Source organism: Dunckerocampus dactyliophorus, chromosome 3 (assembly GCF_027744805.1).
Source record: "Dunckerocampus dactyliophorus isolate RoL2022-P2 chromosome 3, RoL_Ddac_1.1, whole genome shotgun sequence".
Lineage (NCBI taxonomy): Eukaryota > Metazoa > Chordata > Actinopteri > Syngnathiformes > Syngnathidae > Dunckerocampus > Dunckerocampus dactyliophorus.
Window position 1 is genome coordinate 3365631 of NC_072821.1, and position 144179 is coordinate 3509809.

General features: G+C 40.3%; 1 protein-coding gene and 2 non-coding genes across 3 annotated transcripts; 2 read left to right on the plus strand and 1 right to left on the minus strand.

Moving 5' to 3' along the window:
• Positions 1-11961: 11961 nt before the first annotated feature.
• On the minus strand, positions 11962-83656 carry tox3 (TOX high mobility group box family member 3). Its single transcript, XM_054771191.1, has 7 exons — positions 83018-83656; positions 42837-42902; positions 32357-32608; positions 19879-20142; positions 19228-19458; positions 18279-18359; positions 11962-18195 (listed from the first exon to the last, which is right to left on the minus strand). Exons 1-7 carry the CDS (start codon positions 83117-83119, stop codon positions 17449-17451), a joined length of 1743 nt encoding a protein of 580 aa, XP_054627166.1. The 5' UTR covers positions 83120-83656; the 3' UTR covers positions 11962-17448.
• Positions 62299-62372, plus strand: trnat-agu (transfer RNA threonine (anticodon AGU)). The gene has a single exon. It is a non-coding gene; the product is annotated as a tRNA-Thr (tRNA).
• trnat-agu (transfer RNA threonine (anticodon AGU)) lies at positions 63618-63691 on the plus strand. The gene has a single exon. It is a non-coding gene; the product is annotated as a tRNA-Thr (tRNA).
• Positions 83657-144179: the final 60523 nt, after the last annotated feature.

The following is a 144179-nucleotide window of genomic DNA, read 5'->3' on the forward strand; positions in this document are numbered from 1 at the left end:
CATCTTGCTTTAAAATAGCCTTAAAGGCTCCTAACGAAAAACCTGGACTTAAAAAAAACCTCAGTTCATATAAAAACACACGTGAAAGCATCTACGGCAATCCCTCGCCACTTTGCGCTTCAAATTTCGCGGCTTCACTCTACCGCGGCTTTTCAAAAATATATTAATTAATAAATCACGCTGTTTCATGGTTGAATAAGACCTATTATTAGTCGAAAAATATGTATATTGAATTTTTTTTGCCCAAATTAACTCATTCAATACCAGCCATTTTTCAAAAGAAAACCCCTTCAGTACCGACCATTTTAGACGATTTTGAATGCTTTTTCAAGCATCACAGAATATTGTGTTCTCTGTCTATATAAACATGCAGCCTACCAAAAGAAAGATTAGGGTCCCGTCTTCCATTGGAAAAAAAAGTTTGTTTCTGCCTTTCTCCATTCTGTAGTAATCAGCAGTAGAACATAGGTAAGTTTCAGGAAAATATCAGTTCCTGACTAAAAAAAGGGAGAAAAGCAGCTTTTTTGTGAAAAGGTCCATTTCAAGCATAACTTTCACTTTGACACAAATATTTTTTGCTTTTGTGACAGCTCAAATATCTAAACAACTGTACCAACGTAAACAACACAAAAAAGAGTTTTTTTTAAACATCAAAATATCAATGTTTTTACAAATCTAAAACCATGAACTGTTTGCAATTTTCACATTTGGAACTGAACTATGTCTGTGCACATGCGTGCGTGTGTGTGCGTGCATTCGCATGTATTAAAATTTCCCTGCAATGCTTAATTTTTTTCCATGTGGTACGCAACAGTAACAGCTGCCTTCATGCAAGGGCTTCCTCTTCTTGTCGTGTGTGTTTCTCCTTCCTCTCAGGATGCACTTCTGCCACCTAGTGGCTGTTTTTATGGTGTTAAAATTGCTCTGAAGCCTAATTCATTGGTGAGGAGTTGCATCAGCACCTCCTTTAGCCTCCGCCGCAAAAAAAAAACAAACGTGAAAGACGTAAAAATACGTTGTTAGGATTGGGCTTTCGGGTTTCTAAAAATGTCTAACTGCGTCTTTGGTCTTGAATGAGTTAAAAGAGTGTAAAGATGTCTATAGGGGTGTTACTTCCTATTAGAGGGCTCTAATAATGTTAAAAACATATTTAGAAGGTCATAAACTGGTTTTCTATTGTCTAACTGCAAAAATATTGGATTTATAAATAAGGAATGCTACATGAACATTCACTCATCACGGTCGGGTCTGGGTCTGGTCTTAGGCACAAGCCCACCTCTACCTAGCGTGCTCGGGCCAGGGAAGTGTACTGCGCTACTCACGCTAGTCAAACAAAACCAACTTCTCCTCGAGTGCATCTTAATAATAATAAACATGTTGTGTGTTTTTGCAGGAGCTACTCCAGCCAGATGGCGAGATGTTTTCTCGTTTCTTATCTCATCAGCCTGCAAGATTAGGCAAACAAGCGCCGGTAAGCAAAACATAAGCTGCCAAGTCCCAAAGACGAGGACGCCGTGTTACAACTCTCCTGACAACTTTGATTGACAGAAATCCACTTAAGCTAATCACATTGGAAGTAATGTAAAACAACCATTGGAATATTTCACTTACGTCAGGTTTAACTTGTCAGATGTTACATTTTAAGGACTTTATCTCACCGTGAAGCTTAACATTTACTGTAGAGTAAAAAAAAAAAAAAAGCTTGGCTTAAAAACTGTACTTTTTATTCCACATCACACAAACATGTGTCCTGACCTTTTCTACGGAGACCTTTTCATTTATTTTCTAATACACTTTCCTTTGTGAGTGCTTCTGTTCTCATCGTCGTAAGAAAAGGTCAAAGCGAGCACTGGTTGTCTCACGTCTGCTCGCCAAATTAGCTGCGTCGCCTTTAATTTCGACACAGTTGCGTCCTGGCACTTCCACCAGGCTCATTTCACCTTTGTTGTACTCTCACCTTATGACACCTTTGTATTTAGCTCACTAATAATAGAAAAGTAGTTCAATTCTCCCAAAAGAAATAATGGAAATAGAAAATAACCTGTTCTTGTCATCATCATAAAACTAGGGCTGTCAATCAAACAGAATCTTTAATCGTGATTAATCACATTTTGCCCATAGTTAACTCGTAATTAATCACACTTAACTGCAGATAGACGTCAGTTTGTACCTATAATAAGTAGGGATGTAAATCTCTTTGTGGTAAACGATTTGATACGCGACTATAATAACCACATCAGATTTTATGTTACGGTATATCAATTTTGGAAATACGGGCCATGATTTTATTCCAAAAATAATACACATTTAGAAATCCCCCAGTTTTTGCAAGAGGCGCTTTCTCCCATTTGGTTTGACGGTCCTTGAACGTGCCATGTAACTTTGTCCAACGCTGTTCAGATAATACTCGATTATACTCGATATACTCGACTATACTCAATTTTTACTCTTTTTCTTTCACCTCATATTTGGTCCCGAATGCTGATACTATGTGGGAATACATAAAGGTAAGATTCGATGACCTTATTGAGTGCTAATGTGCATATTTGTTCGGTACACAACCTCCCTGAAAAACAATAACAATGAAAGTCCAGTCTCGTACTGGTGGATGGTGGGTCTGTATTCATTTAGTGCTTTTAATTTGATGTTGTTCCTGTTGTTCCAGTTTTACAACACACATAATAAATAATATCAATTAAATGGCTATAATGTACGTATGTTTTAGTGATGCTCTTTCCCTGCAACTAGCTAGTCAGCAGTGCTAATGCTAGCACTGCTCTTCAGCCATGGTGACATTGACATAAACCCCCAGATAGCTGTCCTCGGCTATGCCTGCCGTTAACTAGCTGGTACCCAAATTAGTTGGGACACTCAAATGCCAAGATACCGCTGTATAAATGACAATTAAAAATACCGTCAGTGCTTCAGTACCTTCTCGCAGCTCCATTCTCTCTGGCAGGTCAACGTAGTCCGTGACAATTCAAATCACAGAAACAGTAGTTACAAATACCTTCGGTGTTGTTGCGAGAGCCGTCTGCCAGGGCTTCGGAGCTAAATTTACACTCACGTTAATTGCGCGTAAAAAAAATGAAACTTCCATTAACGCGTTCTTAACACGTTAACTTTGACAGCCATAAATAAAACCTTCATTTAACTGCGCAGGCAATATTTTAAGTAGCATTTTAGCATTCCTAATTGTCATACAAGTGTAAAAAGAAGTTAAGAACTCTTACTATTAAGGCATAAAACCAACAAAACTGTACTGATGAGTGACAAAGACACTTTGCAAAGGTGAGTCTTTATTTTTTCATTCTAAAGTGTAAGAATAAATAAACACATTACAGCACTGGCATGGAAACAGGAGTTCAGAACATTCAGAGAGAGAATCTCCCATTCCATTTGTTTTCATAACTATTATTATTAGTTTTGCCATCATCAATATTAATTACACGATGACAATGAAGCAAATTAGCTACCGTAAATTGTTATTTCCGCATGACGTCATCCAATTGAATAACTAACTACATTTTTATTGACCATGGAATAATGAATGTGACCTTTATTGCAAGAGAACATGCTTGGAAAATGTAAGTTCCAAGTTTGACTGAATGCAGCACTCCAGCTAGTTTATGTATTTGTATTATTTCCATACATTCAAATGTTACGCCTTTGTTTGCATAAGCTACAGAACTCTTCTGCTCCTGAGCCACTGCACACAAAAATGTGTCAAAACATGCACCCCGACTTTGTTGCCTGTGCTATTATTTTTCTGACAAATACACCACATGGTGGTGCTGTCATTGACTTGAAATTTCTCACACAGCTCAATGTGCTCTGTAAAACAACCACCCGCTGTAACTTTAGGCTGCTTTGCCGAATCGCCACAAAAGACAAGCGCATGTGTGTAAAATTGGAGCAAGATTGGTTGCAAATCATGGCCGCCATCAAGCAGAACTTTAGTGCACCAGAGTAATAGATTTCAAAATGAAGTGCCCCCATTCCAACGCACATCTGTCCCATGAATAACCAAAGAAGAGAGAAGGATCGGATGTGATTTTCCATTAATCATCAATGGCAGTCAGCTCGTTTGCACAGTGGAATTTAGAGATTTAGGACATTGTGCAGAAGTGACCCCCTTATGCAAGTAAAGCAGGGGGGTGCAATGGGCTTGTCAAAAGCATGGTGATGGATGGTTCTGCCTGTGATTGGGAATGCAGAATTAGCACACGCATGATGAATAGATGCTCACCTCTGAAGAAAAGGCGGACGAATCAAACACAGCGACTTCAGGTATTCAGTAAAGGTAGCAGAGAGCTGCTGTCACATTGAGGATCTTTACCAGCGTTTTTGCAAAGGGTGCTTACCAACAGCACACCCTGCAATATAGAGGATCTTTGACCAGCACTTTTGCAGTAGGTCTCTAAAAACAGTAGCGCTCCCCTGCAATATAGAGGATCTTTGATTACAGCACTGCTTTTTTCATCAGCTAATCAGAAACGGCAGTGCACTCTTGTCACGTAGAGGATCTTTGACTAGCGTTTTTGTTGCTGTAAGTCCATAAAAAAGTAGCGCGTTACTGTCATATAGAGGATCTTTGACTACAGCACTACTTTTTTCATCAGCTAATCAGAAACACCAGAGCACTCCTGTCATATAGAGGATCTTTGACTAGCGTTTTTTTTTTTTTTTTTTTTTTGCTGTAAGTCCATAAAAAAGCAGCACTCTCCTGTTATATAGAGGATCTTTGACTACAGTACTACATTTTTCATCAACTAATTACAAAGAGCAGAGCACTCCTGTCATATAGAGGATCTTTGACTAGCGTTTTTTTTTTTTTTGCTGTAAGTCCATAAAAAAGCAGCACTCTCCTGTTATATAGAGGATCTTTGACTACAGTACTACATTTTTCATCAACTAATTAAAAAGAGCAGAGCACTCCTGTCATATAGAGGATCTTTGACTACAGCACTACATTTTTCATCAGCTAATTAAAAAGAGCAGATCACTCCTGTCATATAGAGGATCTTTGAGGAGTGTTTCTGCGGTAGGTCCTTAAAAACAGCAAATTCTGTCACATAGAGGATGTTTGACTACAGTACTGTTTTTTTTTATCAGGTCATCAAAAACAGCAGAGCACTCCTGTTGTATAGAAGTTTGACTAGTGTTTTTGCAGGAGGTCCAGCAGCACTCTCTTGTCACCGAGACTATCTTTGACGTTTTCATCAGATCCTTAAAAACAGCAGAGCGCCCAGTCATATGTTTAATTCCACGAGTTGGTCAGGACACTAAAGAATGGAGACAGTGGATGACTAATATTAACTTTGCCGTACTTTTCCATCTGTAAGACCACCAACGCCTGCTTGAGCGCTCAGAAAAAGCATCATAAATATTTCAGCCTGCATGGAGGAAAGTACAGGCAAACCCCCCCACATGATAATAATAAACATGAGGACATGTGGACGTTCAGGACGGGGAAGCCAGTCGGTGCAGGGACCCTGCTCCCCTGTCGCTGGCCCCCTCTCTCTGAACAAAGAAAGGACTCAAACAATGCATCACTCTAAGAGCTGAATGGGTCAAGGACTAGAACCCTCCAGCCCCCTCCATCATTGCGTTGGACAGAAACACACTTGTTCTGCTGAGGGGAAAGAACTAATAAAGGCGGACTGGGCATTAAACTGATAAACCCACCAGGACTGGACGTCGTTTGCCAGACAAATCGACTCTAGTACGGCGCAAGACGCGGCGTCTGTCTTCTCTCCGCGTCACGGCGTGTCCACTGTACACTGTCCAGGCCGAGGCCTCGCAGTGCAGCTGTCCGCTTTTACTAGAAACAAGTCAGCCTACTGGAACTTTGGCAGCTCGCTATTTGTTAGGCAAATTGACTCATCAACCGCCTCCGCTGCGTATTTGCATGTGTCTCACTCCAAAAAAAAAAACATGCCATTTCCCAGGAAATTACACTCAAATGCTGAAGCGTGCTGTTGCCGAGCCAAAGAAAGGAATTAATCGAGGACTTTGACGCGAGTTAATGCGTCAGTGCAATCCCCAGAGAGCATGGAGATGTGCCCTCTAGTGGTGGTGAGCAGCAGCGCGTCAACATCACAGTAACCTTTATTTTTAACCGTAAGTCATGTTATGGTGCAAATTGTATATATATACCAAAAAGTATGGAAATTACTGGAAAAATATGAAAATTCATGTGGCTGCAGTTTGCAGTATTACAACAAAATATTTCTGACAGCGCATGATATGCTGCTATGTCTCCAACACTACTACTACTACTACTACCTAGCAGGTAGTACACATAAGGTACGCCTTTTCACAAGTCTAGCATTTTGTTCACAAAACACAATAGTCCATGATTCCGGTTATTTTATTCATTTTGACAAAAAAACTAGTAAAAGAACTGAATGGAAAAACTTGTCCTTTGCAGTTGACAGCATTAGCGCTAAATATTCATGATAGTGCATGATATGCTGCTATGTCTCTACTACTAGTACCACGCCTTTTCTGAACACAGAACGTGAATATTTTCTAAATGTAGCTGTATTTGGTATACTGACACACCAGGGTTGGTTTTGTTCATGTTCATCCTTCCATCCTTCTATGCCGCTTATCCTCACGAGGGTCGCAGGGGTATGCTGGAGCCTATCCCAGCTGACTTTGTGCGAGAGGCGGGGTACACCCTGGACTGGTCGCCAGCCAATCGCAGGGCACATATAGACAAACAATCAATCACACTCACACTGGTTTTGCTCATGTAAAAATGATCATGTACATACAGTGGTGTGAAAAATGTTTGCCCCCTTCCTGATTTCTTGCTTTTTTTTGCATGTTTGTACTTAGCATTAGCACTGGAAACATACATTGCTGATTTCTTACTTTTATTTATTGCAGTAACTTGCCATGAATCTCTTGAGGAATTTTGCTCCACTCATCTTTGCAGAATTGTTGTAATTCAGACACATCGGAGGGTTTTCCAGCATGAACTCTTTGATGCCACAGCATCTCAGTAGGATTCAGGTCAGGTCTTTGACTAGCAAAGTTACGAATAAAGCAATGAATAACGTTGCGGAACGCAATGGGCGGGTTCTCTCTAAACAATAATAAGGACTGTTGTGTTCTATGTTTAGCCGGCTATTGTCAACTGTGGGTTCCTAATATGCTCTGACTGATGCTCTGACCTAATATACTGAGACGAGGTGAGGCTGCACATGTCTTCAACTCTCACATGAGTATACAACACCCTCTACTGGTAGCAGTAGTAAATACAATAACAGACACATAGAACAGAGCACCGATAGATCGCTCTAATACACCACAAGGACGCACAACACAATGCGCCTTCATAAGGTGTTAAAAAAAAAAAACATGCAAATTTGCACTTTAAAAAATCAGTGATACAGCGAATCCGCAAAAGGTGAACCGCGATGTCGCGAGGGAACACTGTAATACGCATTTTGGCCTGCATCACAAAGCTGAGATGCATTTTTTTCTTGAAGTATATATAACTTGTTAGCATATCGACATGTGTTTCTTTACAAAGTATCCAAGTGGCCCTTGCATCCTTTCATTTTTCACAATGTGGGCCTCGCTGGAAAAAGTTTGGACCTGACATGGTGCATGTATTGTGTGCCTGTTTTGCAAGACTTGCGTTTTTGTCCTTGTCCTGAACACAGGTCAAACATTGCATAAAAATGAACGATTTACTAGTTTTGTAGGTACTTGCGTTTCACGAGACAGCGCCAATGACCGTATCGTGTGTTTCGTATACAGACAACCACAGTGTAACAAACACTGTCAACCTTTTAATCATGGCTCCATGTTTGCTAAAGTAAATGTTTTCCTTCACCCTCTCCAATGAGTCATTATTGCTCATCTCTAACCTTTTCCTCCCCCCTCTTTTGTTTGGCAACAGCTGTTATCATGGATTTCTTTCTGTTTTTTTTTTTCTTTTTTTTTGTCTTGCTCTTTTTTTTCGGTCAGCTGTGATTGCTCGGGGCAAAACAGGAGCAGATGGTGTTTTGCTATGCATGAATGGAGCGTTGGAGGAGTTGCGTTGAATAGGCCTAACTTTTGAATGGTGTCTACGCAGCACCTGCCTCTTGTAGCGGCACTGTGGCATGATGATCCGTGTCACCCCGGCAGAGGCAGAAAAAAAACAAAAAAACAAACGCAGCCTGACTGGGCGCTGTCCATATTTATTGATTTTTTTTTTTCCTTTTGGTGGCGAAATGTGTAAGTGTACGTTGGCTTCTGACTTAATTGGATGTGACACAGCATGCTGGTGTAATCTATCACTGCTGCAGCCTCCTGGTACACTTAATCAGTTTTGTTGCCATGGAAACGTGTTGGCTGCGTAATAGCCTTTTATTAACAGTCCAAGTGAGCTGCATTAAAAGGTAATTTCGAAGCCGGGACCCTCTGGAGAACACAAAGCACATAAAATACTGATGGAATCAAATGGATTGTTGTTCTCTTAACCTGCAGTATGTTTGCTTGAAAGCGCTGAGACGAGAGGTACTGTTTTCATCACCTTTTGATAGTTACGGTAATGGTACACATCACGTGTTTACACTTGCATTAGTCCGTCACAAGTCATCCGAAAAGGAGTAGGAAGAAGCAGACCTTTTTTTTTTTTTTTTTTAATTTTGCCTCAGTTTCTGTACAACGTCTGGGTTATCGTACAGTATTGCACATAACAACTAGTTCCAAATCGAATGCCCATACTCACCGTCCGTGCATTTTTTTTATTGAGTGGGACTGCAAAATAATCCGCCACGGGGCCACAGAATGTTGCACGTGCCAGCAATTTAATAAAGACGGTGGAACCACTATTGGACTTAAGAAAGACGTCATCATAAAGTATAAAGATGGTGTCCCATTCACTGTTTGCCAACAGGAGTCTTCAGTAAAGGTAAAAATGTTGTTACATGTTGATTTATCCATTTCGTTTATCATTTCAACTGATTTTTCATTGTTTTCTGCATATAATATTCTCCATAAAATGTATTTTTGTTCATATATTTGGGTGTCTGGAAGAGATAAATTGGATTCACATTATTTACTACGGGAAAAATTGCCTCGGTTTTTGTCTGACCTGTTGGAACTGTAATGGTTTTTCTTGAGCCTTTCTTCCTGGACGGCGTTGCTATCGCAGAAGCAGTCCATGGTCGCACAATATCAAAGTTTTTCAAATTGTGTTAAAAAATAAGAGCAATACATTTGATTGCAGTGCTGGACTCCATCCTCAATGAGGAAGATGGAAGAAAGAGCCCAGAATGAAAGTAAACGGTCTTTTCCGTCAGTCATATGTACGTGTTGTGCGACTTTGATTGTGCTATGTGAGTGGAGGGTGGAGCCCGTCACCATTCAGGGCCGGTAGGTGGCAGTAGTGGACCACTACAAGTACTTGGGAGTCCACATGAATCGCAGACTGGACTGGAAGGACAACAGCAATGCTTCTACAAGAAGGGCATGAGCAGACTCTACTTCCTGAGGAAGCTGAGGTCCTTCGATGTGTGTACCAAGCTGCTGGCGATCTTCTCCCAGTCTGTGGTAGCCAGTGCCCTGTACTTTGCTGTGGTTTGTTGGGGGAGCAGCACCAGCAAAAAGGACGTAAACCGGATGGACAAACTCATCCGGAAAGCCGAAGAAGTTATCAGCACTCAGTTGGAGGCGTTTGTAAGAATGAGAGACAGGAGGACGCTGGACAAACTGCTCTCCATCATGGACAATCCCACCCACCCACTCCATCGGACAATAGAGAGGAAGCGGAGCTCATTCTCCAGCAGACTCCTCCAGTTTCGTTCCCACAGTAAACACTACAGGACTTCATTTATTCCACACGCCATCCAGCGCTGCAATACCTCACCTGTCTGTAGAAGATAATTCACAACATTATTGCGCTGTACTGTCTGCCCTCCTTGTATCAAGTGTAAATGTACTTGTACTTGTATCTGTAAATATGTCAATCTTGTCCATCAATTTTTTTCTCTTATTTATCTTAGATTTTTTTTTTAATTGATTCCATGTTAGTAATATTGCATTCAATTTTATTTAAGATTGTTTGCCTTTTTCTTCTGCAATTGAGCTCCTGTAACCAAGCAGACCATCACACTACCACCGCCATATTTTAGTGTACAGGCGTAATGGGACACACACCTTCCAAGTATTTTCCCAAAGGTCTTGGGGTTCATCAAGATGTTTCTGGAAAAATTGAGATGAACCTTAATCTTCTTTTTGTTCAGCAGTGGTTTTCGTCTTGCTTATAACCTTTTGCACACTGATAGATCTCAATATTGAAGTTACGTTTTAATGGGGGGGCATGACTTTTTCACACAGGGCCACGTAGTTTTGGATTTTTTTTCTCCCTTAATAATACAAGTTTCACATAGAAACTGCATTTTGTGTTCAGTTGTGTTGCCATTGACTAATATTTACATTTGTTGGATGATCTGAAACAAACGTGACAAACATGCAAAAAAAGAACAAATCCGGAAGGGGGCAAACACTTTTTCACACCCCTGTGTACTCCGCAGCGGCTTGTAGTCCACCAAATACGGTGTATTTCCCGGATACACAGCCAGAAATGCTAACACGAGCTTACCTGTTGCTTCAGGAGGAAACTCCACAACAGGCTCCTGTTGAACAAAAGGCGTCTCCTTGCTTGGGCCGACGTGCCGTTCGACTTCCAGGTTTAGTGAGGGTCCTGGCAGAGAACCTGAGCAGTATTTAATGCCTTTATTGACTGTGTTAATCATGGAGTACTCGGAGAAAAGAGAGAGAGGCCCATTTGCACTCATTAACAGCAGGGACACTTCCTCCAGCAAGATGAAGCATATTAGAGCGCTATCAATCAGCACAGCGTACGTTCCCACGTGGCAGCTTCACTCTGCATTATTAGCCAGCCTGGCTAATAAGAGTGTCAGTGGAGGTCATGTTATGTGGGTATTGTTTCGTCTACTTAATGGTCAAATAGTGGTCTCTGCTCTCATAGACACCGTGTCTCAATGAAATAAATGAAATGAACCTCCAGGGTTGTGTGCCTTGATTTTTTCCCGCGTTTTCTTGATGTATTTTTTCTATCATAGTCCTTTTGCTGTGTTGTTTTGTTTTAAACTCCATGGTTTATTCCTTCTTCGGGACATTCCAAATGGTTGTCATATGCGCAATGTTTGCACTCTGGCTTGGTTGATTTTCCATCAGTTTTTCACCCATAGACAATGCTCTGGTTTTCATGTTGCTTTCACCTCTAAATGCAATCTACACAGGCAAAGCCTGTCCTACTCAATCTGAAACTGAGCATAGACATTCAGTGCTATTGATTGATTGAATAAGCAATATAATAGGACAACACACCTGTCAGTCACGTGTTGAAATACACCTAATAGATGCCTGATGCTGGCGGGACAGCCTGGTTCAGCGTTTTGCACCGCTTCCCTCCCGCGCCCCCAGCCCCTAAAAGAGCTGAGTTTGCAATGTAGAGGAGTTCCGTGAGAGGGCATAGCGGCAGGTCGGCGTGGGCCTCGTGGTCAGATGGTCAGTGTCAGCAGGGCCTTTGTGGCGCCCGCATTGTGCATGTGCGATGGACGGGAAAAGGACAAAAGAGGCAAATAAATCATTAAAATGGACAATCCCCTTTTGCCTGCACGTCTGACTCTGCAGTCACTCTCTTGCACGGGGAAGCACCTCAGTGTAGGAGGGGGAGGGGGGCTCAATTAGGTCACCCTGTGATTACATTAGTGAAACATGACATGCTGTATGTCATCACATGGTGACTGGGGGCCAATAGTTACTCAAGTGGAGAGAGAAAACGAGGCTTTTATTCAAGATAAGGAGTTTACTCATAAAGTAATACATTACAGTATGACACCAACAATACTCTGATATTTTATGATATATGTGTTGTTTTATAAATATTTCTTAGACAAATGAATGTTGTAATATGCATTTATAAAGTATATATTTTTTATCTTTATAATCTTTATATTATACACGGGCATGTTAGAATGATATCTTGAAAATTAATTCATTCTAATTGGTATATTCTACTATTTACCAATACCATGAAATAAATTGCATTTTCACAAAATGAATTTATCAAGATTTAAATGAGTTGCTTAGAAGCAAGATGATCTTTTTTGTACAAATGCATTTGAATAATAATAATAATAATAATAATAATATATTTACATATTATCCTGTATTAATACAGAATATACGAATGCATTTTTAATATATTATATAGAAATATGTGGCTATATATGGAATTATAAGTACAGTATACGAGCTTGCGTGAGAAACACTATTTGTGGGAATAAAAAATAAAATACATGAACAATAAAGATACACATCCAAATTTTTGCCCCCAAAAAAATGATACTTCATGGCAATAATAATTTTAAAAATGCCACAATGTATATGATAAAATATTGTATATTTATGTAATATCTGTTCTAAATTGTGTTATGTTAATAAGCCAATATATTGTGATCATTTACCAATATAATCATGAGAAAAATGGGCCGATCGAATACGTCACAATTTAGTTTTTACGGCCAGTGCACATAAAAATAAACTAATACAAATCATCATCATTATTTTTTATGAATATTATACTTTTTTTTAGCAGCACTGTTAAATTAGGTAAAAGTGTCTCCCACATGGTGGCATCAGGCGTCACAGGAGGCATTTATTTGAGGTCAGGTGTTTATTTCCAGATAGAAGATGGCCACCGGCTTGGCGGGTGTTTGCATCACAACGAACAAATACGAATCAAGCGGGAGAAATCCAAGTCCTGTAAATTTATCGTGCAACCAAATGACGTGTGTCACGTTTTGAAAATAGCGTTAACCTTTTTTTTTTTTTTTTTTTTTGGTATCACGGCTCGCTGTGAGATATTTGTCCAAGCGGTGACCACAGCACGATGAGGGCTTATGGAATAACAAGGAGCTCCATGCATTATTAATGCGCTGGGCTGCGAAGCTGTTCAGAATAATAACAGCCATTTCCCCGAGGCTCATTATGGGGTGTTTTTAAAGCGTGTGTTTGGTTGTCATGGACACCGAAGCCTCTTATACTCTCTCTCTCTCTGCCTTGCATTGACATTCAACTCATGGATGCCAATCGCCGCTTTTAATTTTCACCTCATCATAAGGACTTTAAAGAGTGCTGCTGCTGACGCTTATTTGCTTGTTTGCTTATTTGCTTGTTTGCTTGCTGCCAAGCGAGGACGCGTCTTGCAATTATTCACACATTCTTTCATGAATAATATGACTTGTACATCATATTCTCTTCTATTATACAGTATATGTGCTTACTTGCATATTTAAATGCATTCACTTACATTTTACAATCATATGAAGTATATTCCATGGGTATTTTGTGATATTTATAAGCTGTATTTATAACTATTATTTACAGTTATATATATTACATTATATGCTATATTTTGTATTCATTCTTTTCATGGACACGTTTCCTTATTTGAATTATTTTTATAATATGCAATTATATTATGATGATTTACTCTTCATATTATAATTTTTTGCAATAAACAATTTGATTTACACAAAGGTATTTTATAATAATGCCGTCACAATAAATCACATATTTTTTCCATACCTGCAAATTCATTTTATAATAACAAGCAATGATATTACATAATTATTGATTTAGTCTTTTTATTGTGATATATTTTTAAATGTATTTTTTAAAACTAAATTGTAAGTTTCATTATAATGTGCATTTATATTATATAATTACCTCCTTTATGACCTTTGCATTCTACAAAGGCATTTTCAAACAATATCCTCACAATTAATCAAATATTTTTCATAAATTATGTTACATATGCAAATGAATTTTAGAATAATACTCATCATATATAATTATTTGTCTTGCCGTATATTTCTCAATGTATTTTTCATGAATAATACAAATGACTTTTATAATTGTATGTATATGATTATTTAATATTTGCATTATATATTTTTTTGGACCAGTCCAGGGTGTACCCCGCCTGTCGCCCAAAGTCAGCTGGGATAGGCTCCAGCATGCCCCCGTCGCACAAGCGGTATAGAAAATGGATGGATGGATGGATGGATATTTTTTGTGTTTATTTTGTTCAGTAAACAATTTGAATGAAACACAAGCCTTTTCGAGTAATATATCCACTGGTGGGACGGATGTTGCAAAATAAATCAATCAATCAATCACTGCGAAAGAATTGAATTGCATTCCCAATGCAAACGCACTGAAAACAAACGGAACCAATTCGTCCAACAGTAGTCGCTGTTTAAATAGTCTCAGCTGCATTGAAAGAAGTAAAAAAACACCAAAAAACAGGCCCTTTCTGGGCAGCCTATTGTGAAGATATGATAATTATTGTTTGCCTGCCTTCCCACCCCCATTCGCTGCATTATCCAAGCGAGCCCCCTCCTCCAAGCCTTGGGGACATCTTGGAAATGAAGCTATTTTGAAGGCAGTAAGAAGAGGGCTGATGCATTTCTAGGGAAGAAGAGGAGGATGAGTGTTTTATTATGATTAAGACAAGTAGCGTTAACATGCTGACCATGTGACTGATTTGCTGTTGTGTGATCACAGTGTTTGGTTGTGTGTTCTGTCTAAATGCATGTTAGCATCACGACTACAAGAAGAACAGAGGACCACAGTGCTGTTGTAGCATTTGCGCTAATATGCTGTAGCCTTATCCAGCAAAAACGCAATAAACACTCACCTGTTTACTGATGAAGACACTCATGGATGAGACCCGGAAGGATAAGCGGGTGCTAAGCATGCAGGGAGTGTTTCTGGATAGAACCTCGTCGCCAACTAGTGGCTTGGCATGCGTAACACCGCGTTTTCAGTCATCAAGCATAGCTAACTTGAAACATACCTCAAGAGAAAAGCTGTAAGTATGCATCAAGGAGCATCTTCAGCATTGCATGGCACTCACACTCACTAATGCCCAACAGCTAGTCGGAGCAAGGACTCAAACCAGGACACTACGGTTACTGCCTTACAAGATGCACGTCAGCGCCGTTTGCACGTGGGATGTCCCCATCCACATTCGTGCCTTTTGTTACAAACATGAATTAGAATGAATTAACATGAATTAAAAAGAATGCAACCAAAGCGTTGCTGAATTACTTTTTTTGTTCCACAGCATGACCAACAATATCGTTCAGCTTTGTGACAAACCTCTGTGAGTCAGCTCCCTCATCCAATAAAAGTCCATCCAATAAAAGATGAAGTTGGAAAAAATGGGCGTGCAAAATACTTTTCGGCTAGGACTAATCATTTGACATGGTTATAGATCCATTTGGGGTGCGATTTAGAATATATGACTTTTCTTTTTCAACAAACTCTCTTCAACGAAATAGTAATGTATTCACGAGAATACAAGACGTAAATTCACGAGTTTTTCTCATAAATTTCCAACTTTATTCTCGTGAATTTACAACTTGTATTCTCGTAAATTTATGTTATTCTCCTAATATTCCGGCTTTTTTTATCGCAAATTTACGAGTTTATCCTCATGAATGTACGAATTTATATAATATTACGACTTTTTCCTCTTAAATGTACAACATTTTTTTGAGAATAAAGTCGTAAATTTATGAGAAAAAAAGTCGTTTACGACCTAGAATTTGTAAATTTTGAGAAAAAAGTCCTAAATTTACGATTTTTGTCTTTTTTTTCTCATAAATGTACGACTTTTTTCTCGTGAATTTACTACTTTTTTCTTGGAAATTTACTTTATTCTATGAAATTTACGACTCTACTCTCGTAATTTTATGACTTTTTTTCTCGTAAATTTACAACTTTTTTCTCAGAATTTTCTGGTAATAAAGTCGTAAATTCACGAGAATAAAGTCGTAATATTATCTGCCATCGCGGAAATGAGAAGCGCTAGACGTGCTAACTTTATTCTCAAAATCTCAGATTATTATGTGCTTCAATGTGGCCCTGATACTCGCTCATACGATGATATTAAACATTTTCAAGTAAAAAGCATCAGTATCAGCAATACAGCGGTGTTACTCGGTATCGGATCGACACCAACATTTACAGTATCGCCCACCCCCCGGTGAACGCTGTTGTTTGGACAACGTTCTTGCTTGCTGCTTCTTCACACGTTTTGTAAAAGCTGACATTTTTCCCGCTTGTCTTTTCTTGCCGTTCAGTGTAAACAACATCGAAACTGAACCCAATTTCTCGGCATCCATGTTAGCTTTGCGTTGTAGATGACAGCAAAGGTCTCCGTAGGAAACGCATGAATGAATGAAGAACTTGGCTGCGTTCACGTTCATCAGTGTGTTTATTTTCAGTAGCTAACAATAAGATAAAAGGCGGAATAACTTCCGAAACCAACAAAAAAAAAAGTCTCCCTTGAAATAATAAATATTTTGCCATTGATAGTTTAATAATTCTGAACACACAGAAATATATAATACTTCATACAAAATTATGGCTACCGTCATATTAGTGATGTGGAATGTCGCTGCTGACTCTACTCCCGTATGGCGACTTGGATACAAAGAAAAGCGTGATTGTTGCTATTGGAACTCATAAAAAAAGTAGAAAAAGAGCAGGAAAATGCACTATGTGATATATATAGCAATCCACAGGTCATGTTTTTAACTATGTTTTCATTAAAGCCTCACATATTAAAACTTTACAACAAGTGATATGAAAAATGTACAACATTTCTTTTTTTTTACCCTCCTTTCTTTTGGGTTACTTCTGTACAGCTGGCAAAAAATACCTCCAATGCCTCTTTTTTTCTTTTTTCTTTGTTTTAGTTGGCTTTGGCAGTGCAGCAGACTTGGCTCTGCTTTATTATTATTATTATTATTATTATTTGAATTTTTATTTTTTTTTGCGCTAAAAATACACGACTTTCCAAAGCGTTTGTCTTGAGAAATGAACCATAAAATATTCCCCCCCGCCCCAGCTTTGTTAGACAAAAAACATAATTGAATGGTTGAAAGAGGACATGTGCGGTCGGCGCAGCGAGCCCCGCCTCTACAAAACAGGTACAGCAGATTACAGCTACACTTGTGACGACGTGGTGACGTAAATGATTCACAATGATTCGTCTTCGTCTTTGAACGTCACTCGATGACTCGTCCATCCGTCCAGTTAAAGTCCGTGCTTTTTTTGTTTCTTTTTTAAATAAAGCTTTATCGTTAAATAAAACATCGACAGATACGTGGCGATCAGCTTCCGTTGACAACTGAAAGACGTCACAATTACGTAAGTAAACAGCGTCCTCGCTCGGACGAACCCCCACCCCTCTGTACATATCCGTCTAGAACAATGGACACTCGGAGTTCTTTGTATAACATTCTGACACACTTCTTAAGTGCAACGTTGGAAAAAGCAACCTGGAAATGCTGCTTTTTAAAAAAATGTTACTGTTCTTTGACGAAGGATTTTGGCTCAGAAAATGCTGACTTGCGAGAGGACCTGGGCGTGGGCCTGGATCTGGGAGGGGTGCTGCTGCTGCTGATGCTGCTGCTGCTGCTGCTGGGGGGCCGGCTGGGGGCTTCCGAGCGACGCGGCGGAATGGGGCGTACCGGGGGAGTGCTGCGGTGGGGAACACTGGGATTGCTGGAGATGTTGGATTTGCTGCTGATGCATGTGATGCTGCATCTGCATGTGCTGCATTTGCATCTGCTGCTGCTGCTGCTGCTGCTGCATGTGGTGCTGCTGCAGCTGCTGCTGGAGGTGATGCTGGAAGTGCTGATGCTGCATCTGCTGCTGGATCTGCTGGTGATGCATCTGCTGCTGCTGCATCTGATGGTGCTGGAGGTGCATCTGATGCTGCATGGCATGCTGCTGCTGCTGCTGCTGCATGGGCGGGCTCATCTGCGACACTGCCGTCGACTGAGCCCCCGCCACCATGGACCCGCCCATCTGGCCGAGCATCTGCGGCGGCATCCCGGTGGGCATGTTCTGGTGGGAAACGGTGACCGAGGTGACTATCTGGCTGCCCCCTAGTCTCATCTGTAAGGGTTTGGGGGCGATGGCCCTGGGGAGAGCTTGTTGGAGAGCCTGGGAAGCTGAGGGCATGGAGGGGTGCTGGTTGAGGGGCGAGGGCAGCACCAGGCCTGGGGAGAGGCTGGTGGAGGCCAGGGTCTGCTGCACGGATCGAATCGTCTGCGCCTCTGCTGATTCCGCCGCCGCCTAAATCAAAGCACGAACATTTAGAAACTCATTTTCACTCTGCGAATAAATATTTTCGGATGATAAACGGGGAGGTGTCTCACCTTGGAAACCAGGCTAGCACGATACGCTGCCAGGGCCTTCAAATATTCTTTCTTGGCTGCTTCCGTTTTGCTTTTATACACCTGCAACGTGTTAAAAAGAGTGTGAAAGTTTTTAATGATGTTCTGACACTAGTATGAGTCCCGAGAGCGTGTTTATAAGCACAAAACGTGACTGAAATCTCCCTTTCACTTGTTTGCTCGCTTTTGAAGCCGTGTCTTTTCCTGATATCGTGAAGGAACATCCTGATACATGACACTGCCTCTGATCCGCCCCTAGCTAGATGTGCCCGTCCTGTATGGGACCACCATTTCACAAAGAACAGCTAAGTAGAAAAATAAATAAATAAGCAGGCTTCACTACAAATCATAAAATAAAGCTTTGAGCTCCGCCAGCTGACCGTCAGTCAGAATAAAGAGGAGGAAATTAAAAATGTGGGTTATGTTTAATCTGATTAATCGATTAACTGAAAAAAATAATTGACTGATTAATCGGTGATTAAAATCATCTTTAGTTGGAAAACAGTGGTTGACATGTTTGCCTCTTTTCTGGTATGTTGCAGACTGTTTGTGTTTGGTTCATATTGGTTTGTCCATCGGGGGCACAACCGATTATTCCATTAATCAAAACAACAAGCTTCAGTTTAACCGACGAAGAAAATAACTGTTAGCTGCAGCCCTAATTGTCATGATCATAATGTTACGATTACAACAGTACCGTGGACTGTTCCGTTCGGTCTTCCGTCTATTAGCAAGTAAGAGACGCTAGTATGGGATAACTACCACTCTTGCTCCATGTTATTCACGTAAATCATTCTCAAACTGTGAAACGTGCACCACTGGTGGTCCGCAGGCTCTAGCTCATCAAGTTACGCAGCTCGAAAATCAACGATACTCTATTCAACTCAAGATCTTCACTTTCTACATCCTGGTCACAATGTACGCCACGTACCTGCTTCTGCTCCTCCCCGAGACCATCCCACATGGACGCCACGATCTTGGACACTTCCCCAAAGGTGGCGTTGGGGTTCTGGCCCTTGATGGCGGCCTGCGTGTCTCGGAAGAACAGCGCGTAAGCCGACACCGGCTTCTGGGGCTCGTTTGGATCTTTCTTCTTCTTCTTTTTGGGAGTCTTGGGCTTTTTCGTGGGATCTACGGGCGCTGGTCGCTTTTCACCGACCACCTGAAAGGATGGACGATGGACATATTTGTAGAAATGCCGCAAAATTGATGCTACTGACGCAAGTATTTGATACCCTGCTGACTTTGTAAGCTTACCCCCAAAGATAAACAGTCCAGCATTTATATGGTAGGTTTATTGTAACTGAGAGAGACTGGAATGGAAAATCCAGAAAAATAAATAATGCATAGGAACACAGAAACTCTCTTAGCCATTTAAACTCTCCACCACTATGGGCAAGACCAAAGAGTTGTCAAAAGGACCTCAGGGACAAGATTGTGGACTTACACACGACTGGAATTGGCTACAAAGCCATCAGCAGGAAGTTTGGTGAGAAAGGTACACTTACAGTACTTGTACAAAATCAGCAGGGGATCAAATTTTATTTTCCCTCGTGTGCACAACACTGGACTATTTCCTCACCCTGTGGCTGTCCTCCTGGTCGTCTTCGTTGATGGAGCTGGAGGGAGAAGGTGTGGCCGACTTGCTGGCCGGTGGCGACGGCGAAGTGTGGGCGATGTTGTGTCCGCCCATGCTCAGGTTGAGCTGCGCGTTGAGATGCGACTGATTGATGGTGGTCAGCTGACTCCGAGAGATCATCCCGTTGGGGCTGCTCATGTTGGCAATGGACTTCATCAGCATGGCCGGGTTTGCTGTGTACTGGCGAAGATGGCCCGGTCCGACGTTCTGTCAGAATGACACCAAAGTGTGAGACAATGTTAATATGCTAATGTCCTACTGATCCAACGCTTTCATGCCAACTTGGGTGTTGCACTGGTATGAAGGCTGCGTGTCTTTTTAAGAGGAAATGGCTCATGTTGATTGTTGGGTGGCAGATCAAGCGTCACGATGGCCGGCTTATAAATGTCTTGATTGCAAGCCATGGTGAATTATAGTGACTCAAGCCACTGAGACATCACGCACACACATGCAATCGCTCACTTGACCCATTTGCAATCTGCTTTTGTATAAACATTTGTAACATTCAGGAAAAGACTGCGACTACCTTGACTACAGTTTATATGAATCCACCTCCACCATCCACCAATGCTGACTGCACGATGCAAACACACAGACTTAAAGTCCTGGAGTTTTTACGTAGCATGGCTGCCTTTGGGGCTAATATCATCTACTGCAACACAGTGAAAAGTCTCTCTCTATGATAACGCATCAATTTCCAAAAGGTTTATTTAGGCACAAGGACTTTGGCTGTCACCCCTTTATAATTATTATCCCTTTATGGACCAATGGCGCATTGGAGCCATCCAGACGGCTGCTGTTGAAATGCATGTACTGTATATGTTGTGTCGCTGATAAAAGATACCAGACAATACATCAGACATTTTAGCAATGTCAAATCAGCCAGCTGAATGAAAACCTGTGTAAAGCCCATTAAGTGTTGCATTGTGTCTGGCTGTGGACGAGGTGCTCTAACAAATTTACTCAAATCACATGAAGTCCTTCCTCTACGCTACAATTACACAAATATTAGCAAAAATAAATGCATTATCACACCAGTGCCCTCCCCTTCCGCAGGGTGACCATCAGACATGCATTTTGACCACTGAACCCACCCATAGACCTCGCCGCACTCCAAGCACGTACCAAGCCCTGAGCTCGGCCCCCAAAGCCCGGCCGGAGGTGCCAGCACCCGCCAATAGAGCACAATTTTGACACCAACAACCATTTATTACACAAACCTTTATCTTTAAATAGTATGTATCACATTTAAAACACCTTTCTACAAAATTTCATACACGGGGCGGTAGATCTCGTCTAGGTTCACAGTCGAGAACAGGCACCTTGGGTTTAGAAAGCTTCCTCACCACTGTTCTCGCAAGTATAACACTTGCATCTTGCAAAAGTCAACCTGAAGTACCTTTCGATTTTGTGAAAGAGTCTTCTAAAGGCAATATTTGGTTCTTAAGAAGAGGTAGAGTGGTCGTCTCCCAACCTGAAGGTTGCTGGTTCGATCCACAGTCCTGCCATGACCATGTCAAAGTATCCTTGGGCAAAATACTGAACCCCCAGTTGCTCCTGATGCTGCGTCACCAGTACGTAAATGTAGTAACAGTGTCAAAGCGCCCTGAATACCTTGACGGTAGAAAAGCGCAATACAAGTGAAAGTCAATTTCCCAAAAAAGTATCTTCAAGTGGGATTCACACTGAATGTTTTTGAAAGGTGGTTTATTGGCAGCACAAAATGGTTCTTTAAAGAGTCTTTGCGAAGGGGCATTTGGCTCCTCAAAAGAGTCTTATGGAGTGAAGAATAGGTTAAAAAAAAGACATCTTATAAAAAGAAAATGTGGTTCTTTATTGAGTCCCCTAGTGGGGACATGCAGGTCCTTTACCAGTCCTCAAAAAGCAACATTTGGTCCTTGAAAGAACTTTCAAAAGGAACCTCTGAATGTCTTTGAAAATGACAACTCAGAGTTAACAAAGATTTGGTTTCAAAAGAAAGAAACGGCTCCAGAAGGAAAATGTGGTTGATTTCTAATGGAATGCAACTACATGCAAAATGTGATTCCTAAAAGAGTCGTCTATCTGAAGCAACATGTGTCTTCTTGAAAGTTAAGTCTTGTGGAAAGTACATGTGGTTGTTCAAAAGGAACAAAAGGGTTCTGCAATGTAAATGTGCTTCCTGAAAGTCTTGGAAACACATTTTTGCAGGAAATAAAAGTATTGTCGAATTAAAATGCAATTCCTGAAGAGTTGTCTTAGGGAACTTCTTGAAGGAGATTTCAAAAGAAACATCACTGTCTTCGGGAAGGACCAACTTGTTCTTGAACGACTCTTCTTGAAGGAACTTTCAGTTCTGGAAAAAACCTTCATAGGAGCTTCTAACAGTCTTGAAGAAAGAATTCGCTCCTTGAAAGAGTCTTCAAAGACAGCTCAAAGTCTTTCACAAGGTACAGCTTGCTCTTGAACAACTTCTGGAAGGAACAACTGGTTGTTGAAGGAGTGTTCGGGAAGGTGCATGTGTACATTGATTTGCACTGATTGCATCTGGGATGAAATTGTAGGGCTCCCGAGAGATCCAACTGATCAGAGAGCAAACATGGAACGGAGGAGGAGATGTGAACGCACACTGTGTGTGAATCCATCTGCTATTCTGAGGCACAAACTCAATCTTCCCCTAAATCAACACATCATAAACCAACGCATGAGGCTTTATTGAACGCGCCTTGGAAGAATATTGTAACACCCTTTAAAGGTGGAGACATATTGGATGTGCTGTCCACTTGTCTCTTGTATCATGAATACAATCTGTGGAGTGACAGAGTCAAGGTGGATGGAAAAAAATGGTTTGCTTTCTGCCCAATGACAATTTACATATCCGTCTGGCTTCCATGCTTTTGTCGTTACTGAAAACATGATTGCTTGCAGTAAAAAAAAAAACAAAAAGATGCACGCTGAGCTCATTAGTCTAGGCCATCTGTACGGCACATTTTGCCATTTGTTTGGTATATGCTGATTTGCTCATAATGCTCCTTGAGCATGATGTTGTTTTTGTTGTTTTTTTAGTATGCATTGCTGATAATTGGCAATTTTGGCGCAGGTTTTTGAAAAATATACTGTAGCTCTTTAGTAGAGCAACTCTCTTAGGTCACTGCATGTTGTTACTTAACTCATTCAATACCAGAGGCGTATTCCTAAAGACATATTTGTACGTCGTTTTTTTGTGCGAGAGGCGAAAAGAGGTGATGATGCAACTGCACACTCACGGACGCCACTTTCAGAGCAGTTTTAAGCCATAAAAACGGCCACAAGGCGGCAGAGGTGCATTTGATAAGAGCTCGGCATAGATCTTTTGCATGTATAAACACACTCGACAGCAAGAAGGAAGTGGAAGAGCATGGAGTGTAGCGTGCAGAAAGTTACGCATCGTACGGAAATTTTAATGCATGCACACACACACACACATACAGTTTAGTTCCAAATGTTGAAATTGTAAACTGTCCATGGTGTTATATTTGCACATAAATTTTTATTTTGATGTAAAACAACCCTTTTATATGTTGTTTATGTTGTGGTATAGTTGTTTAGATATTTGAGCTGTCACAAAAGCAAAAAAAAAAAAGTGTCAAAGTGAAAGTTATCTTTTCACAAAAAGCTGGTTTTCTCCCTATTTTAGTTGGGAACTGAGATTTTCCTGAATCTTAGCTATGTTCTACTGCTGATTACTAAAGAACGGAAAGGGGTACAACATTTTTTTTTTCTGATGATTTCTTTCGGTAGGTTTCATGTTTTTATAGCCATAGAAGTAATAGAAAAACAATATCGTGTTTCTTGAAAAATCTGTCAAAATCGTCTAAAATGGCCGGTACAGAAGGAGTTGTCTTTTGAGAAATGGCTGGGATTGAATGTGTTAATTAATGGTGTCATTTCCAGCCATTAGTGTTTCAGTGTTGCTCCACAATGTTCAGCTAAGCTAATTATTACTTCCACATAGTCTTCATCAATTTAATATTGTTAAAAAATGGGCAAATAAAAGCTTCCTGATTTTAAAAAAAAACACTCCACAATGTTGTGTAGTCAAATTTTTAGCTCCGCCTAGTGTGCCTGTTGTTTAATTTATTTTTAGCAAGTAGTGGTTGTCCACCGAAAAAGACAAAAATGCCACTTACTCCAAAGTGACTGCCAGATTACTGCATGTTAGAAACAAATTCAGGTGTACAGAGTATTAAAGATGATATTGTGTCGTTTCCGGTCCTTTGCATTGCAGTGTCCGCTCCACCATGTTGTGTGGCCAGTGTTTATGTTCTGAGAAGCTCTGCAACTTATTAAGTCCCACCGTTTGTCTGCATTAATGTTATTTAACACTACTGTAACAATGTACAAATAAATGCTACACATTTATGTTATGTTCTGTAGAAACTGCATCATTTTTTAGCCAATAGCGTTTTCCAGTGTGCGCTCCACAATGTTGTGTTTCTGTTCTGGAAGCTATGCAACTTAAGATGTTTTTTTGCATTACTATTGTTCATTATTATTCTAAAAATGTATCACTAAAAGCTTTCCAGCTAAAAGAAAAAGTTAAATTATACAGAGATTTCATCATTTTCGGCCATTAGCGTTCCAGTGTGCACTCCTCAATGTCATGTGTTTCTGTTCTGGGAAGCTATGAAACTTTTTGCATTATTATGGTTTAACATTATTATAAAAACCTACAAATGAAGGTTTCCTAGCTAAAATATGCTATTACATTATGTACACCACTGCGTCATTTCTGGACATTAGTGTTCCAGTGCCGCTCCACAACGGTGAGTGGACAGTTTCTCTGCATTAATATAGTTCTAACATTAATAATAATTGATTTTGGATGTTCCACTGTGTTTCCGCCTGTTGTATTTGTCCACACTGATCGTAGCAACAACAAAAAGGTGCCTCAGCCATTTTGCAGGAGGGTGTTTGATTGGAATCAATGCGTAAAGATAACAGCCAATAATGACTCACTTGTCAAAGAATCATCTTGTTGCCTTGAGTGAGAGTGAATGCTAAGCTGTTACTCTCGCTACCACCTCATTTACATTTTGATTGTGGTATTGTCGGCAGTCGCCCGAGATATTTTGATAGTCATCGTAAATCTGCAAATAAGTCCTTATCTGGAGCTCGCAGCCGCCCAGATGTGCTCTCCTGTGTGTGTGTGAGCTGGAATCTATCTAATCAATAGATGCTCATTCACTTTGTATTATTTCCTTCAGCATTGTTCAGCGTCAACATTGTTGTAGTCACAGTTTATTTCTAGCGTGCTTAGCAAAATTTACAATTAGTCACTTGAAATGGTTTCACTTGTGCAATGGCGCACACATAATATTACAATATAATAATATGAATACATCTTTTTAGACTGGCTGACATTAGTATAGTGCAGGGGTGGGCAAACCGTGGCCCGCGGGCCACATCAGGCCCACGGGACATTTACAAATTCCTTTTTGTAAACCTTTAACATGGAAAGCGTATGACTTGCAGTGCTATTGTGGCCCACTTGAGTTGCCAAAATAGTGAAACGCAATTTGTAGCTTGTACAAAATAGCCATCCAAACAACACAACACGTCAACACACACAACCTACCTACTGCACCATGTGGGCATACAAACAAATATCTACACGCAACACCCCTACCAGAAAAACACCCGTATATTCCCGCCGCAAGGCATGCTGGGTAGGTTGTGGTACTCCTTCTCCCAATATTTTGCCGTTTTTGTCGCATTTTTGCTAGATTGCAAGATATGTTGAGGGGGTCGTCAGAGAAGTAAACAAGGAGGATTTAACATACTCCTGATAACCAATGTTTTATTGTTCATAGTTGATATTCTTGTTTCAGCCGGACTACCCAGCATGTCTTGCGGGCATTTGGAAATAACAGTTTTAAATTGTGTTACGTTTAGATCTTAGTTGTTGATTTACAGTATGTGATGCGTTAACTTGCTATGGATGTGTTGTTTTCGTTTCGTTGCACCGTGAGCACGTGTGTCGTTCTGCTTGATGCCACCTATACATAGACGGGCCCACCGTCATATTTTTTAACCCAATGTGGCCCGCAAGTCAGAAAGTTTGGTACTTGAGCTCTCTTGGCAATTGGATGTCTAATTTGACTCCACATACTGTATTTACATACTAAAAGTACTGAATCTTGTGTTAGCAACACAGATGCATTACTAGCTTTATTTCGTGCGTTACTGGTGCAGTATTAGCAAATAAAGCAGCTGGATGACACTTGCCGGGTGATACCAATCCAATCGGCGATGACAGCGAAAGCACGGCCGGCCGTCAAATATATTGAAAAATCAGAATTTTGGCAGCGCGAGAGAGAGGCGAGAGAATTTATGAACAGTGGCGTGGCGCACTAAGCTGTAAGAGCACTGAAAAGAATGTTAACAAGTTCAATTTCCATTCAATCAATGGCAGAGCTCTTGGAAATGTTCCATGGCAGGAGAGGGCTAAAAATCATCTATATGGTAATTATGAGCATGAATCCCCACAGTAACTTTCGCCAGCATGAAAGGTCAGTCCTATTAAAGATAGTTTATCAGCGCTCTGCACATATTCCTTTACTCGGCTTCTAAACGGCTACATCATTTTTATTTTTTTCACACACACACACACACACACACACACACACACACACACACACACACACACACACACACACACACACACCTCCCACATCCCTTTTTTCATTTTCAGCTTAAGCCAAATGAGAAAATATGGAATTGTGAATGTTGTTAAAGGATATAATAGCATGAAGTGTTTTGCAAACACTGGCTTCTCTCTCCATCCACCGTGTCCACCTTTAACCTCTGAACTCAAAAACAAATCTCTCATTCTCTCGTCCCCCTGATGCGTGATGGGTATTTAAAAACACTCATTGTATTTTGAGGGCATGCCAGCGAAAGGTAAATTACGGAATCAATCACACAAGAAGGTCAGGCTGCATGAGTCTTCATTACAAGTATTGCGCGGCCACATGAATATCTTTCATTTCTGACCGAGCCGATGTGTCACTCAAGCTCTTCGTCAAGGGAGGAGAAAAAAAAAAAAATCCACTCTGTTAAATTGATGTACAGCTCATGTCAGTGCTTCACGGCTTGGAAGGTTTGATGTGATGCTTTCTGCAATGTGCGGTGAAGAGTGACTCTACTACACTGACAATATAATATAAATATATGAAATATATATAAAATAATAATAAAACTCCAAATCACAACTGAAAAAGCAAAGTTTCATTTGAAACATTTAAAGGACAAGGAACAATACTGGTGTATAAATAGTAAATAATTTCATTTAAAGTGCTGTTTGGGGGAAATTTTTTAAGTGCGATTTTGCATGTTTTTTAAAACTGCACATTAACTCGAATTGCGTTGTGCGTCCTTGTGGTGTATTAGAGCAATCTATCGGTGCTCTGTTGTATGTGTCTGTTATTGTATTTACTACTGCTACCAGTAGAGGGTGTTGTATACTCATGTGACGGTTGAAGACGTGTGCAGCTGGAGTAAAGATGTCGTCCCTCCACCTCTCTCAGTATGTGTTTATGTGCCTGCACGAGCATATTAGGGACCCACAGTAGCCGGCTAAATATAGAGTCCTGACTGGCTAAGGGAGAACCCGCCTGTTGTGTTCTACGTTCTGATTGGATGCAGATCATTGTCAATCGCAGTGACTCCGAACTGTATGTTTGCACGTTTTCTCGCCAACAAATGTCGACAAAACATTCTGCACCCAAAAGGCAGAGGAATCCAACGATCGCACAACAAGTGCTGAAGGAAGGTAGAATTACGGAATACTGTAAATGAATCATTCAAATTTGAACATTCATGGAGGACGACGAGGAGGAGGATACAATGCGACGACAGCAGCAATATGTTTTAACAAGGATACACAAATGCTTCAGCTGAGCGGCGCCAGGATGAAGAGGCACGGAGTGAAATACGTGTGAGTCACTCCCAAACTGGGAGGTTGAGCATTAAAATTCGAACGGAATTTGAACTTTGAGAGTGTTTAAACAAGAAAGAAATGTGAGAAAATGCTAATGCCTGAGAAAAGTGTATAAATTGTATGGTGAGGGGCTTTACAGCCTTAAAACATATGCAATCATTGTAAACAAATAAAGTTGGCTACTTTGTGGATTTCACTTATCGGGGGCTATTTTGGAAACCTATCCCCCACAATAAACGAGGGAACACTGTGTATTGTAATTATAAAGTAAACATAGTTGTTACAAAAATTGGGGAAATAAAATAAAATAATGATTTAAGCCTTGGATGAATACATGCTTGGTGATATCAACCGGCACTAACTCTGACGATAGTTACAATAAAAAATGCTTCAACGCTCATTATGATTTTTTTTTTCTGAATTTATTGGAAGTTTGTACACTTTGAAAATACAATTTACAATGGGATAACTGTATCTGGCTTAATCTGCACATGAAATACCACAGTATGCTTGTCACCCATGCACAGTGAACTACACTAAGACTACAGTCCTTCTAAAAAAAAGGCCTCTGATTACATTAGTGTTCATTTTTGAGTGTTTCATACATTGTTTTTGGATGAAACGTGTTTTATTTGGCTTTAGATGTATAGTATTTACAAGGATGGTGTTATTGGGTTTCTAAGACGTGTGCTTTGGAACCCCTGCTTTAAAATACATAAGATGATGCTACTGCCAGCGATGACAGCCTTCAGCGTCCTTTTGACCCTGAACGGGATAAGCGGCGTGGGACACGGTCAAATGGATGGACATGATATTAAATGGAGTAAGGCGGTATATCTCCTGTGTTACAAGACAACTACTGTATGTTTGACATCCAATAATAAAAACAACAGACAGACAGAGCCAATTTATCTGCGTCCTTGCACATGTCAAGACACACCCAGAATGCAGCAAAGGCACCAGGTGTTTTTGGAAATAAGATGAGACCCTCGCTGTGTGGTGGAGGGAAGGTGGGGGAAGAGGGAAGAGGCTATTTTGCTTTTGAGGCAGCATCACAAACCAGGGAGAGGGAACATGCTGGGAGACAAAAATGAAGAGTCAGAAGCTTGTTAGGGGAGCAGATGAAATAAATAATGAGAAATTTGCCCTGCATCTGTGGACAATTTGCAAGGCGTACGCCGCCCCATTACGGCACAGGAATTAGCGCAGCAGCTTGTGCAAATGAGCCTAGCCACTCTTCACTGGTTCTCATGAGGTCGTGATGAAGGCAGCACTCGCACTTGTCGTGTTTGTTTCAGTTAAAATGACCTCTGATATGTTTACTCTGCTAGTATGCTTCATTTGGTCAAGTGTGAACACGATCATCCCAAGTCTGGTGTGCACCACTGCGTTCACACATGTAGTTCGGAGCTAGGAGCTAGCTTCGGTGGTAGGTGGTTGGCTTAAGCCTAGGTCACAACGGGACATGTGATTTTTTTGCCCGTGCAATTTTTGGCGTTCTTCAAATCGCTGCATTATTTTTGTGTTAAACTGATGTACTCCAAATATTATGCAGCTATATTATATATTATACAAATTTTATACAGCTTTTTTCTCGTAATAATAGGACTTTATCCTCCTGATATCATAACATTTTTCTCAACCTAATTTCCCAAAAGTTGCAACTCAATTTTTTGTTTTGTTTTGTCTCTCATAATATTACCACTTTAGAAACTTTTTTCTTTATTATTTCACCTTTATGTTTCTTTGTTTTACTCAAAATATTATGACTTAATTCTTGCAAAATGGCAACTTTTTCCTCTTCATATCATGACTTTATTCTCCTAATATCATAACTTTTTGCCAACCTAATTTCCAAAATGTTGAACTTCATTCTTTGTTTTGTTTCTCATAATATTACAACTTCAGAAAATAACATATTTTTTCTTTACTATTTCAACTGTATGCTCCTAAAAATGACATGTTTGTCCTAAATAGTCTTACGATTTTTTCCCCCATAAGATTACAATTTTTTTCTCGTAATATTATGACTTTATTGTCCTAATATTTCAACTTTATTCTGATAAAATTACTGATGTTTTTTTTTTTTTTTTCCATTTTTGCTGTTGTTTAACTGTATTTTTAGAATGTGCCACGGGCCAACAAAATAACAGCCCACAAAGCCAAACACACCAAGAATCCTTTTTCATACGGAACCACAAGTGTGAGCACAGCCAAAGAGTGCAGGAAGGAAAGTTGATGAAAAATGTAATTGCCATATTGTGGCGCTCATTTGTTTTCCCCTGCAGCCACAACAAACAGCAGAGAATGTAATCATGTATATAAGGTTGTCATTGCTTTATCAGCGCAGGCAACAATGACAAAACACCTCTCTCACTGCCTCGTAAATCACTGAGAACAGCTCTTATCTCCTTTCAAAGTTACCTCTCGGAGATAAAAACACAGGTGAAAGGAATGACGACACCATTGTCGCAAGACTTTTGGGGAAATCAATCCCATTTGGAAGACGAGGGGGAATGAAGGAGCACAATGTGCGCCGGCCGATAACAACCCGCTTTCTCAAGCGCACTCCAATCAAGACACATGAGCCATGCAAATGGTCTTAAAAGAGGAATAATGTCGGGGAATCAAATCTAATCCTCCAGCAAGTCGTGAGAACGGTCCGGAATGTAATTGTGTCAAGGTTCCTCCAGATGTAGGAGGCTTAACTGACCGTGAAATGAAAATTCTTTAGGCAGGAGCCTTGTGGGGGCTCGCTTACTGTACGCAACGTGGATGTTTTAAAAGCTGCAATTATCCCGCCAGGCCACGCAGCACGGAGGCAGTTAAAGTTGATAGTCCTTTGCCCCTCCGTATGGAATGTAAATAAATACAGTGGAACATGGGAAAAATATGACTCAAAAGTCAAACTAAACTTGGAGTTCAAACCATCACCAAGCCAGACTTCAGGAACTCTTGCTAAACATCTAAAGGATAACACCTCACATGTGTGTGTGTTTTTTTTTTTTTTTTTTGCTTAATAGCAGCAGTGATGGAAAAGTGTGATGATAACCATAGAGAAGAGAATGGTCTTTACGGTGCCATACAATATGAGCACGTTACATACACAAATTTTTCAAAGCAAATGATAACATGGGCAGCATGCAGTCCAAAGCATAATGGGATGTAAATATATACAGTGGAACATGGGAAAATATTACTCAAAAGTCCAACAAACTTAGAGTTCAAACAGCCTTCAAGTACAGGCAAATCTCACTAAGTATCTAAAGGATTACTTCCACAAATGTGCTATTATTTTGGCTATTTTGAGGGCGTACTTTTAGAAGTGATGTCAAATTGTGACGATAACCATAGAAGCGAAATGAAACTTATGGTAACAGATGAAAGCATCTGGCTGCCTAGTACAATAAGAGCACATTATATAGACAAATAACCATTACCGAAGGAGATTGATTGACAATGGTCTACAGCCAATCACTATACAGAACACAGCGGGCAGGTTCTCCCTGAGCCAATAAGGACCCTTGTGTTCTATGTTTAGCTGGCTACTGTCTACCGTGGGTTCCTAATATGCTCGTACAAGCACGTAAGCACATACTGAGACGAGGTGAGGCTGCACACGTCTTCAACTCTCACATGAGTATACAACACCCTCTACTGGTAGCAGTAGTAAATACAATAACAGACACATACAACAGAGCACCGATAGATCGCTCTAATGCACCACGAGGACACAGAACACATAAGGTGTTAAAAACAAATGCAAAATGGCACCTTAAACAAATCTGGGAAACAGCGAATCCGCAAAAGGTGTCGTGAGGGAACACTGCATTACTTCATTTAGTTTTATTGTACAGTTCTTAACTTAGTTTTACACTTGTATGATGGTTGGGAATGTTAAAATGTTACTTTAAGCAGTGGGTGGACATTTTAAGGAAGGTTTTCCATTTACATGATTTCCTATGGGGAAATTGTTGAAATTAGAAGCATTTGAATCAGCAAATACGTTAAAGAGAAAAAAAAACATTTCTGATATTTACTCATATGAAAACCTCTCTACACGGTACCTCAATATCATCATCAGGCCAATCATACTTTTGTCCTTTCCGTTCCACTCTGTCCAAAGTGAATGTGCCATTTGTATCTAATAGGTCTGAAAGACAAGCAAGTCAGTCAGCCGGATGACATTTCCATTTTTCCTCCTCGCTGCTTCGATACCGCTGTGGCATTTAAGAACACCTTTTCCAACCCGAGACAACAATCTCACACCAATCGCTTGCTGCTACGTGTTTCACCATCTCTGGCGGGGAAAATAAGCTAAAAATGTACATTAAAAAAAACAAGCTTTGGCACACAAATGGCCTCCGGGCTGCGCTTTGGACACCCTTGCTATCAATTCCATTATTATTATTCATGCTCATTTAAGAGCTTCATGCAAACCACATACATAGCCGCACTCACCAGCGGTTGTCCATTGCTGAGAGTCATCCCTTCCTGGTCCATCATGTTGCGTGAGATGGTGATGGAGGGCAGATCCAGGCTCTGAGGAGGGAACTGAGGGATGAAAGAACCCCTGTGCTGGGCAGGAGGCTCTGGCATTGTCGGGAAAGGTGAGTCTCCATCCGATAGACCAAGACCTGACTCCATTTCAGGTGGAGGTGTGATCGGAGGGATCTCAAACTCCTCGTCGCCTAGACTTGGGGTGTGAAATGTCTAAAAGAAACACAGGAAATGGGGAAATATAGAGACGTATTCAAAAAGAGGAATTTTGTTTAAAAGGTCCTCTATAATGTAAAATTGACCTCTCACTCAAATCTCATTCGATACCAAAGACGCAGTTATACGTTTTTATAAACCCGAACGCCCGCTCGCAAAAACATATTTACATGTCTTTTACGTTTTATTATGTGAGAGGTGAAAAGACGTGATGACGCAACTCTCCACTAATGCATTTCACTTTAGAGCAATTTTAAGCCATAAAAACGGCCACAAGGTGGCAGAAGCGCATTTGGTAAGAGCTCAGCAGGGATCATGTTAACGGACAAATCGCATATGACAGGAAGGAAGAAGTGAGAGAGCATGGAGGAGTTTAGCGTGCAGAAGGATAGGCATTGTCGGGAAATTTCAATGCATGCATGCGTTCACACACATGCACACGCATTAGGGGTGCTCCGATCGATCGTGCCAACAATCAGTATGAAAAAGCATGGTTATCCACATATACTTGCTTTTAAACGCCAATCCCCTTCACCGATCAGCTCCGCCCGCATTGCAGCAGCCAGCCTATAGCGACCGTCTCCCGCCCACTTTCCCTTCACCAAGCCAAAACATGCATGTCTGCGTGTTGGACTTCCTGTCATTGTGATGGTGAGTAAGTTTTGCACCCACGTGCCCAAAAGGAGTAGGAAGAAGCAAGTCTTATTTAATCCTACACCCATCCGTTTCAAATCTTTTGCAGTACATTTATTCACTTCCTGTATTTCATATGTGATTTTTTAATACATAGAAGAATGATAAAGTAATGAAACAATGTGATGATCTAATTTTTAAGATTTTTCACAATAAATAGAAATAATATATAATAATCTGTGTAATAATAGATAATATATTATTGTATGTGATATGTATAGTCATCCTTTGCCACTTTGTGGTTCCAATTTCACGGCTTCATGCATATTGAAGCACATTTTATGTATTTTTTTTTAATTTCATTTTTAATAATAATGGGAAAATGAACTAAAATCCAAATATAAGGGATTCAGAAGATGCATTCAAAGACGCTGTGTATGATAGGTAGTATTCTGCGCTGGCCGCTAGTCAGTAATGTTATTAACACGCAAATACCAGACTTGATCGCCAGAACAACATGCTTTTGTTGCAGGTTTGCATTATCTCACAGGCACAACAATCCCCAATAAAAACACGGACTACTCTTGTGGCTGTAACCCAAGCCAAGCTCAAACTCAACTCTGAACCACCAGCGTCACTTCCTGTTTGCGGCCACTCAGCTCGCATAGGAAACACATTTATAGCAACACATGAACATGAGTCTTATTTATGTCATAAATGCCTTATTTACTCTTATTATGTCTACTATATTGGGTAATACAAACGTAAAGCTGACTATAGGGATGTTACTACATGTCTAGAGGTCTCTAATAATGCTACAAATGTAAAATGTGAATAAAGAGCACAATAGCGTTTCTTGGAGCCAGAGACAGGTTTGGACAAACACAGCACATTAGAATTAAAGCTACATACACACAAAACAGCATATTCCTGCAGGGCTTACTACAAGCGCTTTTAAATTGACTGAATTCCAACATCAAGGCTAGATTTTGGCCAGCACACTTCCACTACACTATTGTGGCACCTCTGAGACTGGATGAAAACTAGTATAATATGGGACCTTTAAAGAGAGACCATACGCTTGTAAAATGTAACATTTCCTAAAAGCTAATAGCGTCCACTTTGAGGACCAGAAGAAAAAAAAATCAAGCGGCAATCACGAGAGAGTGAGAGGATGCGTGATAAAGCCACTTAATCTCTGGGATGCAAGATGGTTGGCTTGAAGTGCGCTGAGAATACACGTCGCAGAGCTTTAAAGAACATTTTTACTGATGAATACGCCCGGCCAGGAGTGTTTCTTTTTGTTCCCCCCCTCGCTTGCACCCTTAAATCTGCTCATCAAACAGCCTAATCCTTCTTGCCGTTCGAATTAAAGCTTTCGGACACGCTTAATTTGCTTACGCGCCTTCTCGGAGATGGGAATGTTCGCACACTTAGGTCTTGTTTTGCCTTAAGCCACACTGTGCAGAGCCTGTATATTCATATGCTCACAATGACCGCATGGCAGGTCCACATGAATGCAGCACGGGGGCCAAGGAGCCTGGTGTCAAAGGTGCTGGTGAGTTCTTCAAAAGCTTTGAGAAAGGAAAGCAGCACGAAATGATCCGTCGACATGTATAAGCCAAGTAGTTATTTGGGAACTGATGGAAGGCAGAATCACTGCAACTCAAGACTGTTCTGTTCAAGGACATTCTTGACATGGACAAAATTGGCTTGAAAGCCCAAAAATGAAACAATCATAATAATCACGAAGGCGCACTTGAGCGTCTTTTCAAATCTTTCCAAAACACCTACATTTGCTTTTTAAGAACCGAGAATCCATGACATGCTCACCACCTCTTTTCTAACTCTCACACGGCGACAACCTTGAATTACAGTGTCAGTTGTAAAACCTCATCATGTCCTTAAAAACATTCGCATGAATGCATTTATTTGTTCGTGTAGCTCTTCTACTGCTGAACTGCTGCACATAAAATGGTGAAAATTTGACAAAACATGCACCCGCTGTGTCTACATTGAAATTTCTTACACAGGTCAATGTGCTTGACAAAACACCCATTGTAACTTTAGAGTGTGTAGCTAAATCACCACGGAATTTGGTACACACATTTAGGGGACTGACATGCGCGTGAGTATAAATTTGAGCAAAATTGGTTGACAAACATGGCTGGCATTAAGCAAAACCGCTTTCCAGGGGCACAGGCGGGACTTTGCATTTAAAAAGCCATTGACCAATGGCTTAACAATTATAAAACACAAATGTTTTATGAAAACAATGTGTGAGCGATGGGAAGAAAATTGCACAAAAGTAATTTGGTGCCACCTGTTGGTTTGCATGATTAAATCTGTAGGGTCGACAATCGAAGACAGTGGTCACCAACCTTTTTGAGCCGAAGATCCCTGTTCTTGGCCATGACCTAGTTGGCATATCTGTTAGTCATTCTCCGGGTGGCAAGGGCACTGACGTGATAATACATTTATTTTGCGTAATATTTTGGAATGAACTGGCAAAGTCCCAAAGATCGACTGGTCGATCGTGATCGACTGGTTGGCTACCCCTGGTCTCGGGTCTTATATTGGGGTCAATACAATAGTTATGTCACTTAAACATCTCAGAAAAGATGCTGGTCATATTATTATGATGATTATTATTATTCAACTGTGGTATTTTGTATATATATCGCATTGCCAACTACTGGCTTGGCTTGTACATGCATAGTTTTCAGTAGTTTTATTAGGTTGTCATCCCAATATCCAGGTTCTTGTCATGTAAATATACCTTGAAGAATCAGTACCATGATATAACTAATTTAACCAAATAAGATTAATTGCCCAACTACCAGATTTGGGTGCTGAAGACCAGCTCGCCCAGGCGCCCGCCCAGAGCTGCTGCTCCTTCACATCGCGACCATTTTTCAACAGCTATATAGTATGGTGTGTATTTTTTACTCCTTCACATCGAGAGGAGTCAGTTGAGGTGGCTCGGGCATCTAGTCCGGATGCCTCTCGGACACCTCCCGGTGTTTTGAGCATGCCCACCCGGGAGAAGGCCCGGGGGCAGACCTAGGACACGCTGAAGGGACTATATCTCACAGCTGTCCTTGGAACGCCTTGGTGTCCTCCCGGTGGAACTGGAAGATATGGCTGGAGGCAGGGAAGTCTGGACTTCCCTACTGAGACTGCTGTCCACGCAACCCGGATAAGCGGAAGAAAATGGATGGATAGATGGAGGTTCATTGCCCAGTAAAGTGTTATTGAACAACAAGGAATTTGATTATGTAAACATGACCAGTATCACCGATGTGCATGTTAATGATGATACAAATCAACATCTGCACCAGAGGCCTTTAGACATTCAGATCACATTTGCAACAAGGAGGATGAAAGATGTCTTCTGTCCATGAGGAAGGACACAATCCTTGGGGGAATGAGGTGTCAGATCCTGCTGAGTGTCACAGTGTTGCTGCGAGTCATTTCAAACACAGCCAAGCTAATCCTGCTTAGAGAAAAGGCTGTGATCGCAGATGAAGAAATGCAATGTCCATTCTTCTTCTCATCATCATGGCCTGGTTATCCATTCAAAGGGTTGTGGAAAAGCTCATGAGTGCCAAGTGCTCAGACAGACGCTGGCATGGGAGCAATGACAGTCACCAGAGTCCAAGGTATGAGATGCTTGAGTTTGTGGTCGGAAAAGACCAGTTTGGAACAGAATTCAGGTAGTTAAGCTTTCTGTGGCGTAGACAACCCATACTGACCTGAATATAAGACTGTAGTAGTATTTTTTTTTAGAAAAAATACCCTTAGAAAAAAACAAGTCATCTTATACTCGGTGATTATAGATTTATACATGCAAACCAACAGTTGGCACCAAACGGCTCCTGCCCAAAGTGAGTCACAGCTTCTCTCCCTGTTACATAGACACACCAGTGACCGAGAGGCAGTTACCCACTGGAAAAGCCTGTCTCAAAGGATGTTAGCTAGTAAGAAAACACCAAAGTAGAAATTATAATTTGAATTTTATTTGTTATGGTGATCAATGACAATGTCAACCTTCCAGCAACTAAGAAATATTATATAATTTTGTCTTTGGTTTTATCTTAAAATAGCTTGAAAAAGACAAGTGGTCTTCCATTCAGGGTTGTCTTACATTCGGGTCCATGCGGTATATGTATTTCCATCAAGGTAATGATCCATTCAAGGTATATTTACATGACAAGAACCGAGAAAAATTGGGATGACAACCTAGTAAAACTACAGAAAACGACATAATATGCATACTAGGCCTACATGTCACAACGCTACAACACCGCTGTGTTCCGCCATTGTTGTTTTGACTGTGAGGTACTAACGCTTGCACAAACGGAACACTAAACATGTCCTCCATGTTTAGAAAATTAGGTTTTAAGCAGAAATGGTTAGATTTGGTATACATATTGTATTGACCCAAATACAGTCAAACTTTGTTTTTAGTACGCCCAGGTTTTCATATGATCTGACCATCGTAGAAAATTTTCGCCCAAATTTTGCCTTTGTTTTCGTACAGTATTGGACTTAAAAAATACGTGTTTGCCTTGTACTGCATCGTTCAGTGAAATCAATTGCCCAAACAAAGCACCCTACATGTTGCGGGCTCACTATCTGTGTATGTTTTATTCAGTTAAATAACCCGACATGGGGCCAACATAAGTTGTGAATGCCAGCACTTTCATAAAGAAGGTGAGAAACAGTATTGAATTCGATCTCTCCAGGACGTTCTGTATAAAATGTATCATTGTTAATAATTTTGGGTGTTCGGAACAGATTGATTGGATTTATTTCCTTTGGGAAAATTTCCATTGCTTTTTGTATGTTTTGGTTTTCGTCAAAACTTTTGCAACACATAATATAGTAGTAAATAGTAACAAAAACCAAGGTACCGTTGTATGAGACAATATTTTCACTTGGGGTCTAGAAATGTATACATGCAAACCATTTAGACTGTGATGAACTAGCGCTTGCAAAGACTCAACACTTGGCATGTCCTCGTTTTTCGGGAAAATATTTAACTGGACAGAAAAAAAGTGTGAAAATTCCATGTTTGTATTTTTAGGCTACAAAAATGTTGTTAGCTTTAAATAAATGAAAAAAAAAAATGTTGTTGGTTCAAAAGGTTGCGTGTAAACAGTCTTCTTAACTCTTTCCATTAATGCTTATCTTGTTTTGTGGTGAAGAACAAATGGGAAGAGACTAGAAGTGCTATTAAAGTGATGGCAGACAATGTACATTACATAAAGTCAATACAGGCTAAAGGGATGCCAGGTGAAATATCCCCCACCTCTATTTGGAGAGGGCGCAATTAAAGATCCTGGCCAATGGTATTAATGGACAGATGGGTAACTTGTAGCCTATCAGCTTTGGGATTTTTTTTTTTTTTTTTTTTTTACCATTTTCTGTAGCCACACTCTGAACAGTACTGTAGAGATATAGAAACTGGCATTTGGCTGATGTCGTGTGCACATTGCACAAGAGCAATAAGAAGCTTACAGAAACAAACCAAAAACAGGAAGGTGAATGTTTATCTGTGGATTTTCTCCCTGCAGGCACCTCTTTCAGGGAAAGCAACAAAAAGCTTTTTCAGGCAATAGCAGCCAGGCCTTACAATAAATGTAGTAATGCAATTCACAGATGCAATAAGCAGGACATGTTGAAGGCAGCAGCATGTAATTACTGCCAGAGAATCAATGGAGCCAGGATTAAGGATCCAGTTTCAAATCAGCAAGGCAAGACAGCCTACCCGAACCCCCCTCATCAACATCATTTCACATTTGTAGTCCATTTCTACATATTTATAGTTCATTAGCTGTCTCTAATGTGATTGGCTGAGTAAAGTGATACATGTTAGTGGAAGACAATCTTTAGTGGACTGTATCCTTTACTTCTATCAAAGCTTTTCCCTGCAAGGATGTCTGCTTTAGCAGGCATGGCCAGGTCATCTTATCTCATCGTCTAAGTGCTTCAGGTAAATGATACAGCAGCCATCAAAACAGCAGAGTGGATGCAAAAGCACTCTCCTCTCGCACAAAAGATATGTAGTACATTAGGAGTGTGTAACAATTGTAGTGAGATGGAAAGCTTTATATCCGTGTTCAGGACACAGAATATCTCTGTATACTAAATGAAAGATATCATCATAAAAAACATATCCCATTGCAGCTTACCTCCTAGGTTAATATAGCATTTTTTTCAGGGATGGCTGAAAGGGAGACTACACATTTGACAAGTCATAACATATTTCACTCAATACAATTTGATAACATTTATTATTTAGGTTATTGCATTTATTGTGAATGGTGCTTTCACTTGCTTCAAATATAAGTATTTTTAGGTCAAAAACTGTCATTGTATTATAACATTTTAAGGGTAAATACCTACAATAAGAAATAAATTTCCCAAAATAAATATACTAATGTATATGTGTGCATACTAAATATTTGTATTTAATATTATCCATCCTTCCAACCATTTTCTATACCGCTTGTTCTTACAAGGGTCGCGGGGAATGCTGGAGCTTATCCCAGCTGACTTCGAGCAAGAGGCAGGGTACGCCCACGACTGGTCGCCTAACATTTTTATGCGGTATTTATTTTAGGGTAACACAAATATCCTCATATAATATATTATATATATATTATATATATTATATATATTATAATACAGTATAATATTATACAGTATATGTTTATACATATTTTCTTTGGGGTAACAAGAGGTTAAGTTCTTCGATATATTTTTCGTTTTCTTTTATTTACCAGTATTATAGTGTCATTGTCATTGACTAACACAGACTATTATCTAGCCGTCCATTTTCTGTACCGCTTGTCCTACAAACTATTTTACTAGTGCATTTTTATGAAATAGTTTAGTGTAACTATTAGCCTAATATAATTCATATAACATTTTATTAATTATGAGTAAGAAATATAGTATAATTCATTTAATTATTTGTAATAAATATTTTATTTTGGGTAACAAAAAGAATGGGTAAATAAAGAATAATTGAAGATTATATATTGTTATGAAATAGTTTTAGCGAACCACGACATGATAAATTTATATATAAATATTATATTTATGTTTTTATGTCAACAGAACCATAATATATTACAGGGGGTGATAGGCGAGTATATTGTGAAGGTATAGCGTGGGTCAATCGCATGGCATTAAGAAAATATACATCAGCCTATCATCCATCCATGTGTCACTTGATTGACATATAGGACAGCCAGTCTGACATCTTATCTTTTCTGACACATGGGTCACCATGCGTGTGCGTACAACCTCACCAAGTGCTGCAAAGCTCTAGCAAGCTACTGAGCTGCCGAGTTAGCCTCTAATTTACTTTTTCTAAACTTAAGAAAGAGAGTGGATGAGCTGAACATAGTAAAAAGCCACTTTCATGCGGAATGGGAGGAGTACTTTTTATCACAATGTCTTATTTGAAGTTCAAAGTTCTGGAAGTAATCACTGAAGAAGTTTTCTGAGTACCGTAAATGAAATTGAACGCACATTGGTACATGTTTGTATATTTGTCAGGTACACTTTTTGAGTGTTATATTGCTGTGTGATGGAGTTAGTGTTGTTAGTAAAGTCTTCTTAAAAGATTACACCGTGTGTATATATAATGACCTCCTGGGATCTGGGTTCGAATCTCCGTTGGACATCTCCGTGTGGAGTTTGCATGTTCATGTTTTCTCCGGGTACTCCGGTTTCCTCCCACATTAAAAAAGCATGCATGCTACATTAAAGTGCGTGTGAATGGTTGTTTGTATATATGTGAACTGCGATTGGCTGGCGACCAGTCCTGGGCGTACCCTGCCTCTCGCCCAAAGTCAGCTGGGATAGACTCCATCCGACAAGCAGCATAGAAAATGGATGGATAGATGGATGGATGGATGGATGGATGAATGGATGGACCTCCTGGGAGTCCCAATGCGCCGACAAGCTCGTTGTGAGTGCACTGATAGCGCGTGATTTCCTCACTGACTCACGAGCGGCACAGTAGATTATTTAAAACATTTGTAGTAGTTCTGAAGTAAAGGAGATGTCGCAAGATTAGAATTTAGCCATGAATTAGCTGCAGGGTCCACAGTTTAGGAAAAAAGTAGCGGCTTATACACTGGAACTGGAAAGATAGTTTTGTTAAAACACACCTATTTGTTGTATATATTTCCACCCAATGTGGATTTGCCACATAAACAAGCTTCTTCTAGAATGTTCTATCACTGTTTAAATAGGTAGGTAAGTAGGTTTCTCCAGTGCTTCTTGTCCTTCCTCTGCCTTTTCATCTCTCCCTCTCTCCTCCAGATCGAGGAGCAGAACCATCTGTGCCCAAACACTGGAAACAGTTGTTCCTTTTGATAAAGTGCAAATGAGCTTGCCTGGTTTTTTTTTTCCTTTTCTTTATTAAACTCAAGGAGCATCCCCCCCATCTTACCAACCTCCCCCCCTTTCCCCCAATCCCTTCTTCCTGAACTGTGGGCGCTCACATCTAGGAGGTCACCGTGCTTCATTATGACCTGTGGATATGGAGGATGTATCACATTACAGTGTTTTAACCTCCAAAACCTGAATCCTATGGCTGTCATTCTAGCAATGTTGGCTTTTGGTGATATAAATAGAGGAACTCTTTTTTTTTGTAGCAAACCAGGCATTCATTCTCCTCGTATTTCTAAAACGTCAAAGTGCAGTCAGATCGCATCAACGGCAGCTCTTTAGAAGTTAGTCCTACACAATAGAGGACGGTCTGCGGTGTTGTGTCTGGGTCAGAGGACGAGGAAGATGAGGAAGGACTGTTTCAGGCAATAAAAAATAACCGAGAGAGACGGACTAACTGGGATTGATCACGGTGAAAAGTATAGAGACTATATGACTTATTATATTGGCCCACGTCCTTGGAATAGTGAATTACGAGACACAAAGAAATGAAAAGAGAGATCTATTATTCATAGAATGGGGCCCAATGAAAAGGCTCAGTTGAATGAAAATGATACTGAACCATCGCCAGCAAAAGGGAGCCTCTGTTTAAATCACACTGTTTTTTTGTTTGTTTTGTTTTACAATTATTTGCATAGCCTCTAGCTCTAGCCTGACGACCAGGCAAATTCCATCTGTTCATCCATCATCTTGCATTATCATATCATCCAATTTAACTTTTAAATGTGTTGCGTAAGCGTGTGACGCATATTTGGGGCTGAAAACTGGACGGAGCCGCAAGTGAACATTGGTAATTGAAGAGAGAAAGGTAGGGTTCTTTAATTACAACTTTTCTTGTAAATGTTGATTTATAATTGGAGGAGAACATGAAAGTCAAGCTAGCAGGACATTATGGGGGGAGGATCAAACAAAGATATTTTTTTCCCCCATTTGTTGGTGGTCCAGGAGGGTAACCCCTGCAAAAAGCAGTGCTCTACTCTAATGCATTTTCATTTTTCGGAAATAACTGGCTCTTTCCATTTTGCAAACAACGCCTCCCCCCCCACTATAAAGAGTGCATTTCCAGTTAACAGGAACTTTTGAAAGTTGAAATAGGGGTCAATAGAGACAGGATACTCACGTCGCCAGCAGTCAGCAGGGCGCCGCTAGCTTCAGACATGTTCATGTAGTTGTTGTTGTTTTGGAACTGAAAAAAGAAGAGACAAAACACCATCACCACGCTGCTCTTGAGATTCCATCGAGTTGCCACCTTCACAGTAGACACCTGTCACTCAAAAACACTTGCCGCTGCATGTTTACACACTGGCTTGACCCGCCTTTAGTGCTCACACGCTGCCACTTTGACTGATTACGGAGAGAGCCCGGCTGATTCAAACAAGGTCAGGTGATGACAATCTGCTCTTTTGGGCGTGACAGTTAATGGATGTTTGCATCACAAAGGTAAAGTATCAAGATGGGGTAGCAGCTTATTAAATTCACATAACCTGGGAGTCGTGGTACCAGAGGTGGTTGGGTGGAATACTGGATCATCAAAATTCAAATTTAAAGAAAACACAAGCTGTACATCCACAAAACCGGAAGAACGTCAGCCTACAGCTAAGAACACCAAAGGCCATTCAAACCACAACCACTTAAATGGCAAATGTGGGAAACAAAGCGAACAGTGGACACCAGCATATGCCTTAAGTAATTTCATAAAACATAAAGACCAACACAACAAACTTGGCACCGTTTCAAATATTGCTCCTCTACCGTGAAAACTTAATGAACTAACAACTTTATTTACATTTACTAAGTGGCATAAATAAGTCCAGCCTTTCCTATTTCCTACAGTATACAGTGAAACCTCGATTTTCATATGCCCTGGTTTTTGTAGGATTTAGTTTTTTCAGACACACTGAAAAACACTATTGAATTCAAGAAAGAACTCATAGCAAAGTACCAAAGTAGCATCTGTTAGACTAGGATTGTAATGTAAAGGTTCCTTACTGAACACAGGTTGCTGGGGGCATGGTTTAACGGAGACACATAACAGATAGTGAGCCAAGCCAGTGTATATAACGGTGATTGTGCCTGCTGCTGAAGTTTACAATGATGTTCACGTAAGCAAGTGTACAGCTCTTACCGTTTACTCTTTGAAGTTAAGTCTGTAACGAGCTGGAATGAAACAGTCCACTCATCTATGCGTTTGCTCATCTTCAATAAAGCTAAAAGTCATGTTAAATGTTCATTTATCCATTAATTCGTCGTTTATATGTATTTCACATTGTTTTCTGCATGTAAAACTGTAATGATTCTCTAGAAAATGTGTTTTGTGTTTATATTTGTGGGTGCCTGAACGGAGTAACTGGATTTACATTATTTGTTATGGCAAACATTGATTCGGTTGTCTTACGCTTCAATTGGACCTTTTGGAAGTGATTAACGACAAAAAGCGAAGTTCCGCTCCACTTCCTCAAGGGACAATACCATAAAAAATGTTACTCAGATACAATTTAGAGTAATCAGTCATAATACATGTTGGATTTCATGTTTTATCCTTAATGTACTGCAGCTCTCCACAGGGCCGGAAGCACTCATGCAGCCCCAGGTCATGACGCTACCACCACCATGTAAAAGATTATCTTGGCAGCTTTTTAGACAATAATGTCTGTGTTGTGAGTCATTTTCAGTGGATAGTACATATATACTGCCACACAACCTGTACACTGACGACTGTAAGTTTACTTCCGATAGTATTGTCCCTTGAAAAAAAAAAAAGACACCCTTGTATTAGAGTAATGGTCGGCGGTGAGTGCCACACTGTGAAGACACAAAAGTGTTTAAGACAGTCGATAAGCTATTAAAAACCAAGCACTTTGCAAAGAAATAACATGTTTTCACAACCTCCAACACCCCCCACCTCCCCTACGCCCTATCCCGCCCCTGCGTATAGCCTGCTGCAAAAGTGGCAGCCACTTCCTTTCTTTGGGGACAGAAGCGTGGTGAAAGGTCGGAACAATAGGACATAGAATGAAGAATTATGGGCCAGCAGCTGCAGCACAATGCACCTCTGTGTGGAGCGAGGGGAGCCAGGCAGGCCCGACCCACGCACGACCCAATTGTGACGGGGGAAGGGGGGGTTGGTAGAAGAATCATGACATGTTTCTTCTGTGGAAAAAGTTTTCCCATTTCCAGGCATGTCTATTGTGTGTTTAGACGTCTCTTCAAACATCACCAGGAATTAATGAAGAGGGGGGAAAAATAAAATGACCTCTTATCTATTGCAGCGGGGCTAAACAATAGCGGAAACAAATTAAGATCAGAGCCGACGGAGAAGTGCATTAATATATTTCCCTAGCCTTTTGTTACCTTTTTTTTCTTGTCCTCCTTTTATTCCGAGCGGTTAGTATGTGAATGTAATTACCGAAAGGACTTGGGCTAATCAAGTAGGAATGGTATCCATTAATTAGTCTGTGCCCTGGAGAGAGAAAGAGAGGGAGGGGAGGCTGGAGAAGCCGTGTTAACAGCGTTCCGCATCAACGGGTAGCAGTGCCAAAGAAGCAGTTGTCAAGAGCAGGTGGTTTCGCGTGCTCTGGTGTCATCATACCTGACGATGCCCTACTGAACCCTCGGTCGACGGGAATTTAGGAATTTGTACGACACCGACTCGAAACCCGGAGACCTGGCACTCATCTGGTAATTAACCCAGAGCTGAACTTATCTCGGAAGTGTGCTACTCCTTCCCTGAGATAGCAAATTGGGGTCTGAGAGATATCCGAGCAGGAGGAACATTGGCTTAGATGATGGCGCAAGACTGTCTATACATTTTTAAGACAGGGCCCACAACCAAGGTTCACTGACAAAGGAAATCTTTTTTTTTTTTTTTTTGCTAAACATAACTTCTTAATTGACTGTTAAGTTAAAGTCTGTTGATTTTGCAGAAATGCCTTATATAAGATGACCCCAAATATAAGACAACCTCTAATTTTTAAGACCGTTTTTTGGAAAAACTGTTTTTAAAAAGAAAAAAAAATCAAATGAATACTTATATATACTAATATATACTTTTTATTAGGGGTGCACGATAAATATCGGGACGATATAAAGAATTATGACGTCATACCGATAAAGCCGATAACCAATAATTTAAAAAAAAACGCTCCAATGAGGTCCAATGAGATCATCCAGACTGTGCTGTAAGCCGGTGATGAGGAAATCAAGCGCTCCTTTTCTCCTGCCTGTGATGTGTGCAAACTCACTTGTAAACGAACATGGTGTCGATTGAGTGGGATTTCTTCACCATTTCAGAGGAAAATATTTCACATGCTTGTGGCACCAAATGTTCTGCAAACAATCCATGATGAAAACATAAAAATATTTTGTTTCAACACATGAAACCTCATCAGCCACCTGAAACACCAGCATTGCGATGACACCCGGAGGCCGGGGCTTGTTCCTATCACCGCGGCGTCGGATAGGTGCAAACAGTTTGCCAGGAGCGACCGGAGGCCTAGAAGAATCTATGATTTGGACCGACGACAGACAACTGGACAACCAGCACTTTACCATTTTTCAACAACTATATTGTATGGTGTGTATTTTTTACTGCAGCTGCTCAATAATTGTTTCATGACTCTGCTTCATTAAGCACCATTATCTTAAAATTTGCATCATTACTCAGCCTCTGCTGTTGGATAACAGTCAATCGCAGGGCACATGTAGATACAACAACCTTTAACACACCTCTCTATGTCACTGTGTATGGAAGTGACAGGAAGAAAAGCTCTGACTTGCTTTATGGTGAAACCATTTGGTGCCACCTGTTAGTTTGCATGTACAGTATGAGTGACTAGACCCCGAATATAGGATAACCTGTCTTTTCCAAGAGGATTTAAAATATATATACTGTATATATATATATATATATATATATATATATATATATATATATGAATATATATATATATATTCTGGTCTTGCAGTATTTCTATCACTTTAACGCCTCTGAAAACACCACAGGCTCAGGATGCTCACGCCGGACACATCAAGCTTGAGGAGAACCCGCTGATTTTTAAGTATCTGTATCTCTAGACCCCATTTATACTGATGATGACCTGTTTTTTCAATACGATCTCATATTTGGTTCAATACGGTAACTGTTGATTAATAATAATAATAATGGATTCAATTTTATATGGCGCTTTTCAAGGCACCCAAAGCACTTCGCAATGAAGTGAACCCATTAGTCATTCACTCCTCAGTCACACACTGGTGGTGGTAATCTACATCTGTAACCACAACTACCCTTGGGCAATCTGACGGAAACATGGCTGCCAATTCGCGCATACGGCCCCTCCAAACACCACTAAACATTCATTCACATTCATGCACCAGTGTGGGCAGTACTGGGGCCAGGTGGGTGAAGTGTCTTGCACAGGGACACAACAACAGTGACTGCTCAACCCCCTGAGCCACTGCCACCATTAACTGTGTCTTTCAGCAACTGATACACAATTGGATAGCAGTACTTAGCTGAAACCAGCGGAGGCGTTGTGGCTTTGGGCCACAATTTTGTTGTCTAAAAAAAAAAAGAGGAACACAACAACAGCTACAGTCCGTGACAACGAACTACATCCATGCAGATATTAGCTATGCTCAATACCACACTGGCATGGAAACAGGAGTTCAGATCATTCTTTAAACAAATACGGTTTTCCAATGCCCCAAGAATCTTCACTAAATGTTAAAGTGATGTTAAATGTTCATTTATCCATTTCATTCATCAATTGACGAATTGTTTTCTGCAGTGGCCGCACGGTGGTCTAGTGGTTAGCATGTTGGCCACATGGTCAGGAGATCGGGAAGATCTGGGTTCCAATCTCCGTTGGGCATCTCTGTGTGGAGTTTGCATGTTCTCCCCGTGCGTGTGCGTGCATGGGTTTTCTCCGAGTACTCCCAGTTTCCTCCCACATTCCAAAAACATGCATGTTCGGTTAATTGGCGACTTTAAATTATTCATAGGTATGAATGTGAGAGTGAACGGTTGTTTATCTATATGTGCCCTGCGATTGACTGGCGACTGGTGTACCCCGCCTCTCGCCCAAAGTCAGCTGGGCTCCAGCATACCCGCCACCCTAGTCAGGATAAGTGGCATAGAAGCTGGATGGATGTTTTCTGCAGGTAAAACTCTAGTTATTCTCTATAATATAATTTTGTTAATATTTTTGGATGTCTGGGACCAATTAATTGGATTTAAGTTATTTCCTATGTATTTGTATTTGTATTTGTACTTTATTTATCCCACAGCGGGGAAATTCACTTGTTACAGCAGCAAGCAAGATACGCAAGTAAAGAATACAGTGTAAAGAATACATATTGACTACAACATGGTTCAGGTGGTACAGGTGTTGTAGAGCCTGACAGCGGTCAGTATGAAGGACCTGCGGAACCGCTCCTTCTTACACCTTACACCTATGGGAAGAATTGTTACAATTTTAGTATGTTTCGGTTTGCTTCGGACGAATTGATAACAGAAACAGAGGTACCACTGTTGTAAATAACTGTTAAAGAATATTTATTCAAATGCCTCTCCCTCCTTGACGGTTCCATACGCATCTCTAAATGACATGAATAGTCAACACAATTACTTATACATGACGTTTTCCATATGACTTTAGCTACATCCATGTGGGCGTCAGCTATGCTCAATACAACGCTGGCAGGGAAACAGGAGTTCAGAACATTCTGGAAAATAGTTCCTTAAAAAATGTGACTCATTTTCTCACAGTCGATGAAGGATATTCAGTCAAATGCCCATTCTGTGCACATTTCTAGTCAACCCAATTACGCCAACATGACGCACATGACTGGTTCATGAAGATGACAACTTCATGAGCATGCAAGTGTTTATAAATCAGTAAGCCACGCGTCATAAAAAACAAACCTCAGAGACCAGTACAGAAAAGCTCAGACATCGATTGGGATCTTCATTAGGGAAAACTCAATCGAGTTAAGTCAGAGTGATAATTAGTGTTGTGACAGTGCCCCCCCCCCGTGGCGTTTTTATTGGGTTATTTCAAGGGGGCCCCTTTAAGAGCGGTGGTGGCTAATCTCCACGGAGAACCGCGAGAGGACTACCACATCGAGAAACATCCCCCATCACCTGTATCAATCTTCACCATTAAAAGCTGTTTCGTGTCGCCGAGCAGCCGGGGCCAAAGTCCTGAGTGGAGATTAAGATTTTTACTTTTGTTTTTTTTTTTCTGGAATAGGAGTTTGGTGTTCATGTCCACGGTGATGAAGTCCAATGCCAGATGAAATTAAGTATGATTGGGCGGGCCGTGCAGCTGATGGTAAAATGGGTCAGCGCAAACAATGAAGGCTCTGTAATTAAAAATGACGTGACCAGCTACACCAAGACCGTTATATTTTTTTAATTATGTAGAAATTCTAAGAAAAAAAAATGTAGAAAAATATAACAGTGGTGTGAAAAAAAAGTGTGAAAAAGTATGTGTTGGCTTCCTTCGTGATTTCTTATTTTTTTTGCATCTTTGTCACACTTAAATGTTTCAGATCATCAAACAAATATAAGTATTAGTCAATGACAACACAACTGAACACCAAATGCAGTTTTTAAATGAAACTTTTTATTATTAAGGGAGAAAAAAAATCCAAACGCACATGGCCCTGTGTGAAAAGGTGATTGCCCCCTAAACCTAATAACTGGCTGGGCCACCCTTAGCAGCAACAACTGAAGTCAAGCGTTTAACTTGTAATGAGTCTCTTACACGCTGTGGAGACATTTTGGCCCACTCATATTTGCAGAATTGTTGTCATTCAGGCACATTGGAGAGTTTTCCAGCATGAAGCACCTTTTTAAGATCATGCCAAAGCCTCTCAATAGGATTCAGGTCAGGACTTTGACAAGGGCACTCCAAAGTCTTCTTTTTCAGAGGTGGACTTGCTGGTGTGTTTTGGATCATTGTCCTGCTGCAGAACCCAGGTTGGTTTCAGCTTGAGGTCACCAAAAGATGGCCGGACATTCTCCTTCAGGATATTTTGGTTTTTTTGGAATTCATGGTTCCATTTATCACAGCAAATCTTCCAGGTCCTGAAGCAGTACAACAATCGCAGACCATCACACTACCACCACCATATTTTACTGTTGGCATGATGTTCTTTTTTGAAATTAGTGTTTTCCCAAAAGTCTTGGTGATCATCAAGGTGTTTTCTGGCAAAATTGAGATGAGCCTTAATGTTCTTTTTGTTCAGCAGTGGTTTTTGTCTTGAAACGCTGCCATGCAGGCCATTTTTGCCCAGTGTCTTTCTTATGGTGGAGTCATGACCACTGACCTTAACTGAGGCAAGTGAGGCCTGCAGTTCTTTGGATGTTTTTGTGGGGTCTTTTGTGACCTCTTGGATGTGTGGTTGCTGCGCTCTTGGGGTCCTTTTGGTTGGCCGGCCACTCCTGGGAAGGTTCACCACTGTTCCATTTGCGGATAATGGCTCTCACTGTGGTAATCACTTTTTCACACAGAGCCATGTAGGTTTGGATTTTTTTCCTGCCTTAATAATAAAAAGTTTCATGTAAAACTGGATTTTGTGTTCAGCTGTGTTGTCATTGACCCATAGTTAAATCTGTTTGATGATCTGAAACGTGTAAGTGTAACAAACATGCAAAAAAATAAGTTTGTCTTCACATTCTGCCGCAACTGCTATATTTTACTTCTACACTGTGTCTGGGGCCAATTAAAAAAATTTGGACACCCCTGTACTATACCATACTAGTACAATGCTTATGGTAAGTTGAAAACTTGCTGCAACTGAGATATATATATATATATACATTGAATTTAAATATTAAGATGTTGCATGCATTGAAGAAAAATGCATTACAAGATTTAATCGAAAAAAAGCAGCCTCTAGCAGCTGTGGTTGATAGCTCTTAGTAGTGTATTTATGTCCCATCCAGAAGAAACACCACATTTCTTCAATAAGAGAGTACTACAAGCTTACATGACTGCTCAGCCTGATGTGAAAAGACAACCAGTGTCTATTTAAACACAAACAGGCTCCTATAGCTAATCTGATATACCCTTTTTTTCATTTTGCTGTGTCAATTTTGATTTGTTTCCTCCCCCACTCTGCTTTCTCGGCTCTTCTTTGAAATCCCAACGTTGGAATACGAGCATGAAAACTAACTCCGCTGGGAAATAAGGTGTTTTGCAGCTATTATCCCAAACAAAATTATTTCAACCTCAAGGTGAACACAATATTGCACCAATATGACCCTGCATCACCTACAAATATAATGGAGTAACCACACAGATCTGATGGGCAAACATGAGCGGTAAGAGTGCACAGAATGTCGGAATGTGTTCAAATGGAATAAAAATCATCAGCAGAATAGCAAATTACAGAAAAAAAAAAAACACTTGGCCGGACAGCAACAAAAAGTTAGCTCTTCTTCCAGATTAGCTTTAACCGTTTTAAAAAAAGCTACAAAGTCATAACAACTTAGCTAATTGAACATTCTTGCTCCCTGACTGAAAACCACAAAACTAATTCAATCACAGACCCTCTTAGTTCCAAAATCCCAAACTGCTGACATGAGATTTTGCAGTTGAGCTTGAGCGCAATAACCGCAGCCTTTTGCCTAAGGTTGTCTGGAAACGTGACATTTATGCTAATATGTTCCGCGGTTTTCACCATAAAAAAGTACAGAAAAAGCAGTGCGGTTTAAAACACGCAGTCATTCACTTTGCGTTATTTTATTTCACTTCCTATCAAGCTCTGGCCAGGATTGACGGCAGAGTTGCATAACTGTTATATATCATTATACCATCCTATATCATTATACCATCTGCATTTTTCCCCAAAATAACTCCATTTCCCTATTGCCTCAAATCACTCAAGGCAGATGTCCGCCCACAGCTGAGTCTTGGTTCTGATAAAGTGTGTCAAAGTGTTTTTTTAGCATCTAAAATCTAAAGGTGTTCGTCCTAAGCTGACAAAATGTAATTGTTGCGATTTGTTCGCTATAAATGCATAACTGTAGATGACCCCATGAATCCCACAGGCCATCCTCTAATTGCTTATGATACATGAATCCCTCGCCACTTTGTGCTTGGAATTTTGCAGCCTCAGTCTATCACGGTGTTTCAAAATATATTAATTAATAAATAATCGCTATTTCGTGGTTGACTGTGGCCTAATATTGATCAAAAACATATGCATATGTATGCAAATTTTATTTAAAATTAAAATTAAGCATTTTTCAAGATGAATGGCTAAATGAACTAAAATACCATCATTTCCAGTCATTTTTTCTGAAACTTTGAACCCTGCGGCTTATACACCAGTGCGGCTAATTTGTGACTATGGTCTAATCTCTTGATATGTCCTGTTTCAGAAATACTACTAATTATTTAAACACTGTGCCGCTCGCAAGTCAGTGATTGGCAGGAGCCAATCACAATTGTGAGCTCTTAGGGAACTCACGACAATCTTGTCAACCCATCGGAAATCGCCGGGAAATGTGACTCACAGTGTCATCCCTGATATAAGGTTGAAATCATCACACAGCAGCTTAACACTCAAAACGCTAAGAAAAACACAAGACGAGTTTAAAATAAAAAAAAATAGCAACTATTTTAACTTCTTCCCATATTGCATTATTCCCAGGAGAGCAGTTCATTGAATATACATTGAATATGGTTATGAAAAATAGCTCTTCAAAGCATTAAAAATAATGCAACCAAAGTATTGCTGAATTATTATTTTTTATTACACAGCATGACCAACAATATTGTTTCCGCGACCCCTGTATCAAACAATACGCAGTTTTTATTTTATCAATTTCTGACACCGCTCTATGCTGAAAGATCAGTGTATCTGCGATCAACTACTAAGGCTTAGGTTGCATTGGCCTTGGAGTTTGTAAACGTTAATGCTCGTTTATAAATTATGCTTTGTATGTGTACAGTCGAAGGTTGTTGGTCAACTTTGAGATTCCACACTTTACCAACTAAACATCCGGACTAACTGAAGCAGTGGATACTGGCTCCAAACTTAAAACCGACGACCAGGAAGTCTCAGCAAGATGCGCGTTTGCACAAGTATAGTGTATCTGTGTGAGCCACATTGGCTGGACACAGACGTTGCTTGCCATGTAACCGTATTGAATGGTTGCATTTCTTTTGCAATGTAGAGCGCGACACTGTCTGTGAGCGTGCACTATTTTGTACTGTTTTGTTTATATTTGCCGACCGATCACCTCAGTAAGCGTTGACTGTCGGGACGAAGGCTCCGCTGCCCGGGGCACCTCCATCAGTAGTTTTTTGTCGGTTGAGAAAACTGTTGGTTGTCGGTGTCCATGCGCTCAACTTGTTCATTCTGTTTAAAACCGAAATATTCCCACATTGGGGTGTGGCATTTGCCTTAGAAACCATCGCTTCTGTGCTTTCATTCATGTTAGCGTATGCTGCCTCACAAAGCTAAATGCTAACCCTCTGTAGCCACTCACTAGTAGGCCCGCCTCCACAAAGAGGCACATAAATTGGAAAGACGTGTACTCATGTCTCACATAAGGATTGTGGATGATGGGCAGGATTCATAAAAAAAAAGTGCAGTACACCCAACACTCACTTCTCTCATCTGTTGTGTTGAAAGCAATTGCCGCAGTCAGCCCGGCAAGAATTGTACACGTTGGCACTGTTGTCATGCATCAAATTATCTGACTGAGGCATACACACTGTTTGCTGGGTTGTGTTTGAAAGGCAAAAGATGGTAAAATGATCTTCAGTTTCGACTCTGATGCTGCTACTTTGCGGGATCTCTGTAAAAGAGGCAAAAACTCTGTGGTGGAAACGGAAGCCTGATGAGGGTTTATGCGAATCAAACTGTCGGTTTGGTGGAAAACATACAAACATATGTAACGGCTAAAAATCCAATGTATCCTGATGGGACACAATAGCAGATTTCCCCTGGTCATACAAGCTCATTCAGCAGAAACATTCTACAGCTGCCTCCTCGGCCCTCGCAGGGCCCATTCACGCCCAGCAGGGCTACCGCGGATGCAGTGCTGAGCTGACATATACGACCGCATTTCCTTCTATGTGTGCCGCGCTCCATTTGTAAAGTAACTCCACAAAAACCAGCACGTCCACGCAGCGGGCTCTGCAAGCTGCGCTCTGATGTGCCGCTGCGGAATCAATAGTTAATTCAGTTTAAAGCTAAAATCATTACTCCGACGGCCCAGCACTGTCTTCCACTATTACGAGTGCTGGTCTTCAAGTAAGCTGGCGCCGAGGGGAAGTGTGAATGTTATAGAGCAAAAAAACAGTAGGTCTCAGTTTAGTTCAGCGTGCGTGTTGATTATCTCAGCTGTAGCAACTGACTAGACAGTGTCACTGCAGCAAGACCTGCCTTTGTGCAACACGGGAGCGCACTTTAAACTCACGTTGCTATTGTTTGAGTTCCTTTTACGCCACATATTGACATGTTAATGCAAGACACAAGACAAACCAAGCAGTTAGGGTTCATTCGGTCATAAATGACAAGATTCACTAACAAAACAAGCAAATGAATTTATAGGCGTCTTTATGGCGTTGTTAAAAGATGCTGTTGTTGCTATGCTGTAATTCCTCTGGGCTGACGTTATATTCGGTAGATGCGGCGTACAAGACGAGATTGATGAGACAAACCGGCCAGGGGGTGCGCGTATTTGTAGGATTTCATTTAATGCATCATAGAATGAGATTTGACAAACTGCTGCTTGTCTTTAGTGCTTGCAGATGTAACCATGACAACTGTGAGGGTCTTACGGGGGCCTCCATCACCAATATTTTGAATGATCACAGAGTAGACTGTCATGTTTGATTGATTTATACTGAAAATGCAATGTTTTTCCCGTTAACAATCCGGGATCCGCTTAGGCAGAGGTGTCCAAAGTGCAGCTCAGGGGCCATTTGTGGGACACAGCTCATTTCTTATTGCCCCATGGCATATTCAAATTTGTGTGAAAGAAAATACTTATGACCATTTGAAACGTCAAATGCAGTAGTCCCTCGCCACTTTGCGGTTTGAATTTCTCAGCTTCACTCTATAACAGGTTTTCAAAATGAATTAATTGAAAAATGATCACTGTTTGGTGGTTTACTACGGCCTATTATTTGCTTAAAAAATATGCATATTTAATCAAACGTTTCCTACTCTTGGCCTAAAGCATTTACAAGCATAAAAATGGCTAAATGATTGAAAATACATAAATAAGGCATTCAGAAGACGCATTCAAAGACGTGATATGTAGTATTCCACACTGGTCTGGTAGGTGTCAGTAATGTTACATCGATGAGACAATAGCCACAGCAGGAAGTACACTGTCCAGAAAAAACAACTCTCCCGGTGCTAACTTGTAAATAAGTCTATGATATGTCTTATTTATATCTCATATGTCTTATGTTCTGTTATTATGTCTACTATTTTGGGTAACATTACGGTTGTCCCGATCGGCTGCCGATTGGCTACATTTTGAAAATCGGGTCAAATTGGATAAAATCGGCTTCCGCCACGAGATCAGGCCGATCCGGTTGCCTCATAATGTTCGTAACTCTGGGCCACACTCCAACATGGTAGGTGCGGTGCCTCAAAGCTGGTTGCCATTCGCCTCCTGCCACCCGCACGAAGAAGGAAACGCAACACCACCATGCAGGCATGTCCGTGGTGTACAGTGGTTAGTTAGTTTCACGTTGGATGTTGGATATTTGGCTCCGTAGCCACAGCGGTAGTTCCCCCTCACTGTGCCAGACTGCTGTGTCATGGTGCGGGGAGCTCGAACGGGAAGTACCGCTGTAACCGCTGGTTGTTTATACGGGGGACCGTCAATAAATTCTTATTGCACAGTAGAGAGTTTGTTAAAAAAAATGTGTCATATTCTAAATCACACCACAAATTGATCTATAACCATTTCAAATGGTTAGTCCTACTCTAAAAGTATCCTGCATGCCCTTTTTTCCAATTTTATCTTTAATTGGATGGACTTTTATTGGATTAGGGACCTTACTCACAGAGTTTGGTAAAGAGCCAAACAAAATTGTTGGCCATGCTTTGTAACAAAAAAGTAAATTCAGCAAAACTTTGGTGGCATTATTTTTCATGTTTTGAAGAGCTATTTTCACAACCATATTCAATTCCACAAATTAATGCCCCCGCAACCCTAATGAGGAAGAAGTGGTATAGAAAATGGATGGATAGTATTTGTAAAAAAAAAGCTTATTATTTTTATAAAAAAAGGATCGGTACCAGATCAAATCGGATCAGCTTGGCAAGACAATTAAAAAAATCAGATCGGAAGCCAAAAAATGTGGATCGGGACATCCCCAGGTAATATAAGTGTAAAGGTGACTATAGGGGTGTTATTTTATGTCTAGAGGGCTCTAAGAATGTTAAAAAAACGTATTTAGAAGATCATAAACAGTTTTTTTTATGATCGATGAAAATATTCCAGTTACAAATTGGGAACCCTATTTTACGGAAATTGACTTACCAGTGCCAATTACCTGGTAACCGCGATAAACAAGAGACTACTGTACAGTCAAAGCTCGGTTTTCGAACACACCTGTTTTTGTATGAGTCGGTTTTCAACACAAATTTTCACAAAATTTTTGCCTCGGCTCTCATACGCTGTCTCGGTTATCACACAATATTACGCCTAACAAACTGTTGCATTTTACCCTTTGGAAAATGTAAACTTGTGGTATTAATAAGGATGTGGACGGACTACTCCCAGCATTGCTTGTTTATTTGGTCATCTTGGATCAGACACACTCTACACCAACTCATGTGATGTTTAGTTTACACAATACGACGCTATCCTGTAACACAAACTCAAATGAGAGTGTTACACAAAATAAGTTCCATCCTAGCCAAGAAAGAAGAAATTAAGGAAGCTAATGTTGTGAAAAGGGTAAAGGTGTTAACAAAATAAAGATCACAAACGATCGAAAACGTTAAGAGGTTGTTATTGGTGTGGATCCCCCCACCTCCCCTCCTCTCCGCCCAGTCCGTTCATCACCATCTTGCCAACATGGGTCTTCAATAAAGGTGAAAGTGCTGTAAAATGTTCATGTATGCATTTCATTCGTCATTCATAATCATTTTGCATTGTTTTCTTCACGTAAAAGTAGCAGTGTTCTCTATAAAATGTGTTGTTAATATTTTTGGCCGTCGGTAACAAATTAATTGGCTTTACATTATTTCCTACTAGAAAAATGGCTTCGGTTTCTGTACCTTTCTGTTTTCGTCTTGGAAGGAATTAATATATTATTACAAGATACCACAACTACTTGCGTTGTCACCTATAACACGAAGCTGAGATGCAGGATGTGTTTGCATTAGACTGGTTTTAGCGTGTTTACTCAGTAAGAGGTCAAACACATTGGGAAGAATTTTACCCGTAAAATAATGGGGGGGAAAAAGCAGAGGGTTTTAAGCAACATTTTACCATCCATAAGCATCAACTTGCATGCTTAACTTTAATGTCAGAGGCCTAATATGAAGGTGTGTTCAGTCATAATTTTCAACATTTTCATTTGTCATGCAAGTGTGGAAAGAACGTTAAAACAATAAAACAGCCTATGTAGTTTTGGCAATTTTTTTCAAAAGATTATAGTCAAATTCTGATTTCAACTTTACTGTTTGTACTGGTTGTTACTGGCATGGCTGACATCTGTGGTCGATCGGTGCTCTGATCTCTTAACTAGAGCAGTATAGTGTTAAAACAAGCACACTAAAATTTGCCATATATGCTGCTTATCTAGTCTTGGCTTGGAAAACAGCCACAATAACAAGCACAGTCTTGTTTGCATTGTTTACAATGTCTGTGTAGCCTGAGCTCAGTATGTGTAGGTCAACATCCAACACCCCCTTTTTTTTTGTTCCAAGCTGCCTCATGTCCTTGCTACACTTGAGAGACAATCCTGCAAGAAAGCATGAGCTAAATGGGGCACCATCTTTGATCTGATGGGGTGCACAGCCATTGGCCGGCAGCCACCAAAGGAGCTTAGGAGATGAAGAAGGCCCCGAGAAACATGGTGTAGCTTTCTCACAATGGCTGCCGCTGCTGCTGCTGCTGCATGGACACTGCAGGGCTCAAAAGGCAATGACATGAGAGGCCTGATGGTGGGCTCTTGTTGTCGCAGCTTGAGCGCCCCCCTCCTTCCCACCCGGTCTTCAGATTCTGTTTGTTCCTTGAAGCTTTGAAGGCAATCCAAGATGCAATCTGAAGCAACGTTTTTTGCAATGTTTACCAGGCTAACCATCAAGTCCAACAATTAATTAGTGGACGACCCGGCAATTTTCTACCTTCCATGGGAACCTTAACAAGTGAAGATTGTCTTTTGACCAATCAGGGGGCCACTCTTACGGTACCGCATCAGTTCAATTTAGGGGTACCAAAAAGTTTGGTTTGGTTTAGTTTATTTGAACATGAAGGTTACAATGGAATACATCTCATGAATCATTCTTTGACAGTTCCACATGTCCAAAAGGAGTAGGAAGAAGCAAAGCTTATTTAATCCTACCCCCCATCCATTCTACATCTAGTACAGTACATGTAGTTCACTTCCTGCATTCCATGTCGTGTTTTCTGTGATAGTCAGGATAATACATAATAGATAACGGTAAGACAGCCCTCCCAGAAAAAAAAAAACAAAAACATTAAATATATATATATACATATACATTAATAATAATAATAATAATAATAATAATAATAATAATAATAATAATAACAACAATAACAATAATTAATAAATAAATAACATTTTTTTATAAACAAAAAAAACAAAAACATAACAAACCTGACAGAACAATCAAGACTCTTCTGCCTTGTATTTAGCAAACATCAACTGCTTGTATTGTTTTTTGAATTTGCTCATCTCTGTACATTGTTTTAGTTCCTTACTCAATCCGTTCCATAATTTAATTCCACACACGGAAATGCTGTGGGTTTTCAGCGTAGTTCTCGCGTATAAATGTTTTAAGTTTAATTTTCCTCTAAGATTATATTTCTCCTCTCTGATTGAGAAATACTGTATGAGGTTTTTGGGTAACGAGTTGTTATTAACTTTAAACATTATTCTAGCGATTTGAAAGTGTACTAAATCTGCAAATTTTAATATCTGCGATTTTAAAAATAGAGGGTTTGTATGTTCTCTATACTTGGCATTGTGAATGATCCTTACAGATCTTTTTTGCAGTACAGTGAGTGAGTGAAGATTGCTTTTGTAATTATTTCCCCATATCTCCACACAATACGTTAGATATGGTAATACTAAGGAACAGTACAGAGTGTGGAGTGATTTTTGGTCAAGAACATATTTTGCTTTATTCAATATAGAGATATTTCTCGCCACCTTTTGTTGTATATATTTAATATGAGATTTCCAACTCATTTTTTCATCTATTACAACCCCAAGGAATTTATATTCTTCCACTTTTTCAATATCCTCTCCATTAATTTGTATTTGATCGTACGTATCCTTTCTGCTATTACCGAATAGCATTATTTTAGTTTTACTTAAATTAAAAGTGGTATGATACAGATCAATTATTTTGGTACCCTCCATTACATTTGACAATGGATAGCCGGGACTTGACAAACTGCATATTTTTTCCAACTTAATTAATGTTTGGAGTGCATGAGAAATTGGAAAGGACTACATGGTAATTTACTGAAAGCAGCAACACAACCAATTTTGTAATAGTATGGCAGCTGTATCTCACCGACAGCTGAGTAGCTCTGATACTGACATCTTGTAGATTTGATACAAAAAATTATATCAAGAGGTTGCCTCCAGCCACAGGTGTTAATGGCAATGTTTTTTTGACTCGGCACTATTGACATACCAGCGGTTATTTGCTTTTGCACACCAAGCATCTGGAGACTATAGTAGAATCGTCAGTTAGAGGGACTGTTTGCAACCGTTAGGCAGCTGCCCCCGGGCGCTAACTCGATACTTTTCGAAACGTGCTGCAAGCATTACAGCCCGCCCTCTTCCTGCTCCAAGCACATAAGCCACTCCCGGTGTAAAACACACGCAGGCGCATTAGTTTGTTGTCAGCTAATGATAGCAATTTGGTTACTAATGTGAGTTATCGTTGGATGTATATTTTTTGTTGAAAAAATGCACTCTTGAGCCAGTTGCAAACAATCCCGTTTAACTGAATAGAGGCACTGATTAAAGCATTTACAGTAATAATATATAATAATGTGCTGTCATGGAAACTAGCAAATTGTTGCTTTATCATGTCGTAAACCGCCGGAGGCGAAATAGTGTGGACTACTTGGCTGCAACCACCTGAGGCGCTGTTGATTCGCAACGAACTTGCAGTCTAAAGAAAAACAACAACAACAACGTCATTAGCTAAGACAAGCAGATTGTCCCATCACATGATTTTGGAAAAAAAAATCAATTATCAATTCATTGCTTTCTAAGTTTCTCTGTACTCGCTCAAGGAACTGTCCTCAAATGCATGCCGAGTGCAAACGGACTATTCTGTTTGTTTTAGGGGGGCACTAATGGTGATGGTGGTTGTACTTGTGCTGGTTCATTGGGCAGCAATGAGTTGTGGGACTTGGACTCAAGATAAAGCTCTAACAACACACACACACAAACATATTTCTGGCTTCCCACTGTGCTGTTACTGGCTGATACACTTTTTAGAACAGGCTTTTGGATGGTAGAATCAACACAATCCACTATTTCCTGGCCAGAAAACCAGAAAGCTGGTTTTGTGAACATGTGTGCAGATCTTTAGTACATGCTCATTTAGGATGCAATCCATTTAAACGAGTTACAGCATTCTGCTGTGTTGGTTCTGTGTACTTCTTACTCTACACTGAATCATTAAGTGGAGTTGTTTCTCTTTCCTTTAGTGTGACAAAACACCAGTGCCACCTCTGTCCCCTCTGGTATTCACAGTATAAACCTGCAGTGGGCAAAAAAATTGAAAAGACCAGTTGTTCAATCTCTATAAATCTGAAAAACACAAACTGCTGAGCGGTGACTCATATATCAGTCTATTATATACTGCGGGCCTGACTGTATTAAACAAATGGCCAGGCCTGCAGCTGGAAAAGAGAGGCAATATGGAGAGAGCAAGAGGTTATTGTCTAATTTAAATCCTGGCAGCTTTCCCAGAGCTGCACCACATTCCAATTTGTGGCTGTGTTGCTTGGCACTCCCCGACAGAGGTCCGGCTGCAAATACTCTTGGGCTGCTCTCCAGAAATGTGTCTCCAAACTGACAATCAACAAGTTGGCGGGGATTAAACGCCAACAGCCGGGCCAAATTAAGTGAACTAAGGAAAATGTACAGCTATGGATTGTGTGCTTTGTGTCACTACTGTCACTATTGGAATACCATAACCTTGCATCAATTTGACTTTGCTCTCTTCCATGTTGCATAAAGAAACAGCAGCTGGAAAAGACATCTGCGAACATGTAGCAGCCGCAGAACGGCTGAGTGGGCTTTTAGAGGCAATTAGCTTTTTCAAGCATTTTCTCCTCAGCGTACTATTGTGCCTTCATCTGCCAGACTGACAGCACATCAGGACATTATTAGCAAACCTGACGCACTAAGTTGCAGATATTGTTTTCCTCCTGACAGCCGCCATTAGGCTAAGTGTCTAGCTCTGTTATTTAAACTCCCTAAATGTCACATGAAGGTCTCCAGCTCATAAGCGACAGCTTTGAGGAATTACAAACAAATCAGAGTAGTGGTGTTTTAAAAGGGGATTCATCGTGAAGTGACATTTTTGTCAAAATATTTCTTCTTCAGTGTGTGCGATTGCCTTCGAGGATATATGCATGGTGCCGCGGTCATAATGTGCAGGGATTTGGTACTAGCGTTCCCCAGTGGGAGCTATACTCTCACATTATTGCACACAATCTCAGGTTTCTCACATGTCCGTGAGATCTTGCAAATGGAGCTTGCGAGGTAATGTGATTTGGGAGGAGACAGAGCTGGAGAATGAGTCCTGACCCACTCTGGATGATGGGAGAACAAAGTGTCTTTATTTGAATGGAAGATTCAAATAAACTAATGTAATGACATGTTATATGATACAGAACTGTCATTTGAGACAGTGACTCTCTCGCGATAGGATTCCAGGATTATATAAACAGAAATTGTACATGTTGTTACCCATTTAGCATGTGAAATGTCCCCTATTTGTTTGCTTCAATCGGTATTGTGAGGTCTGGGGCTCAACATGGTGCTGTGGCTTAGTTAAAGTGTCTGCCTAGTAAACAGCAGATCCTGTTAGAATCCCATCAGTGCCTTTTAAGGTAGCAGTACTGAAGGACTAATCTCACTTTCGACCGATCCAACTACCTAGATTTTATCGAGACGCTGCATACTGTAAGTATCTGGACATAAATTGGCTTTCCATGTTGTTTTCAAATAGCTGCCAATCTAGGGTCACATTCAATTTCTCTTGGTGTTACAATGCAAACTTCCCACAGATTTCATGACACCTAGCTACTGGCTCATACCGCCTACTGTACATTGACCCAGGAGTTGTACCCATAAGTGTGTGGTGCTGTGGCTTAGTTGGTTAAAGCGCCTGTCTAGTAAACAGGAGATCCTGGGTTCAAATCCCAGCAGTGCCTTTTAAGATGTCAGGAGCTCAGTTTATACGGATCTAGTTGTGAAAGCTATCTCTGAAACATTCACAATTTGTTGTGTGTGGTCTGTATCAAACATGGATTAGGTTTCATTGAAGCATACACTTCTTAACATGTCATATTTGGTGTGCTTGTTGTGTTCACATTGCTATCAAAAGTAAAATCTGGATCTGAATCTTGGATTAAACCCCCATGGTATTGCTGTATTGCCAGTGCTAAATAAACCTGGCAGTTTAGGATCTTTCATCCATGCCTGTGAGTATTCTCATTCATCCAGGTCATTATTATTCTCAGGGCATTCAATCGATCGCAACTGGACCGTTCAGGTTGTCTTAGAAGACGTTTCGCCTCTCATCCAACGAGACAACTAGAGCTGTCCTATCTAGTCTGACTGGTGTGTGTTCCACCGAGTCTTTGAGCATGAACTGATGACGCCTGCTCAGATGAGAGGCGGAACATCTAATAGGACAACCTCAACAGTCCAGCTGCGATTGACTGAATGCCCTGAGAATCTTTCATCCAGTTAACTACCTTGATCTGATTAGATTTGCCGGAGACATAAGCATTGGAAATGTTTTGCGTTTGAAACACTGTCAATATGAATCATATCGACATTCAACTTTCTTCTGGTGTTACATTGCAAATTTCCTTCGCAGACTTGGTTATCTCTGTATTGACTCGGTAGTAGAGTTTTAAAAGGCTAGGACGTTGTGCTGTGGTTTAGTTGGTTGAAGTACCTGTCTAGTAAACAGGCGAATGTGGGTTTGAATCCAAGCAGTACTTTTTGAGGGGGTAGCTTAGCCCAAACAACACGGCTTTTAGTGGGTTAAGGGATTCAATCCACTCTGCATAATACGATTCTTGATCATTGTTAACTTTGAGGCAGTGGAACTTCAAAAAAATGTATGCATTTGGTATTGTTTTATGCATGTAAACCTATAATTGTAACACTATAGAAACATGGTTTGTGTTAACATTTTTGGCTTTCTGGAACTGATTAATTAAATGTACATTATTTCTTATGGGAAAAATTGATTGGGTTAGCGTCAGTTTCAGTAAGTCAGCCCTTCTGGATCGGATTAATGATGCTAACCTTGGTTCCACTGTATTTAATCTAGGTTCAAGTTGAAGTTCTTCTCTTACCTAACTACCCTAATGACTAATCGTTTCCCCAAGCGCCGGAAGTATGAGTTACACTGCAGGCATTATGGTATCTCACACTCAAAGTAGGGTGCTGTGGCTTAGTTGGTTAAAGCGCCTGTCTAGTAAACAGGAGATCCTGGGTTCAAATCCCAGCAGTGCCTTTTGAGGTTGCAGTAACTCACACTGTAGTGAACCAGAGGGCACAAGAGACAATGTAGGAAAAAACAATTCAAACTCAAGGCCAAATTACACAAAGTGTAATCAATGGGGTAGGAAAATAAAAGGTTCTTTACAATTTGGGAACACACACTGTACCTTTTTAGGTCTGGAAAAGATAGTAATGGTTAATGTTGAATGCAATCACTACACCTACAAGGTATCGCCATAAAAGACTGACACATAATGATATATTCAGCTACTGTAACAGAATACTAAACTACTCTAGAAGACTAACAAGCTTTTTCCTCAGTGAGTATTCTTCCATTGATTCCTCCATTGATTGGCTCAACCATACAATTCATCCCAGCTTGTCGCACATAACTGACACAATGAGCACAATTAAATTAATGATTATGAATGAAGACCATTTGCTGCACACGCTCACACTGGAGCATCTTTATAAATCGCTGCGCTATTACGCACATTGAAACAATCTTGTATGTTAACGTTGTCCAACCCCCTCTTTCCTGCAGTATTGATTTCCAGCTCTCACTCGAGTCCCTGTTAAGAGTAGAACCCCCCACCCCTCTGCCCATCCTCCCTTGTTTCAACAGTGCAAGTAGCTTTAAAAAAAAAAGGGAGGACGAGTGTGTGTGTGTGTGTGTGTGTGTGTGTGTGTGTGTGTGTGTGTGTGTGTGTGTGTGTGTGGGGGGGGGGGGGGGGGGGGGGTCATTGACATTTTCTGTACTTGAGCCTTGACCTGCATTTTCAGACCATGCGGCCAGTTTCTCCACTCCAACAAATGAGGTCAGGCCATGGTCAGACCATGTTTTATGGACTTCACTTTTTATTTACACCTATCAGAGTAATATATCAAGCCTTAACACTTAGAACAAAGAAAGATGCTAAAGCTTTTTGAGCCCGGCGCATCACGTCAATAAAGCCTGGAAGCCAAATGGCACTAAGCCAATTAATCAATGTAAAAACAATGGGAAAATCTGTTAATTCAACATGGGGCGGGAGGGGGGGGCACCTTACTGGCAGGAGTCAGCTTGTCATCCTTGTCTCTGCTATTGACCTACCTAGCGCTTGCAACATTTATGCCTTAAAACCGTTTGGTACATCATGTCGTGTTAAGAAACAGCAAAATGTAGGCCAGTACATGATTCCACATTGCTTATTTTTTATCTATGGCCCCCCTGCCCCCACCGGAGACCAGTCAGTGCTGTTTAGCCAGCTTTCTTTAGAAATGTCATATCTACAAACTGAAAGATCAGGGGCGCGAATAGCCGAGAGAAACTACCAGCTGTGTTTAATCATGAAAACTAACAAGACATTAATAGGGCTCGGCCTTGCCAAGTTAAAAGACATTCTGGAACCTTCAGCATCACTTTGAGGTTGCTGGTCGACTTCCAGTTTGTTTGGATTTAGACGGAATTTCCTCCATAAGAAATAATGGAAATAAAAACAACCATCATTAAAACATAGTTTATCAACTGTACACGGAGTGTATTTTAGCATTCTTTGGAATTTGAGTGTAAAAATAAGTTACCACTGCTATTCGCAAATCGTAAAAACAATGGAATTATTACGACGAAGGTGTCAAGCACGGTGCAGGGAGCTCAGCATGTGCATTTCATTCTATGATTGTCTTGCAACGCATATAATAATGATATGGAGCAATATGGAGTGAGCCATGGGTGCAAAGCCCGACATGACATAGTGGGAAAAAAAGTTATCTTCCCATTCCGTGTGGAAGTGGTACGTTTTTGGCTTCTTACTTAGTCCTTCTTCCCCACTCCGTTTCAAACCCTTTCTTAAGTTTAGAATAAGTAAACTGAAGGCTAACTAGTTAGCTTGGATGCTGCTATGACTAAAGAGGACGCCATCTCTTATGTCCATTCAGAGATCCCCTAGCCTGCGCATAAGAGTTGAATAATAAAGAATAATTACAGTGTAAAGATGACTTTAGGGGTGTTATGTCATGTCTGCAGGTCTCTAATAGTGGTAAAACCCATATATAGACGATCATAAACAGGTTTTATATGCTCTAGTTACAGAAACATTCAATTTATTAATACTGGATCCTAAATTCACTTTATAATTAACCGCGATAAATGAGGGGCAACTGTAATAGCAATAATAATAATTAAAAATAATAAATAAAAAAACGATATTTTGAACTGACCGTATGTCATGTTTTTCAAGATAAAAAGATCTAAAATATTGTAAATCTGGAGTATTACGCATTTAAATCAAATGTTTAGCCTTCTTGCTGGGTACTTCTTTTGGAAGTGTCGCAAAAAAAGCCAAAGAAGAAGCTAAACATCCGAGTCAGTCCTTTGATGTTTACTAAAGTTGTAGAATAAGCAAGGAAGGAAGTCTTCTCCAGTGACGACGGTTTGAATTCAACTTTTGAGGCATATTTTTCCCCCAAATTGAGGTCAAATTCTGAATTGCACAACCCCTCAGGGAAGGTACCATTGTCATTTGATAACATAGGTCTGTTTCCACAGCCGTTTCCTGTTTTCACGACACTTTGTCACCTATCTACAAGATTCAGTGTGGACTTTTGATCGAAATGTTTTCTTTTGTCTGCCACATGCACGATATATATTGATACGTGTTAATTACACAGTAGCGGCTGGTGTGTGCATTTGTGCATTTGAGGCTAAGAAGGGCTGATGAACAGTAAGCCATTAAATAATGTCGAATAATGAGCTGTTTCATTTTAATCCTGTTTGGGCAATGAAGAGATTAATATGTCAATCCTGGTTTTTGGCAGGTTGCAGCAGACAGCTACGGCAACACAATACTGTGAAAACAGCTTCCTGTCATATCAAATCTCATTTATGCAACACACACACACACACACAAAATAATCCAGTCTATTATTGGGAAAATAATATATCTAAGTAAAATAAAGCACTTATGCTCCAGGGTGTAATTTGTCATTGTTATTCCGTGTTAGCTCACCTCCACTTAAAACATGATCCTTCTGGATTTTAATTAAGCACCAAGGTAGCTTCCCAAAGGGGGATCGTGCTTGGCAAAGGAAACCACTTTGATTTACTACTTTGTTGTTTCTGCTTGAAGCTGGCTTATTATGAGAGGTTGCGCTGATGAATGAAAGAACCCGGGCAATTTTTTTCTTATTTGTTAATTAGTTCCCGTCAGTTCGTTTGAATAGCAACAGCACATAGAAGTGTTGAATTACAACTCTGAGGCTCAATATAACCAGTTACATTTTAACACTAAAATAGACTATTTTTGTGATAAGAGTTCTGTTAAGATAGATTGATAAGAGAGTTTTGTTCAATAGCAATTTGTGCAAATTAATAGATACCAATTATTCATGCAACTTTAGGCTACATACAGTAGAATACATAAATAAGTACAGCATGTTCAGAACAATAAACAAATAAGGATGGCATGGGAATCCTGGAGTCATTTAAAAAACAATATAATTGCAATATTTTGCTGATAATACAATGATACAGCCATATACAGTAATCCCTTGTTCATCGCGGTTAATTGGTTCCAGACAGTGATAAGTGAATTTCCACAAAGTAGGGTTCCTTATTTAGAAATGGAATATTTTCAAAGTTGGAGCATAGAAAATCTGTTCAAGACCTTCTAAAAACGTTTTTTTGACATTATTAAAGCCCTCTAGACATCAACAAACACCCCTATATTCATTTACACTCGTATTATCCAATATGGTATACATAATAACAGAAAATAAGCCAATGTGTGCTGTAAATGTGTCCCGGTGCTTGCTAGATAGATAAATAGATATAGATAGATAGATAGATAGATAGATAGATAGATAGATAGATAGATAGATAGATAGATAGATAGATAGATAGATAGATAGATAGATAGATAGATCAAGTGCTTGTGTGTCACACCGAGCATTATAGTAACATTACTACATACTACAATACAGCGGCTTTGAATGTGTCTTATGAAGGCCTTATATTTTTAATTTACTTCATTTATCCATTTTCTGCTTGAAAATGCTTAATTTAGGCAAACAAATATGTAAACTGTGCTTAAATATTCATATTTTCCACTAATTATAGGCCATAATGAACCAAAAAATAGCACGATTTATTAATATATTTTTGAAAAACCATAGCAGATTCAAAATTCAAAGCGCCTCTTCTCTTCCTTTGCCTTTTACCCAGAACCAACATCCTATAATGAGATAATGACTTTGAACACGACAGGGCGGTTCAAGTGCCACACCCCAGCCCTGGCGTTCCAGGGTTCCTTTTCACACAGAATCTATCCCATGTCTGTTAGACCTAATCTCCCTATTGCATACCAGCAAGAAGGAAGAAAGGCAGAATATAGCCTGGAAGACTTTGTCCAGCCATTGTGTGCCATTTGTTCAAAACAACAAGCAGCGTGTTTGTCTAGTAATGAAACATGGACATAGGTCAGTTGACAATATGAACCATATTTAATATAACCCTGATGTTCAATATGTAGATATTTTAACAGACTACATTCCTTGGAATAACTCAAGAAACACAATGTGGCTCTGATTATTGCTGTCCAATTTGGTTCTGCCGTTTCCCCTGAACAGATGTGCCTTGTGGTTTTAACTCATTTCTCAGGACAACTGAGGCTTAATTTAACCTTTTTGTTCAGACTACTTCCTGTTGGCTGAATGTGAGGCGGAATACTCAAGCCTCAAGGTGAAGCAGAAGCTGGTCAACCCAACAACAGAATTCGTCCGAGGTTGTGTTGGGGAACGTAAAGGAGTCTCCAAGCTATGGGGCGTTTTAGCTTGCTGAAGGTCACCATTGTGGAGCTGATCAGCCAGCAGCGGGCCTTCATAAAACCATGCAGCGTATCATTATTTTCAAAGTGTTTCATTATGGACGGTTAACCTTGGCTAACACCGACCTAACGCTGTAATCAGCCGCCAGTAATGCCTTTCAAATAGCGTAATCGTGCCGCCTCTCTTCTTGTTTATCAGCCAGGAAAGACATACATGTACAAAATTGTCAGCTGGGCAGGTCCTCGGAAAGTTAGCTTGAATAAATTTGAAAAAGTAAACCCCTTTGCAGAGGCCTTCGTCTGCCATCCTACATCATGAACCACACGGAAGAGTTCAACTGCCAAAAGAAACAAGGACATGCTGCAAATGAGGCGCAACTTCAACTCTCCAAATATCAGAGCATCTCATGGAACATTTGCAGAATAATGTCAGCTGATGTTTCAGGGACTGGACCTTCATTTGAGCTGCTCCTTTGGCAAGAAACCTCAATGTCTATCCAAGATGTAATCGGATAAGAGGTATTAGTTACATAAAATCTACTAAACCAATTCCCACAAAACTTTGTAGAGGGGTGGCGCATATACCAAGCTAGAACCAACTCAATTTTGGTGATGATCCGAATACAAGGTATCTTCCGTTACAGTCCCCTTGCATTGAGGCAGAGGCCAAACTAGATCCAGCAGATGGTTCCGGACTGTAACGGAACAGTATAGCCATCATTTTTACCCAATCTTAGATAGCTAACAAATAACAGATAACAAATTTCCAATGCAAATGTGTTGTTCCAAGACTCGACTAAGAGACTACAAGCTTTCAAAGGAAACTTGTCTCTCATGTTTTAGCTACGGCTAATTCATTTAATTAATTACGTGACAAGTTTTAGCAAAACTAACGCATGCACATCATGGCAAGCCACACCCTTTTGTTAGTCTGACACTCTGTTATAACTTTAATCTGACTTGGACACATCAACAGCAGTGTAATTCCAACACCATATATTTATCACCAACTCACAAACACACCTATCCGTTCGTCCTGGGAACAACACTTCCTCATTCTCGAGGTCATTCACGAAAACTCAATCTTTTAGCTTGATTTTAATTGTCAGTTCATTTGGTGCTGCTGATACATACAAATGGATGAAGTCATGGAAAAACCCATTAGGCCACCGTGTTTCTTCAGTTCCTTGTTCATTTCAGCACCTGGTACAACTATGGGTAGATTTGTTTGGGCAAAAATAATGACGACAACAAAAATAACTCATGACAGTTGAATTTAAGAGCTGATATCTAGCCATTTCCATGAGTTTCTTGATAACGAGGGTTGGGCATCAATGGAAACCGGGACTAACATTCCGATTCTCCCAGGATCGTTCAAATGATTTTATTTTGATTCCTATATTCAGTGCCCACTTCGCCGACCAAACAGTCGTGAACACCAACAAAGGAGAAGCTGGTGAGCACCGGCGAAGAAAAAGCAGCTAAAAAGTTTGCAGTGCAATATCACGCAAAGGAGGGTGCACGAAATAGGAATAGCAGAGTACCTCATCTTTGATGCGCTATGTCGGACTTCCTCTGGGAAGTCAAGCAATGAATGATGTCTGTCTCATGCCAATGTAAGCCAGGGTTTCAGGATGCTAGCTGATGTGGAAGTTCGATGTAAATAAAGGACGGGAGCTACGGCTACGGCTAGGCAAGTTTATTTATGTGCACAATACATCTCTTGTTAGCAAAAGTCAAGAGACCTTCTCAACCCACACAACACACTTCCGGTCTTCAAAATAAAAGCAGTTTGGGCTAAATCCTGTTTACCCGTGTTTCATAAAAATAGCTAACACCAACATTGAGGCAACAAACAAAGTATACTACTTTTCAAAAGTAAACAACTTTTGTGAAAGTGAACTCCTGTAAAAAGAAACTTATAACATTTAAATTCAAGTTGAATGTTTCATATTTATATGCTGGTTGAACATAGCAATTATACAAATAGAACAGATAGAAATTCATAGTAAAGTTGATTAAAAAAAGTTAATTTAATTCAACAATTTATGTTGAAGTTCAGACATTCCACCCAAAAAGAAGTCTGGTTAGAGTTGGAATCAGAAATGGAATCGTCAAATTCAAACAATGCCCGACCCTATTGATAACCAAAATCACTTAAGTTCTTACATCAATAGCTCTGGCATTGTACTGCCAAACAAATCCATTCAACTCTTACAAGCTATTTTTGTTGCCATCATTATATTTGTCTAAACATACAGTATATACTTTTAGTTGTACCAGGCATTAAAATGAACAAGAAACTGAAGAAACACGGGTGCTCTAATCATTTTTTCTTCTTTTTTCTACTTCTGTAAACGCACCGCAATGCGTGTGAAGTCATGTTTTGCGCATGCGCATCACTTCCCGGATGCATCGCGTTCACATTCACAAGTTCATTTTTTTTGGCAATGTGGACGACTGGATTTTAACAAAAAAAAATCTGAATGGGGCATCATACCCTACACTGTGAACGTAGCCATAGTTGCAATTGCTGGTTAATTATGATTAATTAATTAATCATAAAAAACAGACAACATTGCAATCATTTCACAGCCCTAGTTTTAGCTTCTCTCTACTTTATTTTCATTTGAATCATTTATTCTCAATTGAGCTGTGCTGTTAGGAAAACGGTAAAATGACTTTCAAACTGAACGGGTTACAGAACAGAAAATGTTGTCCAGTCCAATACTGTCACGAGTAATGCTCGTAAATAAAATGACACGGTCAAATAAAGGTCATCCAGCGGCTGAAAAGGCTGTTGCAGTGTTTGTGTTGTGGCATGAAATTTGTTATACGTACACTGATCCTTCAATCATGTCACATCCTGACCAGCAATTGGTCGTCTCAAGCAGTGTGGACAGAACCCTTCACAAACGAACCAAAAGAGCCATTTATCCAACCCAAACTACATACAAACCATCACCAAACCGGACTGAAAGGTAGAACTCATCACATTCTGATATGGATAAAGGTGTTGAAGTTGCAATAATTGATGCCCTCCTAGTCCAAGTCTCATTGTACTTGGTTAGACTTTCCACAGCTTACTACTTTAACGCATCTGTGTGGCAAACAAGCGCCACTAGTGTGTTCCAATATGAATCCATCTGCCCATAAAAATGAGTGATTTTTTTTTATTCAAAGCTAATATTGAAGCTCTTTGTCCGATGCGTCTGAGGGATATTTGCACACCTGCTACTATTGTCAGTCCTTTTGAGTGCAGCCTGGTAACACATTGCATTATGGGAATGTGTTATGTGAGGGGAGGGGAGGGAAGGGGCGGGAGGGAAAGGGAGGTAGGTGATAAATCATACAGCACACACCTGCAGCACAGGAGGAAGAAATTGTAGCTTCATTTTGCAAAAGACGCTAATATGTTGATGTGAGTTGACAGGGAACACACATAAGCTGCAGTAACTACATTTTCATTTTGAAAATGTGATATCAGGCATTCAACTTGATTGGAAAGCTGACTTGAGGATAACGAGAGGAATTGGTTTCAAGTACTAGAAATAGAACCAATCAAACGAGAGGGCATTTATCAGAGACGAGGGCTTAAATCAAGCATGTCAAGTTAAAAGAAAACTGTTTTAATACAGCCTATGTGCCCATTAGGAGAATTGAACATTAGAGCTATGAAACATGGGAGGGCTGGGCCCCTCTGGAAGGCTTTAAAAAATGGATGCGTCCTAACAGGGCAGCTAACCACTGCAGGGACACAACACTTATTGAATCAGCCAACTAGAAGTGATTGACTGGTGCTTCTTCATTCAGGGTAAAAGGGGCATAATTTTTCCCCCTTCCCTTTAATATACTGGTGCAATCAAGCCTGTCAAAGATGTGCTAAGCCCAAATAAATCAATGGATAAGTGGGTTATCACATCAGTGCTTTGACAGGAAGGTTGATTTCCACTTAAAACTACAAGCTAAAACCCACTCCAATCAGTGAGCTATCATGTTACTACGATGCAGCATTGAGTCTTATCTAAAGAATCTGAAAAGTCGTGCCCCCTTCTCCCTCCTGCTGAGTCTGACTTCCTGTCTCTTCGGGGGACATGCAGGTAACGTTAACATCTTTACCAAGGATGACTTCAGTGGATCTCCCACAATCCATTTGGAATACTGAACTGCAAGTTGGGTATGGAAGAAGGCTTTAGGAATAAACCAGCTGATCTTAATGTTGTAGTCTATAAACAGAGACCAAGTCAGAGACATTGCAAGAAAACCGAGATCAGGTTAAGGCTTGAAAGAACTCTATATAAATGAAAATTATATAATTGAATAAATAAGGTATTCTTGGGTATTTTCACTTTCGCTTTGGCTAAAACATTTGGTCTCCAAACACCAATGGGCGATCATTTCAATGTAGTATTTCGTGCATTTGATAAATATGAGAGACAACAACCACAATCAGGGTTTATGACCCTAGAAGAAAATTGATGGAAGGCATCAAGGTACGGTATTTGCTGCATTTACAGTGAAAATATTTGCATCCTGGTCTTGACTCGTATTGAAAATACATCCTGAGTCCCCAATGTCCGAGTCCAAGGCAAGGGAGCGCTAAAATGTCTATGTAGACGAGGGATCACCAGGTAGCCCCCCACGACCACATGAGGCGCCCGCGAGCCTGGTTTTCATTCAGGCTTTCAGTTGTTAACGTGAGATACACTAGAAAGATTCTTGTATTCTGAAATACAAAATGTAGAGGGACAGAAAAATGTGTTTATGTTTGAATACAAAATGTGAGTTGTGGATAACAACACGTTGTTAATGTTCTGGCAAAACAAGCATATTCTGTTTGTTCGGGTTGAAATAAGCTATGAAAAAATGTGCAGCTGTCTGCCATTTTCATTTTGTAAAAGTAGCTCAGGTTGGAGAACCTGATTTAGCCAGAGTAAAGTTGCCTCAAGACTGAGACTGATAGAGGGTAATAGGCGTCTGTTTGCTCAGCCATATGAAGCAACTTAACTGTACATTTGAACTCTCCATCTGATGAGTAAATCTGGCCACTACAGTATATTATACCAGCTTCCAAAGCAATATGAACATGTGTTTTTTAAGACCAGTTAACCATTGACAGAAGGGACGAATAAAACTCTTCTTTTACGACTCTCTGCTTTTGACTAATCCAGACAGAGCCGGCTGTCCTGTGTCTAAAGTTGTGAAACTCCGCAGGGACGAGGCAAAGTTGTATCAAATACCGTTCCGTTCCTACGGCTCTGATGTAAATTTAGTTTTAGTGTAAGTCGGAACTTATACCGATGTTATGTTAACCCCTAAGTCTGTACATAGAACACATGAAGGACAAATACTGTACAATGCAGTGATAAAAAGATTAACTCCAATAATTAAACGAAACAGTAAATAAAAAAGACTAAACGACTTACTTTCATCCCTGTGGTTGTCTGGCACATTAGAGGGGGTGTTGCAAGGAGGGAGAGACAGGCTCATTGAGGAGCGTAAGTATCAATAATGAGACCAGTACTCTGCTTAGTTATCACTGTCTATTTCATAGTAGAAGATCCTTTCACATAGTTAAGAACACCATCTTTATCCTTGATGATGGTCCGGGGTTTGAGATGCTTGGACCGGGCATGCAGCCAATGTTGCTTTCTCCACCTCTCCACTGAGTTTTACCATGTCTAAAGTCACTTCACTTTTTATTTTCCTTTTCTTTCAGCAGCTACTACCAGCAGAGAAGAGGTTCAATTAAAAGGTTAACTACAAAAAACAAAAGTGATGTTGTCCTTCGACAGTGTATTGATGCACAATTATGTATTAGGAACACCGTGAAACGAGGACCGCCTGTGGTCCTAAATCTGGTCTGGAATCAGTGGATTACTCATGAATCCTGTGTTTTTCCTATGACACACTGATTATGTTATAATACATTTGGAAGAGCACACATTAATGCCACTGATGAGTACATTGTAAAATAGTATGGCGAGTGCAACACGCGTGAATTTCATACCAACGACTGAATAGCACAATTTAAAGCACATGAAGAGGTAGATAAAGCTGCTCGCTGCTGACCACTCATGATACTTCAAATACAGCCACAGCCATCTTGAAGAGCTGTTAATGCCACTGTGTTTTTACGCTAATCAGCGACCTGGGCATCAATTGAAACATTTAGGTAGGGCTGCAATTAATGATTATTTTCTTAGTCGATTAATGCAAAGCTTGTTGTTTCCATTAATCGAGTAATTAGTTGGGCCCTCGACGGACCAAATCAATATAAACCAAACACAAACAGTTAGTGGTTTGACCCGGAGCATATCAGAAAAGACGCAAAAACGTTGATCACTGTTTTCCAAAGTCAAAGCTGATGCGTGTGAATATCTTGTTTTGCCTAAAACATAAAAAAGATAGAATAGGTCCGCTTTCAAGGAAGACTGAGGAAATTAAAAAATATTCACATTTGAGAGGCTGAAATCGTAGGATATTTACGTTTTTTAATCAAAAAACAATTAATCGAATACCAAAATCGTTGTCGATTAATCGGATAATCGATTAGTCATCGATTCATTGTTGTAGCTCTACACTTATGGTAAATGGGAATGTGTGCATGTAACACATCACTAAATCAATACTTCCCAGAAGTTGTGCTGAGAAACACAACAGTGTCCATGGCAGCAAACTTAACAACCGCATATCTACAACCACAAAAAGAGATAAGCAGCATTATGTGAGTTGTTAGACTGAATGCACAGCTGCAGGTTCACATGGACACTCGCACGCTAATCGGACTGAGCAAACATCATTTAGGTGCTTTAAAAAAATCTGATTTAAGGAAGTCATGCATGAAGACGAGCACACGTACAATCATTCTCGGATGCGGGAGCTGCAAAGTACAGTACAGTACTGTGGCGCTGACAAACTAAAAATAACCCTCTGTAATCTCAGTGGGAAAATTGGGCGTTTAATAAATCTGGCAAACTACATTTCCTCCTGACAGGCTACAATTAAAAGACTCTGCATAAAAAAACAAAAAAAACTGTCAGCTATTCACATCTTGTACATTTACACATTTTACACGCACCCTGGAGTCCTATCTGTCAAGTGTGGGGCTTGAAAAAACAGCTCGCGAGGTCACACACACACACACACACACACACCGACATGCACACACACTTCCCGGGCACACAGTTTAAGTTGTGTTTGGATATGTTTAGAATGTGTGTGATGAAATGGCACCAGCTGTGTACACTGTAGGGATGCACAAGGCCCAGTACTAGAGCTAGAGCTTGAGCTTTAACCCCTTCCCTGCTGACCGTGCAGAATGGGGGGTGGTGGTGGACAAAGGACGCCTGACCCCGCTACGGTTAGAACACAAAGGCTTTTTGCCTCTGGGAAGACAGAGCAACTATTCAAAGTGTCAGGATCAGTTTCTTTTTACAGACTCAGTAAATGCCTCAGGTAATTACAGCTGTCGGCCATCAACAGCTTTTTTTTTTTATAGTGCAGCACTTAGGTAATACAAGAGGATCATCACAAAAAATTGATTTGGTTACAGTTTAGTTTCTTTCAAACATTCATTAAAGTACAAGTTTGCACTTGCACTCCTGAAAAGCAATAGGAAGAAGCAGAGTTGATTTAATCCTATCCATTGAAATGCACATAAAAATACATTGGCGCAAAAGTATTTTATGCACAGGAAGATTCCCATGTATAAATTGGATGCTTAACTGTCTTGCCGGACGACGCAGAGACAACTTCACAATCAATTTAAAAACCTACCGGAAAACTGCAAAAAACACTCCGCATTGAGCGCAGCATTCAAGACGAGACACACGAACAAACAAAAACAATGGCGGAAACTCTCCGCAAGGAGACCAATTGTATCCAAGAGGAGACTGAGTGCAGCAACATGGAGGATGTCCATCCATCCATGCATTTTCTATGCCGCTTGTCTTCACTAGGGTCGTGCTGGAGCCTATCCCAGCTGACTGGACTGGTCGCCAGCCAGTCACAGGGCACATATACACAAACAATCATTCACACTCACATTCATACATATTTGACAATTTAGAGTCTCCAATTAACCTCACGTGCATGTTTCTGGAATGTGGGAGGAAACCGAAGAATGAGGAGAATGCACAATATACAAATGACTGTATACTCAAATGTTATAACGGACAACAAAACTGTTCAACCAGTAAGGGGCTCACGGCGGTTTACGTCAGCCATATGCAGCTCCCGTCATTGCAGAATCCGAGAACGCCCCTCTTCATGTGGTTGTCATCTCTCACCACATACAGAAATGGCCGGAACATAGGTAGGGTTAGCAACTGCTTTAAAGTGGTGCTTTTAGCATCCTAATATTTCGGCTTTTCTGGTTAACTTATTACTTCACAAAATAAGTACAACAAGTTAGCTGGTGGCAAACTGACACCGTGGGAGCCGTTACAGCTAATACTCATCTACTGTACGACACTGGGAGTGTTAGCATCTCTGCAAGTGGTGCTATGGCCCCTTATTAGCAACCCAGTATTAGACTTTTTCAAGTTACCCTTTTATCTCTTGAAATAAGAACAAGCCAACAAGCCAGATGATAGCAAACATATACCTTTGATTCGGACAGCATTACAGCTAACATAGCATCTCTGTAACTGTCCCCTTGGCTTTTTCTGTATTCTGCCAAGAAATGGTGATTTGGACATTGTTACGGCTACCGTTTTGCATCTACAGGAATCTTTCACAAACTGCCTACTATATATGCGAACCGTTTTGTGCAAAAAGGCAGATGGTGCAGCTGTATGCTACATTGGCTTTGATCTGTCCTGGCCTCTACCATTTTTGTATGTCCTTGTACTGGTAAGGTAGTGGTTCAAGCTGTTGACTTTTGTGCAGTCAATGCGGATTTGATTCCCAGCCAGTGCTCAAAGACCCTGGCATCGGAGCTCTCCAGTGCCGATCCCAAGCGTGAATAAATGAGAGGGTTCTGTCAGGGAGGCTATCTGGCGTAAAAACTCATCCAAACAAATCCGGCGACTGACTCGCTGTGGAGAAACCAAAAGACAATTACTAGCATTTTTGTTGCCCTTGTATTATTTCAGATTTCTGACATACTGTAGGTATTAACATGTATCTTAGATGCCGACTTGGACCACCCACTATGTTTCTGTCCTCACCATGTGAATGATTGATTCTCTTACCAATCAATCGGGAAGCTCTTGTTCCACAACTTTTTAACAATGGCAACATGAAAAAAAAACTTGGATCCTACTGAACGTAACCACAGTATACCTCTTATTGCTTCAAAATAACTACTGTATTCATTCAGTTATTAGAGTGTTTCCTACTATCGGTCCACCCCCCTGCACAAAACAGTCGCACCATGTTGGTACATGTGTTTCAGCACTGCTGGAATTCCTGTTCACTCGAGCATTAGCGCCAGAGCAGGTGAAGAGTTTGCAAGAACATCTGTTGGTAATTTCAATCTCTCTGCGCCTGGAGGCAATGAAATCCCACACTAAATGGATACTGTATCTGAAACATTATTAAACCTTAAGAAAAAAAAAGAGGGGGTACCATATGGTCATAAAAGGGTGGGTGGGTAGATGGGGAGTAACACTGGGTCTCTTTCACGAAACCATTTAAGTTGATCACATTCTGGCTTTGCAAAAAAAAAAAAAAAAAAAATATATATATATATATATATATATATATATATATATATATATATATATATATATATATCAAAAAGCCACACAAACCCAAACAGTTCCTTGTCTTCACCCGAGTGCTAGGACATCTAAGTGTTAGTGCCCAGAGAAACCGCATAACCTTCGCTGTCTCGCATAGTGCGCATTATGGATTCAGACAAATGAAAGCTGGATGCATGAAAATAAACTCCAGAGTGCTCATTTATTTAAGGTTTTTCCAAAAACGACCCAGGGCAGCTCTTTTACACGTTGCACTGACTGCAACCAGGTGTTGCTCCACATGATCCAGAGAGGCAATAAAAGTGTGAGTCACAATGCTCAGCTGCCAAATCAACCATCATTCATTAAAGAGCAATCGTGTCAACGTGGACATCATCGCTCTAAATTAAATGTATAATAAGCGTATGTGTACAGTGGAACCGCTACATCACTTTCCCTCAGAAAAAAATGGGAATTAGAAATGGGCGTTTGACTAAATTTCTTTGACTGACATGACAATTAGCCATATTTGTAACAGAATGGGAGAATCTCTTACTGGATGTTAGGTATGAATGTATGAGTTGAATATTTTTACAAATTAATGTTGCTGAAAAGTTGCTATATAGTTCAAACTGACTCAGTAGCACCCCTGCTGGTTACAGGTAGTACTCTAGATTCAAGCCTCGACAGATTTCACACAACGGTCAGCATTTCTGGCGTTTAGTTAATCAATTGAACGATTCATTTATGGAGGTCAAAAAATTCCTTCTCTGGTGAACTCACCATCATAAAAGCTTAACTGTAGTTTAACTTTCTTAATTATCATAAGAGTTTAGTTTCCGCATTTTTAGACATAGGGTCATAACAAAGGCGGGACGCCAAGTGTGTAAGGGTATTCTGCTATGCCAGGTACACCCAAGACTCACTTCTCCCGGCCTGTTGTGTTGAAAGTAATTGTTGCAGTGTGACAAGTATCTTACGTGCAACTCTTGATTATTTTCTTTGTCGATTAATCTGAAGCATGATGTTTCTATTAATCGGTTAATCGGTTATGGCCTATACGGACAGAATCAACAAGAAGCAAACACAAACAGTTAGTGGTTTGGTCCGCAACATATCAGAAAAGAGTCAACAATGTAAAAACTGATGTGTGTGAATATCGTGGCTTGCATGCAAACCTGACGATAACAGGTCTGCTTTCATGGATGACTAAGGAAATTAAAAAATATTTACATTTTAGAGGGTGAAATCAGAGGATATTTACAGTTTTAAATAAAAAAAAAAAACAATGTAAGACCAACATAGTTGTTGATTAATTGAATATCAATTAATAATCTATTCACAATCAATTGTTGCAATTCTAAACGCCAGGAGCCGGCACTGATGTTGATGTATCTAATGGTCTGAACGTGAGGTGCCGTGGTGCTGTGTGAAAGTGCACAGTTTTGGCAATATCCCACTTTATTGGGTTTTGTATGAAAGGTAGCTAGGATGGGGTACGTAGTGGAATTCGGTAACATAACGGCTACTTAGACCAAATAACTAAGTAGATACCGGTGCCTCGTTTTGGTGCTACTATTAATTTAGCGGGACTGAAATTGGGCAAAAATGAGGTATAGTTACTGCCGAGTCAACTGTTGTGACGCTTGATGCTAGTTTTTCACCTGACATGCTCGAAAGTTTGGTTGTTCTTCGCAGACTCAACCACCTGCAACAAGTGCCTGAAGGTGATATTGTTATTATTGTGTAAGTAACGTCTTGTAAGTAACTTCATTTTGCTGAATTAATACACAACTCTTGCATGTAGGATTCACTGGCAAACACCGTTGTAACGGTAGTCTAACATGGCCAGAATCGTGTATCAATGATCAATTTCAGCTTGAATTGTGCGGAATGGAAAGTACTCCAAAATCTTGTGATTTGTTTTGTACGCATTCCCTGTGTTCTGTGTTGCTGCTGCCTTTACCGTGATAATGAAGAACATTTGTTGTGAATTTTATTTCATATTGGTGAATTTGTTACTTATAATTGTATTTATTTAACACGCATGTTACAAAGTTCCATAAAAATAAAAACCCCTTGTTTTTGGACAAAATTTGTATGTGCTGGTTCAGGCGCCATTTAAGCATCGGCACCGTTTCAAAAGTACTGATTTGGCACTCTCTGTGGATAATGAGAACAATTCCTAACCCTAGGTTGGATAAACTGCTTACGGTTCTGATGAACGCGGCTACGTTTTACCCCCAAATTACACTCAAATTTCAAAATGTAAGACTTCAGGGGCATTCGACAAGACAGTTTTGATAAAAGAGCAAGAAAATGAAAGCTGAACACGTGTCTTGTTTAATCCAAAAATATTTCATGAAGCATTTTTCTTTTGTGTGAATTGTGACATATTCTTCCTTCATCTCATCTCCATTAGTCAAGACTAGAGTGCCTAATTAACTGTGTGTCACTCTTTGGATTTTTCTGAACCTCTGATGTCTCCAAAAGCGCCTGTGGGTCCTTCCATCTCTGTCGTCGTTAAAGTTGAATAGTCTCTGTGCTGCAGCTTTGAAAACATTTTGCCAGTTCAGGGATCCGAAAATCAAATGTGAGTAGTTACTAAAGAGCCTGCCACTGTGTATAAATAGATTTAAAAGAGCGATGCTTAACGCCACACGAGTGCAAACTCTCATTGAGGTGTGTGTGATGATTTGAATGATACATGCAAAGGAGAGCATTTGTTCACCATGCAAACGCTGTTGCAATTAGCGCGAAACGCTACAAACTTCTTTTTCAACTGGTGAAGATATAGGATAAGCCTCCCCCCTCTCCATGGCTCCTTTTGCACTGTAGCCAATTAACCGTTCCATATGATTACACTTGACCTGGGGAATTTATGGGAAAAAAAAGCCTTACAATGAATCAAAGGGGCTGATGAAGACATGATGAAATTGTGCACATATGACAACTTGGACCAAGAATGAAGCTGATGAAACAGTACGACAAATCCGGCAACTGTATGGAGCGACATCAGATAGACCCCAATAACCTAGAGGGTGTTACAGGGGCCATTGTTTAGGTGGGTTGGGGGAAACAGCAGTTGTGAGATTGTTTTTATGTCAGGGTGATGGATGGCGACTGGGTCCAACGGTTCAAATGTTATACCGCCGACATCATATCACAAAAGAAGTGGCTTACGTAACAATTCGACGCTAATAAACATACCGCAACTCCCCGCTCACGCTTAACAAGCATGCCTCTGTGTGAAAATAAAGTTAATGGAGAGCATCACCTGGTCCCTTAATTACAGTTTACTCCAGGGTTCCCCAAACTTAGGTTGGGTACAAACACTGCTAAGACCCTTCATTGTCAATCACTGATATAGCGGCAATACTCTTTGTGCTTTGAACTTGGGATGCGCATAATAATCTGTTGGTTGATCACATAGAAGTGAGACTTAGTTAATCATATTGTGAAGCACTTGAGGCACAATGGAGTGCACTACTTGTCTGCAACCAGCAGGGGTGCTGTTGAGTCCAACTTAAATCAGTTTGCTGTTAAAGGAAAAACAACATGGAGGTCGGCTGAGGCCTACATCCATCCAAGAAAACACTGGCATGGAAACAGAAGTTCAAAACATTCACAACGAGACTTTCCCGTAATATTCAAAAACTAACAACCATGGTTGTGAAGGATAGTCAGTCAAATGCTCATCACTGCGTTTGACCTTAGGATAACTACAACGGGGTTCGGCAGAACGGTACTGCAAATAACTGTTGACCAGATTTTTTTTAATGGCGTGTATATGAGTTTCTGCATATCCTTCCTTTAAAACACAAAAGTAAGTACAAGAAGTAAGTTTTGACATAAAAATGTAAAAACAATCCAAAATCACGCTGAGCTGCAAAAACGACTTTTCCTAGCAGTCTAAACCTGATCATATTTTTTAAACGCTACTCTGCAGTTGGGAGTTATGGGGGTAATTTGTTTCTACTGTACAGAACAATCTGCGTTCCGCCATTGTTGTTTTGAACGTGACGTAGCTACTCACGCGTGTCTTCCGGTTTCTGCGTTTTTGTTTGAACATTTTCCAAAACTACACGGTTGTAGTATAAAAGAGGAACCAAAACGGAAGTACTGAAGTTACTTTCAGTTTTTCCAGGTAAAAATGGCCCCACAAGCTTAAAAAAATATTCGCCAAAAGCATCACGTCAAGGCAGCGAAGTCAATCAGCGTGGAAAGCTAATGCTAAATGAAAGTTGCCTTCTACTGCTTTGTCATTATGATAAACACATACAATTAAAAAAAAACATATATATACAGTATATATAATCAATATTGAAGAGTTTCAAAAATGACTCAAATAAAAAAATATTTTGATGTCTGACAAATATTTTCTCATTATTTTCATAAAACTGTCCAGTTATTGTATCTTATAAGGTAACTACCTTATAATTACTTAGTAGCTTGACCACAACTACTACTACTAAATGGTGCTAAGATACTAATACTACAATGAATACTACACTAACTATTTCTACTGTGCAGTAGTAGTAGTCGTCTTGTTTCTGCATCACTTCTGCAGCGATGCAGTTGTCTCTCGCAATCATATCTAACACGCTACTCACATTTGAATATGCAGGCAGGTTTTTGTTAAGGCACTGTGCAAAGAAAGAAAGAAAGAAACTTGCGTTCTCATTCTCAAAAGTTTGCAAAATCAATCAGAAAACCTCAATGAAGTGTTAGGGATTAAAGGCACATAACAAAAGCTCAATGTTATGGTTTAAAGTGAATCCGAAAGGTGTACATCGGTGATGTTAATTGCACCAACGTGGAGTCCGAATCAAACCAAGTAGCCAAACTCACCTTGTTGAAGTTGTAGTAGCCCAAACAGTGGGCGAAATCCAGGTTGGGTGGCTCTCCTGGAATAGAATTTCCACCGGCATTGGGATAAAAACGTACATCCATGATGTGCGAGGGAAGAGGGGGGTCCGCGCGGCTGTAGCGCACCGAGCAATGGGGGTGCTTTTTCGGCTTACAATCCAAGCGCACCCTCGGAGAAACAAACAACAGAGCTTGGTAGTAGTTTAGATAATGTGGACGTTTGGTTTATTCCTCTTCTACGCCCGCTTCATCCCCGTGGAAGTCCAGAAAGGTGTCCGTCATGGAGCGGCGGTGGTCGAGCATGTACACGCAGCTGCTGTATACAAAAGACCGGCAGTCAGCGAGTAAGTGAGTGACTGAGTGGTTAAGTGAGTATGCGGGGGTCCGCCTCCTTCTCGTTGAAACCCCCCCACTCAGATGTTGCAAAGACAGCGATAAAAGTCACCATAAAAGTTAAAACTCCTCCATTGCCAAGCGCTCCCGTACAAGTTGATGGGCATGCAAGAAGTAGCCAGCCCTGGCGAAGTAGATCCCGAAACAAGTGAAAGGACGCTCCGCAAGTGTTGGGTTGGTGCATGGATGTGATGTTTCCAAAGCAGTCCAACCTTCTTCAGCTTCACCGGAGAAGAGAACAAGGTAGAAGTGTGCAGAGTAGAGAAGTCACTCCCATAAACACAACAAGCCACTCCCAGGCTTCCTAGATGCTAACCCAATTTAGCTGAAAAGCTAAGACTTTAAATGAGGTTGGAGAACCTGTGTTAGCAAATGATGCTAGCAGCTACAAGTACACATAAACTTAATTTTTGTTGATTTGGAAATGAATTCACATGGTATTTCTCTTTGTTGTGTCATTTTGTTACGATCAAGGCGTCTTCAGTGACGGGATAACACAAGAATTGAGTTTGACTTGAGCTACTATGTAGACTAGCATAATGCAGGGGTCCCCAACCACAGGGTCGTGGCCCGGTACCGGTCCATGGGCACGGCCAAACAGGCCGCACAAAATATTCAGATGCAGTAGGAAAAGCAACTGTATTATTTGTTTTCCATTTGGAAATAACATATACTTAAATGTAAATGTACAGACATCCCTTGTTACATTGCTACGTTGCTGTCGCGATTTTTCACAGTAATTAATTCATTAATGATTGCTCTTTGTGATTGAATAGGTCTATTATATGTTTTAAAAAAATGCATATTTAAGGAAATTGTACATATTCTTGGCCTAAATGAAGCATTTTAAACATAAAAATTGCTACATGAATGAACTAAATTAACTAAAATACAAATACAAGGCAGAAGAAGCATTGTAATTGTGAATGTAGTACTCTATTCTACATTGGCCACTAGGTGTCGGTTTTTGGTGAGACAAAGGCCAGAGATGATCGCCAGAAAAGGCAATTATTGCAAGCTTAAATGATCTCACAACAGGCACAATAACAATAACACAATAATGATAATAACACGGGCTACTGTTGGGGCCATAAGCCACGACAAGCTAAAACTCAACTCTGAGCCTCCGACGTCACTCAGACTGTCCTTTGCACATCTGTCTGCCCGCCACTAAGGTCCCGTACGGAACACGTACTGTGATACACAAACAGAAGTTTTATTTACATCTAAAATGGTTTATTTACGCTTATTGTGTCTACTATATTGGGTAATACTACTGTAAAGCCATTGCAATATGTTGATGAGATGTCTTATTTTCTATACTGACTATATTGGGTAATACAAATGTAAAGGTGACTGTGGGGTGTTATGTCATGTCTAAAGGGCTCTAATAAGGTTAAAAACAGTATTTAGAAGATCATAAACAGGTTTTCTATGGCATAACTACAAAAATATTCAATTTATTAATACTGAATCCTACTTCCTAGAAATTCACTTATTGCGAACCAATTAACCGCGTTGAACGAGGGACGACTGTATACCCATAGTGAAAATATGGTGGACTCTGCATTTGTGACCCCACAAATCTGCAGATTTGTGCTTTTTCTTTCCAAAAATAGGCAGATTTTTCCAGTCATTAATAATTTAACACATTTATATATGTGATAATAAAGCATACAATGTCAGTATAATAATGAAATGTTATGTATGTAATGTATAATACATTAACAAACCTTCTCGTTAGGGCTGCTGGAAAAAGCTTTGCAAGCCAATGAGGGTAATTGGGAGACAAGAAAGCAAAATGCAAACACAATTATGACAGCACTACTTGAAATATGTTTTAGTGCTTCCAGGCATGCTAATGCAAATCCCTTATGTGTTGTACGCGAGGAGAAGTTCATTGTTCTGCAATTTTGTATTAAAATGAAAATGGAACTTCCCAGAACTTTTTTAGAACTGGATTGAAGACATGTTTGCCATTCATTCCCATCAAATTATTTGTGAAAGACTGGATTTTCAGCGTTGACTTCAAGGCGTCTTCAGTGACAGACTTTCAGCTAACGTACTAATGAGCTAGCTAATGCTACAGTAGTAGTAGTCACTTGGTACCAAAATTTCAAGTCAAGAAAACATCATTTTATATTTAAACTTTACAACAGCAACATTTGTTTAGGATATCATGCTTAGTCTATGCAAATTTGAACATTTCCTGCCATTTTATCTTGTGTTGTCAAATTGTACAACCAGTTATATGTAGAAGCTCTTAACATGAACTTAGGTGTACCGTGTTCCCTCTTATCGTGGGGAATGGGTTCCCAAAATAGTCCGTAATAAGTGAAATCCGCAAAGTAGTCAACTTAATTTTTTTACAATAATTACAGTATATATCTTTTAAGGCTGTAAAACCCCTCACCATACACTTTATACACCTTTCTCAGACAGGGATTAACATTTTATCACATTTTTCTCTTCTTTAAACATTCTCAAAGTTAGAAATTCTGTTTGAACTTTTATTATTATTATTATTTATTATCATTATTTTAAATTATTTAGCGACTCACGCTTATTTCACTTCTGTGACGCCGTTCGGCTGTAGCGTTTATTTTAAAACATATTGCTCCTGTCGTTGTATTTTACTCCTCCTCGTCCCCCATGAACCGAAGATTCATTTACAGTATTCCGCAATGGCGCCCTACAGCCATGTAACTTCTGTCCGACTTTTTGTGTGATGGCTGGCTCCCTCCTCTGTCTTTAGGGTGCGACCGCAGGTGCCTTTGGCGGTGCCGAACGATTTGTCGACATTGTGGGTGCTCTCGGGGACAAAACTTGCAAACATACAGCACTTCAGAGTCACACTTGTAGCGATCGAACATTTATGTAAGTTTGGCAAGCCGGATCGGGTGCCTTCTGTACTGCACGGGAAGGCACGGAGGAGACTGATTGACGATGGTCTGCAGTCCCGTAGGCAGTCAGGACGCAGAACACAAAGCGTGGGTTCTCCTTGAGCCAATCAGGACGCGGAACACAATACACGTTCATACGCTGTAAAAAAAAAAAAAAAAAACACACACAAAAAAAATACTCACACTGGGCAAATCGCGCTGTGCTTGAGCCCAATTTGCACGTCTGGCTGTTGTGAGTGTTCCCGTCCTTTAGCATGGTTGGAAAAGCCGGGCCAGGGCACGGTACACATGCAACATAGCCAATGTGATCGCTCCTCGCAAATCCTTAATAATAACGGACACATTTCATGATAGACGTACTGGGGGCAGGTGGTAGACTGGTCGTCTCCCAACCTGAAGGTTGTTTGTTCGATCCTCCATCCTCCATGACCATGTCGAAGTGTCCTTGGGCAAGATACCCAATCCAGTTGTTGTTGACATGGCAACAATGTCAAAGGGCTGAGTACCTTGAAGGTAGAAACTATCCAAGTGAAAGTACATGTACCAAATAAATAGGAAATACTAAAAATAATCCAAACGGCAAAACCCATGGCACGCTCGCTCACCCATGAATACATTTGAGTGCGTAATATGGACGATATTTAATTAATGTAGCAGTCCTCTCACGAGTAACTAGTGACTTCCACCTTCCACAGAGAAAATATTCAGAATGATTCTAAATAAAACTGTAAACAATCGATAAGGTCAGGAAAATCAATTCTTTACAAGCTACATTGTGCTTATATTTCATTTTAGCTCGCATGCCCGCTACCAATGCTAACAACACACTTAATAAGTGCCTAGAATAAAATTTTAAGTCCTTGACGTTAAACAACAAAGTTCTGCAAACATTAATAATACATTTTGTTAAGAAATGGGTTAGCCCTCTGAGGGCTTTTTTCAAGAAACTGATTGTTCCCCTTCCAGTGTGTTTTATTAAATAGGTCACCAGTTCTCAACCACAGCGGTCTCAACATTTGATATACGCAATGTTGGCATGTGAGATGACTTTGATAACACACACGTACAGTTGTTTTTAATAGGATTTTAATTCATTCTAATTAGTGTACATTTCCATTTAAGTCCCCTTCTCCGAAAAACACATTCTTTGTTTTTTTTTTGTGACTGTCACAGATGAAGATGTTAATAAACACAGAGGAGGATTTATTTCCTGCTACTTACTGGTTTTTGCAGTAAGTAGTCAAACAGGAGTCTTTTCATTCAGCTGTCACATTTGGCTCTCCAGAGGCGAAGAAGAGGTAAGAATAAACACGGGGAATCAATGCAGTCGGCCTTGAGAATACACCAGCAAAGCTTTCTGTTTGTATCCCGTCTGTCTGCAAATGTCACATCAACTAAATCTCTACTCTCAAATATATTTTCATTATAAATCCATTCGTACCTTTTATGGAAGACCTGTGAACCTGCATTGCTCCGTAGGTCGTTATTATTTGAAATTCACGGATTTTAAATGAAGTGAAAACCCAAAGTGGTAATGCCATAAAATCAACTCCAAGTCTGCTATATTTTCATAAACCAAGACGTATGCCACGGGGGTACATTTGCTTGATATTGACCCGTATATAAGACGACCCTGAATATAAGATGACTCCTCTTTTTCCAGACCATTTTTAAGACAAAAAAGATCAAATTGACCTCAATGTCATCAATATTGAGGAAATAATAACTGCTACATCGACTTTGAAAAGGCTATCATATTCATATCATTTCCTATGCAATTAAAAAAGGAATAATTTTGTTAAAGTTTTGCGTTACAACTCGGGCTGCCAGAAATAATTTGTTAATGGCAGTAACTAATTTATCACACAGAGTCTGACGCTCTTTTATAACTTTGTTCTGACCTGAACACATCAAGAGCAGTGCAATTCCCACACAACATACTGTATGTATCTCCAACTCACACACGTCTCTCGTCCGTTCATCCTAGGAGCGACACTTCCTCATTCCCATTACAAGAGCATAAGATGCATTCAGGGACACTCTGAACATCACACAAACGGCTTTATAATGCATGTGTGTGTGTGTAAGTAAATAGGAAGATTGAGAAAAACATGAAGTGGATATTCTTAACACTCACTTTATAGCTCTTAATTCGGATGTACAGTTTGCTACATTTAAGTATGCTGGAAAATACACTGAAAGCAAGTAAATTTACCTTAAATTACATTATGTCTTTGAACGCAAACCCTCATTGCTCATGATAAAACACGTTTAAAGTGTGATTCAAATGTTCTGCTACTATTAGGGAGACTAGTGATAGACATACATATATTTTTAGACTTGTGCGGTATCTTTTAGCTTGACTGACATATTCAGTTCATTTGGAGCTGTTAATACATACTGTACAAATACATATAATCCTGTCCTGTCATTTATCTTTCTGTTCATTAAATATGGTAAAAATTGGCATATTTCAGACATAGGGAATAGTGGTTAATCATGATTAATTAATTTAAACAATGTGATTAATCCAACTACTTTTTTTCATTATTTGACAGCCCTAGTTACAACGCTTCAACCTGCAAAGTTAATGTGCGGCGTTAGTGCCGTATTTTTCATAAAAATTTCAATTTCATTCTAAATTGTACAACATTTTGCATTCCCTCAATTTATGATTTCATAATTGATAGAAGTAACAGCTGGCTAGCCAGCATGTAGGCTAGCATAATCAAAGCCAATGCTAAGGCTAAGGTTCTTGTACCAATTTCTGACAACATGCTAACATTGCATTAAACCAGGGGTGTCCAAACTTTGAACATCGTGTCCTCACTCTGTCACGGTTTTCCAAAAATGTATTAATTAATAAATGGTTGCTGTTTTGTGGTTGAATATGATCTACAAGTATTATTAGAAACAAAAATGCATATTTTAGCTAATATATGACATTCATGCCCTAAATTAAGAATTTACAAGCATAAAAACGGCTAAATGAAGAAAAATATAAATATAACGCATCCAAAAGACATGATATGAAGTGTAATACAGAATCTGTGACTTGTGTGCTCCTTTAAAAAGCGGGCCTGGGAAGTGGTGTGACGTCAGCTAGCTAGAGTTGCCTGTTAGCTGAGTGCTAGCAGCAGGTTAGTAGTGTAGAGGGTGGCCGACAGCAGCTCCTGTGTGAATGTTCAGTAACGTTACATTGATGAGACAATGGCCACCAGGAAGTGCGCTGTCAATGCTAATGCTGTGTGAGTCAATCTGATGTTATGTTTACTATGCTCTATCTCAAGAAATTAACTTATCCCGGTCAGGTCTGGAACCATTTAAAAATTACTAAATGAGGGATGATTGCAGTCTTGTAAAATTACTTCAGATTTGTTTTTAGTTTTCTGGTTAAATTATATTGTTAAAAGGTGCCGCGGGCCAATAAAAAAACAGCTGTGGGCCGCAAATGGCCCTCAGCATTAAATCATTGTGTCAAGTTGGGTAAGATTACTGGTCCCAGGTACTTGCTTTAAGATTTTTTATGTCTCTACGTAGTTTAACTGTCCATGTTGCCCTCTTTAATACAAGCAAATGCTAGCAACCTGCGATATGAAAGCATTATTTAAAGTGTTTGTGCTTATGTTTGTCTTTGGCGACAAGCTTAAGCCAGAATTTGGTCAGTAATAATAAAGGCTAACACTGAGTAGCACCTAAAGAATGCAAATAGTTTCCTATGGGGAAATTGTTTCTAAGTCAATATAAGTGCGGAATGTATTTGTCAAAGTTTGGAATGACTCACATAAAGCAAGCGCATGCATTTCTGCGATTGCACATTGAGTTTCCACGGCGCCTGATTGAAGGTGCGGTGCGCTGGCATGTTATGTGCGAGTGTAATCAATGTCATACAGTGTGCTGCTGCTGTGCTCCAGGCAGATAATCCTCATTTGAATGCTCTCCAGCCTTGCTTGCTTGCCCCAAGATGGTCGACAATCCGTAAAACCAAGGCAAGAAATCTGCTTTGTAATTACGGACACATTGACCTACTAACGTTTTCCTGTTTGATAGCTGCCTATGCACAAAACCGAGCAGTACTACCCTCACCGCTACGCCCACCCAGTCAAATCCCATTCACTGCTGCCTATAGTGACATATAAAACAAACCATACGGTCGCCCACACAGCACACATCAGATAAAAGCGAGCTCCGCTACATTCCCAATTCAGCCTGGTTATTGGATGTTTGCTTTTGCCACATGACACAATCATAGTGTGTCTTTCTGGTCGCGGTTATTACTTATTCCTGTTTTTTTATTGTTGTTTAGCTGTGCAGCCAGCCAGCGGAATTCATTTCCTTTTCTACCTCTGTTTGTGTGTGTCTCTCTCTCAGCCAAGATGAATTATGCTTCTCCACCATGTGTCATTTCCTTCCAGCTTGGCAACACTGGAAGCATTTATTTATTTATTTTTTGGTAACATGAAAACAAATTATCATCTGCTGGCTCCTGCTTACATTCAATTAAAGCAGAGCAGAGCGATTATACGCCCTTACAAAAGAGTAATAAATGCCAAATAATTCATTAGCCTAATAATCTTTTATTTACACATGCATCCATGGCGTGTTGAGGCTTGTGATTGTGTCAACGTGTGACACTTCACAAATTGCTCTCCAGCAAAGACAATTTGATGCGGGTTTTAATTACGACCCACACCTTAATTGCTATTATTCCGCATTATTAAGAGGGTGAAAGCTAAAACAATACAAGAACATAGAACAATATGTTTTGCATGTCACAACTGCAGTAGAACCTCCAAAGTACAATCTGTTATAATTAAAAAATGTTGTTCCCCATAGAAAGCAGTTACAGTGGAACCTTGGTTAGCGTTAATGCGTTCCAGAAGAGCCGACTCTATCCAAAACGAACACTAACTAATTAATTTTACCGACAAGAAATAATGTAAATCCAATCAATCTCTTCCAGAAAGCCAAAAATGTTGATAAAAGTGGTAAAATAAAAATGAAATGATCTTTATGGGCTTCATAGACATTTGCTGATATAGATGTTTCTGTTGTTGTATTATTGTCATTGCAATTGTTGTTGTTGCTGTTGTTCTTGTCTCGCTCTGTATTTGTATTTGTAATGTATTTGTACTGTTTCCTTTTCTCTTCTTTTCAATCCCCTCCTGCTCCGGTCCGGCCGCTCCCAATTTGCATAACCATAAAACATCAAATAAAGTCAAATAAAATCTAGGAGAAGAGTATCTTACACTTGTCCCCGGCAGAAATCTGTTTAGCATGTAAGGGCATTTACATCGACAATAGTATCTGTCCTAATGGCTGGACAGAAATGATGAATGAAAGAGATAAATAAACATTTAAGGTTGTTTTTACCTTCTTTGAAAACGTGATTCTTGACATTACGGTTCCCAAAGACAGTATGAGGCAGCGGGACACCACCTGTTTTGCCACGATTTATTTCTTGAATTAAATTGTGTTTCTCACCTCAGTGACCCAAAATGGAGCCAAAGAAAGTTTCAAGTGCCAGTATTTTTGACAAAGCAGGTGAGAAACACCATTTAATTCAAGGAATAGCTCACGACAATACAGCAAAATGGTGTCCGTGGGTGTCTCGCTGCCACATTGTGTCTTTGGGACAAGTAATGTCTTCAATGAAGGTAAAAGAAACCTTAAATGTCCATTTATCCCTTTCGTTCATCATTTATATGCATGTAGAATTGTATGTATGTAAACTCTGATTGTAAAACTATCAAAACGTGTTTTGTGTTAACATTTCTGACAGTCAACTCCTGATGACATCACAGACGGGCTACGTAGCTGACTTCTGGTCCCGGTTGCCATTTTGTTAGCAAGCTATTCTAACAATGACGTTTGTGGGAGGAAAAGCCAGTGCCAGCGATTTTTAAAAATTTTTACTTTATTGAAATACGCAAACAGTAGCACCACTTGGAGCTGCAGTCAGCAACAAGTCAAATGCAATGAAAATTCAAGATTCAAGAGTTTTTTTGTCATATGCATAGTAAAACAGGTAGTAATACTACGCAATGAAATTCTTATTCTGTTCATTCTCCCTAAAAAAAGAAAGAAAACACAAGAAAATGAATAAGAACAGAAGAAACATCAATACCAATAAATTAATAGCAACAGGAACAGAAGAAATAGTTGTATGCTCTCCTGAAAGAATGACTTCATTTACGTAAATGCCAAGATGGAGGATTATACAGACCTGATCTTAAGACCAGTTAAAAAATTGCTAGAATTTGCATTTTGCAAATTTGGATGTGAATGAGGTTTTAAGTCGAGCTACAATATGCAAAAGCAAGAAGGGGAGTGAGACAAAAAACATTTGGAACTTAAAACTTAACGGAATTTAAACAAACAAACAAAAAAAGAAATAGGTTGTTTATCACCTGATCAAAAGTGTAAGACCACAGGCTATAAAAGCCAAAATCTGCTCAAAATGATCATTTTCTGTCAGGCATTCACACTGTCATGGCCTCCTGATGGCTAAAGCTAAGAAGCAATCTCTTTTTGAACGTGGTGGGATTGTGGAGCTGCATAAGCAAGGCCTCTCGTAGCGTGCCATTGCTGCTGAGGTTTGCCGCAGTAAGAAAGTCATTCTACATTTTTTGAAAGATCCTGAGCATTATGGAACAAAAAAGTCACGTGGTAGACCCCCCCCCCTCCTCCCAAAAAAAAATCACACCTGCGCTGAGCCGGAGGATCCGATTGGCTGTCCATAAAGACACAGGGCGGTCTTGGAGCTCAGCAGCCTTGAAAGAGATGAAGGAATGACTGACCACATGGCTAATTTGCATGGACAATGCACACTTTGACTTTTATTTGTTAGTTAAAGGGGTTTTGTTCTTCCATATTTTTATAACAACATAATCATATTTTATTGCTCATCAGTGGCAATCGCTCACCAATCAGGGGCAAGGACTGCACAATGACAAATCTGCAGGACATTTCATTACATTACTCCCAATTATAAATATGTCCTCAGCAGCATTCAGTCATTCACAGTGCTCGTCATTCATACTAATTAGCGCTCATCCTGCGTGAGCCACGTGCTGCAAGAGGATATTTCAATATCCCATTAAGCGATTCTGAGATAGGGGCTGTGATTGACGTTCCCGTAAACGCGGGAGAGGACTGAATTATGTTCTGGGCTCCACTTTTCTTTTAATGATGTCAGATTTGCTTGAAGAGCTGTGTAAAGTGTAACCACAATGGGGAAAACAGAGCACAACCTGCCATTTACTTTTTTAATGAGTAAATCATTGTGTTCTGATCAATACATCTAGAGCGCCATGATCCTCCAATCTTCTGGAAAACAATCAATTACTTATGCGTGTATTTCATGTAGACTGGCTTGTTCATCGTAAAAAAAAAAAAAAAAAGAAAGAAAGAAAAAGCAGATTTTGAGTCATTAATCTACATAAAACACCCCGAAAAATGAAAGTGTCCCAACTGAAAACAGACACTTCTACAGTTACTCGGGTGCACGTCTTAATTTTGTGTGGCACTTTTCACGTTTGAAGAGGATTGTGTGAAATTTTAATGATTTGCTGATTTAAAGCGGTGTAAAGTGGGTCCTTGGAGCCGCTCGCAGCCTCCATGAGCCTCCCGGCTTAAATTAAAAGCACACACAGAGGCTCAGAATGTGTGAAATATTTATTTCCTTGCCACCAAATATTAATTACTGTAGATTTTGACAGGACATCTGTTATTCCAGAAATGTTGGCTCGCGAGGAAATATTATACGCGTCTCCTGTGGTACTGCACGTTCTCTAAATGGTCCTGTGTAATGAGTTTTTAGTAATGAAATTTCAATGCAGGATGATTAATAGCTCTCAGCTAGAATGCAGTCAATTATTCTGCCACACATTTTTTTGTATACTTAATAGGAAAGAAACAGTAATTTGTTTTTTTTTGTCCCCATATGTCCAGTGAACATCAAAGGAGATGCAAATGTTTTACTCAGCTGAGCAATAGAAACTGTATCTGATCTGAGAGAAGCGTTTGCATGACAGCAACGTCGCAAAAACAGAGACAACATTGTCAAAACAGTCCCTATTCACAGGAACCTACAGAAATGACACTGTAATATACAGTACATGCCAGGCCAGTAGTTGTAAACGAAATACAGTATTGAACCAAATATGAGAAGAAAGTATGATATCGCCTGGTCACTTGTTTGTGTGTGCGGCAGGAAGAAAAACTCCGACTCGCTTGGGTAGAAGTCATTTGGTGCCTGTCGATTTGCATTTACAAATCTCTAGTCTAGCTAGCTAGTTTATCGCGGTTAATTGGTTCCAGACCCGACCGTGATAATTCAATTTCAGGGACGTAGGATTCCTTATTTGTAAATGGAATATTTTCGTAGTTAGAGCATAGAAAACCTGTTTAGGACCTTCTAAATACTTTTATTTAACATTATTAGAGCCCTCTAGGCATGAAATAACACCCCTATAGTCACCTTTACACTCCTATTACCCAATATCGCAGACATAATAAGAGAAAATTAGCCATTTAAGACATAAATAAGACTTGTGCTCGTGTGTTGCTGTAAATGTGTTTCGGTGCTAGGGGGCTCAGAGTTGAGTTTTAGCTTGTAGTGGGTTACGGCCACAACAGTAGCCCGTGTTAGGGATTACTGTGATAATTCAAACGTGCAATAATAACCTGCTGCTCCAGCGGTCAAGTGTGGTGCTTGTTTGTCTCACCGAACATTACAGTAATATTACTGACACCTAGTGACGAGTGCAGAATACCGGTACTACATATCATCACAACGTTATTGAATGCATCTTCTGAATTCCTTATATTTGTAATTTACTTCATTTGCCCATTTCTATGCTTGAAAATGCTTACTGTAGGCAAAAATACATAAATGTGATGAAATATGCATTTTTTGTTTTACTAACAATAAGCCATATTCAACCACACAACAGCATGATTTATTAATGAATATATTTTTGAAAAAACGTGATAGAGTGAGTTTGCATGTTCTCCCCGTGCGTGCATGGGTTTTCTCTAGGTACTCCGGTTTCTTCCCACATTCCAAAATTAGGTTAATTGTCCATAAGTATGAATGTGTGAATGGTTGTTTGTCTATATGTCCAGGGCCCCCGCCTCTCTGTTGGTTTTCCATTCACAAATCTCTAGTCCTTGGATATAAGTCGTCTTTTTTGGACAGAAAATTGTGCGGAATGACATTTGGATCTCACACACAATTCCATGTGATACATTTGAATCAAGAAGTTCATTGATTTTGGGAAAGTGAAGTTGGTATCATTAACAGGATAGTATCAGGGTTTGTCTAAAAATGGAACATATAAGCTGGTTGAATGTTTGTATGTAATTTATTGCTTTTGGAGCAAAATGTACTGTTATATATAAGGCTGCATCAGGATCTTGTTGGGTTACGTTAATAGGCAACCTGTCAAACGGTGATCTTAGCTTTAGTTTAACATCACGGACCAAAATGTTTTATGGAATGTTTGCTTATGTCAGGTGAGCATTGTGAACTGCAACGTTGCCCCGTTGAAAAACCCAGCCGTTACCACACAGACAAGGGCCTTCAGTCATGAAGGATTCTCCCTGCAACATCTACACATAGGCAGCGGCAGTTTGACACCCCTGCACAACTTGAAGCTCCATTGTTCCATTGAAGGAGAAAGCACTCCAGATCATTTTAGTGCCACTGTGAATCACAGTGGAACCACAGTGAAGCAAACCCAACATGCCAAGTGCAGTCATTTACGGCGCATGACCAATATGGTTGAATTAGAAGACATACTTTACATATAATCATTGCAGTACATTACAGCATAAGATAGGGCATTGAAAAGCAAGCACCATAAAGGGAAAGATGCTCCAACAAGTCAGATTATGTCTGATATGTGTTCTATAATCACGGTAATGATGCAGATGCCTCTGTAGTATCAAAGACAGGTTATTCTATTTGATCTGACGTGGCCGTGCGCAAATGCCTGTCACTGGCCATACTCCTGTGTTTATATCATGGGGAGGAAATCCTCATGAATATTTATGCACTGCTGCAACTGAATGCTCAGCATGAAATGAAATAGTGCACTGCTTGTTGGCCTTGTGACTCAAATCTAAATGTGCATGTTTTCCTTTGCATACAAGTTCATGTGCTAGCGGCATGAACCTGCAGGCTACTTTAAGCAGTCTGGCCGCTTAAGAGTCTTGATCCTCTTGCAAGTGAACTCTGGTGCGGTTCTGTTCCGTTGAGCGCAAATGTGAATGCTATAGGGACCAGAGACACGATCCAGTGTTGAAATGATCACAAAAAGCATACAGAAATGACAGCTATGCCATAAATAAGCCCCTAAAACTTTAAAAGAACGTCAGACTATGACTCTACAAGAACGCTACATTACATTACCGATCCATGAGGTCCCGGAAGTAAAAGAAGAAATAACAACAAGGAACTCTCCAAATGTTAAAGTGTGTGAGTCTATTTTGTGTCTTATTTTGTAGTATATGTCTACTATATTTGGTAAAAGGAGTATAAAGGTGACTATAGGGGTATTATTTCCTGTCTAGACGGCTCTAATAGTGTTTAAAAATGTACTTAGAAGGTTGGAAATATGTTTTCTGTGCTCGAACTAGGAAAATATTCAATGTATAAAAAAAGAAATCCTACTTTGCTTAAATTCACTTATCACGGTCGAGTCTGGAACGAGTTAATTGTGATAAACAAGGGATTATTGTATTTGTATGTTAGTTCATTTATCCATTTTTATGCTTGAGAAAATATGTACAATTTGCTGAAATATGCAGAGAACTGACTCTCTGTTTGAGAGTGTTTGAGTCAGACCTTCAGGAACAAATAAACTCATTCAATACCAAAGACTTAGTCACCGTATACGTTTTTAGAAACCCGAACGCCCGATCCCAACAATGTATTTATACGTCTTTGATGGGTTCTTTTTGCGCGAGAGACAAAAAGAAATGATGACGCAACTCTACACTAATGGATGTCATTTCAGAGCAATTTTAAGCCATAAAAACGGCCACAAGGTGGCAGAAGTGCATTTGATAAGAGCTTGGCAGAGATCATGTTGATAAACCACACATGGCAGGAAGGAGGAAGTGAACGAGTGTGGAGGAGTGTAGCATGCAGAAGGTTACGCATTGTAGGGACATTTTAACCACACACATGCACACATGCGTGCACACACATAGTTCAGTTCAAAATGTGAACATTGTCAACAGTTCATGGTGTGATATTTGTAAATAAATTGTTATTTTGATGTAAAACAACCCCTTTTTGTGCTGTTTATGTTGGTATGGTTGTTTAGATATTTGAGTTGTCACAAAAGCAAAAGATATTTGTGAAAGTGAAAGTTATGCTTGAATTGTTTCTTTTCACAAAAAGCTGGTTTTCGCCCTTTTCTAGTCGGGAACTGATATTTTCCTGAAAATGACCTATGTTCTACTGCTGATTACTAAAGAACGGAAAAAGAAATGACGGGAGTCTCATCTTTCTTTTGGTAGGTTCCATGTTTATATAGCCATAGAACACCTTGAAAGATCAGTCAAAATCCTCTAAAATGGACGGTACTAAAGGGGTTGTCTTTTGAAAAATGGCTGTGATTGAATGAGTTAACGACGCTAACCAAGATTTGACTGTAACGCTAAGCCAACCTCAGTATCTTTTTTTTTTTTAATTATTATTTTTAGGCCAGACCAGCGTACCGAAAGTGTAAACGCAGCTGAAAAGACAGGTTGTGGTGCGCACACATTTTTGCATTCAAGCCATGTTTTTGTGTTTGGTTCTGTGTGGTATTAAAAGACATATTTCAGATGGGCAGTCAGCGAAAAACCTCCAACGCAGACGAAACTATTGTCTGCAAAAAAACCCCCTACATTTTGCCAATGCACATTTTCAGACAGCAATCGTGTTTCTTGGCTGGCAATCACATCATGCTCTGAGCATGGAGACAGACAGTATGAACACAGTGCACTTTTGCAGATACATTTAAAATAACTGCATTTTCTCTTCCATGGTCCAATAACTGAAGAAAGGAGCTTGATTTGTTTTCCCCCATGGCTGCAAATCTCATTTTTATAGCACCAGATATTATGTGCAAACCAATTCCAAATCCACTTTTCCACAGTCTACTTTTCCATTATCACAATAAAATTGAGGCTCATTTTTTACGACGGCTGAATGTTGAAATACATTAAAATGGCTCGGAGAATAGCCTTGCCCTCTTGAACGTTGTCTTTTGAATTAAATGTCAACAAAAGGTGTAAAACAAAATGTAACCTCATCTTGGGCTGAATATAAATGTGCCATTTACTGATATAGATGAGGCCGCGCTAGAAAAAGAGACTCATCTTTCTGCTCATAAATTAATAAGAGGGTGTCTTCACTTGAGTGACACATCTTTGATTTGCAGCAAATAGTTCATTTGAATCCAAATCTGCCATGCTGTAATTCCTCACGGTGTCTTGCCTCCCCTCACGGTCAATTCCGGGAGAATACGCCGACATCTAATAAATGAAGGTATCTGCTAATGTAAGCTAAAGTAAAATCAATATGACAGAACACAATTTAAATAAACTTCATTTAAACCGGTCAAAACAAATTGCTGATGGGGCCTGGTGGATTTAATGATTTACAGCGCTAATAGTTTTCCGCTGTAATTGATTTCTGCATCTTGATTACGCCGGGATTAATGCCGTCTTTTCAGGGGACTTGCACTAAAGCTAAAAAGTGCACTAGTGTTGTTTTGAAAATGCCAACTCACGCTCTACAACCGCATTGCCCGCGACAGACAGTCAAGGCTAATGACTGAAGTGCTCGCACTGTACGTTTCGTCCTGCAGGTGTCGGTTGCTTGCCTCACTCTGCACTTTCCGCAGTTGTGTCTTCATCTGTGCCAGAAACTTTTTGGTTTGATAAGACACAATCACGGTCCGGTATGTACAGTCGTCCATCGTTTATCACAATTAACTGGTTCCAGACTCGACCGTGATATAGTGATATGTAAGACAGTGAGACTTAGATAAAGGTACTCACCGATGAAGGCAAAAGTTCTTCTTGTCATTCAAAAACGATTTCAAAAAAGTGTCAGTGAAGCAGCTCACATCAATGTCCCACCATTCCTGGCTCTGACATCCGCCCACACACTCCTTGGAACAGACGTCACAGCAACTTCTCCATGAACTGGCATAAGCAAAAGTCTTGCCCTCTTTATTCTGCACAAAATCATTTGGTTAAGAAAATGTTGACTGCCGTTGCACATAATCCTTGAAATTGCCACAAACGCGGCAAAGAGAGCACAAACTGAGGCAATGTTTACTTCCATAAACACACGGCAATGCGTGCGACATCATGCTTTTGTGCATGCACGTCACTTCCCGGACGCTTTGCGTTCACATTGACAAGTCGCATTTCTTCGAAAGATGAGACTTTTTGTTCAAATCCGATCATATCCTGCAGTGTGAACGCAGCCCTAGTGAACAATGGTGATTGAAGTGATTTGGAGCTGAAACAAAACCATGCGGAAAATCAGTCACTTTTACTATACTTACACACTTACACAAATGCACCAAATGTACTTCTATTGTCCTCTTGTTCTTGATCCATGGTAGCGATCCCAGTGAAAAGGATGCAAATGCCGGGTGACTAGATAGCGTGACATTAACAACAATTTTAAATCTAATTTTGAAGTTATTTTAAAGTCCAATTGCTACTCGGAATTGGCTCATCATACTCTGGAGGGGAGCTGTAGCTGGATCCTACAGTCTCTCTCCAAAAACTGTCACATCCATTAGTGTAGACCTGCCAGTACCCTGACAAACTCCCTCAACTCAATTCAATTGGACATGCATTGAACTGTGTCCTCATAAATGGCAGTGCTTTCTGAAGCAGGAATGACTTCATTTTGCCAATAAAAGTAATCAGTACATAGTATTAAAGTAGCAGTCGCAATATATACAGTATTTTATTGGTATTAGGGGTGGGGTAAATTCTTAGATGCATCTCGATGCGGACAATGACCAATTATTAATCAATAATCGATGCTGACGGGGAAAAAATCATAACAAAAACATAGAAAGCGGAAGTGCAGCCCGGACAGTTTATGGTGGTTGGCCTACAGTAAGTGTGAGACGCTACCAGAATGGCTGAGCGTAAACTCCGACCCACACCCGCTGGATTTAAAGCGAGCGTCTGGAAGCACTTTGGCTTTCACGTAGTTGAAGGTAAAAATGAGCCGGGCATGATCCAGACAATATGCAAGCTTTGTCATACAAGCTTAAAATATTTTGGCAACACGACAAATATGAGAAACCACATAGCACGTTTCCACCCGAACAAGGAAGAAAAACAGCCAGTTGAAGTTGCTGCCAACCAGAGAACCATTGAGCAGGTGATAACTAATTTTCCATCCAACTCGGAAAAGACAAAGCGAATCACAAAGTCAATCGCAACTTTTTTTGCGAAGGATTTGTGGCCGTATTCGATTGTTGAGAAGCAGGCCTTTCGTTCTTTGTTGCGCACTTTGGAACCCAGATGCAGCGTCCCTTCGCAACCCAATTTCACTGACACTGCAATTGTGAATACGGGGAGCCTAGTTTTTTTGGTTATTCATAATATACTGACGTCTGCAAGCATTGTTCTTGTATAAGAGCCACTGTTCACCACTTAATCTTGCCGCGGAGGACCAACAGCGAATCAGGAGGGGAGCTTACTGATGATATGACACCTGCAAAATGATGTTTATGACGTGGGTAACACATGTGATCGACCCACACTACCTTCAAACTGCCTAATGGCCACCCCTGACCTTCCGCAATAAAGGAGGAGGGCCAACTGCAAAAAGACTATTCCTAGCATGTTTTGCCTTTTCTGATGTAACCATCACAGCAGGGTATCAGTGATTCCAAAGAAGAGAAAGGCAGTGAAGACCATAAAACAAGGAGTGGGACTTATTTTCACACGAGCACGCTAAATTTGAACAAAAATTAGCCGCTGTCTTGGAACAAATTGTGTTAGAGCGTTGAGGTTCCTCTGTAATTAAAATTTCACTATAATATGAATGGAATGTGGGTAACTTTCCTTCAAATAACAAGGGAATTCTGCATCTTTATGTAAGGTATTATGTATTCATAATAGGTCTTATGTAACCTCGGTTATAATAGCCTTTTTGTGTGCAGAGCACTGAACCGACGACACTCTTTTCCAGGTCTAAACTAACAGGCAAGATGCAGTTGTATGAAGAGAGAAAGAAAGAAATGGAGTAAGATTGAACAGAGCTGAAGAGCAAGAGGGATGAAATGTGCGCTACAGACAATCCATTTACTCCCCAACACACCTTGGGATATTGAGAACGATAACAATGCAGCCAGAGCCGTTTGTGCCCCGAGACCGACATATAATTGCCTGCTCTTCCTATATTTTCTATCCGGGCAACATCAATCTCTGTTGCCGCTCTGTCAGAGCTGTCGGAGGCTCACCGAGTAAAGTCAGATCTCCTGTATTGGGCTTTACGAAGTGCTGGAGTTAAGAGTGAGGATGAGGCATGATACAAGTGGCTCTGCTTTAAGCTTCGGATGTCCTTTTTATATCTCATGTCACTGCTTTGATTTGCTATGCAACTCTACAGCCGGCAATAACAAAGTGGATCTTGGTGTCTAGATCATAGACCCAGTGTGAAATATGCATTGCTCATTAGAGATCGGGAGCGGTGCGACAAGCTGGAACTATTAATGCTTCATTTCAGGGAATACGAATTTTTATATTCTAAAAATATAATACTAATTTAGACTGTTGAACCTGTGTTCGCAAACAGTACAACGTCTAAATGAGTTGTATACATTACAGGTACATATATCAGAAATTATGTACGAAAACTGAACAATCACAGCCTTTACAGTTCGCCTGGTCATCAAGGTTCAATTTTTTTTGGGATTGTGCACATGTCACATGTCATGTCACATGTTGAAGTCCGGTACACTTCTTGGTCCTGGCATGCTTGGAAGAGGCGGGCTTGGGACCAGCAAGTTGTTCAAACACGAGCGCGTGTGAGCATCGTACAGTAAAAGTGAGAATGCCTCCTGCCACCACATTCCATAACAGGAAAAAAGAAGTACCATAGTTTCCACACTATGTGTCGCTCCGCAGCACAGTCGTCCCTCGCAATATCGCTGTTTGGCGGCAGTAATGACACAAAACATTGATGAGACATTACCTTACATTACATTGCCTTAACACTGCCTGAAGTCATGAAGTCAGACACGGCATGTCCAACATGATCCAGTGAAAAAAACATTATCCTCCCATCCTGTGTGGAAGGGATAACTTTTTGGCTTCTTAAGTTTAGAAGAAACACATTTGTGGCTAACTTAGCTTGCTAGCTTGCTAGCTAGCAGCCGTCTCGAGTCCCTGCAGCATAAGAGTTGCAATGTGGTGTAAACAGTGAATAATAGGAGTGTAAAGGTGACTACAGGAGTGTTATTTTGTCTCTACAGGTCTATAATAATGTTAGAAACCATATTTACAAAGTCACAAACAGCTTTTCTATGCTTTAAGTACAAAAATATTCCATTTATTAAAATTGAATCCTAGATGGCAGAAATTCATTTAACGCGGTCAGGTCTGGAACCAATTATACGTCAACCAATTATATTATGTCCCCGCCCCCTTTCCACCATAAAACTGCGAGGTGTTCCACCTGGAAGAATGTCCACCGATGCTCCATGGTGCTACCTTCTAGCAGCCCATAAATAGTGTGGAAAATTTGACTGAAACTTCACCACTGAGCTCACACTTTGCCAAACAGTGCAGGACACATACAAGAATGTAGTCCTGCAGACTGATTTGATGCGAGAACGTATATAGACATGTTTGAAGGATTATTTTCATCATGCTGATGCTGAAGATATGCTAACACTGCTTTTTGATCGTCTTGTTTTCAACTATTTTATGTCTTCATGCATCACACCATGTACACACACAAAATTCGAGCAAATTATTTCGACATACACCGTTATTTGCTTACATCTCCCAAATATTGTACAAACAAACTGAGTGTGTATGTAACAGTAGCTTATGCTTGCCTCCCATCTGCTCACCGGAACGGCCTTTCGGTCATGTGGTTGAAAACCCAGCAATAAGTGGCTTCAGGCAAAAAATGTGTCACAAAGAGGGAAAAAAAAGTCCCATTTATTTAAAAAAACAAATGACCAAGAATAGACATTTCATCTGGAAAGGAAAGTTATTCGCACAAGAGCATAAAGAACATACCTGGGAGTCTGAATAGGTTAAATTAACATAAGCCAGTGAGTCCCACTAGCAAGTTAGCAGTAAGCAAGTTCACCAAGCTCCCGATCTCACAGCCTAGAGTGCCGTCTTGTGGCTTTCAACGGTAATGTTCACTTCTTGGTTCATGTCAGTCATTATGAATTATCACTTAAAAACATGTTAAATTTTATATATAATTTAATATATAAATCACAGGACAAGCCAAACTATAAATAGAAGCGCTAACTACTCAAAATAAGCCACAAAGTCAGGACAACTGGAGTCATAAAATGTTTTATTGTGAAGTGATGGCACTCATAAACCAGCCAAATGCTGTATAATTCTCCATTACTCAGGAAGTAACGTGCTAACTCACAATCTGACACATCTGTATTTTTTTTTCTCACGTTTGTTAGCGGGTCAGTGTTGGCAGTGTGGTCTCTGTTAACACTGGATTATAATATTATTTCTGCAGTCAAGCTAAGTTCATTTTTTCAATGAAGGATGATTAATATACACAACTAAAGCTGACTTGATTTGATACAAATGAGTATCGTTCTAAAAGTAAATGTACTGTGCTGTAGCCGGGTCTTGTGAAAGTGTAGTATTACCATTTTACTTTTTTTATCCTTTGCTGTTGCCTCATTTACATAAGCAAACACACATCTGCCATCCGTGCACATTTGCATGTGGAACCTGCCTCATAAAGGGTACCAGTCCCAGAGCCGTAAACCATCTTGAGATTGTGAGCTGCACTATCGACTAATCACTGTTTGCAAACATTTCTCCCAACTTTGCGAGGGGAAAAAAAAAGATTGTTTGAGGGGGTGAAGAGAGGCAATATTTCACCGGGCCAAAGAGGTGCAGGCAATCTGCCTTTGGAGTGGAAAAGGCAGCAGTGTTTTATAATGGAAGAAATTCAATGTGACATGTAGAGAATGAATTGCTCAGTCAAGCAGAAATATCCCTTGTTCTAATGGCTAGGGACATTCAGTGGCGTGTACTCTCCTCCTCCCCCTACTCTGAACCATCCCCCCACACTTCTCTCTATCTTCCGCCTTTTAGCTGCGCAATCACAACATTCTGTCGTCCGCAGTGGATTAGGATACAAAGAGTCAGCTTGATATATCTGCGATACATATAGACGCTGAGGGGCGGTTGCACTGTGAAACGAAAACATGCTCAGACATGAAGTCCGATAGGACATTATTTGTGTCAAATTGGTCATGCCAGTGATGTGCGGTGAGGTTCATGGCTGGCGAGGCGCTCTTGCATTTGACTTGCTGCTCTCCAGCTGGTGCTGCTGCTGTAAAAAAAAAAAAAAAAAAAAAAAAGGCTAAAAAAGGGCTCACTTTTCCTTTCTATGGAAGGACGGCAGTGACAAGCACCTTCAAGCATGCACGCCCTTGCCCCTTCAGGATGGGGCAAGTACTGCAGTGCCAAGAATAATGAGGTCACACATACTTGTATATTAAAGACATACACAGGCTGGAGAAAGTCACGGTGTATAATGAATATTTCTGCAACATTATTCATTCTAAACAGTTCTTTTTTACTGACCAGAGTTGGCCAGTTTTTCACACCTGACAGTTTCGCCTGCTCACTTGCAGTCTTCTTCAGAGTGGTCACGTGATGTCTGCAACATTATACTATTGGCGACTCGCTGACAAACAGAAACTGGCAGGCGTCATGATCCAACTCAGTGCACTCACCGAGTACACTCAGACGGTAGGCAGGGCTTGCGCACTGAACCGAGAAGACACGCTTTGGTTTCAGCTTTGGTTTCTGCCTTGTGTTCGATCAGAAAATGTGCAAATTCAGAAATATTTACTAAAGAAAATGTTAAACGATTGGAATCATGCAGAAAATACATTTATAATACAGTTCAGTGGACATATAAATATTTATTTTAATTGAGGCATAACCTCCCCTGCCTCCCCTGTGCACAGTCACAGTACATTAACAGCAGCTGTCCCCAGTGTCGGCAGCACTCGTGCAGCCCAAGACCATGATGCTACTACCACTGTTGGCAAGACACAATTATCTCGCTATGCACTTGTGTTGCCAGCAATCTAAGCAATAATGGATGTGTGTTGAATCATTTTTAGTGAACAGTGAATCCATACTGCTATACAAGCTGTACACAAAGTGTAGAAAATGGTTGCTAAAACGTGACGGGTGAGATACTGCATGTCTGTAGCTTTATGTGGATTAATTTGTTTTGCATCACAAAGTCACAAAATAAAGACGGGCAAGTAAAGCAATTGGAACCAAATGGTGTCTGGTACATTACCCTATGTCCATTCGTACAACTTGTAAATACACGGCACGTTTGTAGGTCTGATTGAATCAGAAAGTAGCATGTTGTGTTCAGTCATCCATATTCCAAAGTTAATAGCTACAGAAGCCACCTCTTGTAAAGTAAAAACTAATATCATTCACGTCCCACCTCCCGGTGTCATGCGAAGCCTGCTCAAGCTGTCATGCAGCCGTATTATCTGTGAAGTGGGCCTGTGAGCGTCATGCGGGGCTCTCTGTAACAACAGAAATGTATTTTCCATGGGTCAGCGCCATACTATATGGCAATACGTGTATCTTGCCGCCGACACTAAATATTTATTCTGTCCCCTGTGAGGCTGGATGATATACCGCCATGTATCCTTTTGCATTATTGGCTTTGGAGTGTTTATACTCTCTGTGATTGGCAGTTTAGATATTCATCCCTTTTTCTTCCCTTTCCTTTCCTTACATGAAATATGGTTTCTTGAAAGGTGTGAGCCCGGCTTGGAAGATTGCTTTCTATTATGCGGGTGTGAAAATGATGAATTGGTGCTGGGAATGTTTCAGCTGTCAGGCTCGCCACTCACATCCATTGTGTTGACTGTGCCATCAAAGCATTGCTGAAGATTCTCACTTCAGGTTTTCATGAACACATAATATGTTGTTGATGCAAAAGGTACGGGGGCCTGGGGGTGGGGCGGGTGGGCAGCCGTTCTTTAGTGCAAACACTTTCCTGTTCACGCAATTTAGCTGCTGTCACTGTGCAGACAGGAAATAACTCTGAGACTGAAATATGGCAAAATTGAGGGTTATCTCGCTGCTGATAACAGGTGACAAAATACGTAACTTATTAACAGACATTCACGCCAACGCTGTCATTTTCTCTGGCGTCAGACACAATGTCTGCTATGTCGTTCTGTCCGTGACTACTTAGAAGTCAAAGACTGCAGCGATGCAGTAGTGGCGGTACTTTTAGCCACTTTAATTTGTCTGCTTGAATGCATTACACGATTCCCAGATGTTATTGTGAGATGGCGTTCGGATTATGTTATCAAGCTCAATGTTGAAGGCAACACAGACAGTGTTACTGGAGTAAATTTGACTGCAAATGAATTTTAAAAAGGGCTGCACGGTGGCCTCGTGGTTAGCATGCTGGCCACACAGTCAGCAGTGGACGATCTGGGTTTGTATCTCTGTTTGGGCATCTCTGTGGAGTTTGCATGTTCTCCCTGTGCATGTGTGGGTTTTCAGTATAGTGGGTTTTCTCCGGGTACTGAATGATGATGATTTTTAAAAATGGACATGTGCATCCTTGTTAAATGTGCAGTCTGGGCAAGTGCAAGTACGCCACAACCAAAACAGCGGATGGCGACGCTGTTGTAGTTCTTTTTGCATCCACTTGAAGACTTTATTGTATGTTGTTAGATGCTATTATTACATCTTTAGATTCAGCCTATTAGTTCAGTGCATCTTCAATCTAATATCTTCTCATAGAACGCACTCTTCACACACACACGCACACATAAACTCACATAGCACAATCAGAGTTGAGCTACACTTAGATATGACTCATGGAGGCACAGATGCATCGTTCTCACTCACACAAGCATAACTTTCACTTTCGAGAGGGCCTTGGCAACTGCTTTATATGCTCTGCACAACCATGCACACCCTCATAGAATCCAACGCAACCAAACGCATTGCTCTCATTTTTTAATACAATTTGAAAACCTTTAAATTGTGTGATCATTAAGTACTTTTACGACAGCAGTGAGGTCCCAAGAACCAGTAAGAAAGGTTAAAGAGAAGCAAATAGCCTTTACAGCGTCCAGCAGGATCTCATAAATAACATACTGTACGATAAATTTTAATTCCACAGCTACACCGACGAAGAGTACTGAAGCAGAATTTTGAAGCAGTGTTTTTTTTCTGGGTGACATCGCCAACTACTGGCCTGGAGTGCATATTGCAGCATTTTCTGTCCTTTGTTGGGGTGTCACAAGGCACTCGGTTCACGAGCCGAGCCGAGCCGATACACGAGATTGGGTCTACAAAAACGAGATGAAACGTGAGTTTAACATCACTTTTAAGCAAAGTACAATTAAAAACTAGAGAAGCACTCGGAGAGCCCAGCCCCCCGCCAAGCGCCATAGTTCCCCCCATATTGCGATTCAACGCCAAAATAATAATCCTACATTTTTTGGATCAGTCTTTGATATTTTGTAGAACCTGTTGGATTTTTTTTCCAAGTGCTCTGACCATTTTTTGTGAAGTTATATGCACAAAAGCCGAAAATGGTCCTATCTGACAATGTTAAAGAATCCTTAAAAAAAATCCTGGATCCAGACGGTTATCTGAATTACCCCAAAATTTAAACATTTCTTCCATATCCCATTTCCGATGACACCTGAAAATTTAATCCAAATCCATTCAGAACTTTTTAAGTTATTTTTAACACAAACAAACAAACAAACAAATGCTGGCAAAAACATAACCCCTGCATTCCACTACATTGCATTCCACTCATTTATTTTCTGCTACTTTACCTTGCATTGCTCCTCACAAGGTTACACTCTTCTGCACTATGTGTGTATGCTACTGGCCCCGCCTCCACCCACCAAGACAATCAAACTCTATGGCTGACAAAAGAGCTCACTCCGTTCATGCCATTGTTTTCAGCAGCAAGGTGCTGAAGCCAATTCACAGAGTGAGCCCTCCTCCTGCCTGTTTGGAGGTGAGAGACGAGAAAACCGACGCACAGGCACGTGGCAATACTGTATGTTGGGGCCGGCAAAATGATCGAGCTCATTTTCATTTATTGTGTTTTTAATTTATTAATTTATTATCGTCCCATTCCTAGTGCCCATTAGACGGTTTTTCCTGAAGGAGAAAGCCCGTTTTAATCTCGCGAGATCTTGTGACACCCCTAGTCATTTGTTTTGCAGATCTCTGCGAACAGGGATCATTTGGTCAACGTCAACTTTGGTCAACTTGAAACATTTCAAACATCTAAAGGATTGTCCGAATGAGTCATCATTTGCACTGGATTACCTCAAACTCCCCCAGGGAGAACTACTGCCTATTCACATGGACTCATCTCCCTCTGCGCTGTAGATGTGCTAAGCTAATACTCTTCGAGGCGTTAACATTAAGCTGGTCTACAAAGTCCGGCGGAGCTGAGGAAAAGGGGCTCCCTGTGAGGCCCTGTTTAGAGTCAGCACGGCATTAGTCAAATCGCCATAGAAAAAAAAAGATGGGGACAGGGGGAGGAGGTGGGAGTGTGGAATCAAAACAGAATATGCATGCATAAAATTGAAACACATTTGTTCCCATGGCAACCATTCAGCATGTCATTCACTTGTCAAGCCGCATCAGGGCCGATGGGGACCATTGTCTGGGGTCCTGGTGAGCAAGGTTGCCTGGAAGAAACTCAAGGGGGGCCCCCTCCACTTGGTCCCTCTTCCTCCCCCTGGACGACATCCAGGTCATTCACCACGCTGTTACTCCTCTTTAATACACATTCTGCTCGTTTTCTCCAAGCGCTAATCGCAGGACAAATGACCGCCGCGGCTAAAAGAAAGACGGAGTAAATGCGGTGTGGTACTAAGGCGTGGCGCTTATGATTTGTATGAAAAGCAGCAGGGAAGGAGGTCCGGGGGGGGTAGTCGGGATTAGGGTGAAATTCGGGGGCCACTATACTTTCAGTCCAAGATTTCTCTGCTTCACTTCATAGATTTGGTGGGCGGTGCAGGCGGTGCGGACCCTCCATGACTTGGCTGTCAAGATCAGTTAAACAGCCACAATGGAAGAAATGGCCGTTTGACTTTTCTTTTCTTACATACTCCCGCTCCTAAAACCCTAAAGTCTTTCCAACTCTGCCCAGTGTTGCTTTACGACGCACATTCCAGTTCCACGTTGAGTGATAGCGAGCCACGCCGCACGACATTTGAACAAGCAGCTTATTTGTTTGGCTAGAACAGGCTGACCTCCGTTTGCGGAACAAATGCACGCTTCCCCCTTGTAGCTAATGATCAACCTTATGTTAGCTTGTTAACAAACATAGGCCGCCGTGACGTGGCTGTTTCCAGAATGCTGAGACACTGCTTCGATCCTTTCCTCAGAGTGGATGCGCTGCTTGTAGATGCTCAAGCAGGGGTCAAACAGTCCATGCAATCTGAGTGTACGGTAAGGGACATTGAGTTCCCACACGGAACGCATTAGATGAGGGACAGGAAGTGGGAGTCTTGTCAAGCAATCGTACCAAGGAGAACCAGCACTTGAAAACCCTCTTCTGTTGTGAAACTCTCCTGTTTAGGAAGACTTGGTCTTACTGGTGAAATATATGCAATTGTTCAGTAGGGATGGGGAACGTTTGCAGCATTTCAGGGCTGCAACTACCAATTATTCTCATAGAAGATTAATCTGAAGCTTGTTGTTTCGATTAATCGAGTAATCGGATAGGCCCCAGATCAGGGGTCTGCAACCTGTGGCTCCGGAACCGCATGCAGCGTTTTTATCCTTCTGCTGTGGCTCCAGCTGGTGTAAGCTTCTGTGTAGTCACTACGCCGTCATGAGCCGTTCAAAGTTTGGTGTCCAAGTTGAGCGTGTGACGTCTAATTCTCCGCAGAATTGCTCGGGTCAGTGTTTTCTGGTGCGTCAACTCGGTGAGAGGTCATGATGCTGGTCAACTATTTCACTTGTTAGCTTCCTTTGTTGCAACTAAAGAGCGACATGGAGAGTGGTACAGGAAGTGGAACTAATCGATGTGTTACAACACTTTTATTGCAAATGTTGATCCAAAATTCTTAAAAAGGCTTAAGAAACATGACTAATTGCCAGGTGGCAACAGGTGTGGCAATGTAGTGTTACCTTCAATTTAGTGGTCGAATAGGTTATGTGGGTTTTAATTTGGTACAAACGGGACTTTTTATCTGGAAAGGCAGGATATTCAACTACACAACAGCACACAGATCAACAGGCTGCATAGGTCCGCTATGTTGATATTACACATGAACAATCATTCAGCTACACAACAGCATAAAGAACACACGCGGGGGGGCTGAATAGGCTAAAGTAACATAACACACCAGCGAATCCAACGAGGAAGTTACCTGTAAGCAAGTTCACTGAGCTCCCGATCTCATTTCATACCACTGAATGAATTCTTCATCCATCCAGGCCTGCAGCGCCCTCTAACGGCTTTCAACAGTAATTCATGTCAATCAGTATGAGTTAACGTTTCATTTGTCGTCAACGTCGTCATTCCCCTGCCCCCGCTGTGGCCGAGTGTGCCTGTCACGAATCGGCCTTGGCAGCCACCAGCGCTAGACGTGGTCAATGCCCCTAAAATCTTTGTTCGCAAAGCCTAGCCAAGAGAAGAAGATCTATAGAGTCTGTATTTTGATATATAAGTTGCACATGACTATATGTCACAGGACCAGCCAAACTATTGAAAAAAGTGCCACTTCTGTTCTGGAGAATACGGTAATTATCCACAATTGTGTTGTAGTGGTTGTCCTCTTGTTTGTCAATATGGCTTTAAGGTCCCCTGTTGTGCAAAAATGACTTTTCAGCGACGTTCTAACAGTAAAATGTGTCTCTAAAGGCTGTTTATGAGCACAAAACAGGCGCTTTTTAAGTTCCGTTTTTTCATGACGTCATAAAGGAAAAACCTCCTTCCTCATGGGCATGATACCGCCTCAGACCTGCCCCTCGCTAGATTAGCCCGCCCCGTGTATACGCCCACCACTTCACATAGGTGCGGTTTTGTTCAAATAAATACTATCAGGCTTCGCTACACAGCTTAAAATAAAACCAGGGGCTCTGCCAACTATCTATCAGTCAGCAACAGGCGTGGGAGATGTCAGACTGGTGATTTTGTTGTTCCTCAGCAAATAGGCAAACCTAACATGATGTTGCTTTTTAAAGGTGAGTGTAATGTTAGCACTTTAGCGCACATAGCCATGCTAATGTTGCTAACGTGTGTGTCCTCCTGTCCCACTCCTGAATGTTACGTTGTTGTATGTGATATATGGCATCTATTAAGCTGGACAAGTGCTGAGTTCGTTTTTCCTTGGTTGGTGCTCCTCATTTTCAAAATAATTCTTGAGGAAGTGCTTTTTTTGTTAGCGCTCTACATTTTGTTTTCAATTGACTTTAAATCAGTCAACTTCTGACTGCAAAGAATTACAAGGAAACTCACAGCACAAGAGAATTGCTCCTATGCAGTGGATTTTTGATTTGTAATCATAATTACCATTTTTATATGCAGCTTATCTCAGAACTTTGTCCCACAGGCACTGTAGCACAACTCGTGTAGAGAAATCCGTATTTAACAAGGCATGGAGGTTGAATTGACTTTCTAGCAGTAGTTAAATATACTATATACTGTATGAGTCAGTACAAACTAATAAATTCTGTTTTTTTAACTGAACCAGACAGCACATGAACACATTGTCCTTGAAAATGATAGAATGAAGGGAAGTGGTGGTGCGGTTTTATGAAAAATGACTTTTAATTAAAACGTGATATTACATTTTCATGCATTTGATAACATAAAGACTAAATGAGATTGATTCAATAGACTGAAGCTGCATTTCTAATTAGTGCTTGACCTTAAATGAGCTTTTTTTTTTAAATAGTTAGATAAAAAAACACATATTAAAGATATCTCCCTCATTTATTTCGCTACAGCAAATTGGAAACCTGTTGCAAACCCTGAAGGAAAAGTTTCTCAGGGAAATGAGGAAACTTTCAGCAAAAGTTTAGCCTACGTGTGTGCACTTCCCAGGAATAGTACGAATTCACTCCCCGAAATTCAACACATTTGTTGTAATATTGCAACTTTTTTCTTGTGCAATATATTTTTCTCTCCTGATATCACAACTATAATCTGGTAAAAAAAAAAAATGTTATAAAAACAAATGTTCTAGTAAAACAACTTGTCTCTAAATTACAAGGTTTTTCCCACAATATGATGACTTGTTGTCGTAAAATAATTATTCATCGCCATATATCACACTATTCTGGTAAAATTACAACTTTTTCATGTCGTAAACCAACTTCTCACGCAATAGTACGACTTAATTCTGCTAAATTACACGGGTTTTTTTTTCGCAATGTTGCAACCTTTTCTTGTAAAATAAGTATTTCTCACATTTAGGGGTGCTCCGATCGATCGGCCACCGATCAGCATCGACCGATTTCCGTGAAAAATCCCAAGCATATGCAGATAAATGCCTTTTAAAGCCGATACCTGTGGCTAGCACTATTGCAGCCTGCAGCCATCCTTTCGTGTAGTGTAGTGTCTTGACCTAACTAACGTCTTTGGCAGGTCGTCCTCTCACTTTCCCCTCCCACAAAACAATTCCAATCATGTCTGCCGTGTGGAACTTAACTACCAACACGTGCCACGGAGACTATCTTGGGGGGTGGCAAGTTAAAAAGATTTAATACGGCATTTGAAGGACAACACTTGATGGAGCACGGTGGGTTTTTGAGGCTCACTGTGTGATCATCTTTCAGACGGCGACTTTTTCTCGTAAATTTCTTGTAGACCTTTTCTCGTAAATTTACGACTTTTTTTCTCTTAAATTTACAACTTTATTCTCGTACATTTATGACTTTTTCTCGTAAATTTATAACTTTTTTCTTGTAAATTTACGACTTTAGTCCCATAAATTTCTGACTTTATTCTTGTACATTTGCGACTTTTTCTCGTAAAATTTACGACTTTTTTTCTCGTAAATTTACAACTTTATTCTTGTACATTTATGACTTTTTCTCGTAAATTTATAACTTTTTTCTTGTAAATTTACGACTTTAGTCCCATAAATTTCTGACTTTATTCTTGTACATTTGCGACTTTTTCTCGTAAAATTTACGACTTTTTTTCTCGTAAATTTACAACTTTATTCTCGTACATTTATGACTTTTTCTCGTAAATTTATAACTTTTTTCTTGTAAATTTACGACTTTAGTCCCATAAATTTCTGACTTTATTCTTGTACATTTGCGACTTTTTCTCGTAAATTTACGACTTTATTCTTGTAAATTTACGACTTTTTCTTATAAATGTATGACTTTTTTTCTCGTGAATGTACAACTTTTTTGCTCATAAATTTACCACTTTATTCTCGTTCAATAACCAATAATCTCAGATGTTTTTAGTTTTTTCAATGTGGCCTTAATACTCCGTCAGAGTTTAAAGCATTTTCAAACTTGGAAATTTGCTTTGTCATGTGACCGGAAGCAGCACAGAATGCAGAAATTGGGAAGACATCCACAGTTCCACATGAATACATTGGGAATATTTCAACACAGGAAGTGAACAAACGATCAGTAATTGCTGGGACACGGAGAAGGGGTAGGATTAAACGAGATCCTCCTTTCTGGACATGCTGAATTGTGTAAAAGTGTGAACATGTAATGTACTTTAATGTAACTTTTTGAAGCATGTTCTAAATAAACTAAACCATTACCATTAGCACTGTGGCCCTCCCGCCCTGCAAAAGTGATGAGATGTGAGAACGAGGACCATTTTTTTCAAATGAATTCTTGCCTGCGAAGGTTTGGGATTTGGCCTAAATGCACGTGAGACGAGCCGGCGGCCCCTGCTCACAGCCGGTATCGGGCCTAATGAGGCATTAATCGGAGGTGTGTGTTGTCAGTCTTTTGGAAAAAAAAAAGCACGGGGTCAGCGAAGCACAATGAAGACGACAACAAAGACTGACTCTGCTGAGCGTCACTCTGAACTGTATGCTCAGCAGTCACTTCAAAAGCCCGTTGACAGAATATTCAATGGAAAACATATGAAAGGATTCTTTCAGCGCTTTTGTTTGTTGCCTTTCTCCTTTTGATTTCATTTCTTTTTTTCAAACAAGCGATTAACCCCTTCATCACAAGCCTACCCCCCAAGCATGTGCACGCACATCAACCCTTTTTCTGCCTAATAATTGTTGGTGGAGCTCCAATGAAACATTATGGTCACATACTATGAAACAATCATACTACGAGAAAAAAACATATTACAATCGAAACATCTGAATTTCAGGAGAAATAAATATGGAAAAAGATATATGAAGAACATTGAGAATGTCATAAATGGTCATAAAGTTTGAAATATGTATTTCACTTGAATAAAGCTGCAACATTTCAGGGGGGAAAGTCTTAATTCAGGGCTTCCGCTACATGATCGTGGTGGAGAGAAATTTGTGTCTTTTATCCAATCAAACAAAAAAAATGACTTGCAAGCAAAAAACAACGAGTTTAAAACAAAACTAATGGATTTGCAAACCCAAAAAAGATTTGCAAACAAAAACCTTATTTGCAAACAAAAAAACATTTGTAAACAAAAAGAAGCTTTCCAAACAAAAAACATGATTTGCAATGGATTTCAAAAGCAAAACAAGATTTGCAAACAAAAAAAACGATTTTCAAACCAAAAAAATAATTGTTTGCAAACACAAAAGAGCTTTTATTGGCAAATCCGGAAGTTTTGTTTGCAACTCTCTCTTTTTTGGTTGCAACTCATGATTCTCTCCACACGCATGTGCATTTGAATACACAGGCTATGGGCGGGGCCTCCACTGGACGACGTTAGAACCCCTTTTCATTGGTCAGTCTGGTCTTTCAACATGGCGGAGTTGCACGGAGAGGAAAGAGCAACTTTAAAATGCGAGTGAAGCTTTGTTTACTCCTTCGAGCGTCTAACGGCAGATATGTGAAGCTCAGTGTGACGTTTGAAACTTCAGTTTGTGTTATGCAATGTTGATCACCACCGTGCACTTTCTAGTGGCTTGTCCAGACTGCGGTAATGTTAGAAACATTCACAGACTCGAACTTCCACGATCAATAACTCCCCAGCGAATATCTTTTTACGACCGTGGCAACACATACAAAGAGCTACAACCTGTTGTTATCAAAACGAGCCGTCTTGTGTGCAATGCAACTTATTGATCTATACGAGAAGCCGGCAGGGACCTTTTACAAATTTCTTCTCCTTCTTCTTCCTCAGGTGTGCATGGATGATGTGGTGGACATACCACACACTCTTACTCCTCTGTCCCATGAAGATGTCATACAGCAACACCACACAGTTCTTCTCGACTATTTGAAAAAAATATACAGTATGCCTAATCTCATCTGCATATAGAAATGTCTTCTATAAGAGCCCAGGCTTCATTTCGATGATAAATAACAGACACACACATGCTGTATATAATGTACTAACACAGCGGCGGCAGTCCGCCCTCCCATGCAGCCCACCACCACAGCTTCAAAAAATCCTAAGGGAAACCTGGATAATTTTATGAAAAAATATTTAGGAGGATATACAATATTGCCCCAAACAGTTACTGTATAACTGCCATAATAAAGCCTTGGTATAATAACAAATATATCAAATAAAATAACCTAAAATTTACTTTTAAAAACCCTGTAATTTAAGAGAATAAAATTGTAACAATATGCTTTTTTTTTTAAAAAAAAGTATCATTTTCATTGTACTACAAAAATTATTTCTATTATTATTGTACCTAAATACTATTGTAAAATTACAGGAAATAAATGATCTTTTCATGAAAAAAAAGCAATATTACTAAAAAAAAGGTAATATTTTTATATTATAGAAAAAAAGTTGTCTATAATATAAGTATGGTACTGTTATTATAAAAAGTTGAACTTTGCTACAATGTTATGATTTAATTAAAAAAAACAAATTTAATAATTAATAACAAAATCTTTTTATCACTTAAAAAACACGACTTATGAAGTCATAATATTAAGGAGAAACGTCATTTTACTGTAGTCACGTTGTAATTTGACCGAAAATAAAGCAGTAATATGAGAAAAGATATAATCATTTTTGCCAATAATAAAAAGCAGAATTTTCATTTTACTAGAAAAACCTTGTAAGTTAAGAAAATAAATCATAATCTTTTGAGAAATTATTATTTAATATTTTTATTATGATTACCAAAAATACAATTGTAATATTACAGGAAATAAAATGTCTTTTTGTGAAAAAAAGCAACATTACTAGAAAAAAGACCAAATTATACTTTCTTTTTAAATGACAAAGATGTTGGAATTTTACCAGAATGGATGTTTTAAAAAGTTGTAAAGTACTAGAATGAAAATAATGTTTACTTTTGCCACAAAGTTATTGTATAATTAAAACCTAATAATTATAATTTTACAAGAAAAAAATATCCTGAAATTTTAGGTTAAAAAAAGGTTTTCTGATGTCATGAGTGGAAATTCATGATTTAAAAAACATAACTTAGAAAGTCATAATATTAAGAAGGAAAATAACGTTATTGTAATAAAGCTGTCATTTTACTAGGAGTAAAAAAGTAATGTCATGAGAAAAATATCCCAATTTTCCCAGTAATCCTGCGTCCCCCCCACCCCACCAACCATCAATGGGGCTTCTCCACTACACAGGACAGAAATATCCTGATGAATGCTAATTACGTCCCACATTTATGTCATCTCATGAATTGCTGCATGCCATTTGCATCAATCATGCAACTGCTCATCAAAGGATCAATGGAGTCCTTGCATGTTGCCGTATGGCGGACGCTTTTAAAGCAAACATTTCCACTGATGGTGCAAAATAGTCTTAGCAGCGTATGGTCATTCGAAAGCACTGCTGTGGTTTTCCATGGCGCTTTGAAAACGGAGGCAAAGATGGCAGCGCGAGCTATAAATACACCAGGGAACAAAAGAGCAATTGACTGCCACCGTGTAGGTGTTCCACCATTTGTTAAAGGAAAACTGCACTTTTTTTTGGAATTTTGACCATAATCCACAATCCTTATGTGAGAGCATGTGTCTTTCTCTTTAGTAAAGATATAAAAACAGCTGAAAAGGCGCAGCTAAGAATGCACGCAATGGGAAACACTTCCGCCTATAAAGCCTTCTGAAAAAAACTCCAAAAAGCGGCAACAATGCCGAATTTACATGTAACGTGACATGCATATTAAGCAAGCTACAGTGACATTGTTATTATTACGATTAACGTTGTTTTGCCGATCGAACTGCATTACTGGCGTGTTGACTCTTAGCCACACCACAACGGCTAGCTACTAGCCTGCTAGCGGCTAGCTTCACCACACACTCACCCGCAGTGCGTCAACGCCGTGCTGTCAACGCCTCGACCACTACCAAAAGGTAACGCTACATGATAGATACTTTATTAATCTCCAAGAGAAATTCACATTTACAGCAGCTCTGCAAAAATAAACGTAATCACTTAAAAATAAAACAAGGTAAGATAGAAGTGATAAGAAAAATAAGAAAATAGAATAAGAATAAATACATAAATAAATGTGGAAGAGATGCATAATAAGGTAATAAGTCCAGAAGTGGGGGAGGAATGATCTGCTTAGTCTTTCAGTGGAGCAGGGCAGTGATAGTAATCTGCCACTGAAACTGCTCTTCTGTGGGGAGACGATGCTCCATTTTGGAGCTGCTGTGTTTTGGTTTTTGAGTTTAGAAAAGTTTACGCTAGGTGTAGCGTTCGTCTCCATGTTTCTCTGTGAAATCAATGCACCCAGGAAGCAAGTTCTGGCAACACAGCAAAATACTGCAAGTATTCCATGTTATCATTCGGCGGCATAGGTGTGTCCCATTACGTGCAGTAATGAGCTGTCTCTTTGTATCGGTTTTCATATCTTTAGAACGTACAGAAAAGAGAAAGACGTATGTTCATGGATTGTGGAAGATGGGCAAAGTTTTTTAAAAAGTGCAGTTTTCCACATGTCTTTGTATTCTTATTTAGCATACATGTCCTCGCTTTGTGCAGAGACACCTGTCCTGATCTTTGGCGCTGAGCAAAACTAGAAATGCATTTGATGGGAATGGGCTTCATTTGCCAAACAGGATGCCTTCGAAAGGAGATGAATGGTCTCAATAAAAGCTTGGAAGAGCTCACAGATAAATGACAGCATTGCAAAAATAGTTGTAACATAAGCTTATTCCAGCATATAAATACACGGAAGCTCGTCATACTGTATCAGTGCGCTGCTGTCTAACATGAGCTGCATGTCCCTGGACAGAAGGTGACATTGTTGGAGAGCTATATTGATTAACAGAGCACATAATAAGACACAAGGACGATGTCTCACATGCAGTCCAAAGCCTCTAACACAAGGTTGAGTGTAACACCGTCTACAGTATATATGACATAAAATAGACGATTCTATAAGGACACAAAGGAAATGGATCATGGTTGACTGCCTTACCTTAAAAAACACCCTTTACTCAAGGACTTTTGGGACTAGATAAAATAACGTTTCTGCCTCAGAGTGAAGTTTCATCAAATAAAAAAATAGTCAAAGAGAGGTCACATACTGTAGAGCAGGGGTCACCAACCCGTTGATCGTGAGCCACCAGTCGATCTTTGGGACTTTGTGAGAATATTAGAGGAAAAAAAAAAGGATTATTACATCAGTGCCCGTATGTCTCGCCACCCTCCAGGCACGCAACCCGCAAGCTCCAGCCAGGAGCCCGGTCCCCAAAACCCGGCCGGAGGTAGCAGCGCACGGACACCGGCTCACCCCGCAAGCTACAAGCGGGACAAGCATGCAGAGGTTGAGAGAAAGAGAAAGAGGGCGTGACAGAGTGCAACAATGTGCCAACGCACCCCCAGTAGTCACTGCACGTTAGTATGGCTGAAAATATGCCTTTGCTACCTCAAAATGAAGGCACAAATTAGGCCTGACATGATTAATCGAACGATTAAAAAAAAAACAAATTCGATAATTTTGCGACGACAAAATTGACATTTGCGTGCGTGTTTGTTTCGTCTCGCTTTCCCACAGAGGATTGATGACATGAGGGTTCACTCTGCTTCAGTCTGTGCACATTGGAATGAACGGAACCGCTATATAATTAATGAAAAAAATGGTCTCAAAAAATGCTGTCAATAATATTGATTATCAACAATAATTTGTAGGACAATTATTATTATCGTCCAGCAAAATTTATCGTGACTGGCCTAGCACAAATAAAACCCCATAGATGTGCACGTCCAAAAACATCTTGGAGCTGCGGCAATGCGGCTCGTTAGGGCTGACTGTTGTAAGGCATTGACCAGCCCCTCTCTCCTCAATCACCATCGCTCGCCCAAGACACTGAGGCAACAAGCCAAATAGAGTTGTACTTTGCTCATAGAGCCCACACCCGACCCCAACCCCGACCCCCATGAAGATCCACAAAAGGAGGGATGCCCAAAGTGCGGCCTGTGGCTCATTTGTCATCACATCACCGCAGAAACAAAAAAATAAAAATAAAAACAGCATAAATTGTAAAAAAAAATAGAGCAAAAGGCTGAAGGACAAAGGTGAAATGTAGACAGCATCAACCAATAATAACACAAAGCTTTGTATTTAAAGACAGAGGGCCTACTGTAGCTTGCACATGCTCACGGCCGAGATCAGGGACCTTGGGCTCAAAACGTTTGGTGACCGCTGTTGTAGAGGATCTTTGACTAGTGTTTTTACAGTAGGTCCTTTAAAACTGCAGAGCACCCCTGACATATAGAGGATCCTTGACTAGCGTTTTTGTTGTCCGCCTTTCTGAACAGCAAAGCACTCCTGTCATAGATTCTACAGAGGACTTTGGACTTGTGTCCTCAAAAACAGCACAGTACTCTTGTGAAGTAGAGGATCTTTTACTTGCATGTTGCAACAGGTCCGTAAAGGCAGCAGAACCTTTCTGCCATATAGAGGATCTTTGACTGGAATTTTTGCAGTATATTGTTCAAAAAAGCACAACACTCCTGTCATACAGAGGATCTCCGACTTGTGTGTTTGCAGTAGATCCTAACAGAGGAACGCTCCTGTCATTTTGAGGATCCATGACTCGTGACTTTTGCAGGAGGTCCTTAAAAACAGCGAAACACTCCTGTTAGATACAGATGATCTTTGACTAGCATTTTTGCAGTAGGTTGCTAAAAACAGTCACAGTCCTCTTATCATATTGAGGATCTTGGCCTAGCGTTTTTGGGGTTTTTTTGCAGTAGGTCCTTACGACAACACCCCTGTGAAATAAAGGATCTTGGACTTGCATTTTGCATCAGACCCTTAAAGACAGCAGAGCTCTTCTGTCAGATAGAGGATCTTTGACTTATCACGCATAAATAGATCCAAATGTTTACTTTTCTTCTTTGTTCATGATCACAATGTTTCTTGCTATTTGTCCATATAGCGCATCCGTAATGGCTTGCAGGTATTTATGTAACCTCGTCTTGTCTGCTCTTTAGGACGCATAGAGACACACATTCACTTCATTAGCCCTCACCGAAATCCATTATATGCTTGTAAAATAGAACTGGTGGGGAAACCTCAGTGATATTTTGTAGAGGGGGGGGGGGTTACATGGCATGAGTGTATGAGTAATCCATGCATGCTTGCAGAGAATAAAAGAAATAGGCAGGGAGAAATATGGAGTAAGAAAAGAGAGAGGTGGTGGGGGGAGTGCAGTAATATCCATTAGATTTATTGTGCTGCAATTCCCAGTCCCTCCAGTTCTGCCTGAGGGGGACTATATTACATTTCATCACAGTTTCATTTTCTCCCGCAGATGAGAAATGGGAGTTGTGTTGCCGTAATGTCGCGTGTATGTGCTCAATCTCATCTCTAATAAAATCAAACACAACTCCTGGCACTTCTTCTTTTTTTTTTTTGGCCTGCGCGGCTGCGTGAAACAAAATGAAACACCATCTGTTATCATATCACCAGCCCCTTATTAGAACATAAAGATCACAAGACACACAGCCGAGGAGGGGGAAAAAAGCAATGAGCATAATAAATACGGTCGGTAATGGGAGGAGATGGTGAGCTTGCTGTCTAAAAGGCGTTTTCATCAGAATCATAATCATTAGATTCTCTTAAGCGCAGTGAATTTATACTAATAAAGACAAATATTGTTGATACGATTACATTTTCTCGTCGTAACTGCTGCACTTTGTATGTTTAAGTGTGCTAGGAGTGTATACTTCTGTGCACAACGCATTTGCATTTTCCCATCTAACAAACCAAACTAGCATCTGAGCTTCTTTCATTTCCATTTTAATGGAACTTGCACATTCAAATGTTGATGTACGACTACACAAATGACTGGATGATTAATATCGATATATAATGAAACCCACTTGCGTTTGTATTACACTACAGCAATAGCAGCGTATTATGCATATTGCAAGAATTATAATGTACCGTGAAGGTCTAATTATAGCTGGGGTGTTTATTTACCGAAACTATAAAAAGGATAACTGGAGAGAGCCTGTTATTTGTGAAATGTGAACACATACTACATAGAGCAACTTGGTTTGTTTTTTTTACTTTATTAATGACTTGGGCTGCATGATGAAGTGGAAAGGAAAACAGCTTTTTTTAACCACATGGTCATTTATAAACAAGTACAGTAAACCCTCCTTTCTCGCTGTTAATAGATTCCAGATCTAACCGTGATAAGTGAATTTCCGCAAAGTAGGATCCCTTATTTATAATGGAATATTTTCATAGAAAGCCAATAGAAAACCTCTTTATGACCTTCGAAATACGTTTTTTAACATTATCAGAGCCCTCTAGACATGAAATAACACCCCTATAGTCACCTTTGCACTCATTTTACCCAATATTGTAGACATAGTAAGAGTAAATAAGCCATTTAAGACATAAATGCAACTCATGCTCGTGTGTGTTGCTGTAAATGTGTTCCGATGCCAGGAGAGCTGAGTGGGTGGGTGGACGGGAAGTGACGTCGGGGAGTTCAGAGTCGAGTTTTAGCTGTGTTAGCTGTTATTGTGCCCGTTGTGAAATAATTCAAACCTGCAAACGTCTGTTGTTGCGTCAGTTTAGTCTGGTCCTTGCATGTCTCACCGAACATTACAGTAACATTACGAACACCTACTGACCTGTGTAGAATACTACATATCAGCACCTTTCAACGAGTCTTCTGAATGCCTTATATTTGTATTTTCGTTCATTCAGCCATTTATATGCTTGAAAATGCTTAATTTAAGAAAAAATACATAAAATTTGCCCAAATATGCAGATTTTTTTTACTAATAGGCTGTATCCAGCATGAATACATAGCATGATTCATTGATTAATTAATATATTTTTCAAAAACCATGACAGAGTGAAGCTGCAAAATTTGAAGCGCAACGTGGCGAGGGACTATATATTGCACTTGCACAACACAGCAGCAACAGAACCAATGTCGTAATAGTGGTAAGGCGTATCATGCTCTGTCACGGTTTGACAAAACTTGAACACAACATATTAGTTTTAGGGCGCTCATAAAAACATTAAAAATATGTATATTCTAGTACGTGATTTTACATTTTTCCACTTTTAATACATTTCTGGGATAAACTGAAGTCTTAATGTGGGTTGTTGTTGTAGTTGCCTCCTTGTTGCACCTTTTCAGACCTTTTCCTATTAGCTTGTGTTGTTTGCAAAAAAACCCACAAAAAGTAAATGGGCAGTACAGCAATCTTGCTATTACAGCATGCAAAAAAACAACAGTGCCAGTCATGGCAGAGAGAATAATAATGACAGGCCGATGGCAGCACTATCATTAGTGTTGAGACTGCAATGCATGTACTGGTGCTTGCTGCCAGTTGCCTCATAAAGCAGCTCATTAGGCGGCAGAGCGACGGGGTCAGTTGCCTCAGTTTGATATTGTGTGTCAGTATCATATAGCAATGGGCAACAGGTGGGGGGATTATCATCACGGTCGCGCTACTATTAATACCGACGTTTTTTGCATATCACTTACCACAAACACAATGGACAATCGCAGCTAAACAGAGAGCACGACCGCTGCTGCTGCTGCAAGGATGCTATCAAACTTGCATTGCCTCTACTTTATAGCTGAAACAAATCCACTTAAAAAGGCATTTCTCATCTACAGCCAGGCAGAAAACAAAAGAGCTCACATTGAGAGAGTGTGGGTGTAAATAATTTTCCCTGGCCCCGCTTTGTCAATTTCAGAGAGCCATCTCATGATAGTCATTAAATAAGTTGTGTGTGCTGGTTGTTTTAATTGTCAATAGTAAAGCAATCTGTTCATAATTACAAACGTTTGCTTGTGGCAATTACAAAGAGTGGCTGGTAGCGCTTTAATTTGCCTGCTCTAATCTTGTCTGTAATTAGAGCACACACAAGCAGCGAGACGACTCGCAGGCAAACAAGCCGGGACTGGAATTCCCATTACGACAAAGTGCTGACTGCCTGCCTGCAGCAACACATACACATACACATACACATAGACACGCACACGCACCCCCCCCCCCCCCCCCCCCCCCACACACACACACACACATACACTCAACTTGCCTTTAGCTCAAACATTTTTTCATACATTCTAATCCATTTGTTTAGCTTTACAGTGCATGTGGCAGATTCTGGTTTAAACCTCGCTGCAAACAACTGAAGTCTATAACATCAACACGGACGACTGCATGTCTGGTTCATACATGTTTTTTTACAAAGCATGAAGTATTTGTAAAATGATGGCCCAACAAATGGTGCGGTGTGTAATGACTGACTGTCTGTATTAATAGAACGTGACTTTGTGGTCAGTAGCTGGTGCTGCGTGTGAAATGACTGACATGTACATTGACCAACGTCTGCACGAATTAGCCACACGACCAACTAGTGACTGGTGAAATATCTAATGACTGACATGTAGGCTGACCAGTGCCTGCATGACGAATGAGTCACATGACTGACCAATGACTAGCTAATGTAGCCTCTGACCAATAACTGGTACAGTGTGTAATGACTGAAGTATTGCATAAAGAATTACTCACATGACCAACTAATGATGATGGTGGAATATGTACTGTAATGATTGACATGTAAACTGACCAATGCCTGCATGAAGATTTAGTCTCATGACCAATCAATAACTGATGAACTGAACTGACTGACTATTGACATCAAAACTAATCAATGTCTGCATGGAGACTCAGGCTCATGACTGGCCAATGACTGGTACAACATGTAATTATTGACATGGAGTCTCAGCAATGTCTGCATGGAGACTCAGGCTCATGACTGGCCAATGACTGGTACAACATGTCATTATTGACATGGAGTCTCAGCAATGCCTGCATGGAGACTCAACATCATGGCCGGCCAATGACTGGTACAACATGTACAGTACTTATTGACATGGGGACTAACCATAATCTGCATGGAGACTCAGGCTCATGACTGGCCAATGACTGGTACAACATGTCATTATTGACATGGGGACTAACCATAGTCTGCTTGGAGACTTGGGCTCATGACCGGCCAATGACTGGTACAACATGTAATTATTGACACGGGGACTAACCAATGTCTGCATGAGGACCCAGTCACATGATCGACCAATGACTGGTACAACATGTAATTATTGCCAGGCAGACTAACCAATGTCTGCATGAAGAATTCGTCACGTGTTCAAACGCTGACCAATGGCTGCAGGACGAATGTCTGACCCATGAATGGTGCTGTATGCAATGATTCAACATGTAGCTGTGCATGACAAGTTAGCCACATGACCATCATGTCAATGATTGACATGGAAGCTGACCAATGCCTGCGTGAAGAATTTGTCGCATGGCCGACCAATGACCGGCACAGCGTATAATGCATGGCATGGAGACGGACCAATGCATGCATTAAAAATGAGCCGATGACTAATATCTCTGTCATGAATTTCAGTTTCAGCACATATCTTTACTCACATGCAACCAAACAATTTCTCCTCTCTCTTCCACTCTGGTGCCGCGATAACAATAACTCCATGCGGCGCAACATCGTTCACTGTCACTGCAACCTCCATTTCACTGTCTCAGACCTTTTCCTCCCCTCCCCTTTTTCAGACCATAGCTATTAATTCTCCTCAGAGGCAGCTTGATGGAAGGCTAACAACATTTTATATTGTTGATACACTTCTGACTCGGAGCTGCATGCTCTCAATTACAGATGAGAGATAGCCGGTAACCAGGTTACAAATAGGCTTCACTCTTTAGATGATGTCAGGCACCTTTTATCAAACCTGCATGAAAAGAGAAAGGAAAATAGGAGCTTCTTCTTGCAGCGCTGATTTTATCTTCAAGACAAGATGCTTTGCTAAGCATCCAGTTTGGCTCGCTGCCACTGTAACTCACTTTAAGAGATTAGAATTCATATTCATTCACACACTTCATTTGACTGGGGTTCTCTCCCGCAGCCCAGTCAATTAAAGGAGCAATTTGTAATTTGCCTCTGGAGAGCTGCTGTTTCAGTTTGTTTGCATGGATGAGAGTTCCCATCCTTGCTTTGTAGATCACCGCGGGACTGATGTATTTTTGGTAGAGGCTTGTTTAGATGTGTTGTTTTGCAGAATGAAAGCAGAACATTTTGGAAAACCTATGAAAGATCACAGAGTTCATTGAAATAATAAAATGTAAAAATGAAGCAAAATGCATTATGGACTACAAGTCGGCTTAATATGTACATCACAACAGATCATAGCATCCCTAAATACCATCCAGGATGCACGCATGACTTCAGCAATCTGGTTTGACATCAATTTTACATAACGAGTGACTTTGCATAGATAGAGGCTGCAGATACTGTATGTAGTAATGGTAGTGATCATTCAGAGTAAATGGGGAAAGGGATGCAATATGGCAGACGTTCATTCATGTTCCAAATGTATTTACATTACATTTTTACTTTACCTGAAAGAAAAATACAATGAAAAAATATTAGGGTTGTCAAAGTTAACGCGTTATTAACAAGTTAAGGGACGATTCCGTTAAAGAAAAACTGCACTTTTTTTGGAATTTTGCCCATTATCCACAATCCTTATGTGAAACATGAACACATATTTCTTTCCCTTTTCTGTGCGTTCAAAACCAGAGAAAACGAGTCAGTATGAGACATTTAACAAAGAAAGTTACTTATAACCAAAGTTATTTGTATCTACTCTCGCGGTGATTGGAACTGTCACGGACTACGTTGTCGGCGACTTGCCAAAGATAAGTGGGAAGGTACTAAAAATTGATCTTATTTATTATGTAATGTGTACAACTATGACAGGAACAACATCAAATTAAAAGCACAAAATGAATACACAGCCACCATCCACCAGTACGAGCCTGGAGTTGTTTTTCAGAGAGGCCGTATACCACAAATACGCACATTAGCACTCAATAAGGTCATCAAGTCTTACCTTTGTGCATTCCCACATAGTATCAGCATTTGGGGGCGAATACGACGTGAAAGAAAAAGGATAAAAATACAGTATAGTAGTTCTAGTAGTATCTGTGTAGAAGGTGCGTTCAAGGACCGTCAAACCGTGCATTAAACATTCAAAAACTGTGAGATATTTAACTGTAGAATATTTTTGAATAAAATAATGGCCCATATTTCCGAACTTGATCTCCCTTTACATAAAATGTGATGTAGTTATCGCTGTAGTTGCGTATCGAATCACAAAGAGATCTACATCTCTACTTATTATACAAAAAAACTTATTTTTATCTGCGATTAAATATGATTAATTATGAGTTAACTGTTGATAAAATGTGATTAATTGTGATTAAATATTGGAATCGATTGACAACCCTAAAAATATATCAATAAAAATTAGGACAATATATTGCAATCTACTAATATAATTTCCACTACGTTACACTCTTCTGCACTCTGTGTGTATACGAGCAGCCCCGCCTCCACCCACCGAGACAAAGAGACTTTCGGACTGACCAAATGGCTCACTCTGTTCATGTCATGTGTTATTTCTACTTCTGTCAAATTAACCAGTTCATTTTCATTTATTGCGTGATTAATTCATTTGTTTATCACCATCCCAAGCCTGCCCAATGAACACGAAATCCTGCCACGTTGTAATCTTGTGAGATCTTGTGACACTCCTAACTATGCGCATAACAAAAATAGCAATTTTTAAAAAAAATGTATTATTTGATCAAGAAAAATAGAACATCATGCATTCTCATGACTCCGATGATAAATCACATAACGCGGCAGTACTAAAGTAAGAAAGAAGTAAGTAAGAAAAAGGATACAAATAAATGCAAAAATAGTCAGCTGACTGAAATCTGAATCAATCATTTGGTTTGGAGACATCGCAACGTATCATGTACTGTCCTAACTACGATAAACCACACATCGTCAAAGTACCCCTTCCTTAAAAAACAAAATCAACAAACCAAGAATTACTATACAAATAACCAAAATAGTAATTAAAGAAAATGTTAAGTTTTGCATATTTCATATATTTGCTGAAGAGACGTGGCAGCATATCATGCACTGTCATGAGTGGTACGCCTCCATTAAACCACACAATATCAAAGTACTCCTTCCTAGCCACCCATCTCCCCATTTTAGTGTGGAAGTGGCGGTTGTAGACGACCACACTGTACGCCACAGGGCAGCAATTAGGTTAGCACAGATGAAACTGCTAACAAGCAAAAATTAATGCCATACCTTCATCAACACTGATGAAAGATGCCGTTTTTGGACCATGTTGACATCTCAAGTACTACAGCAAACGTACAAGGAGTACGCTGTGCCCCGGTGGGATACAATGATCTATTCATGATTTGGTATACCTAAAACACGCGTATCAATAATTAATACAAAACATTTATCACTTTAATTGAAATGTTCTTTCATTATAGGAGAAGATGCCTTTGAGTCAGCGCAAAGAAGATGGCTGCAAAATGAATATAGAGTATATGTTTTTAGGAGTGACTGAATGCTTCTGTGCTCTGGCCTGAATACAAATGCAAACTGTTACATAATGAATGAGCGCTTCACTCAGGGAATAAAGATTAGCTGCTGACCCCTTTTACATCATCATCTTATTTCAGGAACCAGAACCTCTCGGGCTCGGGACGGTTTCTGCAGCAGTTTCAGAACACTCGGCACCACGAAAACAAACACAGCGACGGAGCCGATGGTGACGGCAGGCTTCATTTGCGCCATGCGACGCTCTATCGTGCACATGATGCTGCTGTTAGAGATTGAAGATGATCTGATCAGTTTAAGTCGTGCTAGCTTTAGCACCGAGGGTCAGCAAACAAACATGAGCTTCTGCTCAGAGACTGTGATGAATAAATCATGAAGCCCCCCCACCCCCCACACACACATGCTAAACAAACACCCCTCCCTTCTCGCCATTCTTGCACATCTGCTGCCATCATATAGCCTCTTCCTGCTCGCTGCTCAATGATAAAAATAACATTTTGCTGGTTTATTTTGTTAGCAGGATTTCACGTATTTAATTTGGGTGCAAATCTGGATCATTTTAGCGTAACTGACATTTTAAAGCGCATGCAGAGGTAACTAAAGCTACTGGATGCTGACTAGGGTTGGGCGATCATTTTTATATACCGGTATAAATTCTGGCAATGATAAGAAAACGACTTATAAACGATAACGGAACAAAGCAAAGTTGATGACGTGTTTTTTGGCACCTCACCTGCATCGGCACCTCACATGTACCACAGAATGGTCCGGCGGTGGCAGAGAAAGCAAAGCAAACAGCAAAAAGAGTAAATGAGCATGGCTGAAGGTGGAGGAAGATAGCGTTGCGTCTTCATCACATGCACAAGAATGGAGAGGCGACAGTGCGCAGGGACGCGGCGGGAGACAAATATAACGCAGAGCGATTTGTGAGGTCTGATTTTTTTCAGGAGGCATTTTTGTGATGCAAATGTATTACTCTTCTGAGCGCATATTGTTTTGAGAAGCCAAACTCTTTACTGAAATGACCCGGCAACTAAGCAGAACTGCGTTCCTCATCACGGAAATCCGACCAGAACTGGACTCGCTTGACCAAATGGGCGGTGAAGTTACTATTGATATAGTCCAACAATGAGTCAAAAACCGAACTATCCCTTTCATTTAATTATTTTTACTTATACGGGTTAAGGTTTGTAGCTTTCCATGTAGGACTCCGCTGAACGTAATTATATCGTCATATCGTGATACAGCCCAAAAATATCGTGATACATGCTAAGGTACATACGGCCCAACCCTAATCATTCATATTTAAAAGTGGCAATCTTGTGGAGTTAATTAAAAAGAACTACATTGGGAGGTTGCCTACATCCACTGCAGTTAATGTCAATGTTTGTTGACGGCACTGCTTAGAGAACCGTAGCTTATTTGCGTTTGTAGATCACAAACCCGGCAACTCCATGCGACTCTAGTTAGCGGAAGAGAAGCGTTAACTGGAGTTTTTGGCAATGTTTATAGTCCCTTTTTTTGTTTTTCATATTTCGTTTTTCCTCCCATGAATGCAAATTCCACAACATCTGATGTGATTCACCATGAAACAGGAAGTAGCCTGCCGGGTAACAAAAGGACAAACCAAAACAAATAAGACCTTCTTTCCCCAGAATAAAAAAATGATGCGTTCCGATGATGTTACATCATTTTCTGTGAGCCAGGAAGTAGGCTAACAAGGCTAGCAAGTGGGAGCAAATGAACACAAATGAAAATTTTGATAAGGGTGGAACCTTGTTGGCTATTTTGGGGGGGGGTGAAAACTTGTATTTGGCAAATTTGTAAGTATTTCCCACGGGAATCGCTTTGTGCAAGTCTAGTTTTCTATCTTTGTGTTTAGTGGTGATCCAAATTAGAAGCGTTTGGCCTTGGTGGACTTGTGTGCTTTGAGAGTGATGCATTGTGTGGCCCCCACCCTGGGGTCCCTGCCAGCAGAAATTAAACTCTTCAGAAAAGATAAACATCATATTACTTCATTAGCCTTTTAAAACGCATGCAAATTAGAATTCTCATTATCTCCCCCCCACTGCCCCCCATCCATACACACACTGCAAGATGATGAAGTCGGTCTGTCCGGCGTCCGCTTGTACGCCTTTTGTCACCAACCGACTCGCTGGCTCCGCCCCGCTCGTTTTCCCACGCATTCAGGCCGCCAGTCAGCGATAAATAACATTTGTCACGACGGGGACCTAATAATGATGGCGGCCGAGCTGAAGCAGCTCATCAAAGCCCATCAGCGGACCAATATGGCGGCGTGATTACACGCGGCAGCTGTCGGTGACAAGTGTATCTTAATCAGCCTCCACGCACCTCATGAATGCATGTCCTTATTACAGACATCTTTCCATTGGTGTCCCCCGTTCCCCTTTTCCCCCTTTGGCGTACTAATTACTTAGCCTATCGTTAAAGAACATTACAATACAAACACTTACTTTATTATTGTTGTTCTTATTATTAGTATTAATGAGGAGAAGCGGCATAGAAAATGGCTGGATGGATGGATATTATTGTTTATTATTTTTGTAAACGCAGCTTACAGAACTTGTCAAAAGCTTGGTGACACCTTTAAATGAGACAGTGTCTCCAAACTTTTGACTTTTACTGTACAGTATGTTGTGCACCTCATGTACCAAATGGTGCGGTAACGCCTTAACGGAAGTTTCCTTTAACCGCGCTATTTTTTTAACGTCCACATGTCCTGTTTGACCCTCGGCCGACGGCGTACTTTGAGGAAGCAGCGGTGACCGTAGAGCGACAAGCGGGAGCAAATACTGAGCAGAAATGGACAAAGAAAAGGGTATTCTGATTGGTATATCGAGCTTCCAAGCGCTGGCGGATGTCTCTCGCAACACGACCAAAGTATGTATTGACTGTTGCTGTGATTGGAGTTATCACGGATATTTTTTATTTTTTATTTTCAGTTACACAGTGGTATCTTGGCATACGAGTGTCCCAACTAACGAGTGATTTTTAGATGCGAGCCGTCTTTCGGACGATTTTTTGCTTCGAACTGCAAGCTAAAATTTGGGTTACGAGCTGCTATTTAATGGCAGGCATAGCCGAGGACAGCTATTTTGGGGGCCTATGTCGATGAGTCGATGATGGATTAGCAGCATTAGCAGCGCACTAGTCAGATTTTCATGCGTACATTATAGCGATCGAATGTATCTTATTTATTATGTATTGTGTAAAACTACAACAGGAACAACATCAAATTAAAAACACAAAATGAAGAAGGAGCCACCATACACCAATACGAGCCTGGACTTTGTTTTTCAGACAGGTTGTGTACCACAAATATGCACATTAGCACTTAATAAGGTCACCAAATCTTACCTTTATGCTTTGCCACATAGTATCAGCATTTGGGAGCGAATATGAGGTGAAAGAAAAGGAGTAAAAATACAGTATAGTAGTCTATCTGTGTGAATTTCTCATGGATATGACTAAAGTATCTAGCTATCTATCTATCTGTACAGCGTGTGAGAACATGACAAGGTGCGTTCAAGGGCCATCAAAGAAAAGTGGGACAAATCGCCACTCGTATTAAACATTCAAAAACTGGGGGATTTCTAAAGCAGGTACGGGTTACCACACGCACCGGCTCCGCAATTTTTAGGAAATTTGTTGGCTGTTGCCAGCACGTAGAGGAAGTAGGCTATCAGAGGGCTTGCAAGTGTGATTAATGTGCATTAATGTCGGATACGCCATGTGAGCAGCCGCCGTGCGTCCACGGGGGTCAGGAGAACCAGAGTGTACAGCCGGAGGCCGGGCAATGTACACAATGTACTTTTAAACTTGGAACACACCCAAGGGTCACGCACTCCTCCTCTGCCTTGCCCTTGCGACCTGGCTGTGTGCAAGGTTTTCCTGCGTTCTTCCTACGGGCTCTGCGTGCTTTCTGCGGGTTTGAAAGTCCGTGCGAGCCACGTGCGTGTCTCTTGCGATTTTCCCCATCTTTGCACGTAGGAGCACGTACGTCGGGATGGAAGGCCTGCTTAACTGCATATTATTTTTCAATAAAATAATGGCCCAAATTGATATCCTTTTACATAGAATTTGATGTAGTTATCGTTGTAATGGCGTATCGAATCGTTTACCACAAAGAGATTTACATCCCCATTTATTATAGATAAAAATGTTTTCCCCTGCAATTAATTGTGATTAACTATGAGTTAACTATGGCCAAAATGTGATTAATTGCAATTAAGCATTTTAATCAATTGACAGCCCTAATTATTATTATTAATACTGCGTGTTCATATTTATTTTATACAGTTTACAACAACTTAGCGACCAATAACCACACAACAATTAACTAAGTATAAGTATAAGCGCTTATACGAACTAAACGATAGCAACGTTCCAAAAACGACCACATTGAAACGAATAAAAATCAGAAAGGATTGTTTTTGTCGCCCGCTAAAACAAAGACTTTTGTGGATTCTACCCCCTTCTGTGTCTCCTAACAAATACTAATTTACACTGTTTTGGATAGAGAATAACAGTGTGTCCTCAGAAGTGTGTGCTGTGAAAATATGTGTTATTTAAGCATCTGTCCTCTATGATTGCTCTTGTTGTGACCTTGCTGCAGCCACAGTGCGTTTCTGAAAAGCGCTGAGATTGAAGTCAAACGGAACACGATGATGAAAGTATTCTTCGGCTTTGCTTTTCATCTTTTTTTTTTCGGGTATGACAAAAAAACACATTGTGTCTTTGCGAAGAGAGAGTGAGTGAAGGCACTGGCCTGTGTGCCTTTAAAAGATAAGCTAAAAAGCCACCAGACCTTGTGAAGTGCAGACAAATATCAGGAGAATCAGAGCCAGGGTGAGTAAGATAATTAAATTGTGCGCAAAGGGAGAGTCATTAACCCCTTGGGGTACACTATAGCCTTAGAGTCCAAAAATGTCCCTCTCATGCAAGTGTAATAAAAATGTAATGCCCCATCAAATCTTTGACAACCGCATAGATATTAAGACATACTAAAAAAAATATATAAACACAACAACAATTGATTTATTGATTGCCATGGCAGGCTGGTGACTAGATGGGTGTTATTTCATGTCTAGAGGGTAATCCATTTATTAATATTCAATCCTACTCTGGAACCGATTCACCGTGATAAAGGAGGGACGACTATATACGACAGCGTGTTCCAGTTCCTGTCCGTATCCGGTCATTGAAGACCAACAATCCACACGCCACAGTCGACAACCTGATTACGCAAAGGAAACGTGTGAGGCGACTGGTTTCTGCTTTTCTGTCAGTGCCTCCAGGGCGAAGCACATAGTGATGTGTTACTTTTCAATTTGGGATTGATTCATGATGATCCATTGATGAGAATAAAACATTCATCATGAACACACCCAGTTCACTGGCTAACAGGACAATTGGATCACCTCCTTTTAATGCCAACAGGCAGCAGTTAATTGGAATGCCTTAGAATCTTTCCACAGTCCACCATCTGCTCTGATTCTCCATGTAGTCTAATCTCCGTCAGAGGCAAATTAAAAGTCCAGTCAAATAGTGTATCAATTCCACCTGACAACTGACTGCCTCTCAGGCGCCTTTTATTCCTGTGATTGCTTGTTACGTTCCATTTCAGAGCGGGGATATCAGGAGGCCAAAAAGGAAGCTCCTCTCATTAATCTTCCATGAAACTGCTGGGAAATTGAGTTCAGGATGGAGAGCCCCCGTGTTTGAACTGGCAAAAGGCGTGTAAGCGTGTCCGAACAAAGCGGGGCCGAGGTGTTGAACGTCACTTAATACATCACTTAGTCACTGATAAGCAGCCGAGTGATGGTCTTCCTGTTCGGACTTGAAGTGTCGTCACACTTAATCACACCACCTGTCACTCCTCGGCAATCTTTCATCAACCCAACAAGACGCTGTTTTTTTATGAACTCCACAACATGGCTGTAGCTGCATATGAAGTATCATGTGTGGTCAGCATCCAGCAGCTTTATCTACCCCAGCATGCGCTTTAAAATGTCAGTTGCACTACTCAGCCGTTGGTGTGAAACTCGTGCGTGTTACATCTGCCGTACTGTTGTTTACGATGAACACATCAGCGGTATTAATGCTGGCTGAGCAGTTTGCGCCTTAACGCTACTATAACATTGGTTCTGTCGCTGCTGTGTTGTGAAAAATACTTGTGGCTAAATGACCATGTGATTAAAACGAGCTACGTTTTCCTTTCCACTTTCTCATGCGCTCCAAAACATTATTCAAGTTAAAAATGAAGTGGGGACATATCAGTACGAGTTTTCACATCTAGGAAATAACGGCCTCTCTCCGATTACCCAACGGTCCTCTTTGCGGTTTAGGAAAATAAGCGCCCAGGATATAATTCACTTAAGATTTGCTTTACTTTCGTGGTGCCATGTCTAAAGACTCGAAAGACTTGAACTCATTCGCAGTAATAATCGCTTCTACTGTGTAGCCTATCGTGATTGACAGGCACACACAATGACTGACATCATAAATGTGTAAATGCTGGGTGCAACTTTTCTGTCCCATCTGGCACAAGATGAAATCCAAAAAGACTATCCTTTGGTGTTTTCCAGAAACAATTGCCATTATATGAAGTTTTATTGTTTTATATATATATATAACAATATATATATTATATGAAGTTATTGACAAGTAGACTGCCCAATGAACAATGACTGAAAAGCCGGCCAACGGTTAAAATGTAGTGCATAGCACATTTGTGGTGTCTGGGCTGGACCACACATTATAAAGCACTGAAGTATAGTGTGGAATATGCAGTTTGGAAGTGATGATTCCACTGTCCTGCTTACGAGAAAGTATACTATCCATTTTTTGAAGTTGTCTGCCACACTTCCATCAATCCATCTTCCATGCCACTTATCCTCACTAGAGTCACGTGTGGGCTGGAGTCTTTCCCAGCAGACTTCGGGCGAGAGGCGGGGTACACCCCGGACTGGTTGCCAGCCAATGGCAGGACACATATAGACAAACAACCATTCACACTCACACCAAAACCTATGGACAATTGAGAGTCACCAATTAACCTAACATGCGTGTTTTTGGAATGTGCGAAGAAACCGGAGAAAACCTACGCACGCACGGAAGAACATGCCAACTCCACACAGAGACGCCCAACGGAGATTTGAACCCAGCTCTTCCCGATCTCCTGACTGTGTGGCCAACATGCTAACCACTAGGCCACTTTAGTCATGTATTTTTACAACACAGAAAAACACCTTCTTGAGTAACAATATGTCATTCAAAGCCGACAAAGCTCCGATTGTAACAAACAGGCACTCAAAAGTAAATAAATAATGTCCTTGGTGTCGCTATCGATTTCATTACCATTAAAGGGTTGTTGAAAGTGCACTAGAAAGAGAGTAAACATCGACAGTGACATGCAGTATTATCTCCAGCGCTACATTCAATTCATTGGAGTCTTCAAAGCGCCGCTTAAATGAAGAGCGATACACACGCCCGAGGAGAGACACTCGGACTGCATGCAAACTAGCCTCGCACCAGTAAGACGTTGATTGGCGCCTGCTTCACTTGAGAATCAGTCAAGAGAGACTGATTTACTTTCTCCAATGTAGCATTCATGGCAGGTCAGCTTCATGATGTTTTATGGATGATGGAGATGGGGGTGTTGGGGGTTTGCCCAGGGCACCCTAACAAATACTTGCAAACCTGAGAAATGATTACTAATCATGATATCACTCTTTGGGTTGAATTAAAACCCTTACGGGTCTGCCTTAGTGCTTTCTGTGCTCAAGCTGAGGTTGTGTCTATACGAGCTGTCGCTGGCCTTCATCACGAAGGTAGTTGATGGTCTCAAGCCTTCTTCCTCTCCCACTGACCCACTCCCCCCTGGCTTTTTAGGGAGGTATGGGCAACTATTGGCCCCTAAGTTTGTAATATCATCAACAGCAGCCTGTGCACTTTTTTAAAAAGTGCTGTTGAACCTTTGCTTAAAAAAAACGTGTCTTGATCCTTCAATTTGTTCTGATTGCTGGCCTCTCTCAAAATGACCTGTTATCTCAAAGATTTTAGAAAAGAGCGTTCTTGCACAGATGCAGCCTTTTTTAGATGAAAATGGGATTTTAGACACCTACCAGTCAGGTTACAGGGCCTTTCAAAGCACCGAGTTTGCACTTTAAAAGGTTCTTAATGACCTGTTTTTAATGCGGTTCAGCCATTTTAGTGCTTTTAGACCTGACTGCTGCTTTCGACACAGTGGACCATGCTATTCTTTTATCTCGCTAGGAAAACTGTGGGTGTCAGGGGGCGTTGAGTCGTTTAGGACTTACTCGTCAGGGAGATGCCTTGCTGTGGGACTTGCGGACTCCACCTCGTCCAGCGCCCCCCTTGACTGTGGAGTCCCCCAGGGATCAATTCTTGGGCCCATCCTATTTGCTCTTTACCTTGTCCCACTTAGTGCAATATAAAAAAATGGCATCTCCTATCATTTTTATGCAGATGACTGCCAAATGTATATTTCACTCACTAAAAATGACCATGCCCCCCGACACCCCTTCTCGAGTGCTTAAGCGACGTTCAAGGTCTGGTTGGCTCAAAATTTCTTAACGCTCAATGAGGGGAAGACTGAATCACAGCGGCCCCCTCATTGACTTGCGCCCCCTCAAGAACCATGTCAGTCCCAAAGCCACCAGCCTTGGCGTCATAATAGACCGTGATTTTAAACTTAATAATCAAATCAACGCCCTTGTAAAATCCTGTTTTCATCATTTTCGGCTTTTATCTAAAATTAAATCATTTTTATCTTTCACTTCGAACAAGTCATGCACACGTTTATTTCATCACGTCTGGACTACTACTTTACTCTGGAATAAGCCATAAATCACTCTTTTGCTTACAGCAGAACTCTGCGGCACGGCTTTTAACAGGAACCAAAAGAAGGGAGTAATTTGTACTTTTACTTCTTATTATTTATGGTTTCACGAGTCTGTGCAGCACTTTGGAAACCGTGTTTATAAAATGTGCTATATAAATAAAGTGGATTGCATTGGATTGAAGCTGCTGCCTTGCTATATGTTAGCATACCAACTGTTAGCATGTTATCCCTTAGTTTACTCAATATCAGATTACAGGACATGCATCTGCTTTTTCTGCACCCAGGTTGCTATCTTACTATACAGTATACAGTATTAGTCTAGCAACTGTTAGCATGTTAGCACGTCTTTCGCTCTCAATTGCCTTTTTAAATAGTACCTGGATACAGAGTATGATGTGTGTATATATAGTGTTTATATTTTTACATTTTTACTGTGTATATATACTGTATATTTTTAGTGCTTTCTGTACTCAAGTTGCTATCTTGCTATTTAGTGTGTTAGCATAACAAACTGTTTGCATGTTATCCACTCTAATTTGTATTTTGAAACATAACTAGTCTACAAGTGCAACTGCGTATGTTAGCATATTAACTGTTAGCATGTTAACATTCTATCTACTCTCATTTGCCTTTTGAAAAGTAGTACCAGTGTGCAGGGCATAATTTAGAATCCTTTTGCGTCTGCCTTAGTCCCTTTTGTACTCCAGTTGCAAACCTGTTATACGGTAGCATACCAACATGTTAGCATGTTAGTATCTCATATCCTCACATTTTCCTACTGAAGCTACTGAAACCAAGATTACAGAGCATGAGGCTTAGTGTTTTATTTACACAAGCTGTTATCTTGTCATATTGTGTGTTAACATAACTCCTGCAATCATTTTAGTATTTTATGCTCTCCCATTTGCATTTTTTTGTGCTTTTTGTACTTTCTGAAAGACTGTATGTTCATAAACTGTGTAAATAAATATAATTTACAATGACGGTTGAAACATTCCAAGTGCAACTGCATATGGTAGCATATTAACTGTTAGCATGTTAACGTTCTATCTACTCTCACTTGCCTTTTGAAAAGCGTATCACTCTCCTGGGTATGTTGTATGATTGTCGGCCTGCCTTAGTGTTTTTTTTATTCACATTGCTATCTTGCTACAGTATATGGTAGCATACCAGCAGCTAGCATTCTACATATATGTCAAATGACGATCAATATACCTTTCTATAAATATATACTGTAGATTGATAGATAGACAGATAGATAGATGCTCATCCAACAGCACTGCCACTTAATGTTTTTCCATCGCATAAATAAAGTCGAGGTTACGCAATCAATCTTTAGGGGATTTGAAATCATAATATTGAACACGACTGTCAGCCATGCCATTAGCGTGATTCATTTCTGCCGTTTTACATTTACAATTTTCCCACAAGAACATTGATTCCCTCTTGCTGTGTGCGTGTGTGTGTGTGTGTGTGTGTGTGTGTGTGTGTGTGCGTGTGCGTGCGCGTTAGCATCCATTTGTTTCCCTCTTAGTACGCACAAGCACGTTCCCGGGTGGATTGCCTACGTATGACACCATTTCCTTCCCATTTTCTTCCATAATTTCAATCTGAGAAAATGTATTAATTTTTTGTGTGTGGGGTGAGAGGAGCCAGTGTATAAATCTCCCCCACCCTATTATTATTACCCACAATGCCTTGTCAGGTCCATACATCATCTCAGCACGTCATAATTAATTGCACACTGAACTATTGTGTTCAATTAAGCATGAGGGGATGGATGGGGGAGGACGGAGGATGCGGGGGGTGTTGAGACCTTTATTATTTCTACTAAAGAGGTCACTTTTTTTAGTGTAGCCTCTCGGAAGTAAAGCGTACTATTTTGTTTGGATTAATTATAAGTCTCGTCATTGTGTTTATTATTTGACTACAGTATAGTGTACAGTAGTGTACTATAGTGTAATGGCTTGCACTGCACTACTGTTAGCAGTGATGTACTGAAACTTACTATTCAGAGAAACATGTTTGCAGCTGGGATAGGCTCCAGCATAGCCACAGCCCTAGTGAGGACAGGCGGTATAGAAAATGGATGGATGGATAGATATTTGTACAGATTTTTGTGTTGTTTTTCTTTTTTTTTTTTTTTAGTTTTTGCACTTTTTTATCCTGATTGTACAGTGGAACCTCTAAGGTCTTAACACCTTAAGTTTATTCGGACTTTGAAACATTTAGAAATGATAGGAAACAATAGAAATATGTAAAAAGGAAATTCCTGTGCCAATTTGTAACCACCATGTGATATTATATACTGTATATGGGCTGCCTAGGTTTAATAAGAGGCACAGCTCGGTAACACAAGCAGTTATTTTGGTCATGACATCATCATGAGTCCGTAGTGGCAAAATCATTGACATACCTGAAAAGCCTTCATCCAAGATCTTTAATTTGAGAGATGACTCAATGTAGCTTGTTACAAATTGATTTCTTTTTCTTTGTCCTCAGGCGGACTTCCTTAAGGTCAATGTCCACCAGCACTGAAAATGAACCAGCTAATTGGCTCTACTGTAGTTGGACTGAATGTCCACTATGGTTGGAGATGTCCAGATTTAAATTGCAGCTTTTGATTTAGACATACAGTGTTTGACATTGCGATGATATTTACCTTTAACCCCGTGTCATTCCGGATTTACACCGCCCCCGTTTGCGTGTTATAGGTCAGGCCTTATTTCCCAGAGATTCCAGGATAGAATTATAACTGCAGGCTCCGTGACCACACTAGTTGCAAACATAAACATGAATGCAACTCCCTTGAAAGACTCACAGTATTCCAAATGCACATTAAAGTCCGACAAGAAGGTCCTGTTATGTTAGCAATGATCCAGTAAATGTGAACTGTAGTTAGTCCGCACCAAGCCTGATATCCTTAAAGTCCAATTGCGAGAATTTTTCAGCTCAAACTCCTATTCAGCTTATATTTTAAGGGAGTGTTTTCGACACAATTTCTCTGGGTACTCCGCTTTCCTCCGACATTCCAAAAACATGCATGTTAGGTTAACTGCCGACTCTAAATTGTCCACAGGTATGAATGTAAGTGTGAATGTTTTTTGTTTTCTATATGTGCCCTGCGATTGGCTGGCGACCAGTCCGGCCTATATGCCACCTCTCGCCCAAAGTTAGCTGGGATAGGCCCCAGCACACCCCCGTGGCGCCCGAATGAGGACAAATACAAAATAGATGGATGGATGGATGTTTTCTTCTCCAGCAGATATCTGCAACTTTGTGTCAGCCGGGCGGCATAGTTAGTCTCCCCTCGATGTCCTTCCTCTCCCACTCAAGCTTGACAACCCAGACACATGGGATGCACCCCGTGGTAACGTAGCAAGCGAATAGTGCAGACAAGAACGTTAGCTGCATTCACAGACTTTGGGTCCTAAAATGATTTATTTATTTTCCCGACCCACCAGTTGAGAACCACTGCAATAGACGACTGTTTACGCTCGCCAATCAACTTCTGCATGCAAAAAAGTACCAGCCCCTCTTCTAAAATGCAAAGCTCCGGCCATTTAACTCCACTCTTAATGATAACCGACACACTGAATAGCCAATAAGTTGTGAAAACACCGCAATGTTGGTTGATGGGTCGTCGGCTTTTGTCAAAAAAGCACTAAAGTCCTGCATAAAGGAGAAAAGGAAACGGTGCTTCAATATTGTGCCTTTCTAAAAGAAAAAAAAACTTTTACAGTGTATTCAAAGTCCAATTCCTCAGCGTCAGCACCGCTTAGACATAATAACTCTAAAAAATCAGCTTGTTTCAACTTTATAAACAATATATCATTATAATTTACTTGGGGTATTCATTTTTTTATTCCTTTTAGCCAAAACATCCTGGACTGCTAAATGGTTAGCCTTGACCTTAAACCTCTGAGCCATGAAAAGCTATCAAAGCAGAGAAGATGTTTTGCGAGCACGAGTATGACAAGCACGCACAAACAGACTGACGTATTGTGCCTTTGCTTAGACGTCCTGTTTCCTTGTTTGCCTGCCGTCATAAGACATTTTAATTGTACCGTTAGCCCCTCCCACCATGATGCCCATCCAGAGCAGGTCAACTTTCTCCTCCTGACTCACCAGCAGCAAATATACGCAAGGCTGAGGAAGAGAACGAGAGTCTTGGTGGAGGATCAGATGGCTGACATGATGGTTGCAGATATGGAGGAAGAGGAGGAGGAGGAGGAGGAGGAGGAGGAGGGTGTTGGTTTGTGTTTGCTTGATGCAGCAGAAGTGGGTCACTGAGCTGAGCTGCAGGTACATCATCATGTCTTGGCAGCATCATGAAACTGTCCCATCTGACCTCATTCTATTTTCTCATTATGTTTGAGTCCAACCCCCCACCCCCATTCTTTTTTTTGTAAGGTTCGGAAAACAAACATTGCAGTTTGGTTGCCATGGTGATTGCGATAGGAAGTGATGACTCAGGAGTGGAAACTGTGTCACAGGCAGTTTCCAACAGACGCGGTCCAAAAAGTCAGCAGAAGACGAAAGCAAGAGGATAGTTTGATTTTACACGCAGAAAACAACGCAAACGTGTATTATTATTGGATGGAACATATTATTGATGTGTGTCACCATGTTTTCCGACAGTTTTCAGACACCAAAACTTGATGATTATTGGGGTCGTACCTCCTTTAATTAAATAGTCAGCTAGCTAATTGTGCAGAAACAAGCCTTTTGACGAAAAAGGAAAAGAAAGAAAGATACGGAGTAGGTCGCAAAACCCTGCATCACCAGAAGTCACATTAATGGCAAAAAGTACCTTATTAATTATTATTGGTTAGCTTCAATGTAACAACATTATTACAAAGAAAAGAGACTTATTATATTCTAAAATTGTTAGTCTTCCTTAAATATACACACATTTGGTTGTATTCGGTGTCAAAAGACATGTTAGCACTGTAACGCACACAGCTATGCTAGTGTTGTGTTTGTGTTTGTCCCACTCCTGTTGTGTTGTCGTATGTGATATATGGCATCTGTTACAGTGTTACAGTGTATGGGTAAAGAGTGGGTAAGGTGTACAAAAGCACTTCTTGGAGACACACACTCTCTCTGAGGACAGGGGTGGACAAACGCAGCTCATTAGCATTAAAGCTACAGGCACACGAAATGGCATCAAGGCTACATTTCAGCCAACACACTTCCAATACACTAAATAGCTGCTAGCAACAATTCTCACACTGTATTAGATAATGAGTCACGTTCACAAAGAGTACATGTGCGCCGCTTCAAGATGCCACGGAGGATTACAAAACACCTTTCCTCCAGAGATGAATTAGCTTCATTTAAAGCAGACTCTATCAAATCCAGGAAGCGATGCACTTTACCGGCTGATTCAAACTCTTTAATTGACACTTTCTCCCTACAGTTGAATAGTCTCCGGAGAAATCCTTCCTCTGCTTGTGAGCATTAGCCCTTATTTAAAAGTGGGGTTGCTTTTAGCAGATATTGAGATTTAAAAAGGATTATTTAGATTCCGCCTGATACCGTTTGTCAATTAAAAGACACAACGTGTGACTCTGTAACACACACACACACAAATTAAATATTTCAAGTTTGCGCATGAATATTCGATGAGCGTGTTGCAGCAGAGAGAATGAATGTGTGATTAATGGAAGAAGAATGAAAGTGTAATAGAAATTACATTTTTTGGGAGGGGGGGGAACATCCGTAATCTGCTTCCCTCTCTTTTGTTCAAACACAAATGCTCGGGGCTCCAATTTCCATTTCCCACTCGGATAATAATGAGAAAAATTGAAGTGGACTAAAAAAGAAGGGAAGGACTTTCAAGTTGAACTCAAATCTATTATGACCTTGATTTTTTTTAATTATTATTATTATTTTTTTTTAATCTGTGGTGCAATGGAATGGAAATGAAAAAAGGTCACAGTTGCATGTTTTGTCATTGCAGTTAATGCACACCACAAGAGGACATGCACGTACACGCACCCACCCTCTTGTCAGCCCATCATAATACAAAACCCACTGCTGCTGATGTTTGCTTTGGGTTATTTTCCGCTTCTGCTTGTGTCTCTGCTGCCATATCATTCCCAAAACACTGTCGGAAATGTACAGCAAGTGTTATTTTGAGCGAAGTGGATCAATATGTGTGATGACAGAGACGACATGCTTGACATGCACAATACAGAACACGCGCACATACTGCATATAAGACACACACATGCAGTGTCTGACCATTCACTATTATATAATGGGCACTAACAATAAAGAGCCGTGTGAAAGTCTATTGATACAAAGATAATGATGCTCACTTTCATAGAAACTTTCACTGAGGAATTCATTGTGTATTATTGTGCTTGTGTTTTTTCTGCACCACATCTAACCCAGCTGTGTATTTTGGGTACAGTGGAACCTCACCTAGCGTCATTAATCCGTTCAAGAAGGTCCTTCTGAAACCGAAACCTACGCTGATCAGCCCTCAGTATATAACGTTTTGTTTTTTTTTTACCAGTAATCTATCGTAAATTCCGGTGTATAAGTCTCTTACTTTTTTCTTAAGCTTTGAAACCTCACGGCTTATACGGCCAATTTATGGCTAAATTCTAATC

Bases quoted from the DNA above. Each gene is read 5' to 3' on its own strand.
- tox3 (XM_054771191.1), bottom strand. From the start codon at position 83,119: ATGGATGTACGTTTTTATCCCAATGCCGGTGGAAATTCTATTCCAGGA. The intron at 32,609-42,836 runs GTGAGTATCCTG...TGTTTCTTTTAG, and splicing joins CCCTGCTGACTGCTGGCGAC to ACATTTCACACCCCAAGTCT. The intron at 18,360-19,227 runs GTACGTGGCGTA...AACACGTTGCAG, and splicing joins TCGGGGAGGAGCAGAAGCAG to GTGTATAAAAGCAAAACGGA.